Below are 108,172 nucleotides of genomic sequence, written 5' to 3'. Positions count from 1 at the left end.
ATACATTATTTATGTATACCTGCAAATACAGGGTTTGTATGTCTTGTTCAGTTGATTAATACCTGCAATGCTGTTTCCATGTATTTATTTGATCTATACCTGCGATGCTACGTTTCATATATTATTATTGTATACCTGCAAATACAGGATTTGTATGTCTGGTTCTGTTTATTTGATATATACCTTCAGTGCTGAGATCACAAGTGAATTGCAATTGATCTATACATGCAAAGCTGGGTTTGTGTGTTAATGTGTTGATCTATACCTGCTAACGGCAGCAGGGTCTAATATTTATATATATATATTGGCAGCAGGGTCTAATATTTATATATATATATATATATATATATATGGGCAGCAGGGGCTAATATTAATATATATGGGCAGCAGGGGCTAATATATATATATATATATATCAGCAGCAGGATCTAATATGAGGCCCTGAAATCATTTAGTGCAAAAGTTAAGGTATTGTGTTGTTTAAAGGATTTCAAGGATTAGTCGCACTAAGATGTGGCTTCAGGCTTCCCATGTTGAATGATCAAGTATTGTATTGTATTGTCCGATAACAAAAGTATCATTCCATAGCACATAACTTGCATTACATATATATATGTTTTTTCAGTGGTATGATTTAATGGTGGAAATTATTAATGCCCCCCCAGTTTGACTGTGGTATCTTGTGTGCCCCCCCTATATACTGTTTCTAGAGTCGCCACTGCATGTGGAGGAAAGGGAGATTCGCATCATGGATATGAAACCGACAAATCTGCAGAAACTGCGTGATGCCATCATGTCCATATGGACCAAAATCTCTGAGGAATGTTTCCAGCACCTTGTAGAAAATATGCCATGTAGAATGAAGGCAGTTCTGAAGACAAAAGGGGGTCCAACCGGATACTAGCAAGGTGTACCTAATAAACTGGCCAGTGAGTGTATATATATATATATATATATATATATATATATTTCCAAGAGCTATACCTGCCATAATGAAGTAGTCATAAGAAGGTTATAAGACCTTCCAACTTTTCTTTTTAGATATCCATTGAGAGAAGCTTTCCAGCCAAAACAGGATGCCTGTAGGTTTCTTCATAATATACATTAAAGACAGTTAGTTAAAATATTCAAGTTAACTCAAATACTCCTGATTAAGTGAATAAACCTCTAACATAATGGAGGTAGTTTGACATCATCTCACCTTTACTGACAGGGCAAGAAACAGGAGGTATATGTGTTTCTATTAATAATGGCAAGGTTACTAGACAATTAGTTTGAGCGGCTGAATTTCTAAAACTACTCTTTTCACATATATAATTATGAATTTTAATGTATTTCTCCTTTCACAGAATACCACAGAGCAGAATATGTTTATATGCTAAAAATAAATGTAACTGTTGCCAGGGGTTCATAATCTGAATGTTGTGTTTCTGTGCTTTTCATTACAGATATTGAACAACAAATTCAGATCAACGGATTTGGGTGGTTTCTTAAGTACTAATAATATGTATACCGTACATATACAGAACAACCACTTTCCTTCAGCACTGTAATGCATACACTAACAGTTGTTCAAGGCGTTAGCATATCTCAATATGGTTTCTCTGCTTTCTATGTACTAACTTTCAAGAGGTACCTTTATACTAAAATGGCCAGATTTTGTAAAATACAATGAAAATACAGTTAATACATACAGAGCTCCAGGTATTAGATCTGGGGACAAATATATACCAGGGACAAAAGTCTCAATCAGCAAACTATCTCCAGGAAACAGGGACATCTTGGTGACAGAAAGACAGGGTCCAAATATTTGACAGGGGCCCAAACCAGCTCTCCCTGGTTCTCCACAACTAGAGGGATGATTAGGCAAAGGGGATTGCAATGGACTGAAAAGAATGGAGTATGTTCTAAAGGGAGGACAAACAGGGAAGTTGAAGAAGAAAGTGCACATATACATTTTTTGTTATTTGTAATGCACACAGTTTTTAGGGGTTCTATAATATAGGAAAATTACATATGCAAGAAATGTAGCAGCATAAATGCCCAACTGCTCACCTTATAAGAGTTTCACTTTTGATCCTTATGTAATCACAAATAAGAGCGTAAGGACTTTATTATTTTGAGGGTAAATCTGGCTCAGGTCATGGGCAGCTAGACAAGGTCACTCAAGGGTCTGGTTCTACCACCTCTATTAGTATTTGAACAGCTAATAGCAGACGATTCTACTAAACCTGGTAAGCTGGTCAGTTAGTGGATTCTTTGTGATATCAGAGTTCAAGAACTCAAGCTCACATCAACTGCTTCAAGGTCTACCCATCTAACCTTCCAGCAAAATGTAACAAAAAGCTGTCAGAAAAACCTGATCTTTACTTTTTTTTCAGCTAAGATCCTGGAGCAGATTAGTGGAAGTTTTGATCTATACAGTATATATACAGTATGTGTGTATTCTTTTACTACAATTGCTTTACCCCTGCCTTTATACTTCTAAAGTCTCACACAAGATATCATAGTATTTTGTAGGATTAATGGTGAAGTATGTGACAGTTATAGGCTTATGGGATCAGAAACAATACACAACAATGGCTCTGCAGCAGTATGCTAAATTAAGCCCTTATAAATATGCTCTGACTGTTTTTATAGAGGTAATCTTAATATAAACAAATAATGACTCAATTAACTATAATGTTACAATCAGCTATAACATGAATTTACATGTTTTCCTGCATTACATTGATGTCATTATAATTCCAGCAGGGATAGCTTAGTGACTAATTAGAAAAGTCAGGTGTATATATTCCTTTTCTTCATCTTTTCATTCCTCCTCTAATGTAAAAAATGTAGGTGTACTTTATATATGAATATGACATTGATCAATGTTATGACAATATAGTATTTTTCTTATTTCTAACCCGGGGCAATAGCACTCTGGGACAAACTGGGATGTCTACAGCTCAAAACACTGCGTACCGTTTTTATACTATATGCTTGAAGGTGTACACACTACAAATGCTGGTTGTGAAATTCACTTTTATTTCTTATTTTTTTTAAATAAAAGCATTATACCACATGCTTACTTTAAAGGTGCTTCCATCTGTATGTTTTTGCTTTTATGCCCTTTTTTTTTAATTTATGCCACTCATTTGTAAGTAAGTGTATATGTTCTGCAAGCTAGGGCCAGCAGGAGAGCAGAAAGCAGATATTTGCCAATAAAAAATCCACTGATTACAAGACTTGTGCATTGGATTTAAAAATCTCAACCAAAACACCAACTTATATTAGAAAGGTGCAAAGATGAGGAAAAGAAAAATAAAGATCCCAGGGGTTCTGTGGGCCTTAAGATACTTCTACTGGGAGGCTGTTCCACATATCCACCACCCCTTCAGTAAAGTAAATCTTCCTTACATTAAGTCTTTATTACATTAAATGAAAGTACAAATCTCAGTGGTCCTGTCGACCTCAGGCTTCTTCTGCTGGGAGGCTGTTTCACATATTCACCACCTCAGTAAAGTAAATCCTTACATTAAGTAAAACTTTATCACATTAATTGAAAGTACAAATTTCAGAGGTCCTGTGAACCTCAAGCTTCTTCTGCTGGGAGATTGTTCCACTTATCCACTGCCCCCTCAGTAAAGTAAGCCATCCTTATAGTAAGCCTTTATAACATTAAATAAAAGTAAAAATCTCAGGAGGAGCATAAATACTATGCAAATAACAATTAACCATTTCACAGTCTGTACGAAAAGCTGTGCATTAATTTACCGCAAAAGAAAAGCAATGATTACATTTTAGAGAAGCTTCTAATGCAAGCACTGAGTACACTACACACCCCTCCCCTTTCTCCTTTTTTTTGTTTGCTATGCCGCAGAAAATGTCTCATGTACTGACCCCTCCCTCCCTCCCTGCATCAGCCAAGAGATCAGAGGAGATAAGAAAATGGCTGGAGAAGGTAAGTGGCAGGGGGAGGGGGCAGGGGCAGACAAAATTCATTTCCAAATTTTGTCCCAAATTGAATGCACCTACAGCTGCAGGTTGTGAAATTCACTTTTATTTTTTATTTTTTTCTTATAAAAAGCAAGTCTACGGATTACTGAAGCAGATCCAAAGGCCCCCAGGTGTGGGACCTGGGAAGTGGTCCCATTTGTCTCTGCCAAATATTAGCCCTGTACAGGAATTTCACACAAGACACAACTAGACATGAAGTGATGCTCAGGAGAGTTAACTTGTTATTCATTTTAAAATCTGGTGCTATTCTAAGAAAAACAGAGAACCAAAGTGTGATTTTATCCAGTAGAGAAAAACCATATGTAAGTCACTTACCTGTTCATGGTGCTCAATGCCCATGCTTATTGTATTCACAAGAATGGCGATCATGATTCCTCTGTTGAAATATTTGCTGTCGACTATTCCTCTAAGTTTCACTCTTATTTCCACATAGAGACTTTCACAAAAGCCTTCGCCATCTTCTTCTTCCTCCTTGTCCAGTTCAGAAGTGCTGTCACCACTCCTGCTTCCCTTCTCACTAGCCTGCCCCTGATCCCCCTCTCGGCTTGACTTAGTGCTATTTGGTGCAGAGAGCTTTTGTCCATCCTCCCACATAGCTTTGGAACATTGAGGGCAATTGGAAAGATCAGAAGTCAATGTCATAGCAATAGGCTGAACAATAGCATGAGGGGTATAATCCAACTGGCTGTGCTTCTGGCAAACCCCTAGAGGAAAATACAAAATTAGGTAGTTATTTTAAAACACCAGTGTTTTTGCTTCATATAAATCTAGAAAAAAAGCAACATGCTTCAATATATTATAACACGAAAGAATCCAACCACACTCTTCACAAATAACATAATGTTATAAATATTGTGGCATGTATAAGGATCTAATCCTCACAACAGGGAAACTCCTGTAAATTTGTATACCTAGTCAAAAATAAGAGTTCTACACTAGCCCTTATATAAAATATATCATTTTATTGTACAAAAATTAATACATAAAAAAACATACAAAACATTAAATTATATAGACAACAGAGGTTTGTTAGGAAGATAATCAGAGCATATAGAGGAAATATGGTTATGTTACATAAAGTGTCTCGAGTGCATGTAAACCATCATAAAGATATAAAGGTGCTAAGTTATTCAAGTATAATTATATCTTACTCTATATAGAGTGCACCTATCCATTATGTTGACTATAAAAAAGTGTATACATGGTAAATATCGCTCACTATGAAGTTAACCAGTATATAAGGCACTATAGACATCAACAATAAATACCTAGGGAATTCCAATCATAAGAATAATAACCAAAGAGCAATATGCTCCTTACCCATATTGTCCTCCTGGTTGCTCTTTGGTTATTATTCTTATGATTGGAATTCCCTAGGTATTTATTGTTGATGTCTATAGTGCCTTATATACTGGTTAACTTCATAGTGAGCGATATTTACCATGTATACACTTTTTTATAGTCAACATAATGGATAGGTGCACTCTATATAGAGTAAGATATAATTATACTTGAATAACTTAGCACCTTTATATCTTTATGATGGTTTACATGCACTCGAGACACTTTATGTAACATAACCATATTTCCTCTATATGCTCTGATTATCTTCCTAACAAACCTCTGTTGTCTATATAATTTAATGTTTTGTATGTTTTTTATGTATTAATTTTTGTACAATAAAATGATATATTTTATATAAGGGCTAGTGTAGAACTCTTATTTTTGACTAGGTATACATGCTTCAATATATGCTTGACACCTAGGCATACTCCAAATTCTGAAAGGTATTAGGCACAGAAGCAATATCAGAATCCATAACATGAGTTAAATAAAATGATATAATCCTTATAAATAAAATATACTCTGAATATAGTTTTATGTTCTAAGAAAGCAAGTATGGCTAAATTGTTAGCTGTAGGTGCATTAAAACATTTTGTCAGCATGTTTTTATAGTGACTTTGGTTTACTTATTCTCTGGTGTAAAAGTTGTAATGCACTTTTGCAAAGAGTCTGTTTACCGGATGGGGGACTCAATGGGCTCAGTTGGCTTTTGCAGAGATGAATAAAGCATGGTTTCTGGTTCAATGACCTGTCTAAAATCAAATACTTACGTGTAGAAACTAGACAACGACCGGTAAAAAGGTATAATTGAAGCTAATGGAATCATTTGTGCTTAAGTAATTTAATGTGGTCCATAGAATAAAAGCGTAAGTTAGAATGATATATGTTAGATTTACTAGACAATCATGTCTTAAGGTGTTATTCGTGCCATCATATGCAATTTAACCCCTTAATGACAAGACTGTTTTTACTTGTAGTACACTTTGGGGAAAAGGCTGTTTAAGCATTTTTGCTGTGTCGCTATTCAGTTATAATTTTCTTATAGTGTACCCACACACATTATATATTTTTTTCACGTCAAGCAGGGCTTTCTTTAGACACTATTATCTTTATCATATCATCTAATGTACCATAAAAAACATTATAAAATATGGTAAAAATCTTTTTAAAAAAGGGATTTTTTTACTTTTATTTATTTAAAATCTGCAAAAGCTAATGAAAAAAAATGCTAACAAAATTCTGATATTTGCCCTGAGTTTAGAAATACCCAATGTTTTTATGTTTTTTTGGCTTTTTTCTACAAGTTATAGGGCAACAAGTACAATTAGCATATTGCTATTTCAAAAACATTTTTTTCCAAATCTGGTCATCCTGGGTTCATGTCCACCCAGGGTATTTCAAATGCTTGTATTTTAACTATTTTCATAGACTAATTCTAACACCAGCCTTTGTCAAAGTTTGACAGTGACACCCCCCATGCATGGGTTATTTGGGAGGTAGAAGGCCACCTTTGTGGGGCATGCATTTTTGGGGGAATTTCCACATCTTCTTAGTCTGTGGACCTGGTCAATTGGATTTGCACCATCAAACTAGTATATATATATATATATATATATATATATATATTTATATTTATATTTATACATCTCACCATTTTTTTAAAAAAATATTTTACTAATCACAATGTGATTTGTAAGCTGGGCTCTACTGACTTGCATGTACCTGCATTCAACTTGCGGAGAGAGCTGGATAGACCCTCTATGAACTTGTTAGCTTTTCAGTTGGCGCCGCCATCTTATGAGTGGCAGCGTTTGTGGTTGGTCTTCAGAGCATTGACAGGGCGATTTGGGGGGGTTTGCTGGGTGCCTCGTTATCAAGGCATGTCAGCTACACCGATTACGCTTAGCAAGTGATCGCTGTTTTAGCTGGCCATCTTTGTTGATTGATTCGGCAGTGGCCATTTTTTTGGGGGGGGGCTTTTCTCCCAATGAATGAGGCTTCCGTGGATGCTTTAAAGTTGCGGCTATTGCATCCATTTTGAAGCAGCCTGTACATGTACGGGGATCGTCATGAATGCATTGCATTGTGAGTATGTACATGTAATGGCTTTGTTGTGAATGGGTTAATGCATTTGATAGCTGACTTGTCCCTATTTTCTGGTGTTCCCCTTGTAAATGCATGGGGGGATTTTGTAGCCATTCTCAATATGCATTTGCCCTTCACAGCCCCTAGCCTATTTTCCAAGCAGGAGATGTGTTTGGCCTTACAGTCATGAATAAAGAGGTACCAATGCTTAATGTGACATCCTGATGAGGCATAAACTGTTTTTGTTTTATACTAAATGTTGTGTTATTTGTGTTGCCGAGTACAAGCAATAAGGTATAGTATAGTATAAGTATTCCAGGGCCTCGATCTAACCTTGCTTACTTTCAGTCTGCTCCAATACTGACTCTGTCCCAACCCTGTGCGCATGCGTGAAAAGTACTACCATTAATTTCAATGCTATGAAGGAGGGGGAAGCTGCACTTTTTACCTGAGGTAAGTGCTTGGGGGGGTTTTGTTCAGAAGAATGCATAGTAAAGTACTCACAGCACATGCACAGAGGGGTCTGACTATACATCAGCACTGATAAATTAACCATTTCATTGTTAGTAATATAGTAATGATATTAATTATCAATACTTGTCTAGAGTTGGTTCAACAGTAACTATTGACATTCCACCTTCACACTCAAGTTCCTTGAATTATGTTCAGTGTGCCAGCGTTGCTACAACCACATCACAGGAAAGACCCTTTTCATTACTTATTTGGATGCTTTTTGTTGTAGTTTTTATATTCATCCTTATTATTTATTATTGATTTAAATTTACATTATATTACATAGCTAAGATTTACACACGTTTAATTACTACTTACATTCAGTTGAGTGAAAAAGAAAGTACACCCTCTTTGAATTTTATGGTTTTGCATATCAGGACAGAATAAGAATCCTCTGTTCCTCAGCAGGTCTAAGAATTAGGTAACTACAACCTCAGATGAGCAACACATGACATATTACACCATGTCATGATTTATTCAACAAAAATAAAGCCAAAATGGAGAAGCCATGTGTCAAAAACTAAGTACATATTATGATTCAATAGCTTGTAGAACCACCTTTAGCAGCAATAACTTGAAGTGATCATTTTCTTTATGACTTTATTAGTCTCTCACATTATTGTAAAGGGATTTTGGCCCACTCTTCTTTACAAAGTTGCTTCAGTTCATTGAGGTTTTCAGGCATTTGTTTATGTGCATTTCCCTTAAGGTTCCGCCACAGTATTTTAATCGGGTTGAGGTCTGGACTTTGACTGGGCCATTGCAACACCTTGATTCTTTACCTTTTCAGCCATTATGTTGTAGATTTGCTGTTGTGCTTGGAATCATTGTCCTGTAGCATGACCCAATTTTGGCCAAGCTTTAGCTGTTGGACAGTTGGCCTCACATTAACAAACCATACTTTTTCTGTCTTTTTCTAATTGTACTTTTATGAACTTTTACATTTAACATGCTAACTGAGGCCTGTAGAATCTGAGATGTAACTCTAGTTTTTTGCAATTTCTCTGAGCATTGGGCGGTCTAACCTTTGGGTGAAATTGTTGGGATGTCCACTGGGAAGATTAGCAACTGTCTTGAATGTTTCCCACTTTTGAATAATATTTCTTATTGTAGAATAATACATTTTAAATTGTTTGGAAATGGCCTTACTACCCTTCCCAGATTGACGGGCAGCAACAATTGCTTCTCTAAGATCGTTGCTGATGTCTTTCCTCATTGGCACTGTGTTAACACATACCTGAATGCTCCAGACCAGCAAACTGCAAGAACTTTAGCTTTTATAGAGGTGGTCACAGTTGCTAATGATCAGTTATTCAATGGCATTTGATTAGCAGAACCTGTGCGCTACTTAGCATCTTAATTACTATGGACCCATTAATGGTGTACTTATTTTATCACACACAGCTTCTCCATTTTGGCTTTATTTTTATGGAATAAATCATGACACAGTGTAATATGTTGTTGTTCATCTGAGGTTGTATTTACCTAATTGTTTAACCTGCTAAAGAATAGATGATTGATATGTCCTGATATGTAAAACCATAGAATTTAAAGAGGGTGAACTTTATTTTTAAAAAAAGACTGTATGTATGCAAAACACCTAAATATGATGATACTGGGTGGATTTTAAATGTATATGTAAAGGTTGTATCTGACATAAATACATGAATTTTGAGGAATGTATGAATTTTTATCAAGGGATTCTGGACACATGTTAACAGCTAATTTAAGTTAATTGAACCTTGTTGTTTAATAATTTCGATCTCAGTTGGCTGCCTAGGGGTTTGCTTTGCTCTGATTAGTCGAGAATAGATTTTAAATTGAAAACAGTGTTCTTTGTCAGGTGTTCTTAGATTACTAGGGCTAAATGTGCACTTGTTAAGCAATCAATGTGTGTTACTTGACTATGGGTCTGAGGAGTTGAATTCCTGATTGGTTTCATTTAGGACTCATTTATTTTTTTCCTTCAAAGGAGGAGAAAAGTTAAGGGAGGTCATAATCTAAAACTAGAGGGTCAGAGGCTTAGATGTAATTTAAAAACATTTTACTTTACTGAGAGGGTGGTAGACAAACGGAACAGTCTCCCAGTAGAAGTGTTAGGGTCTAATACAGAGAAAGAATTTAAACAAACATGGGATCTGCATAAAGCTATTCTGAATTTAAGACAAGAAGAATGACCGATCAAGAGTCTTTACATCTTGAAAAGTGGGCAGACTTGATATGCAGACTGGTTTTTGCCTGCGGTAAAATGCTGTATTCCAATGTTTCTAGAAACTAGATGGGTCATTGAATCAGGCTTCATATATCTCTAAAACAAATAAGAATTTGTCAATGTAGTTGAACAAGAATTGACATTGTTTTAGAATTCTTTGAGAGTGTCGATAAAGAGGTTTAAAGAAAAATATGTTGTAAACATTCAAGCATCTGTATTGATCGAAAAAAACATTTATTGCTCATTAGGCTAACTAGGATATTGTTTTCTTTTGGGAACCTTGAAACAAATTGTATCTGTTCTATTCTAATATTATATCACAACTCATCAGACGTGCCCTAACTCTTAATGATGAGTAAACGTAGAAAAAGGCACAAATGTTTTGACTTAATATTGACTTATCTATCTTTTAACCAGTAAATTAAAAGTACAATGAAAATCTAGAGCTAAAGATTAATAAGGACATTCATTTTATCTTTCATCCCTAAAGGGCATCAAATATTGGAAATCATATATAGATTAGTTTTCTATATTTCACTTAATATATCTAAAATGTCAACTTCAAAGTCTATCACCTCCTTCAACGCCTGTTATCACAAGACAGTTGGTTCTACCCAAATGGAAACCTTTAGATACAAGAAAACTGTTTGCTGTGTTGCCCAAAGCTTCAAAGAGCTCAGTGCATCACTTAGTCGAATAATTACTAGATGCAAATTCAACATTTTAATATTCACTGGCATTCCTTGTTTTTTTTGTCTCAATAAATCTGCCTGACGCTGGTACTCTTGAGCGCATGGAGCCTTTATTTACCTACTGGCACTCCTTGGGTGTCCAAAGTCTCTAAACATTAAATGGTTTCCAAAGGGTCTCTATTTAATTAGCTGTTAACTGTTCATCCCTTAAAATGTGCCTTCAACTAAAACTGTTTGCTCTGTTTCAGAAACAAAATAGTAATCAATAGTTGTTTTTTTCACTACAAATTAGAACAATTAAAGCTTATGTTAAAGTACACAGAACACTTGGCTTTTGAAATTCTAGCAATTAGCTGGACATAAATTGATTAAATGCATTACTTTAATGTCTTATAGGGATGTAACCCTGAGGCCCACCCCAGTTCTGTGCTGCTTTCAGCATTCTGCTGATCTGTTCCATATAATCGCCTCGGCAGTTCAACCCCGCAATTGATGAAAATTAAGAGAACCTTGAGGAAAGAGTAGTAAGCGGATATGAATATCATGGCTGAAGAACAACATTTGCAGTGGGTACTAATTTTAACATTATTTCTAGAGCTTTTCTAGAGTACTACTCTGCATAATATTTTAAATACATAAAAATAAAATTAGTTTTCTAATATTTTTGATTAATGATTCCCTTTAGAACAACATCCGGTGTAGGGCATATCCTCCTCCTTCTTAATTATCTTCTTTATTGTGCTTAACGCATGAGGTCCATTTAATATTAAAGGCAGAACAACAACTAAGATCGCAAAGAAATTTGTCATTAAGAGTTCTGCAATCCTGGGCTATTTCTGCATCAGAAGATACAAACTACTTGTTTCTTGCCATGTGAAAAAGGGACAGTGTAGCACAGTTCTCTTTTTTTGTCCTACTAAAATCTTACACAGATGGTGAGGTTCCTTTCCATTGATCCCAAGCTTTGCCTTGGTCAGCTCATGGCGACTCTGTCGACGGCTCTGGAGGCTGGTGTAAAGACCCACAGTACGCCTTTTAGCTTTTCTTAAGATGTGGCAAACATATTGAAAGATCTCCTCATAGCAGTCCCCAGGTTCAGCATAACTAGCCACCGTGCTAGAGGATAAATAAAGAGCTCTCTGTTCCTGCATCAGCTGGTGTTCCCTCTGCTTTGTTTCAGAGAACTGAGTGGCAATGACAACCAGGCACAAATTGATCATGAAGAATGATCCCACCTATACCGAAGAACAGCACAGAGATTATTACAGTCATCTGAAACAGCAGAATCCTATACATTTATTAACATCTCGGCTTAATTTTCAAAACTCTTGCAACATGAGGGAAGAGACAGATTAATTGTTCTTCTTGCAGCCAGGATGGTAATAGTTATCATACTTTATGTACAACAGCTGCTTTTTAATTGTTAAGCCATGTGGAAACTTTGTCTTAATTTGCACACAGTGATCAATGAAAAGGCATCATAATTATCACTCAGTATATTAACTGTTGTTCAACCTGTAGGTTTCACCATGCCTAATCTCATATGGATGGTAAGAAATCACTTTGAATTTTACGCTACATTGATGGCTATGGTTTTGCTTTTTGGTGGCTCAGTTCTACGTGTTTTATGATTCTTTGCCTGGTGCATTAGTGCGAAGCACAAACTAGCATTGCGGGAATATTAGTTCCTAGCAGCTAGACTCTCAAATCTATTCCACCAAACAGGGTAAATGGAACAGGATTAGGGTCACATTTCTTATAAGGCAGACTAGACTAGAAGTGCCTACAAGGCTGTTTTGAGGCATATTAAGGCTTAACATTAGACTCACTCACTCAGACTTATTTGATGCCTTTTTCAAACACAATTTTTCCCATAATATACCTTCATCACCTCTCCTCTTTTTACAAAAGCACCTTGTATAAACCCTATTAAAAAAAACAAATCTTAATAAAGGGGTATCATCGGTGTCTCTGCCTTGTTGCTCCTGGACTATAAATCTGTAAAGAGAGGAAGAGTAAAAAGCCATCTCCAATGGACCTGAATAAATTTATAGCCAATAAAATATGTTTTGCATAGACTTTCTGTACTCAAGTGTAAAACATTACAAGTGAGTTTTGGTGAATGATTTTATTTTAAGCTACTCACAATAATAAGAAGAATAAAGTAGATGAAATTGTAAAATGAATGGGCATCCATGACGTAGTACATTATTTCCACCCAGCCTTCCAGGGTAATAACCTATGAAAACGAGAACTCTGTTAATCCAATTCACTTATTAAAGGTGCATATGATAGCTGAGTGGTCTATTTAAATGTTTGTATGGTCCCCATTCCCACGCAAGAGGGATTTTGTATCTCTAGGGTTAGAGCCTAGCTGTGGGCTCATCCATAACGCCGTACATTGGCACAGACACTACCACTAAAACCCAAGTACCAACATGCTAATACGAAATACATTAATACACATTCTAACAACATAAAGTAACACAAGCACACTTGCAACCAGCATACATTTACAAATGCCAACACTGAATACAAACACAGACAAGGTGTCATGTTACACACACAAGGTTATCGTGTGATAATGCCATAACCTCACAAATGTGCACACACACTCTAACATAATAAACCCTTTCACACAATACACTAACACGCTCACACTTTAACACCATCAATGTACACATACACACTCTAACAACATACACAAAGCCACACGGGGAATGCTAAGGCAGCTGCATGCCACACAGGCACCAGGAGTGCCAGTACAAGGAACACTGTTTCTAATGCTGCATTTAGCTACAAATGTAGTAAATTTGATAGAATAGGTAGAACAGCACCTACAATAGTACCTACATATTAAGTGTTTATTCCCACTAATCTATCTAAAACTGCTGAATCCAAAATCTTAATTTTTAAGGCGCTTTTTGGTGACAACATGCCAGGGCTGGTTAATGTAGTATACCAGTTACACACAAAAGGATATTTTAAATACTTTAATGCTGGTTGTGCGGCCTGTTGGATTGTGCAACTACAGGCAGTGCACTTCACAGTACCCACAAGTAAGTATTAATAAGTTATCACTAACCTAACTTTACATAACAAATGTTCTGGTAATTAACATTACAAGTGATGGTTGTAATGTGCCTGGATTGTAAACACATATTTAAGAGGAAGTTCTTAACATTAACTTACCTGAAAAATGACAATCCAGGCATATCCAATGTTATCAAAGTTGATGGCACCCTTGTGGGGATTGGTGTTGCTGGTACGACATACATTATAGTACTGGTTCCAATTGACACACATCCCACTGACATTAAACTCTTGTCGAATTGAATTGTAATAGTAATAATCTTCTTTATCCAAACAGCACTCGTGACCACGTTCTCTTAAAGGAGGGATCTCATGGCAACCCATGATTCCATTGTCACCAGACAAGGAACAGATAAATGGCATTTCATCATCTTCCTCTGGTTGGTAATAAGGTGGTAATGATATATCTCCTTGTCTAAAATAAAAAAAAAAATATTACATGAAACTAGAAATCATGCCTTAACTATAGTGCTAAATGCACTTAAGTTCAAAATGTCATCCCTCTCCACTATGCATTGCTAAATCAGTCACTCCAGAAATGTCACCTATGCTGTATCAAAGGACAGTGCAGGTCCTCTTGGTGGATAAACTGACTGAGGCTAGTACTTTGTAAGGCATAGTAAAGTTGGAAAGATGAAATGTTTTAACTCATAACAACTTATGGAACGTTCTGAATCTCTTGTGTTTAGTATTAGGGATTTTTGCCTAACTTCTTAATGAGATGAACTGTATATCATAAAGTTGTACTTGAAGCCCTATACCATAAATTACGAGCTTTTTGGGCTAGAGGGATATAGCCTGTGGGCTACTCTGTTACATGAATACAATGTATATGTAAGACTCTCCCAATTTATTAACTATGGATATTTGGGTGATGTTAAAGATAAATGTTTGTCAGCTTAAAATGTTGATTGAATATATTAAAATAATAAATGGACACGGAAGATACATATTAGTATGAGTAGTTGACCAATTTTTCATTCATATGGTTATAGTATTTTCTACTGAACCAGTTTAGACTACAAACACTGATCCTCAACCCTGTTCTTCAAAGACACTGATTTTCAGTATTTCTTTACAATAGTACAGCCAATTGAAGCAGCCACTCAGTCTTCCTGACAGATACACCTGTACCACATAAACAGTCATCTGCGAGGAGAATTTTTAAAACCTGCCTTATCGCAGGACGATGATTATTAAGGCATATTGCTGTAGTCTGTTATAATCAGGCTGGAAACTGAGGTCAAAATTTCAGAGTTTGTAGATTGCAGCTGTCCTGTTCCGTCCATTAGAGGTTCTCTGTAGCCTACAATATCCCTCTCTTTTTTTCTAAATGGATAGTGCAAGAAGTTACTTTAAACTGTGGGACACTCTGAGAGGAAAAAGGACCAATGGGAGTGCAGCATGTGCGCTCTGACTGGCCCTTCTCACTGTAACAAGGGTATTAGATAAGCAAAACAAAATGAAATGTAATTTTCAGCTGATCACACTGTTGAGTGAAGGAATTCTTCATTTTGGCCTTTTGACCAAATTTACAATTAATTATGCCAATATATTGCACACATTAAGTTAAAACCTGACTTACATAGTAAAGTTGTCTTCTAAGAAACATCGATTTCGAAGCAATCCTGCCCAGAGCTGCACTCCAATTATCCCAAAAATGAAGAAGACAAAAAAACAGAGAAGAAGAACGTTTCCCAGCATGGGTAGTGTGTCCAATAATAAATTCACGAGGATCCTCATACCTGAGATGAAAAAGAAAGAAGAAAAAGGACGGAGAGAAGGGAATAATAGGAATGTAAAGTGGAAGGGTACAAAAAAAGAGAGAGGGCATGAGAAAGGCAGGAACAAGAAAAGCACAAGGAGAAGAAGGGCATGGGTGGGAAATGTCCATAAAACAGGGAAAGATGGAAGATGTGTGTGGAAAGGACAAAGGAAATAAAAGAAAACTGTAATAAGGTTAATCCTTCTGAAATCCCAGACAGCAGGATGCTGCTGAAATTCATGCAGGCCCCTTCAGTCACTAATGGCATTGATTCCAGTGTCCATATGTTACAAATCATGCACACAGAGTAAAGAGCGGATGGTAAGCAATGGTAAGGAAGTCACAGCACACAGATGACTAAACTTGTTAACACACCTCACCCTACGATTGTGTCTGTTCTATGCATTAACATAATCATATCATATGCTGATACTCTCCAGACAACACCTTTAAAGGGAAATAGTACTTGATCGGGAGAATCAGCCAAGATTTGACTAATGGCTCACTCCTACAATACACATCAAGCATAAAAAACCGGTCTGTATCTAATCTACACATCAGCAGACTAATGCAATGAACTTCTAAAATAAAATTGGCAAAGCTGCGGTTGAATCACCCCCGCAGTATATATATTCCATTGCCAGCTTAAAAGAGAAATCTATTCTCATTTTCTTGCACTGATGTGTAACGCATAGAGTATAAATTTTAACCTAAAGGCAGACCTCTTCATAGATGATTAAATAAGTAAAATCTTTAGAAAGCTAAAAACAGCTATTCTCTGATTAAGAAAATGGAACCTTTAAGCATCCACATTGTTCTTAAAGTTATAAGAAGAGAATGGCTGGCACACAAGGCATTACAGATTACATTTGTGAATCTGGTGGAATGTATTGTATAAATTAGACAGAATTATACTCATCATTAAATAAAATATTGATTAGATTAAAGAAAATGGTATCCAAAATGATCAAATGGATCAACAGCATCATCTATAAAATTCATGCCAAAAACTGCAAAAAGACAATGAGATTAGCTATAGTAGTAAATGAAAAATAGAGAGCCAATGACAACCCCCAACAAATTTTTGAAATACAAATCAATGACAAAAAATAAAGAATGAAACTGTTGGTCTACTGGAATCCAACATTGGTAATTTGTTTAATATTATAAGGAGAAATTAGAAGCTTGAACAATTTTTCCCCTCCGTATATAGTGATGATGAACCAATCAACAAGGTTGAAGCAGATATGATTGGCATATGGAAAATGAATAAAATTGTTAAATAAAGTTAAGATAGCCCAAAAGGATGTTGGTATCCACGGGTACTTAAGGAACCCAGCCAAGAAACACCCCAACCTTCTTTTTGGTTTATTTTGTCTGGCATGATGCCAAAAGATTGGTGTAATAGAGAATATTATCCATATTTTAAAAGGGATCAAAATCATAGCAGGTAATTAAAGTACCATCTACAGAAGGTACGTTATTGGAGTGTTTCTTAAGGGAAAATATTTGGGAATATATTTTGAATAACAATATCATTATTAGGATCATGTCAGATTAACTTAATTTCACTGTCTGAAGACGTTAGCAGAAATAGAAATCAGCTGTCCAGCCGAATTATTAAGACATTTATGCAACACAGAAGGTTACTGTACAAATTTAAAATGGTGGGTTGAAAACAGGTCTTAAAGATGTAGTTTAGAGACTTATTTTAATGGAAAATTCTGCCTCTAAAGGTTCTGTCCTAGGTCCATGTCTTTATGTGTTTATCGATGATTTTGTAGAGGACATCGAATATCAACGTCCCAGTGTTTGTAGATGACATGAAATTAGGTAAAGTGGTAAAGTGTAAAGAGGGTTTTATTTCATTGTGAAGAGATTTTGCCAAATTAGGGGAATGGACTCTCAAATGGTAGATGAGATTTTTTACTAGATGTGTGCATGTGGACAAAAAATTATTCAGACATTTTTTTGTTTTTTGGCTCATTTATTTTTGAAAAACAAATTCCATTTCCTGACTTTTCCGTTTGGATGAAATTCGGAGGGGTTTTTCACTTAGAGACAAAGACAATTTGCACCAAGTTTTGTTTCCATCACCCCTGCCCTTTCCCCCTCCCCTTGTTGGCTATTCCCCTGTGTCCTCTCCAACCAGCCCTTTCCCTGCAACTGCCCTATCCACCCAGCTCTTTCTGTGATCTTGTCCTAACCACAAGCCTTGTATTTGCCCCCTACTCAGTAACCCTCTTTAGCCACTGTCTGGTAGCCTTGGAACATGTCCACTGGCAGTTAGTGGTCTTAGCCACTGCTTCCACTTCCCAGAAGATCCAACAGGTGGAGTATCAGCCCTGCTAAGGCACCTGGGAACCAAAGCATACATGTTATGTGACCCCATGGTATCAGGGCAGCAACTGTGTAAGTATGCTGTGTTAGCACGTGTGACAGTATATAGCCTTAGCACGCTTGTGAGAGAGTATATGGCATTAGCACATGTAATTGTATTACTAGCATTGTGTTACTGTATGTATGTGTTTTAGTGTATATTAGTACATGGTGTTAGCGTGAGTGTGTGTTACTGTATTGTGGTTACTCTACACACCCTACCCTACCCTATACATATGCACCAAAAACAATTCACAGTGATACTATGCATGCTACACAGCACACAGTCACACAACACTATACACATGCATTTTGCATTTAGGAATAAATAGGTGTGCAAGTTATACCTTCAATGGGTTGTATTAGTGAAGTCACTAAATAATAAACTGGAACAACAATAAGGGCCAATAAGATATTGTCATGCATAAAAAGAGGTTGCCTCGTCGTCGGAAAATACTATTTTGGCTTTTTAAGTCAATGGTTATGGTAATGGTGCTTTGAATATGCATTAGTTTTCTAAAAGGACTTGGAAAAGGACAGGCTGACAAATAACATATGAAATTGAACTCCTTAGGTGTGAAGAAAGGCTAGAAAAGAGTTCACTAGAAAAAAGGCATCTTAGAGGGTATATGATAACATTATACAGATACATACAGGGCTCATACAAATCTCCTCTGTGACAATAAGTCATCTATTGAGACTTGAGGTCTTCATCTAAAGCAGTCGAAAGTGTTCCTTACAGGACAAGAACAGAAATTTTGAATTCAGTATCTACAGGGGGAATGTCATAAAACTGAACTGATGCTATTAAATAAGGTGCTTTTTTTTAGCAAAGCAGAGTATAAAGAGCCTATATATGTTAATTAATTATGGCATGTTGGTCCTTTGAGAAATCAGATTTTGGAGTTAGCAAGGCATTGTTCCCCTTTTTTTGGAGACCACTTTAATGTAGGTATTTTTATTACCTTCTCCCTGATCAACAGCAGGATTGAACTTGATGGACCTACAAGCTCAGATTGGTCCCGCACACGGCACCCAGGCCCCGGGTAACTGAAAGTGTCAGCAAGGCCACATAATGTCCGTTAGGTAACCCTACAGTAGTGGGGCTGTAGCAGCCGTACTTGGTGTTATCATGTGTGGGTCCTAGTGTATGATAGCATGAGCGTGTGTCAGCATATGGTGTTAGCGTGTGTGTTTGTTAGTGTATGGTGTTATCGTGTGTGTGTGTGAGTTATGTTTTGGCGCCAGCATGTGTATGTATGTTGTTAGCCTAAGCATGTGTCATCATATGGTTATGCCTGTGGTTGTAGTCAGACCTCTATTTGAGGTCTGATTATAAGACGACTTTGAATATAAGACAAGGGGTATTTTTCGGAGGATTTGCTCTGAAAAAACCTTGTCTTATAATCGAGCAAATACGGTATATATATGTGTGTGTGTGTAAGGTGTAAGTCACCACTGATCCTAGGCTCACCCCTGTGGACCTGCAGCATTTTCAACCTAAATCACTATTTAATAATGTGCTTGATATGTTCCTGATTATACTGTATATCATATTTGAAGTGGTCACAGTAAACAGAAATAATTATTTATAATCATTTGTAAATAACCTAGAGATCCAGTAATGCAATTCAAGCTGCAACAGCTGTTTTCTGTGTTTGAGAAAGCATTACTGTGAGTGCAATAAGTTCTGTGGCTTTCATTATGCACAAAAACACTATGTATAATTATAAAAAACACATGGAAAAGAAAAACCGTCGGTGCGCTAAGCTAGTCACAGGCTCAAATAATACAAATGTGTAATATGAGGCCTACCGAACAGGTGTAAGCATGCTGCAAGAAACAGTGTATTGGCTGTACAATGTATACAAAAAACAACGCAGACAGTTTTAGTTTTTTGTATAAAAACACATGGTTCATAATCACATATAAATATAACATATACATGTTTATGCATATATACATGGGTTGCATGTACCTCTGCAATGACAAATGCAACAATTAGTGAAATTTGGCTATATCCAAATACCCCTAGGGTGAGCTAGGATGGGGTAACCTATGACACCATGATCTAATGTCCAAAACCATAAAATGCATCCAGCTTTGCTAAAAACAAGTAATATGTACATTAACCCATTTAGTTTTAAATTATCCTGCACAAAGAGATGTGTAAGAAGGGCCTGATAAACCTGTATTGGAGGAACAGATACTCATTCAAATTATAGGAGTAATCTTAGCATATCATTCTAAACAGCTCTGTTCAAATCGAAAGCTCCGTAATAGTTGTTGCAAACCTTTTTAAATGAAATGTAATGGGACAATACAAAATATATTTAAACAGCACAAAAAAAGTCAAATAATGTTTGGCTCCCTATTGAGGTGATAATGTTGACTGCACCATTGAATTTTGCTTTAGCCAGGCCTTAACCAGTTCTAATATTCAAGTGTTTGCATCAAATCGCCCCAGATTTAAATGTGATGAAAAACTTGAAATTTAGAATGCCTTTAGATTTATTTAAAAAAAAATGAACACTATTATTTTGCCTGAAGGCCTCTGAAATATTGCTATCCTAGGTTTGCTGCCCCTTGTATGACAGGGGTATGATTTCATAAACTCAGATAATGTAATAATTGCAAGCAGAGCGGGAAAAAAAAACTGCATGCCCCTCCCTTCACTATTTATTCTGCAATTCTGGGAGCCGTTCATATTAGTCTTCCACCCTGTTCTCAATTTGTGGGCAAACAGATGGCTATGTTTGCTAGTGCCATTAATCTGGTAGAAATCTCTGCTCACAATTGGGCACTGCAATTTTTAATTTCACTTTGAATCTCAAGCTTTGCTCTTAGCTTTGGATAAACCAGAAGGATAATTTTTAGTGTAACTATCGGATGAAAAGCCCTTGTCTGTTTAATGTTGGGCTCTTTCTAATTTACTAATTAGGCATTTAGAAGCTGGTAATTAGCTTTGATGCTTTGAGGGGAGGGTGGAACCAAGAACTGATTAGGATTCTGAGAGTTCCTAAGTGCCAACGGGTAATCTACAGTCCCATTAAGCATTACCTTTAATAAACATATATATGACCATGCCACTTATGACTTATGCGTCACTCAACAATCAAACTGTTAAGACATTTCCAAAAATCATTCTGGTACAAGTCTGAAATAAAAGTACCATAAATGTAATCACAAGTTTTTAATATCTCTGTAGGTAACAACTGTACAAATTACGACTACATAATATTTATCTATATTTATTTTGAGGCTGACGTCTCTTAATCATTTTTGTTCGGGGCTCAAACCAGCAGCCTCCATTTTCAATTTGTATTTTACTTAAAAACAAAGCAATTAACTGATCAATGCCTTTTCTGCTAAAAAAATATTTTTTAACTAGAATTAATTTAACGTTACCGTCTAACAACATTTTGAAACAAAATAATCAAATCTTATTCTGGCAGAGAATGTTGGGAGCCAGTATGAAAACATTTAATCCCGTTGTACAGCACTGCAGAATATGATGGCACTATATAAATCAATAAAAAAATAATATAGGTCCATTAAAAGGCATTACGGCAACAGATATTGGTGTTAATGATCAAGAATTGAGAAACACTGGCAAAAAGCCACCTTGTTACTCATATCAGTTATATTGCAACGTTTTTATGGACCATCCATGACAAAAGTCTCAATCATTCAGTGTAGGGCTGGTAGGAAAGGTTAGTCATCCCAGGAATTAACAGCTTAATACATGGGTTTAATTTACTTTGTATTGAGGTAGAAATTACAGCTTTCTTTTACTGCTCCAAAAAAGCTCACTTAATTGGGTTCATAAAACTGACAACCATAAAAGAACCGCGTGCTCGTGATGTTTATATGCAAGAGTCCATTAACGTGCACAGCCATAACAGAAGTCAAACTCTGCCTTTACATCATATTATTGTGAAGTTTCTCTTTGAGAAGACCCAACTCTGTCACAGCTGCTGCTTGGCAAGAATGATGATTTTTTTTTTAATGAAAACAAAAATATCATGGTTTCATTTGTTTATGAGTAATTTAGTCCTATATGTCATTATAATGCTTAAGAGTGACTCACCGATGGTTCTTTACTCGTTTCATGCAAATCATCATTCATTTCCTATTTCTCTTAAATCTTAATAGTTAATAGTTTGTTTTCTGCAGCATATCTTAAACACGGTGTACTTAGTACTGATGTTTCACAGTGGGTACAGCATGTTGAATATCTGTTTTTTATTTGGGACATCATGCCAAGAACGATAAACAAATGACATTATAATAGTGTCTTTCATTGTGACCTTTATGGAGATTGTAGAGTTTTCATACTTTGGTGTGTGATGTGACATCAGACACAACGCAGGGAATTTAGGTTTTTGCAGTGCCATACCAATATTGGGTGATCTGGTACCCGCTACCATCATCCAATTAACAAAAAACCCTAGATTAGAAATTAATGCAGTTTTTTTTATTAAAAATAATTAAAAAAACATTTAAAATCAGAATACCAAACAATGGCGTTGATTTCACTGGTGATTCTACTACCAATAATGTAGATTTTTTTTAAAGCAAACCTGGTATGTGTATTCAATGATGCCAAACGTTTATAGCTTCTGAGATTATGATCTACCAGTTATTTTTCACTTTCAAGATTGTTGATCACCTACAAATCTTTAAAAAAGCAGTCCATATCAAGAACAGACATAGGATATGTGTTAATTATTTGCAATAGGACTTGCCATCCTTGTTTTTATATATAATGAAAGAACCAGTGAAATAAATGCTTTTGTTCAATTATTTCTGTAGTTTCACCCCCACATAATTGAAATACTTCATGGTACCCTGCTCACTAATTTTTCGGACACTGGAACCCAATCTGTTACACCAGCTTTCATGCAGTGCTTATGTTTAGAAGGATCTTCTCAGAAAACCCAGTTCCATTTAAGGGAAGTCTTTGAAGGGTGGCAGTTGAAGGCAATCAATTGTGTTTTCTTGCAATTTAGAGAGAGTTCCAGTGTGCTGCACGCCGCCACATCTAGCATACTACGTTGCAAATGGGACACGAGTGATCAAGCATAAAAGCTAAGCCTATGCAATGCGGAGTGATGGACAAACATTCTCCTCTGTTTTGGAGAACAAGCCCTTATATCATAGCAAAAGCATGCTTAGTAGAATCGTTGACTATGCTTCCACCTTGAGGCCAGAATCCTTGCCAAAATTCACTTTGTATATCAATGTACAGCCAGAAATAAATACTTTTTCTTTGCCCCAAATATGACATGTTCTTGTGAAAGACTTTAATCAGTGACATCATACAGGATGTTATGTTGGTCACGCATGCTTAGAACATGACAATGTATGTAAATCTTTGGCATTTGACTCTACAAACTGGCTTACTTCCCTTCGAGCACAAAAGCAAGCATCTTGAAATGTTCTTGGACTATAGGTCTGTACTGCACTATGTACAGTATACACAGCCTTGTACAGTCCTATGTTTAACATAGAAATAGGAAACATATGAGTACCCATAACTTGCTAATTCAGAAATTAAATACACAGTTAACACCAAACAAGGAGTGTTAGGAAATATGTTGTAAGCAGATTTTGTGCTCAACATATGTCTTATTACGCTATGTATCTTACAGAAACTCAATGATATAATAGCTAGGTTGGAAGCTCAATCCCACTCACTCTCTTTAAATATGCATGTTTATGTGTATAAAGCCTTCTAATGTGCTTTTAAAACACTCTGTATATTGGTTACCTCTATATTTTCATGCATAAAGCAGCCACATCGGTTTATTATGATTTTGCTTGGACTGAAATAGCTACTCTTGTCTCTATCATAAATAACAGGTTTGCAGCCTGTTTGATGAACACGTATTATCTTTATTTTGTAAAGAGATCTTGAATATAAAGGAATGCTAAATATTCGAAACCATCTATCTATGAAATTCCATGCAGAAGTGCAGTTTCATAGACTACATATTTAGAGAAAAATAATGTATCCGTCTCTATAAAAAGATGCAACAAATCATCCTATAGTTCTTACATGAAAACAGATTCTGTAATATTCACCAACAAATATGTGTGAGTTTAGGTGTCCTAACAGGGCTCATTAAATTAAAACTAAATATATGTGCTGTTTTATATTAGGATTAAATGGGCAATTTTCCAGTATATGAAGCTTAATTACTTTTAAAAATGTTGTGTTATCTATTTCACTGAAGCATGTAGTTTTAATTGGCTGGTGTACTTTCTAGCTCTTTTTTGCTAGTAAAATGCACATTTTATTGGGCCTTGCATGGGCTCTTTTTAATGCTCTGAGCAATATGGACTGGCTTATGTGTTGTAATGATGAGGGGCAGCATCAATGGTTTCTGGCGATGCGCCAATTTCCAGATTCGATATGAAGCCACAGCTCATGAATGATGGCATGCTTGACAAGGAACTTGGGCTGAGCCAGGCTAGAGTTTGCCCTGGCCATCCAACAATTTATAGGAATTCCAAGTCAAGTCTACTGTTTGATTATTGTAAAAAAATTGAAAAACTTTTATTCCCAGGATGTCCTGCACTTTAGCATCAGCAATCTACTCTGCACCAATAGTGAAATAGTCAAGTTGCCAGTCAATTTAAGAGTGAACTCAACTGACGTAACTCAACTTAAGTCTCTTCCAGAGCACATTTTATATCCATGTATATGCAAATTGTTTGCAGATTGATAAGCGTTCCTGTAACTTGCACTTGGGCATATGTGAGTGTAGTTAAAGAGTGTAGTGTACATGTGAAATAATTCAAATTCCTCCCTGTGATTCCAATGTAACCAAAATGTTAACTCTGTAGTGTCACATAAAACTTAAAATGTTTAAGCTGAAGTAAGCCCAGTATTAATAAGCCTTTTCTGTGGGTTTGGGTGGAAAGCATTTCAACCTACCAGTGTGTTACATTTATGTCCATGGCTACTGACTACATTTAAGCAGTAACTTTTGGAATCTGAGTATAGGGCAAAATTTGATTTATATAAAGAATAATTTCTTGAAAGGCTTTCAATATTCAAACTTAACAATGATGATGCGTCTAATGCCATGTTTAGTTACACAAGTGTTAAATTCAGCAGATGCTTAACATTTTAAATTGCACATAAACCCTCTGGTGCGCCCTTTTTTCCCACACCACTACCTATCATAATACCTCAGCCATGTTTCTCTCTTTGCTGTCTACTTCCCTACGCTCTCCAGAAGTGGGATCTATTGATGCCATCCTCATTAACTGAAAAGTGGACAGAGCAAGATGACTATTATCCATTTCTGGAGGCTCTCAGCTCCATTCCAAAAAAAAAAGCCTATAGGTTTTATAGAACATCATCAGTTCAATAAAGTGTGTCTCCCTGCCACATAACCCTGAATCATGAGTCTGTCTGCTAGACTTTGCTTCCCTGTTATGCAGTCACTATTTTTGAGAAGTTCTTGGCTGCCAGAGCAAATCCTTTTCTTCTGTGATAACAAGCAAATCAGTGGAGACTGAAGGATTAAATTGAACCTGATAGAGATGGACAGAAAAAAGAAAGACTGCGCGAAGCCAAGAGCAGAAAAGAGAACAGCAGGAAACAAAGTGAAGAATGGAGAAGAAGCAACAGATAGGGAAATAAGATACACAGGAAAATAAAAACACTAGCTAGAACATCATACACTGTGCTAAACTCTAAAAATAAAAAAAATGTATACTTAAGCACCAGGATAGCAGACGATTCTGTTTTAATAAAGCAAGAGATTACAAATACAGAGCAAACACATTATGCCGGTGTGTGTGCATTGATCATGTTGTTGTGATGAAACCACATAAACACATTTGTGTTGTTTTTAGGTTTTCCTGATACATTCTACAAAATATTGTTATTGTTTAGTAAGAGTGTATACATATTGTGTCTAGTAAGATTTGCAACTCTGCGGTTGAATGTGCTGTGCTAAATATAAAGCAATCACCATAGCAACCAATTACGGTCCCTGTTGATTGTTCCACATTTAGCACCTGCTCCCAGAATAGGTCTCAATAAATATGGCCCCTTGTGACACAATGGAGGAGATATCTAAAAGTGTCTTCACATATAAAACGATTATGCCTGACAAAAACAAACACAAATGCAGTAAGCTTCTCCAAAAAAGAAAATTACTCAATTGTTATATAAGGACTGCAAACGTACACTATTTTAGATCACTTTATTGCACTAAAATTCACAAATACTGATTGGCATTACCCATCATCATTTTCAAATAGTTGAAAAAGAGTAAAAACAAATGGTTATGTTGATTACTGTCATATACAAAACCCCTTTGGATGTAAAAATAAGGAATCACACTTAAAACCATTATTTGGCATTCCATCAATGTGCCCCCTCGCAGATTTATATGACATGATGATTTAGTAAATGATTTATGAATCATTGAAGGTCAAGCAAAGACCGTTAGTGGAACGTGGAGGTGGATCAAGGGCATTTTGTTAAGTGGGTGAGCAATACCTGCTGGATTTTTACGACTGGTGAGAGGCTAGACAGACTCGGAAATCTAATGGACCAGTTGAAGCAGGAGTGAGTAAGTACATAGGCTCCTTGCAGAAGACAATGCTAGGGGGGCCACCATCAAATGGCCTCATGCAATAAAATTAGTTTTGACAATTCCATGACTGGCTAGTCTAGTTTTAACCTGCCTGTTTTCTATTGATACTCTGCGTAGCATTCACATTGGTATCTTTCAGTCCTGCCCTAGCCTTCCATTGGCAGGACTTTCAGAGCTTTATTGGTTTCTTGTCTCTCCTATTACTGTCTTACTGATCCCTGGTTTCAATGTTGATTTTCTGTGTATTGCTTTTATTTCCCTTGCTTGCCTCAACTAGTTCCTGGTGGAACTAAACTCTTATTAAAATAGCTATTTTTACTTAGCTATTTAGACTTCTGGACAGCCTATAGGCAAAGTAGGCGGCTCGCGGTCACTTGATGGGAGGCTCGCAGTCACTATGGGGTATAAGTGGGTGTGGCAAAAGGGGAGGGGTTTGTGGGGTGGAGCCAGGGGTGGCAAAAATCCTTGCACCAGCCCTGTATACAGTAAATGGTAACGTAATAATGATGCAGGTAAAACAACAGTGATACACATTGAATCCTAACACTAGTGATAGGAACAGAGATATGTTGATTTAAATAATGCAGTGTAATAATTAATTTCCCTTTTAAAAATTAGACATTTAACTGAGGCAGTGGTCATACAGTGCAAAATCAAACCATTTAGATACATTTAATGCTAACGCATTTAATTCTATGTCAGATATGAGCTCAGGAGTGGTAAATTGTAGAGCTATTCTACTAGTCAATTCCTTGTGATACATCTGCCACGAGCCCTTTTCATTAGCATCTGACATCAAGAATATTTGCTCATGTTGGCAAACCTCCTGGAGCACTTAACGGTTATGTCAGGTTTATGGTTTTTTTTCTTATTTATTTTCAGAAGAGTAAACTTGGCCTCTTTTTCTAATGGAAACAAGTTTAGAGGAAGTACAAACTCTTTGAAATAGTTCCCTCTGATCTTCCCCTCTGGGAATTCCAGAAAATACTCACATCAAAAACTAGGAGGGAATAATGCTTTGATGAACACCCATACGTGTTTACAGACGGATATCTAAGATGGCTAAGTTGTTTGTAAGGTCTAGTGAAGGATGTAATTGTGTCATATTTTTGCTGTGTCAATAGGATTCTTGATAAGGGAAATGAATAGGGATTCATTTGATTTAGAGAAGATGGAGTCTTTTAAAGTTTATACTGCTCGTTGGACCAATATAGGAAAAAGATGTAAAGTCAAACAAGCTTTTGAAACCTCATAAGTCTTTTCCACAGATAGAATAATTCAATCTGAGGAAGAGCCTCCAAGGCCCTGAAAGCATATGAGACATTTCATCTTGGCCCAATAAGAAGTATGGATTTGGGGTCAAAAATATGGTAACACTAGTATTTCAAATTAATTACCCAAACTCTGGCAGCATACCGGTTTAGAATGCTTGATGCGTTCAGCTAATCTCTCCAATTCATAAATTTGGACCATGATTTCATGATTGTAAAATACACATGCACACATTTCTTATCTTTTTTCATACACTCTCCCCACACCACTCACTTATCACTACTGCTATACAACTCGTTTTCTGCACTCAGACTTCTGTCTCGCTTGCTTCTGTCTTTCCATGTTGTGCTCTGCTTGATTTTCCCTAACGGATCTTCCCCGAACATTTTTCTCGCTGACCCAAAGAACAGATTTTAAGTAACCAGAATGCTGTTTATGCCTTTCTCACTTTTCCCTGGATGAGCATTTAAAGTTCTGTACCTGGGGTGGCTACTATGCCAAACCTACGGCAATATTTGTCCCAAGTGCCCTTATGAATGTCTTTTGAGAGTGCGGGTTTGTCAAGAAGAAGTGATGGATGATGGATGATGCTTTTCACCGCATGCAGCAGATAGATTGGGTCCACTGTGGAAGAATTGCAGTGCTAGCAACCCCCATCTAATACTGACAGCTTGTTACTGTACAAAAGACACCATCCTACAGAATCTGTCTTATTATAGTCAAATGGCAGTACGTATAAGTGACGGAGCAACCTGTGGTGAGTTTTTCATGTAAATCAGACGTATGCAATCAAGCCGGTGATGATACCTTTATACTGAGCTAATTAAATATATTTAAGACAGGTTATTGAAGAGAAAACCTGCTTTGTATAGTCAGGGTTGATTTGTTCTAATACATTTATGCGTAGGTTTAATTAAAGCCAGAAAAATCTAATGAAGGGATGAGTACGAGAAGAACAGGCATTGCATGTGCAGGCAATGACAGGGACTCTATAAAGTGGATGTAAATGTGCATTTAAAGAGTCCCAGAAAATCTTTGGAAATCAGTAAGTGTGAGAAAAAAATACATATTTTGAAATTGAGTGTCCACATATCCATGATGTATATATATATATATATGCTAATTTTACAGAAATCTTAATGAATAAGGCTAGATGACAGCCTCTTAAAAGCATAGTTAAGTTAAGAGCCATTTGGCCCATCCAGGTTTGTAACCTCAGATCCTGTCAAATTGGTAAGAATATGCCATAGGGAAAAGAAAAAAAAACATTTTTTGAGGTTGTTGGCTCCTCATCAGTCTGGTTGCAGCTTGCTGTCCAGGGGTTAAATGGGAGGAGGTTTAATTGCACCTCCCCCAACACATTAATTGGTATAGGCTAAGAATATGCCATAGGGAAAAGAAAAAAAAAAAGAAAAAAATGTGAGGTTGTTGGCTCCTCATCAGTCTGGTTGCAGCTTGCTGTCCAGGGGTTAAATGGGAGGAGGTTTAATTGCACCTCCCCCAACACATTAATAAGGTTTTGGTAGCAGTATAAACTGCTTTGTGTGCCCACTATGTAGGAGGTGAGAGTAGGTTCTCACCCTATTGAGAGTGTGCCTTGACGTGGCGGGTGAGCTTAATTATGCTTTGGCCAATTCATATAACCAAAACCTCTCATTTATATTATGTTTATATATTTGTTGCCAACTTTATTAGGGTGAGAAGCGCAGACAGTATTTTGTTTTTTGTAAGAATATGCCATAGCCATACAATAATTGAGAAAGTATCCGCGACAAGTGATTTTAAGTGTCAATTAATATTTTTCTGTAAATTGTAAATGTCTCCTTGATCTTTAAAGGCCTTTTAATATTCGCATTTGGAGATAACAAAGTGTTCTGTAACATTTCGTTTCCAATAACATATCACTTATGGGTTTCACCCTTTTGTAGGGTCCCCGCACTTCATTTAGTACCTATAAAATACAAATGTATAATGAAATATTTGGTATCCATTACTGGAAATATGTGTAGTTGGGTGGCTCATACGATGTCTCCTCCTTGCTAATTATACATCATATGAAAAAGGAGCCTCTTAGGTTGGGTTGGTGTGAAATATCCTGGGAGAGTCTGAGGAAGCCCCGACAAATGTCAGAAATGGGAGTATATCAACAAAAATAAGCGTAAAATGAGTGCAGTTTAATAGTTTTTTTTTAGATATTTCTATTATAAATCTAAAATAAAAGGCATATAAGTAGATTAAGGGCTATGGTGTCCCTACAGGTCTAAGATACCCCTCTGAGGTTGTGAGAGGGATGAGATACAGGTTCCTCTTGTTATGTTTTATCGCTTAGCTTTGTCAATATATAACGATAACTTTCATCACTTGCGTCACAGAAGGGGCCGCTTAACTATTTTTGCTTTCGTTTTGGTTAAATAACATATACAGTGAGTGAGAAAATATCCGAGCATATGTCAAATGACAGGTGTAACCCCAACTACTTGTCAGAATGTTTAAATGATTCATGTCTAGAGAAAGGTTTGCTCCAAACAAAAGAAATAGACCTAGAGGGGTTTGTAACTCCAAGCCATGAAGCAAATGAATACTGCATTTGTGGCCTACTGCAAATCAAAGTGATCCATTGTTTTAAAGGTAAAGGTTTGCTCAAGGGTATTTTGTTATTCAAGAAATGGCCTTTTAAGCTGTAGACAAGTCAAATCATTGCAGCTGTTCAAGTGTTTTTTCTCATTTTTGTTGCACATATCGCCAAAAGTATGTGGACACCCCTTGTAATCATTGAGTTTAGGTGTTTCACCCACACTCAGGTGTATAAAATCAAGCGCATAGGAAACCATCTCCACAGACAAACATTGGCAGTAGAATGGGTCGTACTGAAGAGCTCAGTTACCTTAAACATGGCACTGTCGAAGTAAGCTGCCTTTGCCACAAGTCAGTTTGTGAAAGATCTGCCCGGTCCACTGTAAGGGCAATTATTGTGAAGACGAAAAATCTAGGAGTAACAACAGCTCAGCCAGGAAGCACTAGACCAGTGCTCCTCAATCCACTCTTCGAGGCACACCTAACAGTCCAGGATTTAGGTATTACTGAGGTGTGTCTATGGTGTTTAAGGTGTTTTTGCTGTTTAATTTTGCAACCTCTGAGACACACCTGAGTAATGCCTAAATCCTGGACTGTTAGGGTTGCCTTGAGGAAAAGGTTGAGGAGCAACACTTAGAGAGAGTGGCCACTTTGCAATTTTGCAGTTTTTGCTCCCTAGTATATCACCATTAAAATCCTTTATTATATGCAGGTTATTTAGCTAGTTTTTTTTTTTTTCACTCTGACAGTGTTAAAAGGTTTTCATTTGGTTGCCATTATTAGCAAATCACTACAATACAATAATTGTGATGGACTATTAAAGGTTACTATTTTGAAGAGTCCCAGATATTTGCTTGATTAGAGGTTAATTTAAGTTGCTTCCTCTTTTTGGTTGTCTTGTAATAACATAAGTAGTGTTTTGAGCTGCACACCGCAAATCAGCTCTATTTAACTTAAATTAAATTGTTATTTAATGTAAGAGTGTGTGCGGTGAGTACTAGAAGACCCATTCAAAGAGTACAGAAAAGAATCTTGTGACATACATGCTGCTTAACCCATTCATGGCCATTTGTAACTCTTCAACACAGCATATTACTTAACTATATATAGCATTTTCTGTCTGAATCCATTTTTATACTAAGGTGCTAAGGCAATAATATACAGAATTAGCAAGTGCTTATCAGTTAATGTATTCACATATCCCAAAACTTCCCAGGCTATTCCTTGAGATTACATATTTTGATCTTTCAAAAGAACAGGAACTGGAACAACTTTGCTGTTATTGGAATGAGTGCAACGTACAAGTATTGGAAAAACAGTAACACTAAAACGTAATGACAGAAAATACATCTCTGGGACAACAAAAAAACTGGTATAACTAATTCTTAGACTGTATTGTCATCTTAAGTAGCTTAAATCAACTTAAGTAGCTTGTGTAGCCTTAATCATAACTTTTCAAGAAGTCAAAGTGATTTTAAACTTTATAAACTTGATAAAGACCTCATCGTGAGGTCGAAACGTTGTTGTCTGTTTCCTACAATAAATCTGTCTGATGGAACCCCTGCGTGCCTGGAGCCTTCTTCTAAAGTGATTTTAAAGGCATAATACAAATTTACAGGAAGAATCATGTACAAGTTGTCCTTTCTATATGTGACCAGCACTGTCTGTGGGTAGAAACGATCTACAAAAAATTAATTTAAAGAGCTAAATCCTTTACGTACTGGAGGTACTTTGTTATGGTTTGCAATGCATTTCAAGCCACATTAGCTTAAAATCGACATAAGTTTCCCACAAACACTGCAAAGATTACATTGGCCACAATGTACCCAGCAGATGGAACCAATACAGGAATACAAGAAAGGCAAGGTTAAATTAGCCCATTCAAAATTCATAATGGGGTAAGGATAAGTGAATGACATTATTGGTCTCTTAATTTTGAATCCTTAATTTAATCAGTAATCAATCAATTACTAAAATTATCATCTTCTTGGTTAATTAATTAATTGGCAACATATTACTTTTACAATATGTTATCCTGTGTAGAAGAAATTTAGGGGTTAAGGGTTTTCAGTGTGGCCTGCTATAGCACCTAATCAAGTTCCTGATTAAAAGTTTCATTAGGTTCCCATTGTATGTTGATCATTCTCTAGTGGTTGGAGTATCATCCTTACCTCTGATGAGTGGCTTTTATACCTCTCTAATACACTGCAATAATCCTGCAATCATCCGATCTTGGAGACAAACGAGTCTATAACCCATTGTTCACTCCATAAACCCTACAAAACCCACCTTCTATATCACAATCTGTCTAAAGATAATCTGTCCTGATAATGGAGGCACACTGGTTTTTGAAGCAATGAATACAACCAGCCAAGAAAAACAGTAAAGGTACATAAAAGAATCAAGCACTTACGTGACACAATTGGACGAGGACGCATGGAATGGACGGGGCTTAGTAACAAAGGCAAGCCGCTGATTGGCCGGAGAAAGACAGGCGATGAGATGGAGAGCTAAAGGCAGAAGTGGCCCTGAGAGAAGAATTACAGTATGGACAGACAGACAGTACAATAAAACAAAAAGAGGGAGTGAAACATGTAGTGGTCACCCTTAGCTCCACGCCTGAACCAGCCAAGTTATTAAACACAGCTTAAATGACTGGGTTACTATAACATGGCGTACACCATAGCTTTGACTAATCTCTGTTTCTATTGGAATTAAAATGAATAGACACATGAAAAAAGACATAGAGCTAAAGGGCTTCCAGACACAAATAACAAATTCTGGCGTTTTACCTTTCTCCACCCCACCTTATCCAAATGAAAAGGCTATACATATAAAACTAGAAAGGACACTTACTGGGTACTCTGTTGATGGCCTTCAGAGGTCGAAGGACACGCACAGTACGGATAGCAGAAAGGTTAATATTCTGGAGATCCAGGGAATATTCCACCATTCTAAAGTAAAATGAGAATATAGATAAATCATTAGGTGGAACAGATATGGATTATAGCTGAAAGAGAAGTTTAATCATGTCAAGGTAGATATATTTACCATCTTTAATATCCCTTCCAAAAGAATCATATTGGAGAAATGACAATATGAACACAATCGCTTGGAGACGCCTGGTGAGCAATGCTTCTAAGGGTCTCCAGGCCACCAAAAGAAACTCTGGATCGCGGGAGCTGCATTGCAACCCGACCACCTCCTTTCCAACCATGGTGCAATGTCAGCGGGACCACCCACCGACATCAGTAGACCTCCCAACTGTGGTTCGGATAGGGACAAAAGCATCTGAAATGAATACTGGCCCTAAGCAATAGATCAAAAGGGCAATCATAGCCTGTGTAAGGATAACACCTCAGCCCTTTTTTTCTTAATTATCTTGGACAGAAAGGAGTGTTATGGGTATAGTCTTCAGCCACCAAGATCAGACAGGCTGGGTCAGCAACAGGAGAGCACAGGCCGAAGCAAAATCAGAAGACTAGGAGCAGGTCAAACAAGCCGGGCCGGTTACTGGAGATGGCGGTAATAAGCCAATTCAGGAAACAAGGAGCAAGGTCAAACAGTCCAGGTCACAACTAGTATAAGAATAGTAAAAGTTCCATGTTTAAATAGGCAGCAGAAGCCAAGAACGAAGCACAGGAGGTCAGGCAGGGTCATACGAGGTCACAAATACGCATCACTCCTGTACGCACGTAGACGCCGGGGCAGCCTGCAGAGAGTAGAATCGGGGCCTCGTGGAACATATGGACAGGTTCTAACAGAGGAATTGTAATGCGTAACCTGGGTATATGCGATAGAGACCCGAACTTAGACTGAGTAGCGCTGTCGTAGAGATCTTTCTTGCCGCTGAAAGTTTAATTGCTCAAGGGATTAACCCTTCATATTCCCCCAATCACTAGCCGAGTGTAGGGGTAAAACAGAACTCTCTTTATTGAGGACAGCACACATGTATATATACAGCAAACATGATAGGATTAAAGGTATAATGCCATCAACCACCAAATTGCCACAATACAGTTCTATGGCCTGCAATGCCCACCCGACAAAGAGTCAGTATTTCGGGGTGATCCCAAGGGAGCAGTGTCAATCCTGGGGTACCAATCGAGAGCTCAGGGTCCGAAGATGTTATGATCCAAAAAGCGATGTGATTCGACGTCAGGACCCTGAGTGGCAGCGTCGGGAACAGTCCACGCGGTAGCCGGGCCAGAGTTCCATAGCCACGGCTGGGTCCATGGTTTTGGATTGGTATGTCCAAAATGCTCATATAGGTGTGATGGTCAGATGTCTTCTCAATGCTTTTGGTCATATAGAGTATTTGGCACTCTAGAGGTTAATGGATTAAAATGTCACGTTTGAGGCCAGTTGCATATTGGGATACATCTTCCTCTCAGCAGAAGAACAAAATTTAAGTGAAAATATTTTATTTCAAGTAACATTAAAACTGCCATACGGTGTTTTAAGAAAAGTTAACACAGCATATAGCGTGGGTATTTGTTTGACTATAAGAGTTCAAGAGGCTGTTTAACCCATTAGGGAATCGATGCCTCGCTATCCTTGGCAATAGCAATCTGTACCGCTATGAAAATGTATACTAAGTGGTACAACCTTTGATAAGGCTTTTCGTTTTGTTTTTTTAGGCAGGCTGGGTAGGGATTTTTGTGTTGAATGCAACCATCATAGCGTTCATGAACTAGCTCCTTCTATCTAGTTTTAAATGCTTTTTGATAACCCTCACAGTGTCTCCAATATTCTAATGGTGAGTGTTGATAGGAGAAGTGTATTTCTGTATCTCTCTTTTGGTGTGATTTTTTCCTGCTTTGAGTTTCACCTTATGAATTAAACATTACGTTTTATATACACACAACATATAAGAAGTTTTTATACTTTGCCGAGTAATGCCATGTTTACATTGCATTTAAGCTTACTTTGTAGCAAGTATATTACTGGATGAAAATTTATTTTTTGGACACCGACTATCTTTTGGTTTCTGATTGGTATAATATTAATTAATTAATACAGTATATGGAATTATGGTAGGGCACTTATGTAAAAAAAGCATGAACTGTACTTTACACAGAAAGAAGTGGGATTCTGCTAGACAATTTGTCTCCCCCACCTCTTGCTATGTTTATGTTTCTTAATCTGGAGTGCCATATTAAGTTAATTTTAACACTGTAAGGCAGGCTCCCACAATGTCTTGCTGTGTGGAAATGTTTGAATGGACTGGCTTCTGAAGATGCTCACCAGCAGGAAGCATCTACTTATACACAACAACAGAAACCAAAAGGGCGCTGCCAAGGATGCTAAAGATATGTTCAAGGAAGGTTTGTGCTGGCCATATCACTTGCTGTACATTCAGTATTTTAACTAGTAGAAGTGGTAACGTCAATTTTACTACTTAATCTCTTCACGAAAGCCTACTTCCATTAACACTGCAAATTGACAAGAAGCATCTGAATATTTTGTCAGCTAGAAGAGTTGTCTAAACATGAGCAACAATAAGAATGTAAATATATCTAAATTAGGTTTTCCCTTCTCTTGTCTCTGTCCCATTCCAAACCCTTAGTTCTTTACTAAGCATTCTCATGGGTGGTGTGGAAATAGCAATCCAACACGGGAAAATTGTTTTTCTCACCATGTATGTGGCCATGGTGGAACCAAATGTTGTTGCTTGCCCTGCATTAAAACACTTTACCTCTCTCTTTTTTTGTTCTTTATGATCTACCGTGCACATCAGACGGACCCAACGGGGCCACAAATAAAATATACTGTAATAAACATGTGAACAAATCTCTTCACAAAGTAGGTCGATCATAAAACTATTTTATTCAAGCTACACACAATTTTCACGTTGTAGAAGGTGGGCTAAATAACTGGATAGAGCTGGGTGAAAATAAAGCTTTACCTCGCTAATTTTGTGGCGATTGCTAGGAACACAGAACCCTGTGAAAGCAGGGAAAACACAGTTCACATTATCTTTTCTGGAAATGTTACGTGCTTTGTGACACATGGAGCAGAAAGTGCTAATTTGCACCTTTTGCACCTTTTTGGATATGGGTGAGCATGTCTTGCACACAAAGTAATTCATTTCCTTCTGCAAATTCATACATCTTACATACTGGTGGGTATTTTTAATATTTTGGGTTTTTTTTTACATGTGCTAGTCATGATCATGTGAAATGCATGTGTATGTGCTTCCTGCAAAGAAAATATTTAATTCCGTAAATGTAAATCTGAACATAACCAGGTTCTTGGCTACCAGCCCCACAGTAATACCATGCTCAGGTTTAATTGCGTTCTAGCATGTAAAGAGCAAACAGGAGAGAAAAAACGTACTGTATGTGCGTCGGTATCTGCCTGAGCATCCACAAGAGGGCTCTCCTTACTCTTAATATCTGCACTTTTTTATGCCCCCAAACACCTAATCATGCCAAAAAATATTAGAAAAAAATATTAGAAACCGGAGCTTTGTATCTCTATCTGTGGAGGTTTGTTCAACATCCTATTATGAAACCCGAAACAAATATTTAAAATCTGGAGAAGTTCTCTAGAAGCTTCACTGTAACTGAGACTGTGATACTGCTTACGATTTCCCCTTGAACCCTTCTCTCAAGCCTATGCATGATCTTTAACCTTCCAAACTTAGAATGTATTACCATAACCTATATCATTAAAGTACCCCATAGCTGGATTTTTCTAAGATGGGAATAGTCATCTTAAAAGTTTACCGTGTTGTACAAATACATCCAACCTCTGATTTGAACTACTTGTCTCATGGGTACACGCAAAACTATAGGTCATCCTTTTTAAGCCCAGACAAGGAAAACTTAGGTTCAGATGAGATCAATTAATTTATGGAATCCAGCAAAGCATATTAGGCAAAACAACTATAGTTAAATAATGTTCTGTTTTAATATGTTTTCTGATTATAGTTATGTACCCACCAATATATTAAAGCAGCACATACTAAAGGGGAATATGTTTTATTTCTAGTATCAGACTGAAAATATTACAAAAATATTCATATATTTGAAATAATATTCAGAGGTATTATGTTGTTTTCTTTTTCTAGTTTTTGCATAATTTAAGATGTACATTAGTCATTTGTGTGTGTTTTAGCTGTGTTATCTTCGCCTCATCAAAGATAAACATCTTATTATTATACTGCCTTGTAGTAAACAATAGAATACCTTAGTTTTAATCACCCATCCTTGTACCATGACCATAACATTCTGTGGAGGAAAGGGTTTATTTGTACAAGCAGGGCTTATTTAGCATTGCCATAAGGTTGAGCAGGCAAAATTCAAACTATCATATGACGCTGATGGCCAGGTCTGCATATAAAGAAAAAAACCCTCCACGTGACTAGGAAACCGACGGTCAATTATTATTCACCAACATGAACCATGTGTCCTATAAATACACCATTTCACTTAGAATGCCTAACAATGCTTGGCCGAGACACTGATTGATATTCCTTAAATAAATAAAAAATTGTAGCGTTCGTCAACTCATGTTTTACTCACATGATATAAAAAGTCTAGCAATAACTAAATGTCCTCAGCAGAGTATTTTAACCTTTGTACAGTCATCTGTATATAACCAAACCAGTATGTTGTGCCGGCAAATTTGCATCTGCAATTCATATTTTTAAACATACTACGACGGAAAGCATATTCCCTTCTCACTTGTACAAAGAACACAAATGCATTAAAAGTGCTCTTGACACCTCGCAGAACCCTTGTGATAAGTCTTTTGCTTCTTTATCTCTCATGGGGTGTCCTCTAGGGCCAGAGAGGAACTTAGTCTGCAATTACAGCCAATGAAGTTCCAGGTGTCTTGTTTCATTCTTCAAGCTGCCAGTACGTTCCCTCTCTGTAGTGGAGCATACCTGGGAAATCAGGCAGAAGCAGGTAGCGCTGATAACTGACCCAAACAGACAGCTCATTATGTCTGGATGAGAGCGGTTCCAGCTAGCAGAGGCCTTCTGACACTGCTTCCAGCATCCTCACTTGCCTCAAAAAGCAGATTACTTGAATTTCTTCGTTTTTTTAATCTCTCATTCTTTGCTTTTTTCCCTTTTTCCCAGACTTCTTAATCATTATTTATAGCTCTCTTTGTGATAGGTGCATATAATCAGAATGACACAACACTGCCTTCGTTTGATTTCAACAACTGTGTCTCATATTAACATAAAAACACACTGACACACACAATTTGAAAACTGATTTAAAAATAATTGTGATAGGACGAGGCGGACATTATTCAGACCAACATGGCCTGTAAATAATTTCTTGCGACAGGATCAGACATGAGGTCACTGTACGTAAACTAGGAATGACTGAACCTGTCTCAATTACTTATAGCACAAATGTCAAACAGATCTTTCTCCTGGAGGTTTAAGGTAACAGAGAGAAGCTGGACAGACGGTTCTAGGCAATTTATACAGAGACTAGCGTGGGATTTCAGTGTTATTCCTGCTGCCCAACAGAGAGAAAACCCTATATTTTATTGGAGATTTTGTAGTTAAAAGCCCGCAAACCAAAGATGTGGGCCAAATTGGCATTTTATGTTTTCTACTCTTTTTGTGTAATACAGATCACACAACTTTTAATTGCAGAAGTGGAATAAATAGCCTAACGCTGATTAAACACTAATTTGTTATAATTTTTTTTAATCTTTCATTTTCTTAGCAACAATACTTATTGAAATTATAATGCACAGGACATGACAATATTGAAAAGATAAAGCATAATCCGTGGAAACAAAAGAAAGGAATGAAAATAAAAATACATGGATTATTACGGTATCACAGACATTATCCGTAAGTGAAGAGGCATACAATACAATCCGTCCCAAGGCTCTGGCTAATTCATTGGCTGCACTGTACCAACCACTGTTTTATTATCCTTGACCTAAACACATTTTACCAATAATCCCATATTCTGTCATAGTTATTAATCATGTTTGTCAGTCTGAGGGAAGTGCAATCCCTGTCTTTTATAACTTCTATGATTGTCACAACCTTTGGTATGATTTTTTAAATGCTCTTTTTTAAGGTTTTTCATTTTATTTTATATTTTCTAGGTCTGGCATCATAACTACCTCCACAAAAGGAATAGCAAAAGACAGACCTTGGTAGGGATGAGCCTAGGGTTACTTGCTCCTGGGTGCAGGAATTCTTTGGTGCGTGCTACCCCTGCAACTAACACACACATACGTACTAATTCACTCTAACACCCACGCACATTAACCATAGCTAACACACTCACTCTAACACCATACACTAACAGTCACTCACACTGTTACTTTGTGCTAAGCCTATTAAAATTACTGCTCGCACACAGTGCAGACTACCATGTAGTACACTAAATGGCTGCTTTATTAGGCACACCTTGCTAGTACCGGGTTGGACCTTTTGCCTTCAGAACTGCCTTCATTCTTTGTGGCATACTTTCTACAAGGTGCTGGAAACATTCCTCAGAGATTTTAGTCCATATGGACATGATGGCATCACGCAGTTGCTGAAGATTAGTTGGCTGCACATCCATGATGCGAATCTTCCATTCCGCCACATCCCAAGGTGCTCTATTGGATTGAGATCCGGTGACTGTGGAGGCCATTGGAGTACAGTGAACTCATTATCATGTTCAAGAAACCAGTTTGAGACGATGTAAGCTTTGTGACATGGTGCATTATCCTGCTGGAAGTAGCCATCAGGAGATGGGTACACTGTGGTCATAAAGGGATGGACATGGTCAGCAACAATACTCAGATAGGCTGTCGTGTTGAAACGGTGCTCAATTGGTACTAAGGGGCCCAAAGTGTCCCATGAAAAGAGATGGTATTCTGCATACCTTGGTTGTAACAAGTAGTTATTTAAGCTACTGTTACTTGTTTATGTCATTTCTAACCAGTCTGCCCTTTCTCCTCTGACCTCTGACATCAACAAGGCATTTTCGCCCACACAACTACCACTTACTGGATATTTTCTCTTTTTCGGACCATTCTCTGTAAACCCTAGAGATGGTTGTGCATGAAAATCCCAGTAGATCAGAAGTTTCTGAAATACTTAGACCAGCCTGTCTGGCACCAACAACCATGCCATTCAATGTCACTTAAATCCCCATTCTGATGCTCGGTTTTAACTTCAGCAAGTTGTCTTGACCACGTCTACATGCCTAAATGCATTGAGTTGCTGCCATGTGATTGGCTGATTAGCTATTTGTGTTAACAATCAATTGAACAGGTGTACCTAATAAAGTGGCCAGTGAGTGTATATATAGATGGCTGCATTGGCCCAGACCAACTTAATTCACTGGACTACCACAGGAAAATCCTATGTACAGAAAGGTAGGCAAAACTAGTAGGGTACATATGTCAGATTTTTGTGTGGGCAGTGATGGTGAGCAAAGGGGTATGGAAACACAAAGAAGTAAGGATTAAAAAGTTTGATTTACAATGTTTTTTTTTAATTAAATAAATAAACAAATAAATAATCAGACCAATACAGAGGGACCCTTGTGTAATGAATGTTTATATTTGGACATAACAATTAGCTAACAAATTCTTACATTCTGAGCCAGATTTGCCAGTTGAATGCTGCAATGTAGTGTTGGTTGATGGACCAGTAAGTAGCAATAGACTTTATGGCAGCCTTTTTGCTAAAAGCACCAATGAAAGGGCATCAATGGTTTGATGCAAACAGCCCATATGACAAATGACCTGCTCTAGTGAGCATGATACAAGGTATAATAGTATGCTGGTTTTGTCTAATCTCTTTAGATCAGTGGTTCTTAACCTTGTTGGAGGTACTGACCCCCACCAGTTTCATATGCGCATTCACTGAACCCTTCTTAATTAGAAAAGTTAGTATGAAGGGATTAAAATATTAAGAAAGAAATCACACGACGTACCATCACGACAGTTACAATTCGACTACTGGGTGCACCAAATTCCCTGCAGCACAGATAGGCCGCCAAGCGATGTGGCGTTATCACCTGCAGCCAATGATGGACAAGCGGGGCGTGTCATCACGAATCATATGAGTCGGGTGTGTGTCTTGACCTCTGCCGAACCCACAAGATTGACTCACCGAACCCCTGGTGTTCGATCGAAACCCAGGTTAAGAACCACTGCTTTAGATATTAACTATGTAAATGTCACTTTTAGAGTGAAAAAATACTCTCTCTAATGATCAAATGCAAAACTAAAAAGGAGATTAAGCAGAAATTGCTACAGGGTTCAGCTGTGAGAGGTGACTGATCTACTCTATCACAGTTTAATTATTCCACATTTAATTTTAATAACGCTTGTTACCATCTAACAATTTCTATCATTGGATGAGGGTTATGTTTCAAAATATAAATATTTTTGCTGTCTATGATACTTTTGGGCTTAATTATTTTTAATAGTCATAATGAGTATAGTGACACAATTTATTGAATTACATACATCAAAGCCAGAGGGAATTCTGTTGTGGACTGACATATGATGAGAAATAATTTAGTATTATTAGTATAGTGGTTTGGTTTGTGGAACAGCCGCTAAGCACATGTGGCTAAAACATAATTTAATTTTCCAAAAATACTCAAACCAAGAATCTCTCTTGGATCTTCCCTGAAGGCTCTAGGTATCCCAGCTTATTACCAGGCTTTGGGGACAGGATTTGCATACCACATGCTAGCTTTCTAGGGCTAGCTGTCCACAACTCCCCAATTAGACTTTAAAGTTGAGGGAAATGTATTGTCAAAAGCTTTATTAATATTATTAATAGTTTAAAATGGGATCACATTGTAATTTAGATGCTACACACATTATAGTAGTAGCCAAAGCTAGAGAAACCATGAAGTGAAGGCAACTACAGCATCCTAGTACATCCGTGAGGGAATTCCCATTAAAGGAGGCATATTTCCACAATGCTTGAGTAGGAGAATGAATATTCATTAAAAGTATTTATTTAGTTTGCCAAGTAAACCTATGAATATCTGTATTGGGCCAGATAATAATGCCATCAAATGCATTAAGTTCTGGGGTAGACTCTCTCTGAACTACGTAAATATATATTAAGTGTGTGTGGACACACTTGGGATTATGTATAAAAACTGCCTCTTTAATTTCCCTGCTGCTCGAGCCATTGCATTGGTTGCTATGGTTATAAAACTAATTTACAAACATTTTACCAGAATCACCTGTTATTCCCGTGATCGCTTTTCTTCTTCACTTTTATTCTTAGTCTTTTTTTACAGTGCTATATAACAGTGTTATTGTTAAGAAAATTAAAGTTAAGCTCATTTCGTAGATCAACATATTTGCTGCAGAGTCAGGATTTCTAATGCACAAGTTTGTCTATGTAGACATTTGCTGCCCATCCAATAAACGGATAATTCTCTCTAAAGAAATCTCAGACTATGATCAGTTATATAGTTTGCTTATTTCTCTTTCTTAAAGCTTTCCTGCTCTCTGCAAAATCTTCTGTAACTTCCAATTATAGCTGGACTGAGTGAAGCAGACAGGGCTAATGTGAATGAATTATCTCTCGGCAACTCTCTCTGACTGTACGGTGCATGAGGATTCCATAGAACTGAAACACATAATCCAGAAAACTCGTTTTTCCTCCAGAGAGCCATCCATCAAAAATAATACAAATATTCTGTACTAAATTTGGTAGTGCACCCGCTCTAGCTAAAAACCAACGTATGGTTTAGAGAAACATGGCCACAGTTCATTACTGATGGAAAAATAGTCTGTTACCATTGCTCTCAACCCTGAAGTAGGTTAATAGAGTTCCTGTATCTGAAGTAGCAAAATAACTAAATGGTACTGACTACAAGATGCTATCAGACAGGATTGCCCTGCATTGCCATGAAAGGGTTAATCACAAGCGTATCATCAAAACTGCAAATAAGAACACTGTGGGGTTTTTTTCTAAAATACTGTAGATCTAATGTTTTTCTAAACAGTCGGTGAATGCCCTAAGTTTTAAATTCTTGCACATGCAATACATGAGAAGGAGAGGGGTTTTGTAGAAAGGGTAAGTAAGCTTTAGAGCCTGAATTATTTGAAAACCATTGCATTTTTGCTATTCCCTATTTTACTTTAAACTTAGTTTTTTCTTCCGCCACAGCTTTTTAAACGGGCAAGTGTCCAGTGCCCTTGCTAATATACAGTAAACATGTATCTGGCTGTTGGTGATAATCCTGGGGCTTCAGTTTAATAGTCCTATCCCAATAGTCTTTTTTATTGGTAAAGGCAATCAGCTTACCCCAGTTTTATTAAACCAGTAACCATAGATTAATTTAAACAAACACACATATTGTAGTTTTGACTTGAAGATAATCAATAAAGGGTCAGAAGAAGCGAGAAGGGTGCTGGGTTGTGTAGTGTGGAGCATTAGGAGCAGGAAGAGGGAGGTGGTTCTACCACTTTACAGATCTTTACACTTTACATACCCCATCTCCAGAAAGATATTGACACATTGGAGAGGGTTCAGAGGAGGGCTACAAACAGAGGTGGATCCTTTATATGGCACCTCCACAAACACACACAAAACAAAATTATGTTGGCAAGAATATCTACTTGAAAAAATTTGTAAACTGTATGTCAACTGAAAAAAAAAATATTAACTTATAAGTAAATTGAATAAATGTTATGCCTTTATAATAATAAATAACATTTCCTGAACAGATATGGCATAACCTCATCACCACACAGTGAGCCAGACCTTTCATATGGTAGGCCTCTGCCTCTAAAACAGCCTGCCTGTGCCTCTGCTGCCCTTTAGCAGACTCAGTGTCACCTCTGCCCCTGAAGCAGCCTGCCTGTGCCACCTCTGCCCCTGAAACAGCTTGCCTGTGCCACCTCTGCCCCTGAAACAGCTTGCCTGTGCCACCTCTGCCTCTCAAGCACTGTCTGTGCCAACTCTGCCACTCAGCCTGCCTGTGCCATGTATGCCCCTGAAAGAGCCTACCTGTGCCATCTCTGCCCCTGAAGCAGTCTGCCTATGCCAACTCTGCTGCTCAAACAGCCTGTGCCAACTCCGCCCTTGTCTAAAACTAGAGAGTCAGAGGCTTAGATGTAATGTACAGAAGTTCTACTTTACAGAGAGGGTGGTAGATAAATGGAACAGTCACCCAGCAGAAGTGGTGGAGGCTACTACAGTGAGGGAATTTAAACATACCTGGGATAAGCATAACGATTTCCTTACTATGGGACTGGACCAAGGACAGACTGGGGTTTGCATCCTTACATCAGGAAAAATGGGCGGACTAGATGGGCCAAATGGTTCTTATCTGTATGTTTCTATGTAAATGATCTTAGATCTCCACAGAGCTGAGCACAAACTATGGAGCTTGGCAGATCTGCTTGGGAAGATATGGGAATGACCACTAAATTAATAGGTAGGAAAAGCCATTATGCATCTTGATAGATACCTCCCAACAATTAAAACATCTGTTTTAGATGGATAACTGCTTTATTTATTTTATTTTAGTTTTGGTTTATAAATGTGTTTTATCTACACAACATAATGTGTAAACACATATTATTTTATTTTTAATGCACTTTTTGTTGGTAAGTGCTTCTGTACATTACACGTTAACACAATGTTACGTTTGACTACAGTCTTGAAGTCTTCATTATCTGCAGATATCAGCAGGATGTAATTCTTAGAAATCAGACACATAACTTGTCCTGATCGGTCAGGAAGCTCGCAATAATTAGCATTGTTCTAACGACAATGCGCACGGAATCCATTCTGACATCTGGTGGACCCAGCTCAGCAGCTCACGTCAAAGCCATTTAGTCTCTCCACTGTCTTGTCACTTTTGTAAAGAGTTTGTTAATGAAGGAATGTACAGAGATGAAGTGGAAAAACCATGGGGGCCACATGCAGTATGCTTGGAAGATGTTTGTTATTGCTACAATACATTTAACAGATAATATAATGACAAGAACAGAATAGGCCATCCCGTCAAATTGTATTAAAATTCTGTATGTATAATTACAAAATTAAACTTAAAATGACTAAGTAGATACATTTTCAGATCAGGAGTGGTCCTAAGCAGATGCCTACCCTACTGATTCTAGTGCCAGAATTTGTGGAACCTTTAGGGAATTTTTTTTTCCATAAGTTTGGCCAACCATGTGTCCCTTTTTCATTTTAAGTGTATCCACACAAAAGTTATACTGTTATATAAGAACAGATACGGCTTCCTTTTGATAACACTTTTAGATGTATAGTCCAGTATTTAGTATGATTAATATATATTGAAAAAACTAAAATATTTTGAAAATATATTGTGACTATTGAGTTGATTTTGGAAATATACCTCCACAATGTGTGTGTGTGTGTGATTTCTGCCTGCGTTGGCTTTCTGAGTATAAACAAGACATGTCCTGTTTGTGTCTTTGTGGGGGGGGTGGCGATGATAAAGGGCCTTTTTTGCTTGGTGCGCTACTTGGTTAGCGACTGGCCCCACACCAATAAATGTTAGCCATAAAATTAGTTTTCTGTGCTTTTTTTCTAGCAATTCTTCCTTGTTGCTTAGGGTTTTTTGCACAGGTTATGTGCAACTGCAAGGAAATTTACCAAACATTATTTAGCTACATCTCTAGATTACAGAAATACCTCACATGTATAGGCTTTTTAAGGTATTTGAAAGTTGCAGGGCCTATATCTATTTTGGGACTGTTAAATAGCCTCTCAGTTCAAAATATCCTCACAAAACTATATTTCTAAAGGCAGGCAACCCAGGGTATTTTAGTAGAAGCACTTGTACACTTGGTTCTCAACGCCTGATATTTGTTATGTGTGGTAACTGCCTCATTTAAATTGTACAGCGCTGCGTAATTTGTTGACGCTTAATAAATAAAAGATAATAATAATAATTTCTAACGACAGGATACTCTACAATCCTCTGAAGAGTGGCCTTGTGAGGATATGGGACTAGCCATCATGTGCACAGGATGGTGCAAGCTGCCCTAGACAGTCTTGCGTTGTAGGTGAAGTAGGCACGGCTAACTGATGTTCCTCTGCCCTGAGAAAGAGGAAGTTGACCTAGAGACCTGAGGAAGGAGATATGAAGAATTCTCAAGTATATGCATGGGTCCAGATTTTCTAAAAACACAGGCACACTGTGCCGAACAGCCTGAGGTGAAAGCTGCAGGAGCGGCGGCGAGCGGGAGGTGGGATGTATGTATATGTGTTTGTATATATGTGTATATATGTATATATATGTAAGCATTGATGTTTACTTGTGTGTGAGCATTGAAGTGCACTTCTGTGTGTGAGCATGCATGTGCATTTGTGTGTGTGAACATGCATGTGTACTTGTGTGTGTGAACATGCATGTACTTGTGTCTGAGCATGGATGTGTAATTATGTATGTGTAGGTGTTTGTGAGCATGTATGTGTAAGTGGGATGAGATGGAGTATGTGTTAGTGAGTATGAGTAAGTGTGTCTAATTTGTGTAACATTTGTGTTTACATTTGTTGTATGTTGGAAAGGGGACGCAAGGGACAAAGTAGGCACAGACAACTTGTTTAGGGGCAATGATGGCACAGACTAGCTGTTGAAGTTGGGAGCCCCAGGGTAATTTTTGCAACAGGGCCCCGTGGTTTCTAGTTACGCCCCTGTTTCTATCTGCTATATGTTTTATTTATTACATATTTCAGAGGTTCGGGTGATATTTGTAATCCTACCTGCCATAAAATTCATAAAATGGTGGGGACATCATAGTCTTAAAACTTGTATAAGAAAATGATACAAACATTTAAAAAAATGTTTTAAATATTGTGATGTTTTCCTTTTTGAAACAATTTTACTTTTTGTATATCGTTTAGTTTCATGCAACTGCATTGTAGCCATTTGTATGTGTACTTGCTCTGTTACCTTAGCTCAATCTACTAGACAAACAATCTGACTCCTAATCATACTACCTGTAGTTAACAATAGAATTGTTCAGTCTCAATCACCCAGCTGGACACTCTGACTAATGAAGGCCTATGGAAGAACTTCATTATCATTGCCATAAAAAATCAACTCAGTGTAGTGTCTGAAAAGGGAAAATCGCCATAAATATCACATAAACAACAATGGCAGCCTCCAGCTCTGCAGACAAAGGATGTTTATTAAAACATGAGATAAGAAGAGGTTTTTGTCAATGTTATATTTCATTGTATATATATATATATGTATCTGTATCTTGTATTTATTAAGCGCCAACAAATTACGTAACACTGTAATAGGTGGGGCAGTTAACACACATAACAAATATACATTATTACATACAGACACACCGGGAGTTGAGAACCCTGCCAGTGAGCTTGCCAGGGAGGTAGCACAAAGTATTGACTAAAAGGGTGGCAACTTTTTTTGAATAAACCTGTGTTTTTAATTGTTTGCAATTCATGAGAGTATTTTTGTATATTGTTGGAAGAAAAGTTTAAAAGGTTAAACAATAAAGACAAATTTTTACAGCGGTCTTTGTTCATATGTATAATGTATAAAGTGACAAGACGATATCTTAAGATTTTGTTTTCCATGGGATTCCCCATTTAAAAAGATAGGAAGTTAGGAAAGGAAATGTGTATGCTGGTAAATGCGCAAGAACAAGGAAGAATCCAATAGCAAGAGTGATATATGCCCATAGAAATGTATTACCACCATGAAGGACTTAACTTTGCTAAAAACAATATGATTATGCACTAAATCTTATTATTTAAAAAAATAAAGATCAAGCAGCTTGGGCTTTGTCTAAAATAGTGTATGCCCTTTAAAGGCTGCACTGACCTTGGACTGGCAAGCTAACTTTGCAAAATTGTAAAAGCTGACAAGCCTTCCATGTTTTTACTGGCTGCTTTACAGAGTGGGTTAGAGAAAGATTTGCTCAGGGAATCAGCACTTTTCGAGCCAATAACCCTATTCTTAAAGACTCTAATTAGCACTAATGAGCGGCAGGGGAAGCGGTATGATGTGGCTGGGAGAACAGACTCAGACACAGTGATGCAGCAGAAACCCCTGGAGTGCCAGCATACAGGTAGATTTCCTTGAGGTGTTTAGTTGGGGAGGTTAAGACCCTGTGCTCACTCACCACAAATGGCTGTGTCACAAAAACCAAAAATTAAAGTCATTAATTAATTCAGAGTTGGGATTGTTTTCCGCCCGCAGTTCTAGGTGATGATGCTGGCGGAGATGTTTCCATAGCAACTAAAATATTTTTAGTGACAAAAAATGTGAACCGTTGAAATGCGTGGGGGGTTGGGGGAGATGGAGCTTCCCTCGATCACACAGTGAGAAATATTGGTTTACTTGTATGGTCTGTTTTCCATGTTAGCATCTGCTAAAATGTCCGCATGCCTGCTTGCCTAACTGCTTGCATAAAATAAACGTGTCTGTCTGCCACGTTCTGATGCCTTTGTGTTTGAGAATGTAATTCTTTGCAAGCTGGGATATCTTTTAACCTTCAGGGAAATTGCTGGCCTTCTAGCTCCAAAAGAGCTAATGAGCCAATGTGAAAATGATTCACCATCTAACCTGTGGCCTCAGAGTCTCATATATATCAGCTGTGTATAATGCTAGGCTGGATTAGCTGTCACAAGTGGCACAGCAGCCAGTCTCCTCTTTTGTTAATGATGAGCCAGCATGTGATGTGATGGAATTTTGTAAAGAGCTATGCTCTTGTTATTGCTTCTCTACTACACCTGTATGACCAAATATACAGAATGTGTGTGTATATCTATCTATCTATCTATCTATCTATCTATCTATCTATATATATATACACACACACTATACACACTATAAAGCACTCTTTCAGGGGGTTGGGAGAAGCTGCTGGGGCAAATTTATTCTAGAGCTGTGATAAGGTAACAGTTCTATGGTCCTGTATAATGTCCTGTTTCAGCTCTCACCTGTGAGATGGACAGGAACTTGGGTCTTAAGAGCTTGACTTAAGGACTTAAGTAATAAAACTGACATTTTTGGAACGGACTATGTGTGCTATGTGGAAATGCGACCGAGAAGAAAGGGCCTTCAAGTTCCAGCTAAGGATGTAGCAATATCACTAAATATATACAGTCAGCTAGGATGACAGGGAAGAAGGAGGAATATAATAAAGAAAATGTATTTAACTGTATTGTCCCAAGAGAAGATGATATCTTTAGTAAAAGGTGATACATCTTTTTTTCAATGTTGCCCCAATAAAAGGTATCAACTACTGATATAGCACCTAGAGATGGCACTATGTAAATAGTTGAAGTGGAATCAGCCACAATAACCCTACAGGCATTGGAACCTTGCCAGCAACCAATACACTTAAAGAAATCCCAGGCAATGGAGTGCTGACCTTGGCCTGACCCAGGACCTGCCACCACAGCTACCCTCTTCTCTTCCAAGTGCTGAGTGTCTTATCCCAGAGCTCTGACTCTAGGGAGACTGTGTCAGGAGACCTACAGAGTAAGCATAGCACAAGGAGCATAATCCCCTTAACCCTGAAAATAAATCTCTGTTTATGTATATTTTTGTTGATCTGATTATTCTTGCAAATGACACTAGAAAAAGATAGCAAAAAGTTTTTGTCACTATTGCAAGAAACAAAGCGTTGACTATAGCAACCAGAAGTCCTATAGGGTAATTAAAATAGACATATAGGGCCCTCATAACTAAGACAAAGATCATAAAAATGTGGTTGTTAATTGGTAGCGATAACTGGAAGGAGGTCATGGATAAATGATGGATAGGTAATAAAGGCTTCCTGGGGGAACAATAATTTGATGGACAAGATGAACACATAATTGTCTGTCTCACCTGCCTATATTCATTGGTCGGATTAAATGTGATAGTATTATTGTCTAGATGGAACTATACTAGCTGTGATTCCCTGAGCATCGGGGGATGTTTCAAAGTCATGGGAAGAAGAGGGTATCATCCCCCCAAGATATAATAACTGCACAATTTAAGTTAACTAACGTCAGACATAAACATTATTTTTTATGAACTGTATAACAAGTAATGTATGACAAAAAATGTGATAGAACCTTTATATGCAAAGCACAGGTCCATTCATATATAACACAACTGGATCCATATCTAACTTACCATCTAGATTGTGAAATAGTTTTATGATTCTGATGGTAATTCCCATTCAAATGATACCCTACTGTTTTACCCATAATGATAGAAAAGCAGGGTCTATTTTTAGCAATATAGCTACTTGGACAAATCGTAGCATAGCCACGACTCCCTAAATCATGGTGCCCCTCTCTAGTTATTTCAATGTTGGAATGCATGCAATAATTTGGTCAGAGTCTGGACATGTTGAGAATAACATGGGTAAAATCACTATTCTCCTAGGCCTGGACTCTACAAAGGAGCTCAAATACTACATATATGTTTTTCAAAATGGTTGCTCATCTAGAAATGCAATGGCTGACTTGTACCAAGCAATTCTATTTAAGTTAATTTAAAAGGTTTTATGCCATACTGATCATGTCTTGTAAAAATTCTTAAATTGGCCGTGGGGGGCCATTTAGGTCAGTTTGAGGATTAAGAAACCCAAAATATAGGTTCCTTTAGATGAGAAATATCTTTAAAGATGCATTAGAAAGAAAAAAAAAACTCTTATGTAAAAATGGTCAGATTAACTGTGCATTTTGTAGAGCCAAAGCACTGAGCTTTTTTTTACTGCTAGTGTTGTCTAGTAATAAGGGGACTTAAGCTATAGGGAGGAATCATGTATTGGGACTCACAGCTGTGTGTTGACCTCTGGAATCATTCATGCCAGATAGCAAGGACTCAGCAGTGCTGGGTTTTTGAACAGGATGACAATTTTGTAATTGTGGAAGTAAGACTTCTATATTTATCCATACACATAATATATTTGATATGTTCATTGTTATATGGTCTTCAATGATCAGGATGATTTTAATTACCTCTATATATACATTAAGTGGTAAAGAAGAGTGAGAAGAAAGGGGGGATCAAAAAGTAAAGGAGAGATATTAGCAAAAGAGGGAGAGAGCTGGGGAGAAGTACGTGTCAAACGAAGAAACATAAGGAAAAGGCAGAGGCCAAGAGAAAAGAACGATAAGGAGAGAAAAGAAAGAGGGCAAAGAGAGAAAAAGGGTGAAAGGAAGGGTGTGGGGGGAAATACATTAAAACCAAAGGGGGGCTGGCTGGGACATCAATACACAGGGGGAAAAACAAACAAACAGCAAACCAGTGTGGAAAGCATTTTGGATGTGTTTAGGGGTAGGTGTGGCAGAACCTGTCCTGGTGTGTGTGTGTTTGGCTGTCTGTGTGGCAGAGCCTGTCCTGGTGTGTGTGGGTGTCAGTGTGGCAGAGCCTGTCCTGGTGTGTGTGTGTTTGGGGGTAGGTGTGGCAGAACCTGTCCTGGTGTGTGTGTGTTTGGTTGTCTGTGTGGCAGAGCCTGTCCTGGTGTGTGTGTGTGTGTGTGTGTGTGTTTGGGTGTCGGTGTGGCAGAGCCTGTCCTGGTGTGTGTGTGTGTGTGGGTGTTGATTTGGCAGGGCCTGTTCTGGTGTGTGTGTGTTTGGGGGTAGGTGTGGCAGAGCCTGTCCTGGTGTGTGTGTGTGTGGGTGTTGATTTGGCAGGGCCTGTTCTGGTGTGTGTGTATGGCTGTCTGTGTGGCAGAGCCTGTCCTGGTGTGTGTGTGTTTGGGTGTCGGTGTGGCAGAGCCTGTACTGGTGTGTGTGTCTGGGTGTCGGTGTGGCAGAGCCTGTCCTGGTGTGTGTATGTTTGGGTGTCGGTGTGGCAGAGCCTGTCCTGGTGCGTGTGTCTGGGTGTCAGTGTGGCAGTGCCTGTCCTGGTATCTATGTGGTGTCGGTGTTGCAGAGCCTGTACTGGTGTCAGGGCGGGCTGTTTGGGGACAAAATTGGCTCATGCTGGGCTGTTTGGGGACAAAGTTGGCTCACTCTCGACTGTAATTTGTTAATGTTATCTTGGTGCTGGTCGGGTTCTATGTGGGCAGTGTGGACACCAGGGCTGGTGAGCTGCATCCTGTGAGCTATGCTGTAATTTAGGGGCTTTTATCTATACTGTTAATGTTTAGTTGTTATGTGATTTCCAGTTGATCTGTACCTGTATAGCTGGTTTGTGTGTCATTCTGTTGATCTGTATCTGCTTTGCAATGCTTCCATACATTATTTATGTATACCTGCAAATACAGGGTTTATATTTCTTATTCTGTTGTGTTGTTTATTTGATCTATACCTGAACTACAGGGTGTAAGTAAAAGAGCGGTATGGTTTAGTGAATGAGGGGACAAAGGGATGATTACAGGGGAGATGACCTCTCAATGTCATGGTGCAGTCAGAAGGACTGACTCTCACTGTCTTCCCCTGATCTGCAGTCAGTGTGGCAAATATATTTTTTTTGGTGTGGTAGCGGAGGGAGTGATTGCATGCAAGGGAGCATTGAGCGGGGCCCAAGAAAATGCTTGGGTAGGGTCCAATTTTTTCACTATAAAATATATTGGCAACAGGGTCTAATATTTATATATAAATTGGCAGCAGGGGCAAATATGTATATATGTTTTAGCAGCAGGGTTTAATATTTATATATATTGGCAGCAGGGTTTAATATTTATATATATATTGGCAGCAGGGTCTAATATTAATATATACCGGCAGCAGGGTATAATATAAGTATATATCCGCAGCAGGGGCTCATAATAATATATATCCGCAGCAGGGGCTAATATTAATATATATCGGAAGCAGGGTGTAATATTTCTATATATCGGCAGCAGGGTCTAATATTTATATATATATATTGGCAGCAGGGGCTAATATTAAAGAATGAAAAATAACTGCCAGTTCAGCTGTTATTTTAAAATCATATTTCAATCACTTCAAAAGTACATATGATGTAGTTAAAAATGCATGTCTAACGCATATATATATATATATATATATATATCATATGTACCTATCCCCAGCCTTTATGCTATATAGATTGCATCACATACTTCAATTTCTTTTATTCTTCAGTACCTGTGAATCTGAATATTTTTGTACATCTTCAATTGAACCTGTACATGCTTTCCATCTCCCCCCATGCAGCGAGCGAGGGGTAGTAACCAATCACAATGCAGGGGGTTAATTGTGGAAACATGCGTTGCAGTAATGTCTTTCTGTATATATCATCATGGCATTGCATGTGACAACTCCTAGCTGTGTGCCTCTATGCATGTTGCTCTGAGCCAGCGCTTTTCAGTGTGCACATGGCATTTATCTAAATGAATATTGTCAGGGGCGAAAATATAAAAAACAGATGGAATAATCAGAAAATAAAGCTTGCAGGTAATAAAACCCAAGTAATCCCAATGTGTTCAAAGGAACCTTGACTTGGCGTAGAATGATTTCTAACCATGGATGTTTAACTGTTTTGCTGCCTACTGAGGCAACAGCCAACAGCATGACTCTTTTTGATAGTGTTTTTTACATTTCCATTGCTAGAAGGCGTAGGATATAATGGATCTCATGTCAAAATAAAAATATTCTGCTGAAGAACCGAAAAAATCATTGTGATGTCTGAGATAAATTTATTGAGGACAGATATACGCAAATGTGGCACATGCTTTTTTTTAAAACAAATAGATGTTAATTATTTATGTCTTGTTGCTGGCAACTATAACACTTCTGCAAACCTAATAACTCTGGCTTTCAATTGGAGTCTCGGGTAATTCTACAGTCACATTGTCTACAATCTAGAACATACTTTTTCATAATGATTTGATGATATCCAAGCATGCCATTTGGGGTTCTTTCGCTTTTATATTACAGCTGAAATTCCTATTTTAATATAGGTGACAATTTGAAATATTTTGACCCCATTACAAACTGTTTTTCTCAGGGGACGCTTATTAAAATTAAATAGTCATTACAGTAAAACTCCTGTGACGGATTATTAAAAAGTTAGTAGTTAAAGAGTCTCATCATCAATAAACCATAAAAACTGTGTTGGCACTGGTCCAAAGACCAGTCACACTTCATTAGGTTAAATCACAAAACTTTTTCTTTTCCTGCTTTAACTTGCTGAAGTTTTTAGGAAAGAATAGAATCAGAAGTCTTCAATTAAAAGAAACAGAGGGGTTTGTTAATCTTAGCATAAGAAAAAGCCCAGACGTGCTGCTCTCCTAAAGCTGCAAGCAAGTCCTGCTACATCATTAGCCTAATCTCTTCCACTTCTCCCATAGATTTAGCAGCTGTGTGTCTTCATCCCACTGACTTGTCGAGAGAGTTGTCACTAGGAGGAATAATGACTCTGACCCTTCATTCCTTCTGTTACTCAGATACATCTGCTGTGATTCTTATACTCTCGCTAACACCTTTTTCAGGCTATTTTATGTTCCAGCACATGTTTTTAAATCAGCATTTTAAATATTTTTTTATTAATATCTGGGTTTTTTCAATGTTAATAATTAATCCACTAGACAATGTCACAACTTGTGAACTGTCTAAATTAGCAGTTCACACAGCCCAGGTGTATGGGGTCCATACATAGTCCCACCCCAGTGCATTCTCTCAATATTGAGAAATTGTTTTCAGGGAGACGTGCAACATGGGGGATGTGTTTTTTTTAAAAAATATTGGAGACCCTGAGGAAGGAGCTTATTTTTTTAATAAAGAGGAGCCTTAGGGAGGATAGGTGGGTTTTTTCCTTAACATGTGGGGTCTTGAGACACAGAGAAAGCTTGGACATTTCTAGTGATGACCCTGTTAGACTAAATGCTTAAACTACTACACATTTTGGCTTCAGATCAAGGTTTTACCTGTGAAAGATTGATACAATTCTAAACATAGAAACATATAATTTTACAGGAGATAACAACTATTTGGGACATCTAGTCTGCAATATAAAGACTCTAATCCTAATCAGTCTTTGGTCTTGATGTCATGTTCCACACTCCACAGCCGATTCTTTTTTTTACTGCATTTCATTAAATAAATATCCAAATTGAAAATATACCTGCCAAGCTATATAGCGGAAGAACTGCCAAGGCAGAGAATTCCTATTATGAGCAAGCTTTTCATTCAACCTGTATAAGTGTAGAGCCTGTTAGAATTCTCATGTTGGCTGGATGTGGCCTGAATATCCCTATGAGCCCTTTACAAGTTATTTTTTTCTTGTCCTCAGCACTACTTATATCTATTAAATCCTGCAGACTTCAGAGCACTGGTTAGACAGCATACAGAAATAAGAAACTTGTTGCCATTAAATGCCATGAGCAGGGCGCAGATTTATGGCAATGTTTTTGGACATGCCCAGAAACCCAGACATTTTGTAAGGAGATGAAACATCACTTGGAAAACCATGCGTGGGGTCTTTCCCCTTATAGCTAGGGTTAGACATCAACCCTCTAGCAAGATTATGCAGCTGAGATTATCTGTGGCTTGGAAAACAATCGCGTATAGATGGATAGATCACTTCCATCCACCCTACCAATGGGCCATCTCAAACAATAATCATATTAAAACATTTCATGCTAACAAAACCCAAAGGTATACTGTGTATCACATTATGTGCAAATCGTACAAGAGCAATGGAAAATAAGTGGATACTAACATCACATCGCATGTACGGCTTGTGGCAACTAATATACCCTAGAGTCATTTAAAATGTATAGGCTGGTGCTGTTATCATGTAACTCATGTTGGGAAGTACGTACGGGTCTCCATGGCGCATATGTAAGAGGTTATACAAAGGAGATCATTGTTGTGGGAGATTGTGCCATGTAATCATGGATTTTTTTCCCCCGGGTCAAATTTTCTATAGCAACTGAGAGATTAGGTGATGGCTTCCGATTTTATACTGATGGAATCATAGTAGTATTGGCTGTGTCGCAAATGGGATATACATCATACAAATAAAATCTAATCGATTGGATTAAGTCATTTTCATTCTACTACACAAGGTGAAAGACCACTATTTGTTCAACATCTTTGCTCGGTTAACTTTTCACTCAATTCTCTCTTAAAGCAACATTTAAGTGGGCTTCCTTTGTATTGGGGTATTTCAAGCAAACATCAATATAAACCCTTATCTCTATTTTCATGATTTTTTTTTCTGGAAGGGGAAATTTTATTGAACTATATTAAATGTTTAGTTTTAAATTACAATGATCTGTGAAGCCGGTAAATTCAATAAAACGTAACTCACGCTTAACAAATCTAGGATGGATATGGTGCAAAACCAACTGAACATGAGTAGAGGAGGGAGTTTCAAGTTCTTTATATTATTCTTTACACAGCTGGCTTTTATAAGAAGAATTGAAATTTAGGACTATGAGACATTTATGGCATAAAACATATCCTAGGTGCAAAACGACTTCTGCTAAGTATTTCATGTCCCTCTGGCAGAAAAGAGGTTAAATACATATTCAGTAATAATCTCATAGTACACAAAGAGATGCTCTGCATATTTATATTGCACAAAATGCATGTTTAATTAAAGGGTGATTTATTTCTTGTGTTCTTTTGACTCACATCCGGAAATTTCTGTTTATCACACTCCCTGTTCCTTTGTGTGTATCCTCCTGTTACAAGAAACGCTGCCTTTACTGAAAGAAATTGCACAGGTGAGGAAAGAGATAGGGAAAACCGGAACCGACAAAGAGTCGGAGGCTTTGACAAATAAAACCTCATTAGAACAGCGGTGTGTTACAGCTCACACACCAGGTACTGCTACAGTCTGCCTTGCATTTGAACCTCCAGAATCATTAAATGGGCTATTTTTTTCCTATACTGTATAAATACAATTAAAATGATCTGGGCTTAAATATTTCAAAACCAATATGGGGATAAAATAACAGTGATTTGCATTTCATGTTATATTTCATGAATACATTTTTGTACTAACCTTTCAGAACAGATCTGGGAAGGGGGAACACCTGGGAAGAACTACATGGCTGGGGCTGGATTGGGCAAATCCGCTTCTTTTAGTTGGGGGGGGTGCAAATTAAAATGTGAGGATCTTTAGTTGGTGGGAAGTATATTTAGGGCAGGGGCAGATTAATAATAGGGGAAATGGGACAGCTGGTTACCTGGTGGCCCCCATTTGCAGCAGTGTAATTTATGTATGTGTCTGCGTTGCACAGCATGCATGCAGAACTTCTTGTGATAGGTGATGTGGAAGCCCAGATAGGGACCCGCTTGGTGCATGGGGCCCCCTCCTGACTCCATTATGAGTCAGTTTCCCTCTTCCTACTTCCTATCACGTGACATGATCCGCCTGTAAGAAGCTCCATTGTCGTACTCAGTAAGTGCTAACTGCATGGCTCTCTGTATGTAAGAAAAAGAATCATGGTTACTGTGTGAGGATCCCCCAGCCACCAGCCTGAAGCATCAGCAAGAGAGATACTCTTCCGGTAGGAGATGGGATCTATGTTTGTGGCAGTATGTGTGTGTGTGTGTGTGTGTGAAGGTGTTTATGTGGTGATATCGCTACAGGAATGCATGAAGATTTTATTGTACTTCTTGTTTCTGTGAATCAAATTGTTGTTACTGCTTATATCTTGTTTATTAATTGTACAGCTTTGTGGAATATAATGGCGCTATATATCTATCAATAATGATAATATGTCTATTTGTTTTTATGTACACCGATAACATAATGACCATCTGCCTAATATTGTGTAGGCCCCCCTGACCGCAAGCATTATGACCACTGACAGGTGAAGGGAAAAGTGGTGAACCGGCCAAGGCTTATTGATGCACTTAAGGGAGGGGGGGGCTTGGCCCATGTGGTCAAATCCAACAGAAGAGGTACTGTAGATTAAAATGCTAAAAAAGTTCATGCTGGTTCTGATAGAGAATTGTCAGAATACACAGTGCATTGCAGTTTGTTTTGTATGGGGCTGCATAGTCATAGACCAGTCAGGGTGCACATGCTGACCCCTGTTCACTGCCAAAATCACCTACAATGGGCACGTGAGCATACGAACTAGACCACGGACCAATGGAAAAAGCTGGCCAGGTCTGATAAATCACGTTTTCTTTTACATCATGTGGATGGGTGCAGGTGCGTCACTTACCTGGTACCAGGATCCATCCATGGAGGCCCTACATCGTAAACTTACAGGACTTAAAGCATCTGTTGCTAATGTCTTGGTACCAGATATCACAGCACACCTTCAGAGGTCTTGGGGAGTCCTTGCCTCAACAGGTGAGGGCTGTTTTGGTGGCAAAAGGGAGACTTACACAATATTAGGCAGCGGGTCATCATGTTATGTATGTATATATATATATATATATTTATATATATATATATATATATACACACACACACGTGTTTTTTGGTATGGTATAGTGCAAGTGCAGACTATCTTTCGGGGTACCCTTCCCTATGGTGCTCAGGTACATGTTGGAGACGTTGCCTGAGCATGGTGCCCAGTGGAAATTTGGTTGTTGTAGCCTCCGTGATATTGAGGAATACGAGTGGTTTAAACTACTAAAATGTTGGTTTGTTGTTAATGTGTTAATGGATTTAGGGGGTATGCCCAAATTGGAAAAATAACTGGCTTGGGTTCATATTGAAATTGGCAGTGGAAGTTGAATTACATAAAATTCTAAAATATCATATTTCAGGATAACAAAATATAGCTAAGTTTGTACATTTGTGCCAGAAAAAAAAAATCGCTCCCCGGACATAACTCCCAAGTGTCTTTCCTTTCAAGAAGCTGAGAAGCACTGTGAATCAATGTGATACATTCATACACGTCAGTGATTTGGACATAACACTTTGAGTGGCCTAATTTTTTTTGTTGTTTTGCTTTAGTTATATTTAAATGACAGTATATATATATATATATATATATATATATATATATATATATATATATATATATATATTCATATTCAGACCCGGTTAAGCTATTCAAAACACATAAATATATATATATATATATACATATACACACACACAGTACGGTATATTCATACATATAATGGTAAAATGCAAAATAAATAAATCTATTGATATTGGTCACAGTATACAACATATTGCAACGTAGACACACATTAAATTGCTGTTACATTCTATAATTTTTATGGATCTTACAAACATTTGAAAAAATATATAGTTCTGGTTCCAACAGCGGTTTTATCTCAGTTGTGATGGCTCATTGGTGCCTTAAACCAGACTTCTATACCTATATAATCTAATCATATGAAAAAAATGACAGTTTACAGAATGCAATTTCTTCAAATATGAAATGTATGTCTTTCCAATTATTTCTTCTTTTTCGTCACTGTTTATAAAGGGTTTTCCAAATCAAAATAGTCACACATTGTAGCATTGGAAATTGGCTCAAGAATGTCTATAATGTGCTAATATGAAGTGATTTAGCATTGCTATAGGATTTAAACAGAACTATTCACAACCCATAGAGTATGCTGTATTAAATTGATTTGCAGGTATTGTAATCAATTACTTACCCTGCCATGACTATAAAGAAGTCCAGTCTATTCCAAGTATCTCCAAGGTAACATTTCTTTCCAAAGATACCCAAGGCCACCATTTTCACCACCATTTCCATTGCAAAGAAAATGAAGATGAAGTCATCAAACACCTGGTGTTATCCACAAGACAAGAATATGGTTAGCATACCATTAATCTCATAAGTAGATACATTTTATGAGAATTGTTATAACTTGGTTATATGAACTTGAACAGTAAAGAAATAGGTGGTTCTAAACTTATACGGACAACCATTTTACAGACATATACAGTATGTCCTGTTCTATCTACAGTATTGAATTTTACCAATTTAATACAGTATTATAAACATAATTCCTAGTATTGTTGAATGCCCAAACCCTTCCCAGAAACAATTCTTTATTCATGTTAAATTTTGCCTCATCCATAATTCTTCAGGGAAGACAATAGTCATCTGTCACAAAAGAAGGCTCTGAGAGAGGCTGCCCTGGAGGATTAAAAAAATCTTAAAGGTTTGTGTTGTTCTTATTCCTAAAGAGTTCAATTAATATTTCTTGAACAGAACTTTAAATGCATAAAAATGTGCATACAAATATGAACTTAAAAATGGATTCTTCCCAAGGTAGGTGGACCTAGATTCAAACCATGTCATGACCCTTGCAAAGGAGATGAGTTGAACATTATATTCCAATTCAATAGGTCAATCATTTAATGAGTTCATTCTATATTAGTGAGTATATAAAGCTGATTGTACTTTTATCTAATAGATATCCCGTATACCTTGTTAACATGTTTACTTACTTGAAGTATTTGGCACCGATCTGATGAACAGTCAACATCTTCACAGGGTTGGAACATTCCAAGTGTTACACAATTCAAAAGAATCACCATCATGCTCAGACACTCAAACCAGGTGAGAGAAAGTAGGTTAAGGAAAACAGGTCTCCAAACTATTCACTATCCACATGCTATTGATGCTCAGTGAGCCCCAAGATGATTTATAAAATATGGTCTTCATTACAATGACCCCAGGGTAATATCTAATAATGCTACAAGGTATTATAGATGTGTTGAGTTGATTTAACCAGTTTGCTATGTTTGATGGGCACATCTAGAATAGAACAATTAAAAACCATAACAATTGAGATATTATGGGTAGAAAGTTAATTGACAGACACAATATTTCTTACTGATTTCACACAGGAAAATTATCTTGTCAGATGCTTTAACATTTTACCCACACAATTCTGATTCCTGAGCATTGGTGAAATCCTCGTAACAGTATGATCTGAGATTTTGCAAACTTCTCATTGGTTTCCAATGATTGCAGAATATTGCAGACAGATTCACGGAGAAAGAGAAGCATTTGTGCACCCCTCTTACCTCGGCAAACTAGTTTGTAATATTCTGGCTTTATGCAAAAGGGCGGAGCCACAGCATGCACCATGGAGACAGCCTCTCCCTCATTCCTCCGATCGGGGGAGAGGAGGTTCGTGGGGGCTGATCCCTGGATAACGGAGCTGATACTGGGGTGAAGCGGACAAAGACAGAAGAACAAGAAGTAGCAAGAGAAGAAGCTGTGAAAAAGGAGACAGGGACACGGAAGCGGTAGGGAGACATTGAGCTGTGGAGAGAGTGAATAAAAGTTTAGGACAGTGAATGAAAGTCTGAGAGAGCATGAGAGAGCCCCTGGGCTTAACCGGTTGTACAGTGGTGCTGCAGTTTTTTTTTTCACATTATTTTTTCTGGAAAAACATATAATTGAGCAAATACGGTACTATAGATTATCAACACTAGCTTATATGCTAGATTTGTCTTGTAGTATTACAGCTATACATTGCTGTTGTCACTGTATTTTGCTTCAATGTGCCATATACGCCTGACAACATTGATTGGAGACAGCACAGGAGTAATGCTGAGCTTCTAGTGAAATATAGATGAACTGAGTGGAATGCTTGTTTAACAGACAATACAGCATTTGGAACTCCATATGCACCCTCGCATACATATAGGTATTGAGGAATCTAACCTAATTTTCTAATAGATTTCAGTATTAATTTGTCTTTATAAGCCAAGTCATTTACAAGAAGCCAAAAAAATATATCGTCCAAGACCGCATTTCTGGAGCAAAGCAAAGCCGACAAAGAGTTGACATTAGCCAAGATGTATCCTCCTTGGTGTAATATTGAACATGTTACCTTTAATGGCTTGAGTGTGTTCACTTGTTTCCACTTAGCCAAACATAGTCAAGAACATTGCATTATGGGAACAGAGCCAATTTACTCATTGCCTACTGCCTTCTAACGCAGAACAAGGAATAATAGAACAGATTTGAAGCGGCAAAACAACAGCGTTAATGTTACTCATTTTGAACCCGGCAGCAAAATATTAGCATCAAAGGTTTAATTAACCATACATTTGACCATTCATACATTCTTAATCAAAGCGCATCCACAGCTGAAACATTTTACAAACATATTATTAACATTTTCCTAGCAGTAGACGTTTTAGTCCACTGTACACATAATAACATATTTTAAAGGATCAGTGGAACCCTGTTTTTATATGACTCAAACAGTAGGTAGACCTGCCTAATGTAGACATCTAATCAGGAGAGGGCTGAGATAACATAGGTTTAATACAACATGCCATAAAGAAACTTACAAAAGATCCAGCCATTGGATAAATACGTTTAGGCTCTACACAGCCTGGTAGTTGAATGTGGAGTTACAAAGAAAAAAAAATTCTAGGGGGGCATTGTCCTCAATCTTAACAAATCCCAGGGGAATTAACCTTTTCCCCACCAGTGTCTTGTGGACCAAACCTACCCCAAGTAGAACACTTTAATTACATTATAAGACATACTAAAGTAAAAAACAATATGTTAACATGCACAGTAATTGTGTTATGTAGTATTGCCTATGACAGAGCTTGTAAGATAAAATACCATTAGAAATAATGATGAAAGAATATTAATAAAAACAAGATTGCATACACAATAGACAGTATCTGCGTTCTTTCAAGAGCATTCCCCAAAAGTGATCCATTTTCCTCTTGCTTATTTAAACCATTTTATTTTGCACTTCTGTATTAATCCATTTCTCCCAGTCTGACATGTTCTAAAGTCTCTTACCACCATCCATTTGAATTACAATTGCCTTTCATTATTTCCTATCCTCCTTCCTTTTTACACGCATCGTCTTTGTCTATTCAGAAATAAAATGCAATTACTGATTTCATGGTTAGTGAAAAAGACAGTACGATTCCTATTGAAAATATATTTACAAGTGGATATTAAGCTCATCTCAGTTTCACTATGATTCTACTGTGTATGACACAACTGTCCAACATGGTCCTCAAGGGCCATTTATCTGCCATGATTTTAGAATTCCTCTAATTAAACATCTGATTAACCAATTATCTTTATGCATCACTAAGCAATATGCTATATATCAACCTGAAAATCTGATGAGTTTTGGAAAAACATATTTGGACAGGCCTGGATTAGGCCACAACAATATTATATTCTTGTAATAGTCCTTTACTGTGTCCAAAATAATGTATTACACTTTCTTTTCCAAAACACATTTTATAATGCTATAAATGTAAAACAAAACATTCTATTCTACAGAGGCCTTGTCAAGGTTTTGAGAAATGTTATCGAAATATTTTATATATATATATATATATATATATATATATATATATATATATATATACTGAAGGCCTTTGCAAATATTTTCTAGGCTATTAACATAATATTATAATATATACCTTGGTCAGTGGCATATATATATATATATATTGCATGGGATATTTACAGAGAGCTACAGGGGACTATTAACACTTCATTAGATATTAAGAAGGTTTACTGTTCTTTAATACTTACATATATTATTTTAATATAAGTTGCCTGCAGCAAGCTTTCATATTTGTCGATTTAGGAATTGAGTTATTTTCACAAAAAAATATTGTTTACTTTCTCCCTTTGCACTTTATTTTTGTTTTGAATCTTATCTCAGTCATTTGTCCTTAAAATACTGTTTCATGGTGCAAGGCTGCTAAAGCACATTTTTTTAAACCTGAATTCACAAGATTCTTTTAAAATGCAATAAAGTGCGATGGATGGAAATGGCAGTTCACATACGGCATCAGGATCCTCTAGGCCAGGCCCGATTTCTGAGATCATTTGCCAAGTGTCTATTGACATTGGACTGAACGGGGATTTAGTATTCTCTCCAAAAGCTAGGGAAAGATTATTGACTCAAAATGATTTCCAGATTAGCAGAGAAAGGAAGTTGCAAGCAAGAAATGACATAGACATTTCTTTGCTACTACTAAATAGGACCCGTTTGCCACATTGAATTTAGTGATAATGGTAAACATACCAATTTTGAGGATGTTTTCACAGAAAATCAACCAAAAACTAAATAAAACTCAAGAATTGAATAATAATTTATAATAATGTTTAGTAGAGAGAAAGAAGGGGAGAAATAGAGAAGAAGCGAGAAAAGAGATGGGAGGGATGCCTTGTTAGTGATTACACGTTAGTTTAAACATCACAAGTTATAAAGAGGTAAATATAGGACTCAGAACTGGTTGTTTATTTAATGATGGCCCAAGTCCAGTCGGGACAGGTGGCAACCCCTTCTTAGAATCATCCGTTACCCAGACCAGTCCTTTAAAAAAGAAAAGCACCTCATTCGAGCGCCCCTAGGTGGTTTTTGGTTTTGTCTAGAACTAAGACTGGCCTTGACAGAAAGTATGTTTGGACATCAACAGGACACACAGACCGGTGCAAATCACAAGGCAAGGTGTTAAGTGCACCAGACAACCAATAATACTCAATCAAGTATTGTATATTGATATAAAATTATTATTTTTTAATTAAGTTACCCAGTATGAATGTTGCCCAGCATGAATGTTGCCCCCCAATTAAAGTTATTTCTAAGCAGATTTAAAGTAATTGTTTTGTATAATTTTTAAATTCAACTTTTCTCTTATATTTTTATCATTGTATAACTCGAAGATAAATATCTGCAGATATACCTTATGTTATACGGCTTTACCCTGACCAAACTAAAAACAAAAACTAAGCGAAGAAAAGAAAAAACAAATTTAAAAAAAAAAACCAATTTTACCATGTAATTAGACAATCTCATTTTTTTGTAAAGTGATGCTATGGAAAAAAATATTGAGATAGTTTATTGGAATTACAAGACGTTCAGAAGCCAGTTCTGGTGGAGGCATTTTTATATTGATCCTCATAAGAAAATAATGTGTTGCCAAATATATTTTTCTATATACAGAAATTCACTGAGCTGTGAGAGCCCACGGGGAGAGCTTATTTTGTGAAAGATACATTAAGAAAGAAGAAAATGAATTAGCATGCTGAAATATGTTTGTTTATACAGAAATAGTAAACCCTTAAGGCTCTTTATCAGGGCACCTGTGTTTTCATAGTGGTCTCACACAAACTTAGCAAAGTATTTGTATGATGAAAGTACAGTAAATAAAAGCAATTTTATCTCCAGCTGTTACTTCTAAATAATGTAACTGAAGCGTGAAATTTGTCATGTTCTGACAAGTTCTTCAGTGGCTCCTCCTGAAGAGTACATGGTCCTGAAAAGCAACATTCACATTACAGAACTATTTCAAGGTATACAGATCGACCTCCTGGCATCAAAGTCTAGGGAGAAAAGGCTGATTGAATTTTTATAATCCAACAGCAGCTGGGATGCTGTCTGTTGGCCAACCATGGCGTAATAAAAACCTTGTTTCAGAAAAATAAAATGAACCACAAAGAGAAATCAAACCATTATTAATAAAATTCACTTTATGTTTTGGGGCACATATAATTTCATTAATTTTTTAAGCCTTTTGGAGGACATTTGTCAGGTTAGGAAAGGTTTTCTTCATACATCAATTTATTGTCCTCTGTGCTAATAAACAACTGGAATCATCCTCTTAATGGCGATATCTCTGCTGATGTTTGAAATGCTGTTAAGCTGAGGCAGTTGGTAGTTTCAAGCAAAGACATTTGATTACTGTAATCTTCGGGACATAGTTTTTCAAAACAGAATAGAAAAAGAACCACTGAAGGTAGATACATTTTACCAGTATGGCATCGCTCTGAATTATGTACATCCCTCTGGATTTTATACTCCGTATATGAGCAGCTGAACATTCAGCACCACGGACAGCTCAAAGCCCATTTTCAGTCCCTATACTGTTTATGAAATGAGTAACTTCCTCAGAATAATTGTATATTTTTACATTACACAATATATATATATATAAATATATATAATATTATGTATGGTATGTTATGCATGTTTTTAAATTGTATATATAAGCTTGCTATTTCGGTATTAAAAATATGAAATATTAATATTAAAAGGTAGCCTTTGGGGAAAGCTGTCCAAAGAATATGTTAAGTTCTGTTTTTGAGTTTGTAACTGGTTTCTGCCATCAGGTGCATTGACCTGAACATCTTGTTTATTACTTGTAAAATGTAAACAGCGGTCAATATGAGACCAGTTATCTCTCAGTTTTAGTATAACTTTCAAACAACTGTACTAAAATTGTTTTATATCTACTTACAAAGGGAAAAAAAGCCAATCCAGACATTGCGCTATATGCCAAAAATATAACACTTGTAGTCATAAAAAAAAAAAATGGTAGGAAATATATAGCAGAGTTTGAAATTGAATGAACCGTGAGTATTTAAGATGGAGCTCTCCACCCTCACAATGGTGACCCATGCTGCTGCTGAGCTGGCAAGGCACCGTCATCAGGTTGTCGGTTGTATCAGAGAGTGCATGTCAGTGGTGCATGGATCACTATAAAGCAATAGGGCAGACCAGACTGCATGCTATCACCTACATAAATGTGGGTTTGAGGTCTGTTCCTTTACAGAACATGGCATCACAAGGCACTAAAGATCGTCAGGAAATTCTGATTGAATCATTACTGCCCTTTGACCAAGTTATTATCTCTACCTATGAAGGTATCTCTTATACCTTGTATCTAGCCTCTATATGTTCAGCACATTACAATAATATTTTTGTTGTGTTATTTTGTTTTATATTTTTTAGGGTTTTGAGGAAAAAATATGGTTTCTTATCTGCTGCCCTTTCACGACATCTGTTTGATTTATTTGAGTTTATTTCAAGGACTGTGCATTTTTTCTAAGATGTAAAAGACTTCAACTTTGAAAGTATTACAAAGAAAGATGAAAGAAAAAACATATTATATTATAGATAGACCTTTATCTAAGCTTTGTGTTATATACGCATAAATGCAGTGAAGCACAAGTTATAGTTGGCTCTAAAATATATATTGCCTTTGATCACATCCAGACTAAAACATTGACAATATTAGATATATATATATAAAACACAAACGGTATATAGTTTTGGATACACTCTTAGCCCCACTAGCCTGACCTAGCTATATAGTAAATGTTACAGCAGCTGGTATATAAGGAAAAAAAGAATGCAAAAGTGGGAAAAAATAAGTCTCTGTCCACATATACAGACATATGCCTGTAGTACGTCTAGCAGTTATACAGTAACAGATGGCCTTATACTTTAAGGTAGCCTTTACTTTGACCTTAACAGTATATCTACAGCAAGGTTCTGATCTATAGGGACTGAACCAAAGTAACATTTGATAATTTGATGGAAGATAAAAACCATTCAGCCCATATAGTGAGGAACTAAGGTGGAAAAGGTTTTAATGCCCTACTCGTTAGTCAACCTCCTTAAAAAAGTGTCTCTTATAGCTTATTACAAATAAATGAGGTATAAAAATCCACGAGGAGTTGTGTACGAAACAGATTCTGAAAGCAAAATCTGAAGTGGTCTTGTCACCATAGCAACAAATGGAATAAACTAATAAGCAAGAAGACCAAATTGGTTGTGATTGTGATAAGAACAGTTTTTTCAAATGCACAAGTATCATACCCATAGTTTTTAACACATCTTGGTATCTTTGAGTATATTTATATTTCTTTTGAGACCTAGCCATAGAATATACAGCTATTTATGTATTTCTACAGGATAACTAGCAACATATTTTATAAAGATAGTATATATAAAGATATAGATAAATATCATAGGAGCTTACGCTTTAATGTTACATACAGAAGAGTCATGGGGCCATACATAAAAAAGATATCTTTACATAAAACTACCATATAAACTGATATAACATATACAACTGTACAGTATATAAGTATTTCATTTTTTCTTTATGTTGGCAAAGATTCAGAATATGCAGCATCTCATTTGCATGAATAAGAGAAAAGGATTGCGGCTCTTATAAATGTAGGCTAGTGTAAGACTGCGTCAGTCTTCTATTTTCTTAAAGTTTTTCTCCCTTTCATCATTAGTTTTCACAGAAGAATCTCAATCAGTGAGTTGTTAATTCATTTCCAGTCAATCGAAAGAAGCAGAGATGAGCCATGGGTTATCTATTTGTATTAACGAGCCTAGGGGTTGCGGCAGAGAGCAGATGGCATATTGGCCAGAATAGAGTAGCCGGGGAGTAGAAAAAAAGACAGAGCACATTTGAACAGGGGTTTACATGTTGACATTTGCCTTTGAAATGTATTACCCAAATGTAACATTTTTCAAACTGGTTAGTTTGGGGAGACCTGGCTTTCTCCTGTGATACATTTACATTCTCTAACTGTGCAAATTGCTCCTGATGAGCTTCTTTGTGTTCCCTGTCAGCCCTGATTTACAGGGTCTCCCCTCACTCCTGGGAGGTATTTGCATTTCAATTTCCATTAGCTGTATTCTTTCCCTTGTGCCTTGTAGCATCCTTAGAGAAATGTTGCTCTGCTTTTGAATTGGATAACAAGCTGCATGGCGCACACTGAGCACTGCAGAGATGCTGGCATCACTCGATGGAAGAGTAATCTGCTAAAAATCCTATTGTAACTGTGCTGTGGCCATTTCTTGGCTGGAGAACAAATACAAATCCAAGTATCAACATTTACACTTCCAATTCTTCTAATCACACCACCTACACTGCTATTCTGTAATAGAATAGAACTCTCCACCTCTTGAACTACAACCATTTTAAACATTGTCAGCTCTTGGATGGCTACTAATATGCTACAATGTTACTTTATACGTAATACCACAGCACAAAAAGTACATGTTGACCATCACTGAACCATTATCTGCAGTGGAGTATTCTCGTCTAGGTTGACTAGGCCTAGAGTGCCAGTTCAATCGGAGCAACAGCCCATCTGCTGCATAACCGGGGTCAGATCGCCCTACTGGGGCCCTTGTGACCATCATATGTACATTATGGAGCACCGTATACTTATAAGATGCAACTTGCTGGGATAGGACCTAGCCTGGTGATTTGCAGTAGACAGCAGCCACAGTCAGCAGGGTGTTGGAGGATGAATATCAATAGTGCCATTAATTATCTCATAATACAACTTTATTATAAAATCATTCCGATGCAATTGCTTAAAGCTCTGGACTACAAGTACCTAATGTTCTTGATGGTAAGATCCTTTAGCTATAATCTGTGACACAATCAGTTCTTCTAATTGTGTATTTCTCTAAGGGCAACAGTCTCTAAAACAGTAAACCTGGTTGTTGATAACCCGGGAATGGTCTTGACAGTTGCTGCAGCACTACAGAGCCTATTAGCTTTCACACAGTATAAAGTTTGTACAATGCTATATAAAACAATAAATAATAATAATAATGTCCATTAAGAACTGAATACGCTCAATGGGCCATTAGTTGGACAACACCAATACAGGCTATGATGAATATACACTCACTGGCCACTTTATTAGGTACACCTTCCTAGTACCGGGTCAGACAACCTTTTGCCTTCAAAACTGCCTTCATTGTTTGTAGCATACATTCTACAAGGTGCTGGAAACATTCCTCAAGAGATTTTGGTCCATATGGGCTCGATAGCATCACGCAGTTGCTGCAGATTTGTCAACTCCACATCCATGATGCGAATCTCCCGTTCCACCACATCTCAAAGGTGCTCTATTGGATTGAGATCTGGTGACTGTGGAGGCCATTGGAGTACAGTGAACTCATGTCATGTCATGTTCAAGAAACCAGTTTGAGAGCTTTGTGACATGGTGCATTATCCTGCTGGAAGTAGCCATCAGAGAATGGGTACACTGTGGTCAAAAAGGGATGGACATGGTCAGCAACAATACTCAGGTAGGCTCAGGGTCCCAAAGTGTGTCAAGTACCACACCATTACACCACCACCACCAGCCTGAACCGTTGATACAAGGCAGGATGGATCCATACTTTCATGTTGTTTACACCAAATTCTGCCCCTGCCATCTGAATGTTGCAGCTGGAATCGAGACCTATCAGACGACGCAATGTTCTTTTAGTCTTCTATTCAATTCTGGTGAGTCTGTGCGAATTGTAGCCTCAGTTTCCTGTGACAGGAGTGTCACCCGGGGTGGTCTTCTGCTGCCGTACCCCATCTGCTTCAAGGTTCGACATGTTGTATGTTCAGAGATGGTATTCTGCATACCTTGGTTGTAACGAGTGGTTATTTGAGTTACTGTTGCCTTTCTGTCATCTCAAACCAGTCTGCCCATTCTCCTCTGACATCAAAAAGGCATTTTTGTCTACACAACTGCCGCTAACTGGATATTTTCTCTTTTGCGGACCATTCTCTGTAAACCCTAGAGATGGTTATGCGTGAAAATCCAAGTAGATCAGCAGTTCCTGAAATACTCAGACCAACCCGTCTAGTACCAACAACCATGCCACGTTCAAAGTCACTTAAATCCCCTTTCTTCCCCATTCTGATGCTCGGTTTGAACTTCAGCAAGTTGTCATGACCACACCTACATTCCTAAATGCATTGAGTTGCTGCCATGTGATTGGCTGAATCGCTATTTGTGTTAACAAGCAATATACAGGTGTACCTAATAAAGTAGCCAGTGAGTGTGTGTGTGTATATATATATATATATATATATATATATATACCACTGTGCATATACATACTACTCCTGGTTGTAATATCTTGATAAAAATATAAAAAAAATAGGACAAAAGAGACGTAGGTTTCATAACTCAAAATACAGTTAACATAAGACTCAACATTTCAAATAGAGACATTTGTTTTAGGATTGCTGTTATGGGGTACGGCTATAGAATGAATTTCTATGTGGCAGGCTGGAAGCTAATTATGTAACTGAATAAGGCATTTACAAGAAAAAAAACATTTTTATACAATTTAGAAGGCTTTAGAACTCTTTGATTTCCAGCCATGCATACGCAGAGAGCTGTATTAACACCTAGAAAAAAGGTGACTTCCCTTTTTTTAATGGGAAATGCTTGGATTATGTGGGTGCTTTACATTGGGTTCATTTAAGGTCCCAGGAATCTGAGGTCCTACACCATTAATCAGGGCTGCCCATAAACCCGAAGCAAGACTTTCAATTACATTTATTAAATATACATTGTATATCTAACATACACAAATGTGTGCTTTCAAATGTTGATCTCCATTGGACAGAATATACTTCTAAATCTAAAAAGCCACATCAGACTGAACATAATCACCTACTAAAGGCAACAAGATTTATCGAGAGCCATAATGATAGAGTAAAAATGTCATGAAACTTTTTTTGGAAGCTCTAACTTTACAAAGGTCATGTTGACCTACAAGATGCTGCAGAGGTACAATAAGTAACATCCACACTTGAAACTAGTAGAAAATGAGAAAAAGCTTAAATGCAAATAAAAAAAAAAATAAACAGGTCAGGAATATTATTTTTAAAGATGAGTCACCTTATGTGAAATAGTTACATGTAGATGTAGTGTTCTACTGCAAAACTGAAATTTATCAAAAACTGTTCTTTACTTTAATGTTAACTTGTATGGGCCCTTGTTTACGTACATGACAGTGATAACTTTACGCAGAAAAAGTTAAACATATTTACAGCTATAATTATGAAAATGTACTAATATTGAGCAAAGTTGAAGCTTATTCAGAGAGATGTCGCATGTTGGAGCTGTAATTTGATTATTTCGGTAGGGGATATACCCTATTTATATACCCTATTTATACCCTATATATACCCACTCAGTATTTAAAACATGTTCACAATTCAGAATCTCTAACTTAGAAACAGATTTTGTAAGCGGATAAAGGCCACTTGGCCCATCCAGTTTGCTCCTTGCTGCTTGCTGTTAACTTTAGTTTGGAAAAAGAATGATCCAGATTCTCAGATTTGGAAAGCTTCCAGTACAGGTTGCATTAGACACGGTGGGCTCTTACATGGCAGCCGATGCCTGCTAATTTTCTCCCTACAATGGCCCTCTTATCAGAATATTGTTTACAGCAAGATGGCAGCTGTACAAGTAGTTCAGAGTCACATGAAATTAGTTGGCCCGCAGTCCCCACCTATCAGATATTGACGGCAGCCTGTCGTGTCATTGCACACATAACACACTTGCTTTTATTCCATGCCCTGTATTGGTGCTATCAGTGTGAAAGTCTCCCTATAATGACACCATTTTTGTGCCATCAGAACTAAATATATATATATATATATACAGTATCTCACAAAAGTGAGGTCACCTCTCACATTTTTGTAAATATTTTATTATGTCTTTTCATGTGACAACAACGAAGACATGACACTCTGCTACAATGTAAAGTAGTGAGTGTACAGCCTGTATAACACTGTAAATTTGCTGTCCCCTCAAAAAAACTCAAGGCAGTGCTGGAAAATAATGGTGGGCACACAAAATATTGACACTTTGGGCCCAATTTGGACATTTCCACTTAGGGGTGTACTCACTTTTGTTGCCAAGGTTTAGACATTAATGGCCATTAGACATTAAGACATACGACATTAAATAATATATAGTATGCAGAGCATAGGATAATGCATTGTTCTACTTGCTTCTCTGTAGTATATTCATGTTGCCATTTATCTTAGCAGTACAAATTAAGATAGCTAGAAAACTTAGATTTACCACATAAAGACTGGACAGTCGTGTTGTGTTTATATCACTGGGTCCAGCTTTATCCACAATCTAACCACAAGGATCTTCGCAGCATTAAGATGATCTGGGTAAGCAATCCCATTCACTGAAAGATGTTGAATTAATTCTGCATGAACGAAGCATCTCCAGACCCCATATTGAGATATCTCCACAGGTTGCAATTATCCTGTTCAATGAGCAGAAGCCTAATCCAACCTTTGTTCCTTTCTGTTCTCTCATTTTTCTGCTCTCATTCTCAATCTAAATTGGGAGATTAGCTTCGTGGTTATTGGGATACCCAACAAACCAAACTGCATAAACAGAAAGCTTTACTAACATATATATATATAACTATATATATATTATACTATTAGGCAATATTACTATTATACTGTATACCCAGGGCATACTTGAAAATGAGAGACATCTCAATATATCCTTCCTGCTAAAATACTGTAAATAATATATAAATGGGATATGAGCACTGGTATACGCTTGTAAGCAATTAGGTTTTGAGGTTTTATGTATGTGTAACTGTATATCAGTGCATCTCAATATTTCTGTTTGTGTAACTAGCAGAGCATGTGCATGTTACTATTACTTTAGCAATGGGTACTATTTGCTATGCACTTAAAGTGGACATAGCATCATGCTTAATGTTATTGTGTATAGTATTGCGTTCATATTTATTTGTTTTGTTTAATTTTAGGTTACAGAAAGTAAGTTCTTTGATTATATATATATATATATATGTATCTATACATACAGTATGCTTATATGGTGAGCCAATACATATGCAATTATATTTCATTATGCACAGTTATTTTACGGGCACTTTTAAGATTTAGCATTTTTGATTAGCAGCTGAAACACTAAAATATTTCCATTAACCTTTTCCCTAACAAAGAATCTGTGTTTAATTATTCAGGAACATGAAAAATGCAGATTTGTGACTCTAAAAATCAGCATAAGACATTGTGTTACTCCAAATTGATGCATTACCAAAGCTCTAGCACTGATAATTTAATAAATGGAAGCAGTTTACTAAGTAACTAAGAATTTTCCTAACCAATATATCCTCTCCACTATATATTTTGTTTTACTGCTGTATCACATCAAGGACAAATAAGGATAGGCTGATTATTGGGAATTCTACAGCAATGTGGTTGGGATTCCAATTGAACTAAATCCCCCCCCTTCAAGAAAAACAGCTAAAGCTGTAAAGGACAAATATAAATGAAGTTTATATTACCTAGCCTTTAAGCTATAAAAGATGCCAATTGAGTATTGAGCGTGCAGGTTGTAAACAGATTAAGGTAAAGGCAAAATAAATGGATTGTTAAATGTTTCAAATAAACAATACCATAAATACATATTTAAAGTCAGATTATTATTATATACTACTTATATAGTACATCATATTAAGTGCTGTGGGTATATCAGCATGCAATATTTTATGTGAAGAGGAATATTTTCAAGAGAAAATTAGCAAATCCCAGCCAAATTACCCCAGTAAAATAGTGGCCCAAAGCACACTACTTGCTATTTACTGCCAGCTACAGTGGCATAGTGTGGTGGTCCATCACATTTCCATTCATATCCATGCACTTCCTCCGATGTTTTATGAAGTTCTGGGCCAGGCAATGGATTTAATCACAAATATATCCCCCTTTAATGGGCTCTTCTACAATCTTAAAGACCACCAGGACATGTACAAACACTGTATTTAACAAATCCAAAATCCCACTGTCACTGTAATTGCAAAAATCTATGAAGCTGTGCAGGAGTTATTGGATTGGAATCCAATAATTCCCTCTCTGGAGAGGTGTTCTTTGACAGCACTAACTTTATTTACCACTATAATGATTTAGAATGATTGCTCCAAGGGCAACACATAAGACAAAAAGAGGATATTTTTGTATTTGTCCTTTTCAAGCTATGCAGACATAAAACAGTGGTAAAAATGTTATGGGCTCCTCCTCTAAGCTGTAAGGAGGGAGCCTTGTCTTCATGTGTGCAAATAATTTTTAATCTAAACCGCTATCTAAGCAATATTATAAACACACGAGCACAATGTCTGGCTATAAATACTTAGCTAAAGATATCGTTATCACCGAAAAACTTGGCTGCCCCCTACATTGTTACTTCCCTTTCAAATAATTGTTTCAAACGGATCAGGTCCTCAAACATCACCGGCTCTCCAATCCAGTGTGGATGCCTCAGGAGGTCAGGTGTTGCAGCTATGGCTTCCCATACCGTCCAAATCACATATTACAAAAAATCGAACAGATAATTAGCACATTCTCTTGACCATCTTAAGGAAAGTACTCAAGGTAAGTACGATAGAGTATAAAAATAGAATCTTTATTAGTCTTCATAAAAAAGCAATATGACAACCAAAATGAAGGTAAACATCAGTGACCAAGGTGATTTTGGAATAATATTTTTCAGGGCTTAAAGGTAAGCTGTCAATGCAATTAATGCAGCAGGGTACTGAGTTGTATAGCCTGAGACACTAGTAGCAGAAAGGGAGAGGTAGTTCTGCCACGTTCCAGATCTCTTTTCAGACCTCACATAGAGTGTTGTGTATGGAGGATATTGACTCTGAAGATGAGGGCTACTAAAATGGTAAATAGTTTGCAGGATAAAAAATATCGATAAAAATTATCGGTCAAGACTAAGGGATCTCAGTATGTATATCTTAGAGGAAACAAGAGATAAGGGAGACATGATAGAAACATTTATGAAATACTTCAAGGGATTAAACAATGTACAGGAGAAGAGTTTATTTCATAGGAGGAGAAATGTTAGAACAAGACCTGTTATTTCTATACCACATCAAAATAGTAAAACTAGTTTATTTATAATCCTTCGATCCCTCCTTTTTCAAATCTTATAATTAATTCTGTATTCTTGATATTCTATGATTCTTCTTGCATTTAAAGCAGAACACTCATATTTTATTAATATTAATATCCGCATATTAGACATTTTGTATGTGTTATCTTACCTCTAACTACTAGTCAAACACCCTGACTCTTTTTCATACTGCCTGTAGTATCCAAGGCTCAGTCTTAATCACCCAGCAGGACACTCAGACTAATGGAAGTCTGTGAAGGAAGGGTCTTCATTACCAATGCCATTAAGAGTCAGCTCAGTCTAGTGTGTGTGCAGGGAAAGTCACTCAAAATATCACATGACTGACAACAATGTCAGCCTCCACAGTTATTATTGAAGTTTATGCACTAAAGAGAGATTGACCCAAAAATTGTGGATTTGACTTCATCACTCCACTAATTGTTATGAAGGGTCAAAATTTGCAAGTTTATCCATTGTTAAGGGCTTCAATGTGTAAGGAGATCAGGGGAGGGCCAGTACCCCCCACCCCAGAAGCTAACATGCGCACTTGCACACACAGACACTCTTATCCTACCACACACACACATACCCACATATGCATGAATGCTTACTCTAGTATACACATGCTCATCATAACACACACTTAAACTCGCACTAAAACAAACTCACTTTATCACATTTCACTCTATCATACATTACACCTCACTTTATCAGTAATGTGAACTCAAGGAGCTGGAACATAAATCTCCTGCAAACTCCCCCGTCAACACTCCCTTTAGTGAATAAACTCTATTAGAATAGAATGAAATACACGCGGTGTTTGTCAGTGTTAATCTACATTACAGTATACAGTTTAAGGAGAAAAATTTTCTTTGACCACTTTTTTACCAAAAATAACACCGATCATAATACCATTGTTCAGTGTATAGTAGGAATTGTACCTTCCTGTAAATGCATTTTCTCTTTGTGTGTGTGGAGGACTCTGTCAGCATGGTGCGGATATCATCAATGCCACCATGGATAGGTTTTTAAACAGCATTTACCAAGCTCATCTGACCAACTAAACATCTACTTTTCCATTAACAAGCCTGATACTATTATTTGTAAACGGGGTATCTTGATAAGTATGAAAGAAAAAAGTTATTAAATAAAGTAAAAAAAAAAAAGTTGGGAATTGTATCTTGAAAACGGAATGCCAGAGATAAGTATTGTTTATATGTTGATGAGAACTCCTCTTTAACTGCCTAAGGAAATTGGAAATTCGATTATGTTGTTATGCTGCACACACCATTATGTTCTGCAGAACGGCACAATAAAGTCAGTTTATATCATGCACCGACATTTATAGTACAACCACAAAATATCTAGCAAAATTAGCTGTAATACTTTGTCTTTTTTTACCTAGATACCTGGGGTTAGTTGACATTACGCCTGTAACTAATACTAGAGGAGACAAATAATCGGACAGACTGGATGAACCATATACCTATAGGTATGGCTTCCTGAAGAAGGTCTCTGGAGAACCAGAAGTATCCACCATGCCATTATCAGTTGTTTTGCTGCTATTTAATTGTTTGCCGATCAACATGGAAAGCTCTGTATGACCAAAAGCAGCAATGTAGACAAAAACAGTAAACATGAAATAAGCACATATATTTACTACTAACTACAATCAAATTATTTAAGTTATAACAGAAATATTCTGTATATAGTATTAAGTGGTGGCTGTTCACTACACGTGTAAGAATTTAAATGGAGCTATATGTTTGCTATTAAACATAATGGAAAATATGATGAAGGCAGGCTCCATCATCTGCCATGTTCCCGGCTGCAGGACACAAGGGCTGCAGCAGGCACTCTTTTACATTATTTCGAGTTACAAATCCCTACCAATCACGCCATTGAAATAATTCTTCAAAGAAGCCTACAATGTGCTCAAAATAGTAGGAGGGTTGTGAAGCACCTGGATAGATGGCCTGCAACCAAAACATAAAATATATATAACACCAACTCAGAGAACTTATTTTCTGCATTTTTTATTTAGCTAGAACAACCATGACCCTCTTTTATTAGGAGATTTATAAGGGAACAATAACACGGACTTTCGTGCAATGCAGGTGTTGTGGAATATGGTTTCAAATATGTTTTTGATAGGTCGTGTTAGACGAATTACTAAAGATATATTAAATATCTTTAGTACTTTGTGCCCATGGGGTTTCCATAAAATATTCATATGCTTCCCTACCTCTATATATTATATATTTTGAGAATTACCCCTAATTTGCGAACAAATATTAATGAGCAGTAATATTTCAAAATCACTATATATATATTGTGTGTGTATGTCATTATGTACTTTACATATTTATTTTTCCAGTTTCATAGTTGTATTATGACTCAACTACTGTGATTATTCTTCCTATATTCACAGAATGTTCTATATCATAAATGCACGCATACTGTGGGCACTTGTATGAAAATATATTACGCTTTCTAAAACAAAAAATAGGTAAATGACAGGACAAACATCAAAAGTGAAAAATGTAAGAACAAGTATACTCAATGGGCTAATATAAAAAGGACCATATTTATTCAAGGAAAACTGGGGCAATTCTTGGGGGAAAGCCATAGTATATTATTTATAATAGTAAAATGCTCCATAAAAAATTGAATGATTTTAAATGATAGAACAGCCACTGTGCTCCAGAATTGGCCCAGTTTCCCTTTTGATGAATAAGACCATAAGTAAAAGGCACACAACCTATTATTGTCAACCCGGGCTAATATTGTGTGCATAGTTTTGCCTTTCTTAGTAAAAGACCAAGTAATTAATAATTAATGAATTCTAGTTATTTTCCCACTGTATATTAAACCATATGATTTCCAGTAATGATTTTGGCGGCGAAATGCATGCACATCAACCTCCTCATGAACCGAGACCTTTCCTGTCCCCATTACTCAAAATGTTACATGGTACAATAGATCTAACATTAAAATGTTATGTGCATTAAGTATTGGGCAACAGACTGACACATGATACCGTGAACTTTCAGCATTTCCCAGATTACTTGTATCCCAAGTGTTCCTGTTGTTCTTATTAATGTAAGCTCATTCCAAATTCTTGGCTGTCAGCTTGTTTTGAAAGCAATTATTGTTCTTTGCTTAATTAAAAAAGAAGAACCATAGGCATCAACAGGATTTCTGTAAATGTTACTGTTTTTAATTTACGCTTTTACCATTTTTTTTGCAGTGTATTCAAATATATTTTGGAATTACAGGTGTTTTTCATGACAAGGTGATGTCTTTGATAATTTACAAACACACAAAAACTATTCTTTAAAATGTGTTTATATATATAAAATGATGTGTTCTGGCAAATTCTTTTGTAATTCAAGGATTCTGTAGCAGACCTATTTATGTGTAAGGAGGAATTAATGGCTTAGTCATTCAAATGCATATTCTTTTATTTATCTATGTTGAAACTGATCCGTCATTTACCTACTGTGACTTGTTCATTCAGGCAGCATGCACATCCAAAGATTAAAAAAATCTATTACTGTCGGTCTTGCTACTCATCAGTATGCAGACACCTGAGTTCACCCATCAGGGGTTTTATAGGTTAGCTCTGGGAAGCTAATAGATAGAGCTGGGTATGTCACAAGGTTTCTGTTTGTTGGATTTTAACTAGACCGATACAAAACTAGGTGATGCTCTGTGAGGTTGATGCAGGATTAGTCTAGTTTGTCTGTGTAGTGTAAGGAAAGTGGAGTGCATGTTGACTCTGACTGGGTTAGGCTTGTTTGTATTAACGTTAACACTGCTAAGAAAATATCAAAGGAAACATATCTGTGTAACAAGTATCACAATAAAAGTTAACATACAGACTTCAATGTGATATTGCTCCTGTGACCAATAAGAGGTAGCATATAAGAAGTAGCAGATCAATATTGGAATATATAACAAAACCCAAAAGATGTCCCAATGGGCTAATGAAATTACATTTGAAGACCCAATGTTATCCCTAAATTAACATTACATTCCATTATTATGTTGCGTGAATAATGGCCTGTAATTTATTGCCACTTAAGCTGGACCTAACACAATTACGAGGCATATAGTATGCTCACTTGTTAAATGCTGCCTGCTGTGTATGCCACATGCATGTGTGTGTGATTTCTCGAGAATTGTATTTGTAACTGCTAAACTGAGCAATTATTTCCAAAGTGTTATCTTTGAGTGATCCCAACATAGAGCAAGTTAATGTGCCTCTAAAATTAGCACTTTGCAACTCAGTTACCCCAATGTTGCCTTGATTGTTGACTTGAGTCTTTCCACGTTTTTACTTGTCAGGTGATTATGCGGAGTGGGACTATATTATTGCCTTAACCATTTCAGGCCAAGCAAAGACAAGTTATATATACCCATTGAGTGTTGATTATACTATGTTGTAGTATAAATGAGTCTGTTTCCCTTAACACATTTCAAAAAAAGGGATGAGATATTTGAAGTACATGACCCCATTTAACTTCACTAGAAGAGAATGACTAACGTTGGGGCTGTGTTTTTATTCCACTCTAGTAAAAGGTTTTCATTTTCTGAAAGCTGCTGCTGTGAAGCGTCTCTTAATCCTCTGCAGGTTTAGAGAAATAGGGATTATCTCTCTCCATTTACATCCCACTTCCCCTCTCCAACCAGCCCATCACTGCGAGCCAACATATGATTTACGCCTACTTTTAACCAATGATTTACAATCTCTTCATTTAATTTTGTGGTATGTGGGACTGGCTACAAACTCAGGTCCAAATTACACAGTAAATATTCAAGTAAATATTCTCCAAAGGGCAGAAAGACTGGCAGTACACAAGATAACCAGACAGCTATAAAAAATGAAAACCATAGTTGGTCCTTGGCCTTGTCCTAAATTCATGATAGCCTTATGTCTGTCCCATGCATGTTAAAATCCATTCACTGCCTTAATAAAATAAAGTACCTAGACCTTAATGAAAATCATTTATAGGCCAGGGGTAACCACAAAAAAAGGTCTGATGATATATCAGGCTAAAGACACATTTCTCATTTGATATTCAAGAGCTTTCAGTGATTTTACTATGCATTACACATGCCTATCCAAGCTGTTTTTCTATAGGATAAACTCACTGGGTTGGCTTTTTATCAATTTTGGGTTGATCTACGTTAGTTAAAGGTACTTATTGAATCGAATCCTATAATCTACGATACTCTTAAATCGGTGGATAGACTTAAACGGAAAGCAAAAATAAATAACTCTCTACTACCATCTACACCTATAGAAGTTATTATATAAGTTATATTAAATAATATTAAATTAAATTATATTAAATAAATGGAAAATCTTGTTTGGAACATATTCTATCTCAGGATGTACTTATGCCCTTAACAGTGGGGTTATTGAACATTGGTTGACTTTACATAAAAGATATGAACAAATCATGAGCTCAAATATTCTTTTACAAGGACTTTATAATGATGAGAAGGATCCCCCGATGCGTTGGGAAACAGATCTGAGTGTAGAATTTGAGCTGGAACATTGGCGCCAGGCCTTCCAATTGACAAAAAAAAATGTTCACTCAATTAACTTATTAGAGCTTTACTCTAAAATCATCTATTCATGGTATCTAGTTCCAAGCAGACTTAACAAGATTAGCCATTTAAATTCAGATAGGTGCTGGCAATGCGCTGACTGCATTGGAGCATTTGATCATATATGGTGGGACTGCTCCCAATTACTTAACCTCAAAAATAACATCTTGCATTAACTCAGATCATTGTTCCAATTCCAGGGGGCAATTAGACCCACAGATGTTCTTATTTCATCTGGGATTAGAGAAGTTCCAGCTAAATTCCAGAGGATCCTGATTATACACATATTCCTCGCTGTAAAAATCTGTATAGCAAGGCACTGGAGAAACGCAGGCCCAGTTAGTTGGAAATCAGTTATTAAACAAATTCAATATCAATATATAATGGAAAAAGGTTACTTTTATAAATATAAGAACCTTCATAAATTTAATAAAATTTGGGGACCATGGAAATTATGCTCAGAGGATGGAATAGAGAAAAACAACACCATAGGTCTTTGAAAAACTATTTATTTAATAGCCCTGGTCGTGAAGTTAAATCCACATCAACACTTTTAATGTGCCCGGATAAGTCTCCCTGTTTCCCGCTCAACTACAAGTATGATCTATGAATGGGTATGTTAGATGATAGATAAATTCCGTATTATTACTTTGTATAATTTATATGTCTTAAAACGATGGAATTTATATACTGTATTTCCCCATGTATAAGACGCAGTTTTTTAAAAAAAATTTGGGGTCTAAAAACTAGGGGCATCTTATACAGTGGTTGTAGATTGCAGTTACTACTTCCCAGTCCCTCCCTGCAGTCACACTGACAATTGGCCCTTCCCCTTTCTGATTAACAACCCCTCCCTGCAGTTACACTAATGATTGGCCCCGCCCCTTTCCTTATAGCATCCACATGACTAAGCAAGTCATCTAACAGTAAGTAAAAAATGAATATCTGGGCTGCTTAAAGTTAGGGGAGGTGGGGGTTAATTTAGGGACAGTTATGATTAATGGGGTCTTTAGGGTTAATTTAGGGGCAGTTATGGTTGATGGGGTCTTTAGGGTTAATTTAGGGGCAGTTAATGGATGGGAGTTATGAGGATAATGAAAAAAAACTTGAGTTCAATAACTATGTAATACATTTTTTTTCAAATTTCGGGCCCCAAAATTAGGGTGCGTCTTCTACATGGGAGCGTCTTATACATGGGGAAATACAGTATATGGTCTGCCTGTGAACTGTGATATTATGAATAAAATTATTATAAATAAATAAAAAAATATTGTGTAATTGATATCCTTCTGTGAGTTTATATGTCTCACAGGATAGCGTTATAGGTAGTGGTCGACAATTATGTAAACAAATAGACGCGTTTGGCAACCCTAGTCCTATGACATGACTAGTCTATATTGGGGACAATCTAGCCCTGCAGAAACTGATTGAGCTTGAAAACTGGCTGTGGCTGGAGAAGTGGATGGGGAGTGAGGTTTGCCGCAACCCAAAGTTTCTCCATGGTGACCCAGAGACCCAGAGTGTTCCCAGGTATGGCTGTTTGTGCTAACCAGATGAAAATCTAAAAACAAACAGTGTTGTGGGCCTATGAAGACCATCATTGAAAAACTAACTAGGTGACAATCCACATCTCAGCTGGAAAGAAGTAGGACTGCAGTCATACAGATAACTGTAGACAGACAATGATGAAAGGCTCAGTATTTCAAAGCACACTCTATTTAACAGATAAACAGCAACTCATTCCTCCCCTTGACAATCTCCTGCCAATTTAAGAAGAACTCCGACTTGCTGTTGTGGGATATTAATTGACTAAGTAATGAAACCCTTCCTTACGCTTATGAGTCTTCAATCCTTTAATTCGCTTACTGTGACCTGTGAACAGCTATATAGGTAATATAATTCCTTTCCTTAATGCAATCAGCTGCTTCAATTTCATTTGAGTTCCTCAATAACATAATTGTTTTACAAGTTTAAGATAGGTTAAAAGAACAAAATAAAGATTAAATCCTATAATTTAGCAGTGACACAAGGGGAGCTCTAAAAGGACAATTAATGGTGCATGACATCTGCCATATAATATATTTTAGATTATAAAAAGAGAGACCCATTCACTGGCATAAAACTGCTATATAATCAATTAAAAAATGCAGGATAATATTCTGAAATGTGGCTATTTATATTAGCAAAAACTGATTTCAGAGACAAAGAAATGACACCAAAATTGCCATTTAGAAGTAATATTTTATCATCTCAGGCATTGCATTTCTTGCTTTCAACAACTAGGAATCATGGAGTTGTGCTGTCCCTGTCAACAATTAGCAGACCTTATTGGCAACACACATTAACTTTTTTATAGTTCTATACATGGGCGCAATCAAGGAATTAAGTAGAACTTTATCATTTAAAACCTATACAACTCTGAAACTATCATAGCTGTTGAGTTTCTCACATCTCACAACATTAGCAGGTAACAGTGTGACCCATTATAACAAGCAAAGATCCTTGTTTGAGACACCGCTGTTTATCAACATAGGGTAGTATTCCAAAAAGAGAAATACATAAAAGCTTGTAAAGGTTTTTTTAGTCTCATTAAAAATATTCTGCATTACGTATGATTTAGTATTGTTTGGTTTAATAAAATAATAATTTAGTATATTAAAAATATTTGCAGAAACTTATTTAATTCACCTATGATTAACAGTATGTATATACATTTGTAGATAAGTGTGTAGTAAATATGACAGTGATCTCCATTTCTGAATAAGGTTTTTTTCTAAAGCACTAAGTGATATATTGATGATATATCAATACAGTATGTATATATATATATATATATATATATATATATATATATTCCGTATTTGCTCGATTATAAGACGAGGTTTTTTTCAGCAAATGCTCTGAAAAATACCCCTCGTCTTATAATCGGGGTCGTCTTATAATCAGACCTCAAAGTCTGACTATGAGACGACTAAGATCCAGATCCCCCGCAGCTGCAGGTACTTCAGAGTCCCCGGTGTGCAGACAACCCCCGCTGCTAGCCACACCTCCTTCCGGCTGCAGCGTGAGTCTACACGCTGCCCCAGCTACATGACAGGAGACTCAGAAGTACCGGTGAGTGGGACGGGGGGGGGGATGTTAAATGGGGGGCATAAGGCATTTCTGGAGGCAGGGTGCTCTGTGAAATGCCTTTTAACCCCCTTAATGCCACTCTGCCTCCAGAAATGCCTTTTTAACCCTCTATACGCCACTCTGCCTCCTGAAATGCCTTAAACCTCCCTATATGCCACTCTTCCCCATAATATGCCTTTTAACCCTCTAAGTGCCAGAGTGGCATATAGGGTTAAAAGGCATATCATGGGACACAGTGGCATATAGGGTTAAAAGGCATATCATGGGGCACAGTGGCATTTAGAGGGTTAAAAGGCATATCATGGGGCACAGTGGCATATAGGGGGTATAAGGCATTTCTGGGGCAGATGTGCATAACTGGGGGGCAGGTTGGAAAATAGAAGGAAATAAAACCAAAATATTTTTCTCAATCATAGCTTTTATTAAAAAAATTGTTTAGATGAATTAACATTTACTGGTAAAACTTTTTTCCTATAGGGTCGTCTTATATTCAGGCTTTTTCTTTTTTCCTAAATTAATATTAAGATTTGGGGGGTCATCTTATAATCAGGGTCGTCTTATAATCGAGCAAATACGGTATATATATAATTTATACAGTGTTAACATTAGCAAAAAGAAAATCTAGCGAAATATTTCTGGAGGGCTCCAAAAGTGCCTCCCAAAATGTCAAATGATGGAGCATTGTATTGCTGTTTAATCTGATACATATCTAAAGAGACAAAGATATTGAGGAGTTTTAGCTGTTCGAGTGAACAATCTCTTATAACAGTTAAAGGAAAAAAATACAGTTTGATCCTTGCTTCAGTTTATATGCAGAACGCATTATGTATTTTCCAAATGTCATTGAATGTTCTTGCTGTTTCATTTTATCTCAGCCATACCAGGAGGATAATCATTGAATCTGATAGTAATACATTATCCTCATATTTCTCTTGAGCATATAACTTTTAGAGTTTACCTCCTGGACAAGCATTTCTGTTGCCTGATATCTGTCTTCCTAATATGCATTCAGAAATGGTACACGGTATCAGTCACAGAACATTTTCCACAAACCAGGGAACATTTCTGGGTCATTGGTTCAAGTAGGCAGTCCTGAAGATAAAAACACATAAACATAGAATTTGATGGCCAAAAAGAGTCATTTGGCAAATGACTCTGGTCTGGCTATTTTTCTTACCAACTGTAAAACTGTATTATACCTTTGGTCTCATCTTTTTTTGACTATCTCATGCAGGTTTATATTTCTTCCTTGTTTTAGTTGCCACCACTTCTGACAAAAACAATTTGACCTTTACCACCCTCTCAGTGTTAAAATAATTTCTTACATAACATCTAAGCTTCTGAAAATCTGATTTCAAACCTGTTGTTGCAGTAGACATAGTCAATATATGTAGTACGCTAGGTAGCGTACCTAAAGGGGGTGGTCCGCCCTGTGTGCCACTCATCAGGGGGTGCATGGTGGGCCGAGGCTGGTCGAGCAGATCTCTTTGTGGCCCTATGGCTGCCTAGCGCGGCCCCAGTGCTGTTTGACTGGCCCCTGTACCAGTGAAAACAGCAGGAGAGGTAAGGGGTTGCAGGAGGCTGAATGGGTAAATAAATGAGTAAGTGTTTAGGGGCAGAAATTGGACAGGCAGGATGTTGGAGGGGGGCAGAGGTGGCACAGGCAGGCTATTAAGAGGGATAGGTGGCACAGGCAGGCTGTTTAGGGGGGCAAAGGTGGAACACAGCAGGCTGTTTAGGAGGAGTAGAGGTGCCACAGGCGGGCAGTTTAGGGGGCAAAGGTGGCACAGGCAGGCTTTTTAGGGTGCAAAGGTGGCACAGGCAGGCTTTTTAGGGCGCATTTTACATACTGAAATCAGTATGTAAAATGAGTTTGAGTGCCATTAAACTGTCCCAAATGTTTATATTAGTCCTGGACAGTAGGGTGGTAGTTGAGATCAATTAAAGTTTGTCTCACTTAATCATGCTATGGTGGCTTCAATACATGCAAATCAAAACAGCAATATTATTCACTGCCCTTTAGCTAACCTGGGATTATACGTTACATAGATATTGGTTGTTCTGCATTCTTTAAATACACATACACACAAGAAAACCCGTTTACACATATAGTTTACAGATCTAATGATGTATCTGTGGATCCTGGGTCCCCTGCTACAAGTAATAATGAAAGTGCTGAACACACATCGGGGTGTTGTTTGGCAGTGACACATACCAGAAGCTGTAAACCCATGCCTAAAGTAGAATGTGTGAAAAAACACACACAAAAAACAATTACTACACCAAACCTTGACAAAGGCTGGTGGTAGAATCAATGAATGAAAAGTGTTAAAAACACAACCATTTGAAATATCCTGGAAAGTTAAGTTTAAAAAATATTTTAATTTGAATTGAGTTGGCTTCAAAGATGTCCCAAATAAGACATGTGCATAGGATGACCAGATTTGAAAAAGTAATACACTACTTGTACTTATTGCCCTATGACTAAAAAAGAAAAAAAAAAACAAAGACATTAGGTATTTCTAAACTCAGGAAAAAAATCAGAACCTATTTACCATTTTTTTTCATTAGCTTTTGTAGATGAGTAAATTTCTTTTCAAATAAAAGTGTTTCTTTTTTTCAATTTTCACCATACCATAATTTCACCATAATTATTTCCTTTTATAGTAAACCAGATGATATGATCAAAATAATGGTATCTAAAGACACCCTTCTTGTGCTGAAAAAACACAATATATGATTTGTGTGGGTACACTAAATGAGAGAGAAGAAAATTACACCTAAACACAAACATTGCAGAAAGGTTACAACAGCGTTTGTCACGAAGGGTACACATTAAAAAAATGTATATATTTCAGGAAGGGGTTAAATTGATGAAAATTAACACCTGCTTTATATTATGATTATTATTATAGTATTATATTATGATGCTGCTTTGAAGGTGGTCACACCAAATATTGATTTGATTTAGATTTTTCTTCTGCCTAAATCTTTTGCACATTACTGTGTTATTACATAAGTTACGGATTATTAAAACACTCATCTACATACACCAGACATGCGAGAAGGCTTGTTTTTCTCAGAAATCTCATAGTGCTGCCACAACCACAGGGGATTCTGGGTAGGTAGGCGCATGCAAGTAAGGTCAAACACCTTTTGCCTTTATATCCACTTTAAGGGATCCATGTCTTGTCTTGTAGTCAGACCTCTATGTGAGGTCTGATTATAAGATGACCTCGAATATAAGGGTATTTTTCAGAGCATTTGCTCTTAAAAAAACCTTGTCTTATAATCGAAGAAATACGATATATATATATATATATATATATATATATATATATATATATATATATTGTCACCATAACTCCCTGAAGCTGAGGACACATGGTATGTTTGAGTTTAGGAGGGGGGCACTGGTGGATTCCTGGGGAGACTCCTTACCAGTCTGCTCAGTCCCCTCTTATGTCTAAGTAACCCTGTGCTCATTGAGGGGCACAGTGTGAACAGGAAACCCTGTCTGGTCTCTCATGAACTAGCTATGGGGATCTACAAGCCAGGAAACGCTTGATGAGCCTGACCAGGAACCGCGGCGATGCCTGTCGCTTCGGACACCCTTTGTCCCACCACGTCGCTCTTTTGAGGTTACATTAAGCTTGTGGTGGGCAACACTCAGTGGCGGTTATGGAGAGTGAGCTTGTTTGGGAACCCTGGTTGTATTACCAATCTTTAGGAACGTGGGTTTCCCAACCACAGCTATGGAACTCAGGCCCGTCTATTCCCGGGGAAGTTTCTGACGCTGTCGCTCAGGGTCCCAACGTCGGATCACGCTATTTTTTTGGACCATAATGTCTTTGAACTGTGAGCTCTCCATTGTTTCACATGACTGACGCCACTCCCTTGGGATCCCCCAAAATATTGACTGTTTGTCGGGTGGGCGTTGCTGGCCATAGAACTGTATGGTGGCGCCAGGCTGTTTTATGGTTGATGAGATTATACCCCTAATCTTATCATGTGTTGTCAATAAATATCTGTGCTGTCTTAAAAAAAAAACCTACACTAAGTCTCGGCTAGTGCTTGGGGGAATATGAAGGGTTAATCCCTTGAGCAATTGAGCTTTCAGCAGCAAGCAAGATCTCTACGACGGAGCTACTGAGTCCAAGTACCGGTCTCTGTCATATATATATATATATATATATATATATACACACACACATATATATACATACATACTTATACTCTAGATTGTAAACTTGCGACCAGGGCCCTCTCTACCTAATATATCGGTTTGTCTTAGTCAAATATATGTATTGTAAGAAGCGCTTCGTAAATTACTGGTGTTATATAAATAAAAAAAAAATATATATATATATATATATATATATATATACACACACACACACACACATGCATACACACTGGTAGACATGTATAAAATGTTACCAAAGCATACAACTCTCTTTGTCAAACTTTCCTTTTTTTTATTAAGGGAATACCAAATAATGCAGAAGGTGCTATAGTTACTTTATAGTTTTACTTTATTTTATATAATAAACAAAAAAATCTGGTAGAATTTAACTTTTTAGATAAACCTGATTTTGCGGTTTGCAGGATTAACTTGCTGTGCTGCAAAGCTGTCTCCGAGTGAAAGGATTAAACATTTTTGGGAAGTTTTTTCACTAACCCCCTCTCATATCCGTTCTGTCTCACACTGAAGCACATTGTATGGTTGCTGTTCATGGTTTTAAACCCAGTGGTTCTAAAGTTTTTCTAGCACAGTCTCTTCTAAAATATTTTAAGTTTGTTTTTACTACAATCTAAATTATTAACTTTAAGCACTACAAGCAAAATAAATATAACTCTATCGTAGTACTTTTAAGTACACACTTACTTATAAAATATGGAAAGATATAATGGGGCGGGGTGTTCTGAAATGGGGACATGTAGTACTAGAAAACAACTCCATGGGACATGCTTAGGCAGAAGGCTGTTTTACCAGGGAATGCTCTTTGAACACATTATTAGCAGAATATATATTGGATTATTCACATTTTATTTAAATCACTAGAACCATATAAACACACAGAGAATTTAACAAACTTTGGCCTCAATGCATTCAATTAACCTGATTTTTTTGCATTCTTTAAATATTTCTTCCACTCTTTTCCTCCCACTCTTTCCTTCTTTCTCATTCTCATTACACTTTACTTATTTCCCTTATTGTAAAAATTCCAGTATTCTTGCAGACCCATTTCTTGCCCTATACCTTTATTTTTTTTTTAACATTTAACAACTCTTGACCTGTGGGTCAGCTGAGTCTGGTCGTCTCCCTTCAGCCATTACTGTGTGGATCTTCCTTACTTCTTGATATGTGTTTAACATTAATCATTTTTTGTATAAATAAGAATTATATATGCCCAGAGCCTGTTACATGTCAACATCCTGGTACATCCTCTTGGCTATATGTAAAAATGTCTAATCTGATATAAACACCTCATTGCTCAAAACTGTAGTAATCGCATTTTTGCATCTCCCTCTCTGTTGCTGCCTCCTTAAAAGACCCCTAAAACATTAGGAGTCTCAATTCTAGTACTAGGGACATGTCAGACCTGAACCAGCATGCTGTGGGAATTCAGTGGGGTCCTGTAATGTTGCATTACGGGACCCTACAGTGGTGGCAAGACAGAAAAAGGGCTGGAGGTTCCTTGCCTCCCATACCAAATGCATCAGCCCTCCTCTGCTTAGAACTCCTGAATGCCTAAACCCTTTCCAGAAGTAATTCTTTAATCATGTCTAATGTTGACTCATTCATAATTGCTCATGGCCTTTTTGATTGTCAGATGACACAAAAGCCGACATTAATAGGGTGTTGCCATAGAAAAATCCAAATTTCTGTGATGAGCCTTTTAGAAGAAAAAAATAAAATATTAAAACATAGTAGAGAGCTCAAATAATGTTTTTTTTCTCCCCTAAGTGGAACATCAGCTTTAATTGTTTATTTGTCTTTGCTTTGCATTTTTTATACCCATTCTATCCCCATATGAAACCATTCCATTTGTTTTAAAAAAAACTACTTTGCTAGATATGGAGACAATACTGCTGTATTATGAATAAAGTCCTTTACAATGAACTTCAGCACATTGTAACAATAAGATACTGAAGAGAAAAGTAATGGTGTAATAGCAGAGAACAACAAGCAGAACAGCAAGAAGGATGAGAAATAATAAACTGCATTAACACTCTCTCACAAAAGACGCACTTACAAGTTCAGTGAGTAGTTTTTATACCATCATATAGATGCCATTTTGTTGAAACTGTAATAGACTCTTTATCTTTGATGAATAGGGTCACAGACCTGACAATTAATGCTAGTTCGTTAAAATATGCATTCTTTATCCACTCCACATATGTAGGTGACTTAATCTTCAATGACCCACATACATATAATGTTCCATAAGATCTGAACCAAGTCGATCAAATGAAATAAAATAATAAAATGTACCACTTAAATATGTTATTTTGATTTAGATATTTACTAGTGGCATGCCAATCAGTGTTTAAGCAATAAAACAGACAGATTTTTGTAAAGCATTATACTGGTCTTAGGAGACAAATTATCTGCTATCAATGCCAAACATTAATAATCATGAGGCTTTAGTACAGAAAAAAAGAGTGCACTGAGGAATACGGTCTAACTGGTAGAGTGTATTTATAAAAGAGCATGGTGCATACCCAAGGAGGGTCAGCACCATCAGAACTGTATAAGGCATGGATGGGAGAAAAGCTACTGATAAACCCCTCCTTGTTTGCCTCCTACATTGCTATGTTAAAAGTGGTGTTCAAGGCACACTTAAAACCTGGGAACTTCCCAAGGGTGGCTACCTTCCCCTTCTATGACTCATTATAGAAAGCAGGAAGGGGGGGGTTGATGTCAATAAGGAGACAGGATTACCTATGCATAGGGGATGGGCCAGCACCAGGTGGCTTTTTAAAAGGATAGAAAGCATGAAGGTACAGGCAGAGTCAGGGCAGGAATTAGTGGAATCTGGACAGGGAGTGGGCATGACCAAATGGGTCTCCGCTGCCCAGAGAATAAAGAAATTACATTTCTCCCACTCAGCTAGAAACCTGGTAACTCCCCATTTCTTCTTATGGGGTATCTGGCCCTGGGGGTTCATTTTGATTTAACAACTATGAATAGTTTTAGTATCTAATCTCTGGAAATCTTATAAATTTAAATGCTGTTGTCCCTTAAGTCTGGCCAAAAGCTTTAACTCAAATCCTTTGCGTCTTACCCTCTCTTCTCCTTAACTACTTGCTATTGCATGGGAGGCTGTTTTATGCTTACAGGTTATGATGTCACATCCCTGCACTCTGCCCTATTAAGCATGCAAAAACTGCAAGGGAGTAAATCAAAGAGTTAGACAGATTCAGATCTCATCTCAAGGCTAACATGCATGTATCAGGTGGAGATACCAATGCTGCTTAGTCCAGGTGTAAGCTTGGACAAGAGTCTAAATACATCCCTGACTCAAGTAGTACTTATATTATTTCTATGTCTGACACAAAAATAGGTACTTTTTCAACTTTATTAAATGTCTGTATACTCCTCATCTATTTTATAGTTAAATAAATTGTTGATAACAAATATCTCTTGGTATGCCTTTTTTGTTGGTTTAACCTAATTTTGTTGTTATTAACTAAATTCTCGTGCATCAAGGGTGGCAGATTCATTTCCTTAAGGGCTACTAACAAGCCAGTGATTCATTGTTTCTCTACTTAAGCACAGATGGTTCTGTCTTACGATGAGACTCTTACTTCTGTTGCTTCTGGGATATGATAATACTCCTTACCTGGAAAGTACAGTTGGAAGCTAATGTTATGTGATTTCACATTTGAAAATACTACTACTATTATTATTAATAATAATAATACCATTTAATAACAATACCTATGGCATCAATAGCCATTTTTAATTTTTTTGTGGTATTTATGTACCAAACTACAATACCAACAACAAATTCTACAAGTATACATAATATTTTACATGTATTTTGAATGCATATATAGTGCACACATATGAGTCAGACATGATTTCCTTCAATATTTTCATTGAAGCCTGTCACTTTATATTTTGCTTGCCAACATTGTGCTTCTGGCTAAACTATTGAGTGAACATAAGGTCTTGCTACTCTTATAGCTTCTAGTTTACAGGGATTATGCCTAGTTTTCAGACTGCCAACTGCTTCTTAGTTTAGGATTTGCCCCATTACACCTCAAGTCATTATAGCAACATACCCTGAATACTCTTCTGCCATTGCATGCTTATCTTCAGTACATATTTTAGGATTTTATATGAAATGATTTAAACAGCTGAAAACTCTATAAGTTATGAATTATGTTTCACCGCATTAGTTTTACATTTTGTAGTTTTGGAGATTTTCATAACAATTTTTTGTTATTTTATAACTGACAAGGAACAATGGTAAGGTACTGGAAATGAAATGAATGCACAAACGAATGTATTCATCTAACAATCTAATAATCGTACAACTGAAGTTGCAAACAAATACCATAATTCCAGTGTCGTTGGCCAATATCAAGGTAAAACCAGGGTGCTACATTTAAAAGCGTCTGCCTCTCCATCAGACGTATTTTGAAGTAGTGACATTGGTATTATCAACTCCTATGATACATTGGAATACAAGAAGTTATAAAGCATCATATTTCATAAGATGATAAATCTAATTTAGAGACTATTTTATGATGTGGAAAAAATAATGCAACTTAAGCACATATGTGTAAGAAGGCATTTGGTTAAAACAATTATAGGTAAAATACCCCTATTCTTTTAATATAAGGTCCGGAACTCAAAATATCCAGGTGCCATCAATTCCTGCAGCTAAATGCAGAATCTTAAAAATCTCTGAACAGAGATACAGATGAAGAGAATCCAAGGTATTAGCATTTGAAGCAATGCATTTCCATACTCCCCATCTCTCAAATCAGATTTAAAAATACAGTAGTCACAGATTGGGGGAGGATAGATGCATCAACTGCAAGGAGGGAGCGATGATGTGAAAAGATATTACAACACAAGCAATCCTCATTTTACATCAACTTATGGTTGCTCGCACTTACATCATGTCTCAATTTTATACCTGATCTCACTTTACATTATCACAGACTTCGACTTACATCATGTTGATTTATTTTGTATTTTTGACCACTAAATGTAATGCTGCCCTCATCTACCCATACCTCCAGAGAATTCTGTTTTAACCCCTTAATGACCATTTTACTATTACATCCTTATCACTGTGTGCTAAGTGATTATGAGAAAGTAAATATTAGTAAATAAATACATTTCAATTGAAAAAAAAATCTCCCCCTGCTGCACACCTATAATTTCACAAACATGAAAATATTTAGCATGAAAATCCCTTATTTGGGTATGGTATGGTTAAAATGGCAAAAAAAAAGCTTTGGTTGCTTAAAGAAGTAAGAATCCTGGCCATGAAGGTGTTAAGCAGGCAGTGATGATCAAGGATCACTGAGCTGTAGAATTGATCAAGCAAATTATGTGCATTTGCAGAAGAGATCAATCACAGCTCCATCATTGCAACATTACAACCGACTGGCTGGCTACAAAGGGAAGGTAGATTATTATTATTGTTATTTTTGGTGGGCTGCCTCTAACCATGCATTCCAATGACACCTGAAACTTTGTGGGGAGGGAGTATGCATGTAGCTACACTACATAAAAGAGCAAGAAAAACAAAACACAATCAAAGTGTATCTGCTGAGAAATACCTCTTTTTCTGTAATTGTCTGACAGCTAACCTGCTCCGTACAACATCAGTGTAATGAGATGCAGTCATTTTGGCTCACAAACGGGAGAGGGGATCTATTTAATATGTTACCTTAAGGAAAAAGCTTACAACTTTAAAAGCAGAAATTAGCTGGCTTAATTGGATCATTTAAACATAACTTAAGCTTCTTTTGAGGAATTCAAAGTTGTTTCTAAAGTTTACTGTCATTTCAGTTTAAGTGAACTGGTGAAATGTAGTTGTCCATTCAGGCTACGGAGCTGCTTCTCGCCGGAGTTCAGCTGTCTTGCTAGCCTTCCCCTTTTGTTGTTATCCATTCCTGGATTTCCATATGCTCTGTTCTGTGCTTCTGATTCCTTGATTTCGGTTTTGCTCTTTGATTTAGCTCTGTTTCCTTTATAAGGTGTGCCCCACCCATTTGTTATATTTGTCTCAGTCTGCAGTCTAAAAGTATGTCCTTCTTGGTTCCGTGTTTAGGTTCAATGTTTAAAATCTCCAATTGTTATCACATAGTCTTAGGCTAGTTCCTGTATTCATGTTTGTCTGTCTCTTATGTGCCTTTGCCCTCTCTTCCCTGAATCATCTGAGGATTTCGGTTGCTCTCTCCTCTCCCCACGTCCCAGTTTAAGATATCCTATCCTTGCTTAAAAGAGAACCGTCTGAGGATCTCGGCTCCTCACTCCATCCCCTGTGTTCCCCTGTCCATCTCCGCTATTACGCAATAACTCTTGAACACCAGCTTGTCTGTATGGACCCAGTCCCTGACAGTAGTTCTACTATGATGCATAGACAGCTTAAGACATCTATATATTATACTAACCACAAAATGGCACAAATGTAATATTTCCTGCTGCTAGTAGCACCACTAGAAGACCTTGAGAAGGTGAGGCCACCTCAGCTTTAGTGCTCAGATTTCACAAGGCAAGCATTCATATAAGCAAGAATCAACTATGTAACTATGTAAATACATTTAGTAACAAACCTAGGGAACGCTTTCAGATCATATGAAAACATAACCACTAAAGCTGCATTGACAACAACTGAAGCCCAAGCAAACTTGCGCTAAAAGCCCTCAAAGCCTGCAATACACCCCTCCATCTTCCCAACAACAACTGAAGCCCAAGCGAACTTGCCCCTGTCCACTTTAACAGTATTTAACACTCTCCATTACAGCCTTCAAAGCCTGCAATACACCCCTCCATCTTCCCAACAACAACTGAATTATTTTCCTGCCCCTGTGTTGTCCTAATAGATTATATATATATATATATATATATATATATATATATATATATATATATATATATATATATATATATTGTGACAGAAAGGCCAGTACAGTAGTAGGTGGATGGTATATACGCCTAACTTTGGCTAATTTTGTTTGCCCTCATATATAAAATTAAAGCCCCAGGGAAAGAGAAGCATAATAAAAAACTAAAATATAGGAATGTGACTTATAAATTGTGTAATGGTTCCCTGGTGTGGAGTATCCAGAAGCAGGGCCGACCTTAGGGCAACAGGGGCACCTGCCCGGGACTTAAATTAAAACATCGTTTTTTTTTTGTTTTGGGTTTTTTTTTACTTTATTTAAATCCTCCAAGTTAAATAAAGTTTTTTTTAACTTTATTTAACATGGAGGATGTTAAATAAAGTTAAAACAACAAAAAAAACAGATGCTTTAATTTAAGTCCCGGGCAGGGGCGCCGAGCGGTTGCTTGTGAAGTTTTCAGGCAGTGAGATGGGGCAGAGAGGGGGAAGGCAGTGAGAAGGGGCAGAGGTGGTAGATAGTGAGAAAGGGGAGTTTTGTGACAAGATTTTTTTCCTTTCCTTATTTGGGATGGGGGGGTGCCACAGGAGTAGTCCGCACAGGGCGCCAGAACACTTAAGGCCGGCTCTGTCCAGAAGAGCAGGAGCTGGTGATCCAACAGTTTTTAAAATCCAGACCAGGATTTACAGGTAACTAAGTACAGCTCACCTGGTCTAATCAGGAGGGTTTAAAAAGCCCAGCTTGGTGCAATTCAGTCTCTCTTTTTTCCAGCCATGAGAGCTGCTGGATTTATTTTGTTTGTTTGAAGTGTTTTGTTGGGAGGTGGGAAAGCCACCCCAACCTAGAGAGGAAACAAAACCCTGTGTTTAGTTAGTGCTCAGATGAGCAAGGGTTTATTTTTGTTTAGCTGCTGATTTGAAGAAAGTAAGTATTTAAATTGTATCTGGATCTGGAATTGGCTTTTACATTACCCTAGAAGACAAGTGATTCTGAACTCTTTAAAGGACGTTCAGTTACAATATATATATACACACATACAACGTATTTGCTAGATTATAAGACTACCCTGATTATAAGACAACCCCCCCCCAAATCTCAATATTAATTTAGGAAAAAAAGAAACCCTGAATATAAGACGACCCTATAGGAAAAAAGTTTTACTAGTAAATAATAATTCATGTAAACTATTTTTTCATATTTAATAAAAGCTTTGATTGAGGAAAAAAAAAAAATATATATATATATATATATTATTTATTTCCTTTTATTTGCCAACCTGCCCTCCCCAGTTATGCACATCTGCCCCCAGGCTTGCCACTCTGCTCCCAGAAATGCCTTATACCCCCCTATATGCCACTCTGCCTCCCTTATATGCCTTATACTCTCCTATATGCCAATCTGCCCCATGATATGCCTTTTAACCCCCTATATGCCACTCTGCCTCCAGAAATGCCTTATACACCCTAATTGCCACTCTCCCTCCAGAAATGCCTTATACCCCTACATGCCACTCTGGCATATAGGGGGTTAAAAGGCATATCATGGGACAGATAACACCCCCCCCCGATTTACCAGTGCTTCTGACTCCCTGGTGTCTAGTGGGGGCAGCGGGTGGAGGCCGGCGTTTGACTGAGCACCGGAAAGTCATGTGACGCTGGTGCTCCGTCATAGAAGCCCCGGCGGAAGTGCTGGAAATAGCGGGGGTTGTCGGCGTCCATCGCCCAGACGTTCTCCGGCTGCTTCCTTTTACCTCTAAGTTGCTTTAACGTATTGTGTACAATAGCCTTACTAACTTCTTCTCCTTTAATTCCCTCCTTGACCTACTACAGTCTGGTTTCAATCCCCTTCACTCTACTGAAATGGCTCTAACAAAAGTCTCCAATGACTTGCTCTCTGCCAAAGCAAAAGGTTACTTCTCCATTCTAATACTATTGGATCTCTCTGCTGCTTTTGATACGGTTGATCACCACCTTCTTCTTGACTCACTTGCTTCTACAGGCATTCGAGATACAACTCTCTCTTGGATCTACTCATATTTGTCTAAACGTTCCTTCTCTGTCAGCTTCTCTGGCAAGACATCATCACCCCTTCCACTTTCGGTTTGAGTCCCCAAGGTTCAGTCCTTGTCCTTCTGCTGTTCTCTCTTTATACTAATCAACTCATTTGGCCTCCAGTATCATCTATATGCAGATATACCCAAATCTACCTGTCTTCTCCTGATCTCTCTCCATCTCTCATGTCCCATATTACCAATTGCTTGTCTGCTATTTCTTCATGGATGTCACAACGCTACCTGAAACTTAATCTTTCTAACACTGAACTCATCTTCCCTCCTTCCATCTCCACTCCACTACCTGAATTCTCTATCACCATTAACAACACGACTATCTCTCCTACTAACCAGGTCCTATGCCTTGGGTTCATCTTTGACTCAAACCTCTCCTTCATCCCTCACATTCAGTCCCTCGCCAGATCCTGCCGCCTGCACCTAAAAACCATCTCTCACATCCACCCATTCCTCACCCAAGAATCCACAAAAACTCTGGTTCATTCAGTTATCATTTCCTGTCTTGACTACTGCAACACTCTTCTGGTTGGCATTCCACTGTCTTGACTCTCTCCTCTGCAGTCTGTCCTAAATGCTGCTACTAGGCTTATTTTCCTTGCATGCCGCTCCACTCTGTAAAATCCTCCACTGGCTCCCTATTACCTTAAAGTAAAAATCCTGATACTAACATGTAATGCCCTCCATAACACTGCTCCTCCATACATTTCTGCCCTCCTAAGCAAATACTCTCCTGGTCGATCCTTAAATTCCTCCCATGGGCTAAAGCTCTCCTCCTCACTTAACATCTCTTCCTTTTCCCGTCTACAAGATTTCACTTGGGCTGCCCCATATCTCTGGAATCTACTTCCACAGAACCTTTAGCATTCATCCTCCCTGCCAACATTCAAGAAACATCTCAAAACCCACGTCTTCAGAGAAGCATACCATCTTAGCTGCTAGAACTTCCTTGTCACTGATACAACCACCACACTACCTCTCATCCTTTCTCTGTGCCTTATGTTTGTCACCCCAAGATTGTAAGCTTGCGAGCAGGGCTCTCTCCACCTACTGTATCGGTTTATCTTAGTCTGTCAATTCTCGTCATACCCCTTGAATACATGTATTGTATTAAGCGCTTAGTAAATTGTTGGCACTATATAAATAAAAGATAATAATAAAAATAATAATTGACAACTCAGAGGAAACTGCCTTTTCCCCTACAACTGAAGAGGAACTGTCCCCAGGTAACTCCTTCCTGTCCACTCTCTTCCCAACAGGTCAAAATCTAAGCAGTAATGGACAACAAGCTACCTTTAAAACTTCAGATCAAGGCAACCATGAAAACTACTCTGAAATTACTACACATGATACACAGAATTGTACATCTGAAAACAATAACTGCAACACTGGTCTTATCACACCTGGACTACAATGCTCTGTACATGACCATGGCACATTACCTGCTGCTCACAGGCAATCCAGAATTATCTCCAGGAAAAGTTGATCACACATTTGTTTAAATGAGGAAACTACCAGAGAAGCAGTGATCAATTTTTAAATTCCTTACAATGGCACTATATAAAAGTGGATTAGGAGATGTTCACCCTGTGCCCTTCCCCCACAAACCTTTTCTCCTGCTCAACTGCCCTTCCAAAAAGTAAGACAAGCTGCAAGCATAAACAAGGAGACTAGTCACCTTGTGTACTGGATAACAGAAGACAACCCCACAGAAGACTGCAGATTTATCTCACTTGCTTTTCTTTGACAGTCCACACCTTGCTCTCTTTCCTTTTCCCTACTCCCTTAAATGCAAAGAGTTTACCTTGTTTATGTGTCATATAAGATAGATAGACAGTGTCACATAGATTGAGAAAACAGCTAAACAATCTACAACTTTTGTTTTTGCAACTCTCTCAGGATTGATCAGCATAACTTTCTCTAATAATGTTTAACTTATTAATGCATAACTCTCTGGATTGATCATTATCATCTTCCCAATAAAGCTTTTAAGGGCCCTTGGTGGTCTGATTGTTTAATATGTTAAATAGGCGTGTATCACAAAATACAAGTCAACAGAATCTGCTTATACTCAAAAGATTACTCAAAAAGGTGTATATAATTATGGGGGCCACCACCATGGGTCTGACGCAGAGGGTGTCCCAATTATTATTATGTAATATATCTGTTGTCTATCTTGGTAGGAAAACCAGTATAAATGGGCCCATTCCAAGAAAATCTCTGATCTATAACTTATAAATATTTGTGAAAAATATTAAATTTCACAAATTCTGCTGCCTCAGTTTAGATGATAGAAATTTGCATGTACTTCACAATGTTATGAAGAGTGATCAAATGAATTGCAATCAATTGCAAAGTCTCTCTTTGCCATGAAAATAAACTTAATCCCCAAAAAACATTTCCACTGCATTGAGTATTGATGTCTCATGTCTGGGGTTGCTTCTCAGCCAAGGGAATGGGCTCAGTCATAATTTTGCCTACGAACACAGCCAAGAATAAAGAACAGTACCAACACATCCTTCAAGAGCAACTTCTCCCATCCATCCAAGAACAGTTTGTTGACGAACAATGCCTTTTCCAACATGATGGGGCACCTTGCCATAAAGAAAAAAGTGTTAACTAAGTGGCTCGGGAAATTGAAATTTTAGGTCCATGACCAAGAAAACTCACCAGACCTTAATCCCATTGAGAACTTGTGGTCAATTCTAAGGAGGTGGGTGGATAAACAAAAATCAAAACTCCAAGCATTGATTATGCAAGAAAGGGCTGCCATCAGTCAGGATGTGACCCAGAAGTTAATTGACAGCATGCCAGAGTGGTTTGCAGAGGTCTTGAAAAAGAAGAGTCAACACTGCAAATATTGACTCTTTGCATAAAGTTAATGTAATTGTCAATAAAAGCCTTTGACACTTGTAATGCTTGTAAATATACTCCTGTATACCATAGTAACATCTGACAAACATATCTAAGAACACTGAAGCAGCAAACCTTGTGAAGACCAATACTTGTGTCATTCTCACAACTTTTGGCCACAACTGTATACCTAATTATTGTTTTGTGAAGGAAAAATGCTTTTGAAATCTAACTATAACATATATTTATTCTAGCAATTATAAAATTATTCTTTTTTGACATTTAATCAATAGCATATTTGTTTGTATGGTTTACGTTCATTTCATAACTATTTCCACTTTCTAACTGGCAGTGTTTCACTGATATGAAAATGATTATGTATGGTTAACAAATAAATCATATGTTCACTGAACCAATACCAAAATAGATTTGGTATTAATGAACCAAAACCAAAATGGGCATGTCTTGTGGAAGTTATCTGACCTCCCATAGTGACCCATAATTCCCAGTGGCATCTGGGTCATTTATTTAAAATCCTCTCACCTACAGTTCTAGAAACATCGCCTACTTGTTTGCATACCTGTGAACTCTTTATGTTTCTATAGAGACATACTCCAGGTTACTATGGGTAAACTCCAGGTAAAAATCGATTATATAAATCGATAGGTGCCGGCACTTCCGCTGGGGCTTCTGTGACGGTCGCCAGCATCACATGACCTACCGGTGCTCGTTCATAGAAGCCCCGGCAGAAGTGCCGGTAGAAGCAGCGGAGGTTATCAGGGAGGCAGAATGGCATATAGGGAGTTAAAAGGAATATCAGGGAGGCAGAGTGGCATATAGGGGGTTGAAAGGAATATCAGCGAGGCAGAGTGGAATATAGGGGATTAAAAGGCATGTCTTGGGGGGCAGAGTTGCAAAAAGGGGTAACAGGCATTTCTGGGGGGGCAGAGTGGCATGTAAGGGGTTAAAAGGAATATCAGGGAGGCAGTTTGGCATATAGGAGGTTAAAAGGCATATTTGGGAGGCAGAGTGGCATATAGGGGGTATAAGGCATTTCTGGGGGGGCAGAGTGGCATGTATAAGGTATATCTTTGGGGGCAGATGTGCATAACTGGGGAAAGGTTGGCAAATAAAAGGAAAAAAACAAAAAATGCATTTTTCTCAATCATAGTTGTTTTTAAATATGAAAAAATAGTTTACAGGTGAATTAATATTTACTACTAAAACTTTTTTCTTATAGGGTAGTCTTATATTCAGACTTTTCCCCCCTAAATTAATATTCAAATTTTGGGGGATCATCTTATAATCAAGCAAATACGGTATTACAAATTTAGAAAGTGAGTTGACAAGTTATACCATGGCTTTATGTATTTCAAATCATGCCTGGGTCATGAACCACTGGTACCTTGTGCCGACAATATTAATGAAAATCTCTTCTAAGAATATATCTAACTGTTGGAGATGTGGTTGTACTAAAGGAGATTTTCTTCATATATGGTGGAATTGCTTCCCACTAAAGAAAGTTTGGATGAAAGTTTCATCCAAACTTATAGATTTATTTGGCACCCACTGGAACCTGACTCCAGACAGAGCTTTATTGCACCTTAATCTTCCTAAAGTGTCTATTCAAGAAAGGAAATTTCTATTACACCTGCTGACTGCTATTAAAATAACAATAGCTAGAAATTGGAGAACGTCAGAACCAATTCTTTGGGAAAAAATTAAAACCCAGCTTTTATATCAATGCCACATGGAGAAACTGATCCTTTCCCAAGAAAGAAGAACTTATGTATACCAAAAACATTGGGAAAAATGGATCAAAGTACTCCAAGAGGGCAAATTAGATTGATAATATGATCAGTCCTTGGTATATTATAGTTTTTAGCCAGAAATATTTTGTAATATCATCTTAAATGCTACATAATTGATTTAATATATGTAATGATATTTATTCTATTATTCTAGTATTATATTCTAATTATTTAGATACATAAGTATTGGATCCAATATATGTTTTGTTTTGTATATGTAAAGTCCTTTTTTTTTTGTCTTTTTCGTTTATATGGTAATATACGTGCCAATTAATGTAATATTGTTTAAAGTTTTTTTGTTGTGTGTTTTAAAAAACAATAATAAAAAATATAAATAAAAAAAAATAAAAAAAAATCATGCCTGGGTCAAGTGCCCCGAATGTAGATGAGTCACATTTTCATAAACTATATTGTCAGTATTCCTTTAAGGAGACAACCAGCTGTTTTTGATCAGTTGTTCACGGACAAACAATGGTAAAAGCTGCCATCTCACAATGGCATGAGTGCTAATGATTTCTAGCAACCTGTTTAGGTCATCTTTAATCATCTTTGATTACAGACAGTTTACTCTTTTTGCCTTGAAAAGACTGGGTACAGAAAAAAAATGATGCCCTCAAGCTTGGCATTGGCAGACAAAAGGTTAAAAGTGATAATTAAATACACAAGAAGAGAGGTTTGTAGATTGTCTCGAGAATAGAAGAAAATGTCTGTACGTTTCAGGAGAAGCAGAAATGTACATTTCTTTTTCAGTTTATCTATTCTGGGTTTAATTATAGAGCCAGCTCAGCAGCTTCGGTTATGCAGTATCTCTTCTGCGAGAGGATTAAAAGTGATTCTGCGAACTGTCTATTTAATACACCCGTGTTTTGGTACCTAAAAGCAAAAGTAAAATATAAGCCAAGCGTTCAATTACTTGGAGCCAACAATGAAAACACATTTCAAATATTGCTTCCCTTCACTCTGCTCCGTAGATGATGTTTGTTTTCTTTTATTTATTTATTTTGAGGTAGCACAGAATTGAAATTGCCGGTTTCTTTCAAGGATGGGAACGCTTCGGGAGACCTTAAAATAAAAGAAGAGACTCTTTTCTTTTTGTAGAATCAGATGAAAAACGGAATAAAAAAAATTCAACCAGATCCTTAAAAAAAAATGACTGGGAAGCCACATAGAGGTTGTTGCAAAATAAGAAATAACAGATATAAATTTCATTTTCTCTAAATAAGCATTCAGTTTGTTTAACTAGGCATTTGCTTATGAGTCACAAAATAAGTGAGTGGAAAAGGGTGTGGGGACAGGCACAACTTAATGATGTGAAAATAATTTTTAGGCTTCTCAGACTGGCAGTGGCCAGATACATAACACTGACTGTTGCATCCAGCTCTGTATATTAAATCTTATATTGTTGAAAAGAACACATTTAGAATGTTATGTGAAACTACATTTTTGTCTTCTGTGTCCTTGGTTTCTGAAGGGTTGTTGGTAGGACTCCACATTTGAGTCCTTGATTTTTGCTGGTAGGACCTCACATCTGTGTGCCAACAGCCTCATCTCAAGTGTGTTGTTCTAATAGAGTGCTAACGTATGAACTGTGAAAGCAGTGATGTTTGTTCCTCTGAAGCTCTGCCAGACACTGCAAGGTGAGGGACATGCTTGAGCTACCCATCAGCAATGCCCCTATTTCTCTAATTCCAGAAGTTGATGTGCAGGGTGAGACCTCCAATCCTGCCCCAGGTACCAAGTGGTCTAGTTATGGTTCTGATGTCCCTAACTCTCACTGATAAATCTCACCAAAGTCTAATTTACGGTAACCTAAAAACTCACCTTGATAAAAGTAAAACAAACAACATTGCAATACATCATATCAGGTTCTCATAATGTCCCCATATTTATTTGAGTATATGGTAACAACAATCAGATGTCAAGTCTATATTATGATAAGCTGAAAAGCATCCACTCTATTGAAGGAATCCTCTCCGACCTTAGTATACAGATGGTATAGAATGAAAAAAGAACTTCTTCAGTCACACCATTTGTGGATGGCAAAAAGTAGGATACCAAGCTGCTGTCAAATTTACCTGTTTCTGAGCTCTTTATTTAGAGATTTAGACAAAGACCCACCTTTGTAGGGCAGTCCTGCATTAAAATGTCATAATACATTCTAACTGCGTTTTTACTACTTCTGAATTCTAGCTTGCTTTCTTCCTTTCCCATGTAGCAGCTGAATGATGCCTCCAACAGGTCTTCAAAGTAATATACTTTACAGCATTTCACATGTCCATCCAACAGATCATTAGGAATTACCCTAATAAATTCAGGGAAGACCAGATTAAAGCTGGTTGGATTTCTCATTAACACTTCTAAATGTCTAGGACGTGGAAGATAAACCTTTTCTTTGGTTGCCTCAAGATCTCTTGTGCATATTCCAGCTGATCTGATTTAACCCTATGTATGAAGGAGTAATTAACAAAATGTTCTTGGCTCTTAAAGAGAAACTCAGTAAATAGGGTAACTTTGTTTAACTCAATATAACAACACCCATTAGTTTCTATCTTGGTTATTGAAAAAGAAAGAGTGATACTCAGCGCTTAAAATGAAAATGCCAGATATCTGGTGTAATGACACAACTTAAGTATAGTACCTTGGTGCTTCAGAACCAACACACTGACCACAAGTGTGTAAAGGATAATACACAAAACAAAGAAATAAAGTGCTGCGCAAAATTTCCAAACGACACCACAATATGTGCGGAAATTAAATAATACTTAAATTCATTAAAATGGATTCTTCAATAGGTTCCTCTGTTGAGAAGCCCATAGAGCCCCTTCTGGGGAATGGAGTTTCTTCTTTGTACCGGTGTACCAGAAAAGACCGGAGGAGAAAGAGTTAAAAAAGTAGTAGCTTTAATATAAATAAAAAAATATAGTATCTTACATATAAGAACACTTTAACGCTCCCGTGGGAAGGACCGGAATAATGCTGTGTTATAGCAGGAACAGTTTAGTTCTCTCAGGATTCCTCTGTGTCCACTTCCTCAATGGGCGTATTCAGCACAACGCGTTTCACCAATCGGCTTCCTCAGGTGCTGAATACGCCCATTGAGGAAGTGGACACAGAGGAATCCTGAGAGAACTAAACTGTTCCTGCTATAACACAGCATTATTCCGGTCCTTCCCACGGGAGCGTTAAAGTGTTCTTATATGTAAGATACTATATTTTTTTATTTACCGTATTTGCTCGATTATAAGACGACCCCGATTATAAGACGACCCCCCAAAATCAAAATATTAATTTAGGAAAAAAACAAAAAGCCTGAATATAAGACTACCCTATAGGGAAAAAGTTTTACCAGTAAATATTAATTAATGTAAATTATTTTCATGTTTAATAAAAGCTATGATTGAGAAAAATATATTTTTTAAATTTCCTTTTATTTGCCAACCTGCCCCCCCCAGTTATGCCACTCTGCCCCCAGAAATGCTTTATACCCCCCTATTTGCCACTCTGCCCCATGATATGCCTTATACCCCTGTATGCCACTCTGGCATATAGGGGGTTAAAAGGCATATCATGGGGCTGAGTGGCATATAGGGGGGTATAAAGCATTTCTGGAGGTATATAGGCATATCATGGGGCTGAGTGGCATATAGGGGGTTAAAATGCATTTCTGGAGGTCCAGAAATGCATTTTAACCCCCTATATGCCACTCAGCCCCATGATATGCCTTTTAACCCAGCATGTACTGGCTGCCTTGGCTTGATAGGAGTGTGATTGCTGTTAGCAGTTTGATATATATATATATATCAAACTGCTAACAGCAATCACACTCCTATCAAGCCAAGGCAGCCAGTACATGCTGGAACCTGGGGATGATAGCAGTGGGATTACAGCCTCCATATGCCATGCTACAACCCCCACCCCCCTTACACATCCATGCTATCACACACACACTCACACTCATTCACAAACATTTAAATACTCATTCATTCCCTTAATCACACACACTTCACACATACTCAAAAACCCTCCCCCACCCCCTCACCTGAACTGCAGATCTCCCACTCGCAGACTTCTGCAGGGGACCGGCTGTAGCAACTTCTCTGGCCCCGCCCCCAGAGGAGGGAGGGGGGAGATAGAGTTCTGTGAGGACGCTGCAAGCTTCCTGCCCTGCTTCTAACAGAAGAGACGCTGCTCGCGACCGGTAAGCAGCATGGCCCCAGCATTTTTTTGGGGTCTGATTAGAAGACGACGCCGATTATAAGACGAGGGGTATTTTTCAGAGCATTTGCTCTGGAAAAAACCTCGTCTTATAATCGAGCAAATACGGTATATTAAAGCTACTACTTTTTTAACTCTTTCTCCTCCGGTCTATCTTGGTTATTATTTATTGATTGATATAGTGCCATCATATTTGGCAGTTCTGTACAATGGGTAAACAGGACACAAACAGTTCATAACACAACAATTTGGATTTATAGAAATAAATGTTAAGGAGGGCCCTGCTCAAACAAGCTGATAATTTTGCTACTTATACTGAAATTAAGTGACATTGCAATAACATGGGCTGGTATTAGGAGAATATTTTATATTATTAAGGGGAAGCGAGTCCAGCCATACGATGCTCCCCTGTCCAGATAAACAGGAAAGAGTCCTGGAGACCTTGTTGAAGCAGCGCTTCAGTTACTATTAAAAATGCCAGACAAGGTTCTGTAGATATTGAAATGACACAAAACTACATTACATGCAGTGGTGGGATTCAGCTGGTTCCTGCCGGTTCAGGTAAACAGTTTCTTTAAAAATGTGGAGTTTGCCGAACCGTTTCTTAGCTACCCTATTATAGGCCGGACTTTTCCCCCTAAATTGGGGGTGCCACCTATAATCTGGGTTTAGCATAATTTGTATAGCCCGACGCCCAGGACATCCAGTTCCTGAGTCTGTGTGTGTGTGAGAGAGAATGTCTGAGTCTCTGTGTGTGTGAGACTGCCTGACTCTGTGTGTGTGTGTGTGTGTGAGAGAGACTGCCTGAGTCTCTGTGTGTGTGCGAGAGACTGCCTGAGTCTCTGCGTTTGTGTCTGAGAGAGACTGCCTGAGTCTCTGTGTGTGAGGCTGCCTGAGTCTGTGTGTGTGTGAGACTGCCTGAGTCTGTGTGTGTGTGAGGTTTTTATTTTTGAGAAAGCTCGCAAATGGTTACTAAAAAATTTGAATCCCACTGCTGATTACATGGATATTATTTCGTTATAGGGCAAAAACACTTAAACATTAAATAATGTGAAAATAACTGAAAAGTGCTTTATGGCATACACTCAAGATGGGACATGGTAAATGAGCCCTGTGTTCAAGTTTTTTTAATTACAAATTGAAGAATAGATGCTGATTCTAATTCCATACCCATAGTCTGGTGGGCCCTGGGCAAACAATATAATCGTGGGCCCCCCTCCCGTCCTGTAGTGGGAGGGGCAGGTGCTGTAGTGGGGAGTACAGGGGCTATAGGTGGGGAGACAGGGGCTTGTAGTGGAGGGCCCACTAGCCCTGTCCACCCCCACTACTAGCATCTATTCCTCCCCCACAACAGCCACTGCCCCCCCCACTGTGGGGGTACAGGTGCTGTAGTGGGGGGATAGGTAGTGTAGTGGAGGGGATAGGTACTGTATGGGGAGATAAAGGATATAGTGGGGAAAAGGGGCTGAGGGAAAATTAGTTGATTATAAAA

The 108,172-nt window shown here is 37.4% G+C and overlaps 1 protein-coding gene across 1 annotated transcript; it reads right to left on the bottom strand.

Moving 5' to 3' along the window:
- Positions 1-4,245: 4,245 nt before the first annotated feature.
- On the bottom strand, positions 4,246-60,918 carry LOC128500911 (voltage-dependent T-type calcium channel subunit alpha-1I-like). The gene is made up of 8 exons (XM_053470281.1): positions 60,813-60,918; positions 60,011-60,144; positions 33,409-33,506; positions 15,527-15,686; positions 14,041-14,356; positions 12,995-13,087; positions 11,777-12,083; positions 4,246-4,706 (listed from the first exon to the last, which is right to left on the bottom strand). The coding sequence occupies exons 1-8, from the start codon at positions 60,903-60,905 to the stop codon at positions 4,246-4,248; spliced, it is 1,662 nt and encodes a 553-aa protein (XP_053326256.1). The 5' UTR covers positions 60,906-60,918.
- Between the last annotated feature and the right edge of the window lie 47,254 nt (positions 60,919-108,172).

Source organism: Spea bombifrons, chromosome 6 (assembly GCF_027358695.1).
Source record: "Spea bombifrons isolate aSpeBom1 chromosome 6, aSpeBom1.2.pri, whole genome shotgun sequence".
Classification (NCBI taxonomy): domain Eukaryota; kingdom Metazoa; phylum Chordata; class Amphibia; order Anura; family Pelobatidae; genus Spea; species Spea bombifrons.
The sequence above is the reverse complement of the archived record's forward strand: the minus strand, read 5'-3'. Positions and strand labels throughout refer to the sequence as shown.

What these genes read in the sequence shown, in the direction of transcription:
- LOC128500911 (XM_053470281.1), bottom strand. Translation starts at nt 60,905, where the DNA reads ATGATGGTGATTCTTTTGAATTGTGTAACACTTGGAATGTTCCAACCC. An exon ending in TTCTTTATAGTCATGGCAGG is followed by an intron (nt 33,507 to 60,010) that starts GTAAGTAATTGA and finishes ATTTTACTTTAG; the next exon opens with AATGGTGGAATATTCCCTGG. An exon ending in ACTTTATTCTTCTTATTATT is followed by an intron (nt 12,084 to 12,994) that starts GTGAGTAGCTTA and finishes TCTTCGGTATAG; the next exon opens with GTGGGATCATTCTTCATGAT.